The sequence below is a fragment of the Haplochromis burtoni genome, unplaced genomic scaffold (genome assembly GCF_018398535.1).
Source record: "Haplochromis burtoni strain Fernald_Lab_line unplaced genomic scaffold, NCSU_Asbu1 Contig_37, whole genome shotgun sequence".
NCBI classification, from domain to species: Eukaryota; Metazoa; Chordata; class Actinopteri; order Cichliformes; family Cichlidae; genus Haplochromis; species Haplochromis burtoni.
This window is the reverse complement of record NW_024582398.1, coordinates 2,810,210-2,946,575: the sequence shown is the minus strand read 5'-3', so window position 1 is coordinate 2,946,575 and position 136,366 is coordinate 2,810,210. Positions and strand designations below refer to the sequence as shown.

Here is a 136,366-nt window from a genome sequence, read left to right as displayed (position 1 = left end):
ATACACACATGAGGTGATCAGGGGAAGTGGAGACACATGAGGAAACAGCTGACTAACATGAACCTAATGACAGGAGCAGTGAAGCTAAAATACAAAGAACCAAGAACACACGACTCCTGCCAAAATAAAACAGGAAGCATAATGAAACGCAGACATGACAACCAGAACTTGACAACATAAGACACAGACATGAAACACATGAAGAGCAGGGGAGACTTAACATGGGTTGGAAACATGAAATAAGAACTAAAATCACCTAGACATGGTAACAAATGAACTAGAAAACCTGAAGGGCTTAACATAAACTATAAACATCAAAATGAACTCAAACTCAAAACACTGGGTCATAAGACCCAGGACCGTGACAGTATGTCCCTCTGTCTGTCCAGGGTGTCTTGTCTGGTCCTCTGTGTCTGTTAGTTTCCTGTTTTATTCTGAAGGTCCTTGTCTTATGTGAGTGTTTTCAGGTTACGTTTCCCCTGCCTCGTCAGTTGTGATTTTCCCCAGGTGTGTTCCCCTCCTGTCTCTCGTCCCTTGATTACTGCCTCAGTGTATTTAAACCCAGTGTGTCTTTGTGTCAGTGTCGCGTCGTTAACGTCTGTTCATCCTCTTACCCCTCCCCCCCGTGTGTTCTGTTTGCCGTCCTGCTAGTTTATTTGCATTCCAGTCTAGTGAGTTCTTTGTTCAGTCTGCTTTTCCTCAATAAAGCTGAGGGTTTTGAGTTCACCTGTGTCTCCGTGAGTCCTGCTCTTGGGTCCACCTTTTTGCCTGCCTCCACACACCCGAAACATGACAAGCACTCTGTGTAACTTTTTTTTTCACAACTAGTTTTAGTTTCAACTTTTGTTTCAGTTAGCAACCTCGGTGTGCATATATTTCAGAACAGTGTTTGAAATCCCCCTGACTCATGATTTGTGTGTGTTATGCAGTGGGTCTCAAATGGTATGCCCATGTACGCCAGTGTGCCGTGAGGTAAGTTCAGGTGCGCCAACCATACATTATTAAAGCACTAAAGTTATGATGGAATTGGTAATTTACTGTGCCAGGACTTTGTATGCATTCATTTCTTATACAGAGGAAAATTCCTACAAATTACTTTTGCTAAAGTCCATTCGCACCATTGTCAGATTGTGGGGAATATTGCAGCCAGACACAGAGAAGCATGCGGTGTTAAGTCCCTGATCTGTTGGGAAAAGTTGGACAATGCTAATACAATTTCAAGTATTCATAGATAGTATAAAAGATGGATTGGCTTCCTGCTCTGAAGAATGAAGTTTGAACCTGCATTCTTTCTAACAGCCATAATGGAGATCTTCTTAGGTTGCAAAAAGGCTACAAGGTTTTAAAACAAAGGCGATGGGAAAGATTCCTCAGCACCCTTTCTCTATGACCTGGGTAAAGGAGGAAGATCCAGGGGATGTGGCATGCACTGTCCTTGTTTTTATTTTAGTCAGAACCATTTCTCTGATGTCATGTCAGGTTTAAAAAAAACACCAATATGTAGATGATCAAAAAGCTCAGCACAAGGCTTTCTAACAGGACTTCTCTAAACATTGTGTGAGCTCACAGGGGCTATGTCCATACATTTCATGCAAGGAAGGTAAAATGGGTCTAATCCAGTGTCAGCAAGGCTGTTCATTGGTCTGAGTAAAAGCACTGAATCACAGAAACCTTAGACGAAAGTGGCAAAACTCACAAAAGTTGCACTTCCAGATGCCAAAACAGGCAACAAAAAGTGCTTTTGCTTTACATTTCCACCAAAAAATGGAAATATTTTTATGTTTGTAAGATAACTGAGGCTTAAAAAAACCCTGAAATATAAAAATGAGCGTAATTTGTAGTTTTAATTCATCACTATGTATAACTGTGTAATGCACAGACATGCACTAGCATCCACTTTTGAAATTTGCAAAAGTTGAGGCTTCCACATACTTGGGGCATGTGGTGTAAACTAGATGTACAGATTGGGATCCCATCCAAGCTCCTCAGCAAACACACATGCAGAGCAAACACTTTTTTCCAGCCCATCCCCGGGAGGGAGGGGACTCCAGCTGTGTTGAGCCCAGCTCAAAGGTGCTCTCTCTGGGCTCCCTGGGCCAGCTGCTGCTGCTGCTCTTCTTCTCTCTCTTCTACTGGATCTATATACAAGCCCAGCTCAAGAACAAAATGACTAAAATGAAAACATCTGAAATTGACTTCCATACACCTATAGGTGATTATTGTCATTCACAATGTGCAAATAGTTCAAACTTCATGTATGTCAAGAACAAATGCATGTCTTTGTGTGAAGTGTTAGTGTTTATTGTAAGCAAATATCCAAAGCCAAAGATGATTTTCTTTGTTCTAATCAGGCATGATGGTGATGTGAATGCTGTTTGTTTTTGAGGTTCATATCTCATATCTATGTTATGACTCTATTTGAAAACCACACTCCTATTAACATGGAACAAAGAATCCTCAATAGAAATTTATGGTACAGTTCTGGATGGCGGTTGTCCTCGCTCTGCCCCCAAGGAGCCAATCAACAGCTGAACTGGAAAACATATGAGCCAATCATCTAGTTGTGCACTATTAAGGGATTAGAGCCCTTTCAACTGTGCAGTAGCATGCACATCTTCTTGTTATATACTAAACATGAAGTCCAGTGTATTTTAAAAAAAATCTTGGCCTACTGTATCTGCCTGCTGTTAATATGGGTATAGTATAATTTTGATAGAAGCCTCAAAATAAAGATGACTGCTGTGTCACTAAATGTCCTCTAGAAGGACTTTGGTTACATATAACTTGACATAGGCATTATTAAATTTCAACTGAGAGTACAAGCCATACTTTGGCCATACTACTACTTTGTCATACTGACACCTTCATCAGGTGCTGGAAGGAGAATGAGTTATAGAACTGGGAAACTGGCAGCTGAAGGTTGGCGCCTCCTGTAAAAAGAACAGCCCTGACCTTACTGGAGGAGCTGATTCAAGATGCACTTTAAAGAAACACTGAATGGAGTCCTTACACTGATGTTCAGCTGTTAAATGCACTCCATCTTTAATCCTGTCTTTGTACGCTAGCTACCATCTTTAGCTGTGTTTGTTTGGAGAGGATTGCACAGTCTGACTGCTGTTTGAGATATTTGCTTATGTACACATTTGCTCCACCAAGGCAGATGACTGTTAAGAAGGCAGCTTTATGGTAAATAAATATGACCACACAAAGGCTCAAATTGATTTGAGCAAGAGATATCAAAGCAAAACCGCAGAAAGCCCGCGATGAGGTAAAGATGGGAGGTCTGAGCGAGCAGTTGTGCACTTGTTTCAGTGGGTGTTCTTATGTGTGACGGGAGTGTTGGCGAGAGAAGAGGAGCGAACCAGACAGGGAGGAGGAGGAGGAGTTACTATGGAAACTATCCCAACATCAGCACCTGGTTTCCCATTGGACTGACCACCAACACCACTCCACCATAACTGCCTCATACTACTCGTTTTTCCTCCTCCTTCTTCTCGCTCTCTCCTCCCATCCTCGTGACCTTTTGGACCAAATGGCATTATCAAATAATAACGTTCCTCCCTGTGTTCCCCTGTGAAATAAAGAAACACCACAGAAGATGTGGTAAGCGTTTCTAGCGCAGAGTGTGACATGCATAAACAAATTCATTCACATGCAGTCACTGAATGAAGTATTGATGAAGCAGTTTCTGTTTACAGTGTGTTCCTGACTGCTTTTTTTCTCACTAGAATTAATAAAAATTGTTCCTGATTCTAGAAGATGCTTGAAATTAGAAACACTTTCAGACTTTTTTTTGGATGGATATATGGATATTTTTTCCAGCAAAGATTTCTGATTCAAAGTTTAATGATGGGTACCCTCATATAATTACATGCAATAATTCTAAAAGGCTGGGCAGCAAACTTCACGCGACTTCTGTTTTATTTAATGGATGAACCCGGGATGAAACTCCTTCTCAGCTGATTAAGATAGAAATGAGCAAAATGGAAAGGCACAGAGGAGGCTCAATTCAGCATGCTGCAGAGCAGGTTATCTGTTTCTACAAGAGCCATCAAGATGCGATGTGATGCATCATCAGTCTGTAAGAGGCACAGGGAAATGCATTATACCATGAGCATTTTAAATTGCTGCGACTCTATCAGCCGGCATTAAGCGTGACAGATATGGGCCGCCTCTGATTGCATTAGTCTTTATTGAATGATGAGGTTCTGTACATATCTCCATCCACATCCCTTCTTCCTCTCTTTCCTCCTTCTAACTTCCCCTCTCTCTTCCTCCCTCTGACAGGCTGACAGCAGGCAGTGACCCCTGACTCTTTGCCTACTCAGCAAAGAGAAGGTCACTGTATATGTGTGTGGGTGTGTATACATATTTCCTTTATGTATGTGTGCGTGTGTGCGGCAGCGCTTGTGCGCGGGTAATATGTGTCTGGGCTGCCAGCAGAGAAAATATACAGCCAAAAATAAAAACTCATCTGTCAGCATCCAGTGTGAGTGCGTGTGTTTGTGTGCCCATATTTTTGTGCTTGCATTTATGTCAGTTTGCGCCGCTGTGTTTGGAGCTCTGAGCTTCAGATGACGAGGTTTACCTAGCTGATGCCATGAATGGTGACAAACAGCGTGTTGAAATCGCAGGTTTTTAGCGGTGATGCGATATAAAAGTGGGATTATACGCATGCAGAGGAGTTTTCCCCGTCATTTAAAACACTTAATTCCACAGTGGTGTGAGAATATGATTATTATGGTAACATTTTCTGAGTCAGGCCCACTGCTGTCATGGAGAGAGGGTGATCTTTGTGTACGTGAAAGTGTGTATCTGTGCGTGCGCATAAGTGAGTTAGTGTGTGTATGTGTGAGTGTGTTTGACAGGCAACCACCCTTTTCTAAATGAGATTAAATGGGAGGTTTGTCTCTAATCGTGTTGTAATGAGTTTCTGTGTAGCTCATACATTTACTAATTCCACTTGCCAATAGTGCAAACAGCCACGTGTGTGCATGGGCGTATATGTGTGTGTATGGGTGTGTCTCTGCGTGGGAGGTAGCAGAGGTCACCTCCCTGCAATCTTACTCTCATTTATAACAATAGCGCTGACCTGTCCTCATCAAAGGATTGCAATTTCGAAACACAAATAACATTAGCTCGTGTGCACAAACATGCACACATGGATGCCCCTGGTGCACACGCACACAAACACACACGCACTCACACACATCGAGCACAAGTCCATCTGTGTATGGATCTGTGTGTCATTAGAACTCTCAGCAGGCATTAGCATTGATCATCTGACCAGCAGATGGAGAGTGACCGACAAGTACCAAACAAAGCCTGTCTGATTGTGTGTCTGTGTGTCTGTGTGTGCGCTTGCAGAGAAGTGGGTGAAGAGGTTGAAAGACAGGAGAGAGTGAGTGTCTGTGAGGCTATGTATTGCATGGCCAAAAAAAAAAAGGAGAAAAGAAGAAAAATCAAGATCCACTGTAAATTTGCTTTGCATCACCGATTTCACATTTGTAAATGTGGATATGCGCAGAGCTTTTTGTGTGTCTGCAAAAATCAAAATGACCATAACTCTTGACCTCAGAGCAGCGACTGGTTGTCATGCAGCTCAGCACAGCCTGCGGCACTCCATGGCCTACAGTTAGAGGTCAAGGTTCAGAGCAGTTCTGAGCAGTGGACTGGATTTTCAGAGTTAATAATAAAAGAGAAAACCAGTAACGAGGAACACACCGCCACCTTGTACATCTGAACCTTTACCTTTTGCTCTGTGGCCTCTGAAATACCACGCACTGAGAACACTGCAGCACCCAAGTACCTGAACATGCATGCACTTTACATGTAAGTTACACCTTCAGCACACACACACACACACACACACACACACACACACACACACACACACACACACACACACACACACACACACACACACCACAATGGGATCTCATACACTGTATAAGCAGTTGCCGAGCTTTTTCATCTTACACACCCCCACAACTCAGTCAACTCAAGAACCTCTTCATCAGCAACACCGCTCATGTTCAAATATGTTAATTTGAACCCATTTCAAACTGAATGTGGAATAATTTCAGTTTAGCATCTACAGTTAATGACTGCATCAGCTTAATCACCGGTTGGGCAGCTTTCATAGTGTTTAGCAGCCAGTTTTAACTGTTTATCCATTAAGTTTATCTTATTGTTTCTCCAGTCTTACCTGACGTTATTTGTTAGTATTTCTTTCAGATTGTTTAAGCTAATATTTCCATGGACCCCTAGTTATCATGAGATACAGGAATCATTGCACAAAATGACAAATAAACTATACAGACACCCCCAAACTATTTCTCTCATTTAAAAAGACCAGTAGGACTAGGGCACATTTTAAAAATAATAACTGCCTTAGTTTGTGGATTCAGGTTTCTTTCTTTCTTTCTTTCTTTCTTTCTTTCTTTCTTTCTTTCTTTCTTTCTTTCTTTCTTTCTTTCTTTCTTTCTTTCTTTCTTTCTTTCTTTCTTTTTTACTGTCACACTTTCTTGAGTTAGGTAGGCTACTGGGACACTTAATGAGGAAGAAGCATCATTAATAGGTCCAGAAAAAGCTGTGTAGCATGGGTGATTCCTGAGGATTTTATAACAGCCAAAGCCAAATGTACCTTGATTTAGGTTATAGTGGCAGGCACGTTTGGCTTTGTACAAAAAAAGTACAAAAATCTAGAGTCTTTCTTCCAAAGAGCCAGATGTTCTTGTAAACCTTTGAGCAATATTGCTTTAGCCTTAGGTCTTTCAAACTTTTACTTTGGACACTTTTTCTTTAGAGTCCTTGTACCTGACAATTTTCAGAAAAATATTTTATTCTTGTTAGTTTGTTAGTTTGTTGAACTACTTAACACTCACCTATGAATCAATCAAGCATACGATGGCCCTCAACTCAAAAGAGGACCAGTGTTGTGTCTGCACATAATAGTAACTCAGCAAGTTCAAATTGTTTCTTTAGATACTTCGTAACTGTTGCATAAACATAAAATTTGTTCCCATTTATTTAGTTCTACAATGTCAACGATGCCACAGTTTGACATGTTTTGTGTTTTAAGTGCTCAATAAACTTTACAACGAGAATCCTAAAGAGCCCTTAGTCAAAAAATGTCATATCTTGTGTCTTTAAAATATTTGAAGAAACTGGACAAATGGAGGAAAAAAGAAAAAGTGGCAGACCTAAAAAACTATCTACAGCAAAGGAACAGTGGCAGAGAATAATATTTGTTAAGAAATGGGGGGCAAAATCCAGCAACAGTCTGACAGAGGACCTGAGAGATGGATCTGGTCCTTCAGCTGGTCCAGCTACTGTTCACTGAAGCGTCATCAGAAATTGTCTCAGAGGAAAGGTGGCTGTCAAGAAGCCTTTATTAAGAAAGGGAAACAGGGAGAAAAGGCGAATATATGACAAATTATACAAGAACTGGTCTGCTGGAGTGATGAATCCAAATTTGAAATGTCTGCTTTAAATCATCATCAATATGTACAGGGGAGAAGTAGAATAATTAATGTCTACCGGCATCTGTACAGCATGGTGGAGTGGTCATGGTTTGTGGTTGCATTTAAGCCAGTGCTGTTGGAGGTCTCACCAAAATGATGAAATTATGAACTCATAAAAATACAGTCAGATTTTCATCTATCATGCAATTCTGTATTGAAGGATCTGACTAGACCCAGCTTCATTTTCCAGCAAGACAGTGATCCCCAAATCCCAGCCAATGCAGTAAAAACAGATAGATAGAAAAACACAGAATTGAACACTCTCAGTCATGCACTGGCATCCCCAGAGCCCAGAACTAAGGAGTATTGAAGCAGTGTGAGATCGTCTTGACATAGAATGAAACAAAAGGCAGCCAACATCCAAGGAAGAGCTTTGAATGTCCTCCAAGAATCCTGGAGAACTGGTCCTGAAGTCTATTTAAAGAAATGGCATGAAAACTTGCCTAAGAGAAATTGGGCTGTGCTGAAGAATAAAGGTGGGCTTAACAGATATTGACTTTTAAGTTAGTTAGAATTGAAGAAACTCTGTTTTTGCCTTATATACTGTATTCACATATGTGTTTTTTGCACATTTCAATAAAATGCTGTGCCTGTTTCCCCCTTTTTCTTGCAAATATAAACGTGAATGGTGGCTCAAGACTTTTGAATAGTACTGTAAGAAGAATTTGCGCACGATTTTAAGAACTGGTTGACGGGATTTGCCCTGATTCAGCCAAAGGAGGGGAATCAGGGTCGAGAATGGATGTTGGTTGACGTGGTCTGACTCACTGTTTGTTGCAAAGGTTACGGATGGGGTTGAGGTGAAGGCTTTGTGCAGGCCAGTCACGTTGACCAGACCGTGCTTTGTATATGATTGCTTGAGAGGGACTTTGCAATTGTCTCATCATTCAAGATCATCGTGTGGTGTAGCATTAACATTTCCTGTAATGAAAAACCACCCCAGACCAGAAGCACACAAAATGTAGTTTGTATTGATTACACACATGAAGTGCCCCATTTATGTGCTCTGTATGTGTGTGTGTGTGTGTGTGTGTGTGTGTGTGTGTGTGTGTGTGTGTGTGTGTGTGTGTGTGTGTGTGTGTGTGTGTGTGCAAGCATGCAGGTGCAAGTGTGAACACTCAGGCCATGTTAGAGAGGGGCATGAATTAGGAAGTGTGAGCAGAGAGAGGAGGGTTACTATGACAACAGGGGAGAAGTTCCAGGTGACACGGAGATCGTTGAGATGCTAATTGTCCATTTTCAATCCTCCATAAACTTTAACAGCCACTCTGCCTCCACATGTTATTCTAACTCATTCACAGAGTATACCTCTGGGATGTACAGCTATTCCACTCTCCCTCTCTCTTTTCATTTATAATGACACCCCCATCCTCCCTTCACACTCTTTCATCTCCTTCCTGCTTTCTTCTGCCATCACAGGCAGAGAGAGGGAGACTATGTAAATATCACAGAGGATCTGGAGCATATGTGTGCATCTCTCATGAGGCCAACCAACACCTGATCATCAGACTCTCGTTTCATTCGCCTCGTCCTTGCTCTCTTCCCCCCTCTCCTCAATTTCCTCCTGTCCAAATTCATCTCCCTCCAAGTTCCCCACTCCATTTTTTCTCCCTCCTCCCTCTCACCCCTCCTGCTGTTTATCTCCCCCACCGCTCCCTCCCCATGCACTGCGTTTAACCACTTTGTTCCCCTTTAAGATAAAGATAATTAAATCAGCAACTAAATGAGAGAGACTGCGCTGCTGGCGTCACCACTTTGATGTTCTATTTCAGCACTATATTATCAACATCAACTCATCAGTCCCAAACTACTGTTGCTCACGCACAGTCACACACATATGCACAATTCTTGCATCCACACAACACATTCCACTAACTCCATCCCACCTCCTCCTCCTTCTACTCTTACTGTACACACAAAGAAGGATTTGACACGCTAAGCGCTACTGTCTTAGGTTTTAATTCTTGTCATCCAACCACAGTGTTCTTTACTGTTGATCTCACCCACTTCTCTTCCTTCTTTCTCTCCTGACTGCTCCATCTCCCTCATTTCTAATCTTATGCTGCTCTCACTTTTCTCTCTCTCCCTCTCTCGCTCCCCTCCGCCTCCTTCCTCCCGATCAGCAGGTTGCTAGGCAACTGTGCTCCATTGATCTAGGGGAGCGCGATGACAAGCTCCCATAACTGCCATGAAAACACACACTCAGGCACACACATAAATGCACACATAGTTATTAGAGATGGCTAGTAGCACCTTTAGCAAGAAGGCGTCCGCTTATCTGATAAGGACAAGGATCGGGATAAAAAAGGAGGAGGGACACGCTGATACAAATGACAGAAGAAGAGGAAGAGGAGGAGGGAATGGCTCTTTATCTTGCTTACCTACTCATACCCTCCCTTTACTGTTCCCATTCTCATTCCACATTTCCTCCTTTTCCTTTTCCCATGTAACCCTTGCCATCCATGGAAAACAATTACCTTCCCTGGCGGCCAGGCCAAATTTCCAATCTGACCCATAACACAGTCATAGGCACCTCATCATCGCGAGGTAGAAACTGGCTCTGTTCCATTTGTGCCTCCACTTATTACTTGCGCTCACACAATGAAATGAAACAAAGGAGAAGATGGTGGTCTGAGAGACAGAGGCAGCAAATATTATAAATACCAAAAGGTCTGAGATTGTGGCGTAATGTGGAAGTGAATTTTTATTAACACATACAAATGCCATCATGTAGCTGAATACTTTTGATGTTACCATATCAAATATTTGTCTAAAAAGACTGCTTGAAACTTCTAGTTGGAATATTTTGAGCGTGATCATAATAAGATAAGCAAAAAGGATTTCCTGGCATTTGCATGATTACACAGATTTTTCTGTTATTCATTAAAACAAACAACAAACAAGGAATATGATCAAACATCTGGATGTGTGTTTTCTTCATGAGCAATGCTATTCCTGTGAAGCAATTTACATTTTTTTATGCTTTCATATTTGTAGAGATTAAACAAACAAGATCTAATATAGTAATTTCTGAGCTGTAGAGGTGGTACAGCCGACTTTCTGTCAAACATACAGACTGTGGAAGAGAATCAACCTCTTAAAGGGTCCAAATCTGGTTGAAAGGAAAAGTGAAAATTACAGCAAGTCCGCTTGAGATTCAAGTATGTACTGCTTTTAATACCTGTGTTTCTCCTTTAATTTTTATATAATTCTATAAATTCCATCCATCCATCCCTCCATCCGTCTGTCCGTCCATTTTCTGCTTTCTGCAAACCTCACCTAGTAGGTGTGCAGGAGGGAGGTATCCTGGTCAGGTGTTCATATGGACTCAGCTGGTTCCTTTTCATGTAGAGGAAGCAGATGAAGCAGCTCTACTCTGAGATCTTCTTGAATGACTGACCTCCTCTCCATTTCTACCTTGTCACTGTGGAGGGGCTTTGTGTCCCAGTAATCCAAGGAACTATGTTAATGTTCTGGTCCTGGTAGGGTCATCCAAAGAAAACTGATCTTTCATGAGGGGCCAGAGTAAGTGTGATTCAAGAGAGTCTTGTAAAGATGACAACTAGTATTCCAGAAATGCCTTGGGGAGGGGTTCATTTGAGTTCCTGATGGCCAGGCCTTTCCATGGAGACTGAGTGGTCAAAGCCCAAGTGAGTTACATAGGTTCGTCCTCCTTAAGGCCCACCAACTGTCCAGGAAGCTGTAGAGACCTGTTGCTTTGGGGAGTGGTCCTTTAAATTTCACATTCTTTTTATTCTTGTGTCTTTTATTTAATTGTGCACAGACAGGGCGAAGTGTTTTGCCAGTAGTACACATTTGCACTTCAGTTTTTATTCAGATTTTGCAAATGATATAATGACAATCAATAGCATTGCATAAGTATTTTTTATGGGAAATAAATCAAAATTTCATTTTGGGCAGCAGTGCCCCCACAAAAACCTTTGGCCACAACTTACTTTCCTTTAATTCTAGTATTATCTGCTGTGTCCTGGGTTTTTCTTGTGATTTTGTCTTCTGCTCTTTGAAAAAGGACTTCATAAATAAATGCTGCTTTTTTACTTAAGATTATATCCCACCTTGAAAGCTGTAAATGTCATCTGAGCCCGAGGTGTGAATCATCATTAGCTTTAAAGCCTTTTCTGCTGGCAAAGTCATTAACCATGACCCACCATACCACACTGAAGGACGGTGGTTAAACCAAGGAACTGCACACGTCTAACATTTCGATTTATTTGCAAAAGACTGATGACATAGAGAAGATTAGTGAAATTACACTCATTTATCTTGAAACATAGTGTTCATTAATTGATGAAAGATCAATAAAATACCAAACATTTGATACACAGAATCTTTTAAGAAGAAACTTTTAAATTTACCTGGGTGCAGAATTTGAATCTTCACATGTAAACAGTGGTCTGACTTGTAAGGCATCACAACATGTAACAACAGAGGGCAGGAAAATCACCCAATCTATGCCCTGCTAGGACTAACATCATTGCCAAATTAATGTCATGTACTGTAATGCTGGCACACATATATTTTAAATGGCCTGTGCTTGCTTCTTTCTGGCACCCTTGAAGCATGGCCACAGTACAAAATATATCAAACATAGCATTAGTTCACGAAGACCATTAGGTCAAGCTCAGCCTCCAGTCCTGGCACAACAGGAGCCCACATCAGCTGATGGTTTAGCCTTCCTTGCTCCCAATTTGAAATCTTTTAAAAGCCACACATCTGCAAGCTGCTTTGTAACCCGCCTCTGCCCCAGCTTCTCCTCTCATGTCAAATCTAAGTAAGTATCATATTTACTGTCATTGCAACATGAGACGCCATCACAACATGTAATGACAGCAAATATGAGACAGAACAGAAGCTTGTTCTGACCTGTGCTGAGGACTGCTGTTGTTGCTCTTTCAACCTTAAGCTTTCCTCATAATGCGTGTGAAAGGAATAAGAGGTCCCAGAACAAAGCCAAACTGCCACATATTAAAAAGACAATAATCTTCTTTTGATTATATTGGTGCTGACTGAAATGGAGGAACAAGCAGAACTGTTTTTAATTTGCTTTGCTTGGCTCTTAAGACCCCGGCAAAACCTGTATGTTGCCATGGCTATGCATCAGTGTTGAGTTGAAATGACATTAGATTCCGGTGGATAAGATTGTTAGGGAAAAAATGAACCGTGCTCTCCATGGAAAGTGGTTGACGATGAAAATGAAGTTTCAAGTGGGCATTTCTGTCTGGTCTCAGGCTAATTTTAAGTAGCTAATGGAAAGCATTTATATAGCATACACCCATTCGCCCATTCGCATTCACATCCCTGTTGTATACTAGAAATTGCTTTTCGTATCATACACTGATTACCATTTCTGCATTTTTCCCAAGGACACTTTGATGGGGGAATAAAGGAGCGATGATCAAATTACTGATTTTCTATTTTGTGGGCCCCGTCTACCTTCTGAGCAAGAGTCAGCACTGCAGCTCAGAAGGCACTGAAGTACAGGTTTCATTTTAATGACAGCTATGAATTACAAATATTACATTATAGTAAAGCACTGCTACCAAAGGAAGTTGTCATAATGCATTTTCAGAAGGTCTTGTAACTGTATGATACCTATACAAAGCACACTGTACCGAGCTCTTTCATGCTTTGCACTGATCAGTCAGTCCTACGGAGTGAACACTGAAAGAAACAGTCTTGAATGCAGCTGCTTGGAATGAGGCAGGGAGAAAAGAATGGTTTATTGAGATAGAGACCTTGAGATGCATCAGTAAAAATTCTAAAAGCAGATTCTGAGATGAAAATGACTTCATTGCTATGAAATAAAATAAAGTAAGAAATAAATATGTTTAAAAGACTATCAGTAAAGCGCTTTAGACATTCACCTCAGCAAGGCCACCAAGGTGAAAAATGAAGATGGTGTAAGATGTGAATGGAAATTGTATAGTTTGATGCACATGGCTTGAAAAGAAGTAGTTGTGGATCACTGAAGTCATTAGGATTTATCCTCTGGAGACTTGCAATGTCTGTACAAAACTCCAATCTTTTCGACAGACTATAGGGCAGCGCGGTGATTTATTCCTTAGCAGTTTTGCCTCAGCAATAATTTTCTGGGAATTTTCTAACCTTTTGTTGGCCAACTGAGGCCTTTCTGTATGGTGTTTGAATGTTGTCCCCGTGCCTGCAGATGATCTGGTTTCCTCTCACAGTGTAAAAGCCTGCCTGTTAGCTTAATTGGTGATTCTAAATTGGCAGTAGGTGTGGATCAGTTGTTATCTGTCTCTGTGTGTTAGCCCTGTGATGGACTGATGAACTGTCCAGAGTGTATCCCGCCTTTCACCCAGTGTCAGCTGAGATAGGCTCCAGTTCTGTGTAACTAAAGAGTGAGTTACACAGGACACAAACCATATGCCTCCAGGTTTATAATCCTGATTTATATCACCGCCACACCTCTTGCCAACTTGGGTATTCCAACCATCCTCTGCTGCTTATCCAGGTCCAGGTCGCAGGGGGAGCAGTCCGTGCAGAGATACCCAGACATCCCCCTCCTGAGCCACCTCAGTTCCTCTGGGAGTACACTGAGACATTCCCAAGCCAGATGAGTAAATAATCCTTCCCGTGTGTCCTGGATCTGCCCTGGGTTCTCCTCCCAGTTGGATATGCCCAGTAAAAGGGGAGACGTCTAGGCGGCTGATACCGCTTCAGCTTGCTCCTTATGAGCGCTTTAAAACAAACTTTAACGACATCAATTTCAGTTATTTAACTTTAATAATGATCATTTTATGGTTTGTTAAAGGGAACTAACTATTGGTTTAATTAATTATCAACCTACAAACTGTTTTATCTACCATATCATTTCTTTAATGCGATTCTTTTTTTAATTTAGAGAAGGCAGCATAGACTATCTTGCCAACAGAGAAGTTCAAAAAGAGGCCTGTTATGATTTCGTGCTTTGAAATGGTTGCTTCGTTTATGGTCAGCGTAACAACTGTAGATGACAATATTTATAGCAAACGTTCTTTTCTGTGGCCACCAGCCGTCAGTCTGTCAAGCGTCCAGAGCAAAATGTTCCGAGTCCAGCCAGAGTGACAGTCTCTCTTTCATCATATCAAGTTAGTCCTCTTTATCTGCCAAGCTCAAGGAATTCATTGACAGAGCGATTTTTCTGCATCAGCTTCACACTGTCGTGTGCTTCTAAAATAAACACAGTTAACGATCGGAAAGGAATAAAATAGTGAGGGAAAAAAGCCTTTATGAATCCCCAGTCTCTAACACTTCTTCATCTCGCTTCTCCTCCCCCTCTCCAGCTCTTTCTCTGACTTCACTACAGACTCCAGTAGCTTTATGCTGGCTCGTCTCCAGCAATTATCTGGTTGGTTCCACTCTGACGCAATTCAGACTCCACTCATCCTCTTCTTCGTCATCAACTCCTGCTTCCTCAGTAAAAGCGAGACTCCCTCACTGACATAAACTCCCACTCATCACCAGAATGGGCATCAGCTCTATCTCTGCTCAAATTTTTCTTTGGCATTGACTAAATCTCATCTCCATCTCCTCTGTGGATCCTCAACCAGATTGACAGCACTGTGCTGCGGCTGTGCTCAAATATGGCCATAACTCCACTTTGGCCCTGACTCCATGCCAGCTGTCCACCAGCTTTGGCTTTGACTCATCTCTGCTCTTAAACCTCAAGCACAAGCGTTTCCGCTTTCCAATCAAAAAGTTGATAGTACAGTATTAAGGCTCTCTTCTCCCACCCAAAGTTCTGCCTGAATAATTAACAATGGGATGGGTGAAAATCTTGGTTTGTTATTTGTCCAGTCCACCACTTTAATACAGACTCAAATAACAAAATTAACAGTAGGACACCCATGAACTATTTTATAATCAGGAAGTTTCATATAATGAATCCTACCACAAAAAGGCCAAAGTTTTACAAATAAGCTAAGAAAGAAAATATTTAATGTTGAAGCTACAAGTTGAAAGTAGTACTGTAAAGTCACTCGTTGATTAAAAACTTTGATTTCTGGCCATTAAAATCCTTTTTGTTTTTTATTTGGAGCAAGAAGTGGCCATATTTACCTAGAGGACGGTATACGCTAATTTACCATCTGTAAGATGTATCCAATTGTATGGATGCCTTGCACAGGCACGGATACATGCTAATTAATGCTAAATGACAAATTCTTTTTATAATTTATTATTGTTATTTGTTAGATTAATTAATAGTTCCAAAACCCAAAAGGCATCAAAGACACAAAAACAAATCAACAGGTTGAGTTCAGTGCTTAAATTAGAGGAGGAGAAACCTAAGCATGAAGCTAGTTGCTACAATTAGCATTTACCTTTAATGTCTGTGTGTCAACAAATTTCCGTAACTGTGGAGATGTGTCTGCATCTACAAAAAAAGTATACTTAACTTGGACATTATACTCTTTTGTAAGCACAGACACAGCTGGACACGCCACGGCAGAATAGTCATTCCTGTTAGACCTTGATTTTTCTCTATTGTGAAAAATGGACACAGACAGCTGGAGACTGGACAGACATCAAGCCGACTTTTTTTTTGAAGTCGGCTTGAAGTCTGCCACCTGGGGCACATGAATTGGATCAAGCAGAGATACCCGTAAAAAACACAGAATGGAATCCTTTCAGTCATGGATTGGCCTCCCCAGAGCCCGACATCAACGCTATCAAGGCAATGTGGGATCATCTTGACAAAGAATTGAACAATTCAAGAACTGAGCTCTGAATGTCCTTCCAGAAGCTTGAAGAAATATTCCTGACGAGCACTTAAAGAAATAACAAGAAATGCTGCAATATTGATAATAACAATAGTAATATTAATAATAACTTTATATCATAAAGTGAAATAAACAAGATTGGATGAGCTTTGAGATGTTAAAATCAAAATTCCATTGTTGATGAAAATGTTACCAAGGTTTTAGCAGATGATTTGATGGAACTATAGAATAACAATAAAGATGTTAATATCAAATATTCCCCTTTCAAGATAGTTAGAATTGCACAAATTCCATTTTACATTAAGTAATACTCTGTTTCCATTTATGTTTGAACATTTTCTATTTCCCAGCAAATTATAAAGAAAGAAAGGGTGACTCAACACTTTTGCACAGTAATGTACACACAAGGGCACAGAGCTCCTGGAATGGAGGTATTTGTTCTACTCAGAGTTCAGTGTGAATAGTCAACAGCAAGGCTGACCCTTGGGTCAAATTTTATCTGCATTTATCCAGCGCTTTACTACAGTAGCACTAATTCTGTGCGAGAGAATACTTTTCATTTCTGCTTGAGGATCACTCCAAAAACACGAACCTGAGTGTCAGTGGTTTGGAAACAAGGGCCTTGGTGCTTACTCTTATTTTCAGAGTAGGGAAAAAAGAAAACAAAATGTTGAATGGTGTCTCTAACTCCATCACGATGAGGTCACAAAAACATTTTTTAACAACTTGTAACGCTATCATATCCCTCTATCTTTTAATATTCTCATTCAATCAAGTGGCTCTTCATCTATTTTAAAATGTTGGCAATGTATAGTGAGTGCTTTTTAAATTTTGGATTACTTTAAAAACGTGCTCTGAATGGTTGCATTTTTTTTTTCAATTTAAATCACAACATCTGAGTAAATCACACCATTTTAGATTCTGTATGTATTACTTTTTTAGACAAAGCCATATTTTTTGTAGTTTCACCTCTGTGCACCTCCACAGTGGCTCTTAAAACAGTCATTATGTGATCAAAGCGCAGACTTTTAGCTTTAATTCAAGAGGTTTAATAAAAGAAAAAGTTAGGAAATGCTGAGAATTTTAACCATTTACGTACACAGTCATCTGCTTTTATAGGCTCAAAACTTATTGGACAAAACAATATAATATTAAATATAATGGCAGTTTTTAATACTTGTATAAAAGGCTAATGTCTACAACCCAGGGTCATCAAATGCTCTCTTTCCTTGGCTCCTGCTTATTTGTGGGTCTCTCTGCATTCCGTTTTCTATTTAATAACTGGAAAGCATGCTCTGTTCGGTTGAGATCAGGTGACTGACTTTGCCACTGAAGAACATCCCATTTCTTTACCTTGAGAAACTCTTGGGTCGTTTTCCATTTGGACTATAAAAAGCCATCATGCTTTTTCTATCAGCAGTCACATCGGCAGTAAATACCAGTGGCCACAGGTTCCCCTGGCTGCCATACATCCCCTTGCCATTACATATGAAGATCACTCTTGTATACCTTGTCAATGATACACCAACCTCATTGAGAGTGTTCTCGACTTGGCTGTCAGTGCGCCCCAGGGTGGCTGTGGCTACAATGTAACTTGCCATCACCAGTGTGTGAATGGGTGGATGTATAAAGCGCTTTGGGGTCCTTAGGGAATAGTAAAGCGCTATACAAATACAGGCCATAGTGATAATGTAGCCACACCTAAAGCTTTTGTTACCTCCTTGATATGTTTAATTTTCAGTCTAATGATGGATTCCCTCACTTGCCCCTCTCTATTGGCCTCATATTATAATGTACAGTGAAATGCTACGAAAAGCAAATTCAACACTTTGAAACAACTTCAGATCTTATGTCTGCTTCATTTATTAAATAACAAGTGAACAGGCCTCAGCTGGCCATGAAACCACTTGTCAGACAGTTCTCCAATTAACTGTGAGCCTCTGACCAAAGGGGACTGTGTATAAAATCAACTGTAAAAGCCTACACAGTTAATGCAATTTGAAAATAAATAAATAATTTTATCCAGCCCCAAAAAACAAAGGTTTTCCGCACTGTGGCACCGCACAGGTCTCACTCGAACTTAGAGATTAAGCTATAGCTTTGAGTGCAACTCAAGGTACTTTAAGAATATCACTAGACTGACTGGACTGAATCTCCAAAAGTTGATTCTGTTCATCTGGACGTAGTGGGAGAAACGTTTTGATGAAACGTTTCTCCCACAAACGCTACGTCCAGATGAACAGAATCAACTTTTGGAGATTTACTTTCCTGGATGATTGAGAATGCATCAAGATGACTGGACTGAAGTTTTATTTACATCATCTTTGGCAGAAAACATCTTGGATCTGTTCAGCAACGTCATTTACATGTATCGGATATGCTTCTTTGTAGTGTGAAGGAAATTCCTTGTTAATAAAAAGAGAAACGAATCAGCTCAAAATAGCTTAGTTCATCCATGTCTTACTCCTTCACATAATTTGCTTTAGAACACTTTGCTCCCTTTCCCATCATCCTAGCCCAGACATGTAAATAGATTTCCGAGCCAGCTGTTTCTGACTGGAACATCCTGTTTTCCACGAAACCACTGGCCATGCAACATTAACAGATTGTTTAATATCACGTCACCTGCCAAGAGATCTAATGCCTGCCAAGACTTTGCAACATCGGCGCAGAACATTTCTTACAGATGTCCCCTATCAAAAAATATCTTTAGACAATAAACACAATCTAATAAAAAGTCAACACAAGCATGATGAACACTAAGATGTTGTTAAAACAAACAATTTGTGTATGACAGTAGTCCATCATCATATGCAGGGAGTATAAAAACACAAATGGGATGAGTGCAGAGCTGTTTTTTGTTGCTACTTGCTACAAATGTGCACAGTTTAAAATGTAAATGAAGAAAATGTTTAACTGTGCTGCTGTATTATGTGTTACCATCAGTCAAGGAGAAAAAGTAGGCTGTGTATTATCATTTTAAAATGCTCTTAGAATCAGTGTTAACCCTTAACCCAGAAGGGTTTTCAATGTCATGGTAAATGCTTGGAAGGTATAGCAAAATCCGTAATATTTTTTTTGCACTAAATCAAAAGTAGACTCAATGGCCACTTCTTTAGGTACATCTATTGTGAGATCATTATATTATCTTATGCCATGTTAGACCCCTAATTAAAGATGGTGAAATCATTATGTAGTTTTAGTTTGCATTATTCTCCTGAATTAGAAGAAGGTGATAACTATTACATTTGTTAAATTGATTTGTATTAAATTAGACTGCTGATTTATTGTGAATGAATGATATTGTTTTATGATGCATTATACTGCTGAGGTATAAGAAATACTGTTTTCAGAGAGTCATCACCTTACTTGTCTGATTAGAAAAGAACAGAACATACTGCACAGGAAGCCAAGGTCACAACTTAGGCGCCGTAAGAGAGAAAGAATGTGAATGTTTAGGTTTTTACAACTAGGTGGGGGCCAACAGAGGCTATAAGAGGTTGAGTAACCCGCCATCATTTTTGAGATTTGCTGTGACCCTCTTTATGCATGTCTCCCCATCCGGATGGTTTATGCTCATAAAGTGTTGAATTGCATGGAATAAAAGATTGTTGATTGAGCATTTATACACCGAGTATTGTCCTTCCTTCAGCCCAAAGAGTAAAAGAATTGGGAGGATTTAATACTATTCAACCACTTGTTAAGGCAAATATTTAATCAGCCAAACTGCAACATGGCACCAACTGGTAAGATGCTCCAGAATGGAGAAGAACTTTGATTTGAATGACTGAAGGTGACATGGTTGTCAGTGCCAGATGGGCTGGTCTATTTCATAAACTGAAGACTTGCTGGGAATTTCCCCACACAAAAAGGATAAAATATCCATTGAGGAACCTTTCTCTGGAAGAAAATGTCAGAAGCCAGAGATGAGAGGGACAAACTGCTTGGAGCAGATAGTGTCATGGCACTAGGCCCGTGAACATGTGAACAAGTGTTTTGCATTTTTGTCCTGAGGTATTGGGTTTCATGTTTCAGGTTTTCATGTTCCATGGATCTAGTGTTAAGTTTTTCCTGGTTTAGTAATGTTAATTTAATCTTAGTCTCCTTTTGCCTTTTGTTTGCACTCTTCACTTCCCATGGTCTGCTACCACAGACCTGACTTACAGAAAGGCAACAGTAACTCAAATAATCTTTATTCACAACCAAAGTATGTAGAAGAGCATCTCTCAACACACACGACACTGATTCTTACAGCAGTCCACTCCTGTCAGTTATGAAGAGCAAACTGAAGCTACAGTTCACATGATTTCACCAAAATTAGACAATACAAGACTGAAGAAAAGTCGCCTGGTCTGGTGAGTCTCGAATTCTGCCGTGATATTTGGACGGTAGGGTCAGAATCTGGTGTAAAAAACATGAAAGTATGGCTCCATCCTGGTTGCGGTATTGTTGCGGACCATGTCCATCCATCCTAGTAATTTTTTTAACATAATGACACAACCTTTGCTGACACTGATATAGAGGTAAGGTGATATCACCTCTGCTTCTCTCTTTTCATGATCAGCATTTAGGTTTTTTTTTTTCTCTTAATAGAACTACTCGGAGTTGGAAAGAACTTTACATAATTTTTTTGAGAACATGTGTTAACAGGCGCCTCTATCATCACATGGACCCCAAATACTTGCCTTTTGTTACTGATAAGACAAAGGAGAAAACAGCACTCATCACCCATAAAACTTTTTCTTTATAGGCCTATAATCATTTCTATTATTACATCTACAACGTTTGAAGACAGAGGGAGAATATCAGTAATGCCAATGCGAACATGATTCTCTCATTCTGTTGCTTTAATTAATCAATGCTTGTGCTGGTCCAACACTTTCATAAATTAGGTCTTTGCAGTCTCAGTGCAAAAAGTGAGTCAAAATAGATAATATTGACTCGGTAATAATGACTTCCTTATCTAACAGTCCTTCATATCATCATTATTAGCTGTTATACCCAGAATAGATTCACATTCTCGGGCAAGAACAACAGCTGTGATAGATGTGGCTGCATTCATTTCAGCATGAGCGTGTGAGAGAACTCTGACAAGTCATATGAGCAGTTCAGGATCAAACTGTCACGAGATCTCGGAGCCCAAAACGGCCCATTCAACTCTGCTCTCTACATATAGTGGACTTTTCATGGCTCAGCAAGCCAATTCTTCACTTTGGCTGCTGAGATGGAGTCAGGGGTTCAAGAGCTTTTTTTGTGTGTGGAAAACCACTGATGCCAGAGTGAGTCAATATGGAGGAGACCTTTTGGATGCGTTTTGTAGACCTCAATCGCTGCAGGAGAGCAACTAAATATTGCAGGTTAGTTAGATGATCCTGCAGGTGGATGGTAGGAAGAAAAGGTTCAACTATCTGAAGAAATCTCTTTTCAAATCTCAACAAGCAAAAAAAAGACACTTTAAAAAAAGCAACAGTGGTAGTGCATGTCTGCTCATTATGAGCAATAAAAGAAATAGTCTCTGTAGATAGGAAATTCAGAAGGGATCTTTTCTGGCTGATTGTTTGAGTTGGAAACAGCAATTTAAGTTGAGCTGCTCAATTATTCTGTCTTCTCCAGGATTTGAGGGAAAAATGGGTCTAAAACAGTGAAACAGCTAGCAGACACATTGCTTTTATCATATACCTGTGTATAACATGGATGTTTGCACTAAATACTCGCATGACAAAATTATACTTTAGTGTCCAGAGGTTGTCATCAATATTGTCCCCGTAAGTTCATTTAAATGTCAAGCTATGTGTGCTTGGAATATATCCAAAGGGTTTTATATAAACGTGGAAACTTAAGACTGGGCAAATATTGTTTTTTTTTTGTTTGTTTTTTTTTGACTGGGGGAAAGAAGGGGAGAAAGAAAGAGGGAAAGAGAAACAGCTGAGAAGAGGGACGGGGGAGAAGGGCAAAAGACAAAACCCAACAGAACGGGCAGAGAAAAAAAAGACATATATCAATCACCTGGATCACCTGCTGAGAAAGAAAAAAGAAACCAAGCAGAAGAGAACAAGAGTAATAGAGTAAACAACATCACAATGATATATGGGAATATGACAGTAAATACTAAATATTAAACATTATTGTGCTTTGAGGTAGGAGATAAAAAGGGGGTAGCCTCCTCTGCACCCTGGTGACATACCCCTACTCCAAGGTCCTGCATGTGTGGGTGGTTGTGGTGGAGCGGGAAGGGGGAGGCAGCTGGAGATGGGGAGGGTAGGAAGGGAGGGGCAAGTGACCCCTCCCTGGGGCCAGCTCCCCCGCTGACCCCAGTAGGCACCCCCATACTCCGCGACCCGCCAGGGAAAGGGGGCCCAGGCCCATCCAGACCGGGGCCCAGTGCAGCAGCGCCTCCCGGCCCCACAGAGCCCGGGACAGTCCACCCAACCCCACCACAGAGAAAACTGCACCCACCCCACCATCCAAATATTGTTAAGAGCTAACAGAAAGACTCTTTTTAGATCTGGGAATGATATTTGACTAGCATGAAAGATGTAAATTTTGGCTTTCCTTGAAAGAAGCTTGTAAACACAGTAAGGATATAACTTACTTGATTTGCCTTCTATCTGACAGCCAATGAAGGCAGTAGAACATTTTTGTAGTACAGTTTCTCTTTGCTTTCATTTTATTCCTTTTCTTTGTCAGGGCCCATTCACAGAAACATTGATCTCCTCAGAGAAAATAAGCCTTTTTTTTAAAAACCAGATTTACCCGCTAGCTAATTTCCATCTGCAGTCAGCAGACAGGTACACAGCTCCATACAGCTACACATGCAGTATAACACGTTTTATCAGCCACTCCTTAAAGCTGTAATTTTCTTAGAGGTTTTATCAATAAGTGAAAAAAAGAGTAGCTTTAGTAGTTCTGTTCATTTTTTCTTACTTACCTTACACTTCACCTTGCTATTAACTAGATTTGTCCCCTCGTGTCTTAAGAAGTGTCTTAATTCCACCTTTGGCATAGATTCAACAAGGTGCTAGGAGAGTGTTGGTGCCTGTGAAGGCAATTTGAATCCAGTGAACTCATTGTTATGTTCAAAAAAACTAGTGTGAGATGACTTGATCTTTGTGACATGGCGCATTATCCTTCTGGAAGTAGCCATTGGAAGATGGGTTCAGTGTGGTCACAAAGAGATTAAGATGGTCAGCAGGAGTTTCTACTAAGAGGTCCAAAGTGCAAAGCCCAAAGTTATAACAATTGTTTGAATTACTTTTGCCTTTCTATAAGGTTGAAGTAGTCGTGCCATTCTCGCTTTCATCCAGAGAACAACATATTTTCTCTTTTTCGGACTATTCTTTGTGAACCTTAGAGATGGTTGTGTGGGGAAATCCCAGTAGATCAGACCATCAACTATGCCCCATTCAAAGTCACTCAAATAACCTTTCTTCCCAATTCTAATACTCGGTTTGAACTTCAGGAGGTCGTCTTGATCATGTCTACATACCTAAATGCATGGTGTTACTGTCACGAGAGTCAGGAGCTGAACTAGTGTATCTAATAAAGTGGGTAGTAAAAACCTCTACATTTAAGAAAATGATAAGAACAAATGACCAATGAAATTCACATGTTGGATTTCTTCAATTTGACACCAAATAATGATTAAAAATATTTTTTTTTTCTAGAAGAAAGACTAGACAGTTGTCAGGCATCTTAAAAACGCCTCTCGGCACTTATGTGGGCAGTAGTTTTGAAGGATTTATTTCATTTCAGAGCACCTATGGAAAAAACAGACAAATGTGAGCGAATGCCACATAAAAACTTTGCCCTGAAGTAAAGTTTAAAGAGCTTTGTATCCCATGGAAGATACAGTCCTACCACAACGTGCTGTTTTGGAATTTGCTCTTAAATTCCAGTTCAGAAATCTTCATCTCTCTCTTACAACATTGTTTATGTAAGTAATTCTCTCTCCCTAGTTAGAAAAAAACTGTTGGTAACTGGATGGTATATTTATTGTAAAAAAAAAAAAAAAAACTCTTGAGTGCAAATTAATAAAGCTGGCCAGAATCTCTCACACAGTATTAAAATCTCTTTGCTAGAACACACAAAATCAAAAGAAGTCCTGAATGCTGAGAGCTTCATTTAACAAAGAACAGCAGTGAAAGAGGCCTCTTAAATAGAAAGAGGCCTTGGCACAAAATACAAAGGACTAAGATGGCAACAGACACATTTTCCTGGATTTTTCGTCTGAACAAGAAAACCCACTCAGAGCTGGAAAGACAGTACGAGTAAATAGACCATGGGGAGCGTAACTCGTCTTAAAGGAGCACTCCTGTAATTTGGTGATGTGCCCCCCTAAAGCTGAGACACTCACAAGTCACAGATTTTTTTAAAAGTAAGTAAAACAGAGCCTCATATACAATATTCTAAATTTCAGTCCCCAATTCACCATGAGAAATGAATACAAATGCCCCAAAATTTCAACTGCCATGCTTTTATGATTTCTAACGCAAGCTTTCTAGTCAACAAGTCCTTCGAATTAAATGTCAAACTACATCATCAGTTCATAACCTACAGCAAAGAAAAGCTCTTTGTTCTGATATTTCCAAGGAAAGGATAACATCAGTAAATTAGGATTCACAGTGTATTGAACCTCTTTTACACGACTACAACATCAAATGTGAGGTCAGGGAAAAACTGGTGGTTATGAGGTTAAAGGAAACCAGTGCTCTCTGTCAGTTGTCAAGCATGATACAGTCTGATCCATCCACATAGATTTAACCTGATGTGGCATTATCCGATTTACCCCTTGGTGTGTTTGCTACATGTTTTTCAGTAGGGTTCATCATGTCAAGGAAACTGACCCAGGCAGGTTGAATTTTTGCGAGCGAGCGCAATTTTGAGAGCAAAAAACCGATCAAATAACACAATTCTGATTCAAATGCAGTCTTCCAACGTGAAAGTGGGCTTGCAAAAATGAGCAAAATTCAGAGGGAAACGATCGAGCAAAGAACTATCTTGGCCACCTCCCTGTCGAATAAACAGAATACTCTGCAGGAGGAGAACAGGAAGGTTTAGGAGCAGCTCTGCATTTGGAGAGGGAACACAAAGAGAGGAGGAGCACGGGGAGAAGGAGACTGAGAGGAAATGCTTGTCAGAGAAGAAGAAAGCCTAAGAGAATCAAATTGATGTAACGTGTATGGAGAAACTGGGAGAAGAAATAACACAGAGTGAAGCTGTGCATGCAAAGCCACCTACATACCAGCACAGAATGATTGTTCTGCAATGATGACATATTTGCTTTGATTATCTTGTTGACATAATGAGTCTTTTGATTAAATCTGGAATAAAGGGTGGATTACTGTAGATTTAATTTATAAGATATGTAATGTTTATGCTCTGTACTAGAATGTGTTAAAGGGGAAAATGGGTTTCAGATTGGTACTGATTAGATAGAGGAACAGAACGTTTACACTAAACGCTATTTCCAGTCATTTCTCATGCGTTATCTTCACATTCGCTACAACATCTTTGTTTACCATCTAACAAACAGGACACAACAAATTCACCTAGAGAGGAAATACATGTGTTTTCTTTAGTCGAGTAAATAAAACATGTTCTTCATTATGAAAAAAAAATTAGCTTCTTTTCTTAGAACACAAACACGATGTAGAACAAACTGCTTAGACTTGCCTAAATGTCTGTGTTGTTTGTCACTGGAATACAAAGGTAACAAACAACGAGAACTAACACAAGTAAATATTTTCTACGGCACGTAGCTTTGCAGGTAATTGAATGTTTATTTATAATTTTTCCAGTGACTTCGGTTGGGCATCTTTACAGCTGTCTATCTCCAGTGCAGCACACGCAGCTCTCCCGTCAGGTCCTGGCATCTAACTCTAATAGGGAAGGCGATTATACGATGGAAATCAGCTGTGTTGGTCTTCTGCTGACACCAAACCCTGAACCCACTGCTCCACCCCTCCCCTGCTGCTGTGCCACAAACCACACCTCGCCACACTAATAAAAGTGTCAAAGATAGATACAGCACAGAGATACAGTTTGCAAGTTATTTGTGGCATTGATTCACAGTCGCCTTGTTGATGTCAAATATTAGAGGAGATTAGCTAGACTACTTTGAACTAAGAACTAAGAAGAAGGCAACGGTATCTTAAATAGCCACTTGTTTTAAGTGAGGAAAGCAGAAGAGCACCTCTGAACCTCGAAGCAAGTGGACTACAGCAGCAGCAGAAAACCACATGGGTGCTCACCAAAACTGGATATAAGAACACTGGAAATATGGTAAATGGCCTGTATAGCACTTTACTAGTCCCTAAGGATCCCAAAGCGCTTGTTCGCAACCAGTCATCCACCCATTCACACACTGGTGATGGCAAGCTACATTGTAGCCACAGCCACCCTGGGGCACACTGACAGAGGCAAGGCTGCCAGACACTGGCGCCACCAGGCCCCCTGACCACCACCCGTAGGCAACAGGTGAAGTGTCTTACCCAAGGACACAAGACTGTCCAAGCCGGGGTTCGAACCGGCAACATTCCGATTACAAGGCGAACACCCAACTCTTGAGCCACGATCGCCCCAAATATATGTTTGCTGTTGTGATGAATCTCCATTTCTCTGCAACATTTGGCTAGTAGGGTCTGAACTTTCTGTAAGTAACATGAAAGCATCGATCAATCCGGTGGTGTAACGGTGTGGAGGATATTTTCTTGACAAAATTTGGACCCCTTGGTACCAATCAAGCATTGTTTAAACCCCACAGCCTGCCTAAGTATTGTTGCTAACTATACCCATCTCTTTATAATCACAATGTACCCATCGTCCGATAGCCGCTTCCATCTTAATAACACACCATGTGACAATCCAGTCCAGTCATCTCAAACTGATTTCTTGACCATGTCAGGGATATGAGCTAACAAATCTGCAGCAGCTGTGTGAAGCTATCATGTCATTATGGACTCACTGAGAGATATTTCCAGCACCTTGCTGAATCTGTGCCACGAAGAATTAGAGGCATTTTTGAAGTCAAAGAGGAGTCCATTCAATACTTCCAAGGAGTGCTTAAATCGCAGATGAGTGTAAATACCTCAAATCACACTGGTGCATTTACAAAACAACATACTTTAATTATAAAAGTAAAAGATAACATGCGGGGGGCTAAAAAGCAAAAAGAATATGTTTTTGAGTAGATGGCAACAGGTTTTATGACCAACACAGTTACTGTTTTCATTTTTTTTTTTTCCAGTTTAGAGCTGACTTCTGATCTTCTGTCACTCAGCGAACAGCTCAGCTACCCCAAGTTTGGCTTTGGTTTCTTGAATAAGGGTATCTAAATGGTGGATATTTCCTCAGCTACCACAGCTGGGGATTTCAGCTATTGAGCTGCATCTCCAAACTGGAGTCTCAGATAAAAGATTTGCTGACTAGCTGTTCTCAGAGGCAGGGGAATGAGCATGACATTAGAGACCATATTGCTGCTGTCCACTTAATTTGTTTCTGAATCAGTGCTCTCACGGCATACATGAAAGAAGCGTGCCATGACACACTGTGGGAAATAGAAACTCAGCACCCCCTGGTGTCAGGATGAAAGCCCTGTGTTATCTGTCCCAGCTCATGTTTGAAAAAAGACCACACAAAAGAAGAAATGAGCTGAAAAAAATCACGAGAGCCATAGCCTAAAATAAAATAATCTTGTAGGGGTTTAGGGTACATCGGGTAATAGGTGAACCCAACATTCGAGAAAAGACGAGATTTAAAAAAGTAAAAATAAAGAAGGAAACAAAAGTTTTGTATGTTATTAAGAGTTAATTGTGACTTTTTTTTGACAAGAAAAGGTCACATTAACACATCCATTAATCGTTAACGTCCACGATTAATATCATACAATAGTAGACTAATTTAATAATATTTCTGTCTTGTTTGTTTTATTTTTTAGTTAAAAAAATAAAGTTTGTTGAAATAAATTGATGTGAACCTAAACTAAATTTATCCCACTGTACTGAACGGTAACAAGGAAGTCATGGACACATTCAAACTACTTATTACAAAATTATAATCTCTTGCTATTTAGACATACATCACGATGACAACATTTCTTGCTTATCTGTACCGTTTGGCCTAACTAAAACCAGCACAGAAATAGCTACAAACATCCGGAATTGTGGCTTCACCTTCAAATTAAAAGCAGGTGGCCCGAAAGCATTTGCAAGAAAGTGATACAGCATATGCTGTAAGCACAACACATTGCGAAAAGAATGGGTACCATCTGATTCAACAACCGAAAAGTCATAATTTAGCTTTCTTGGCCAAAAATGTGCAGATTCTCCAGAATTGTCATTTAAACTGAAAGGTATTTAGTGGAAGTGAAGGAACTTACGTAATCCGTATTACTTGACAGTTTGTCCGCTGAACACGGAACCGGTGCTTCAAGCACGTTTTCCTGTTTTTAGATATCACCTTTACTCATACAGGTGAACACGTCAGCTTTTATAATGCTGTAGCTCTTGTTATAAGTCGTAGGCGTCACGATTACAGGTGACTATTTCGTCCAGCTCACCCGTCCTTTTCTGTTAGCCTAACCTCTCATCATGTGGGTGTTCGGTTACGGCTCACTGATATGGAAAGTAGATTTTCCTTACGAGGAAAAGAGAATTGGGTACATAAAAGGCTTCAGTCGCCGGTTTTGGCAAGGCAGTACCGACCATCGAGGTGTACCGGGTAAGGTGAGTATACCTTGCTGGCTTTGGGAACTGATTCATAGCGGCCAGAATGAAAAAAGTACTACCTGATGCAATGTTGCTACAGTGTGTTTTAGTGCACGGCAGACATTACTGAAGACACTTCACTTCGGCTTATATTATTACAAAGTTAACGCCTGTATGTCCTAACCTTTATTCCTTATAAATGGGCTAGATGTTGCCCTTTAATATTTAAATCCATGTTAGCAATATTCCCCCTAATATGGCGATTTATAGACTCCTGTAATCTTATATCGGATTAAAACCACAACTTTTCTTTGTTTGCCCAGCTTTAGAAAATGTATTCATTTTCTAATGTAATTCTAATTTTATCCACTCTTTTTCTCCTGGTCTGCCAAGCGCTGCCAATCAATACGTGTCCACCTCACAGTCTGGCAACCACTGCATTATAAAGTGTACAGGTGATATTATACAGTGGAGGAAATAATTGTTTGTTTTTCTGCTGAATTTGTAAGTTTGCTCACACACAACGGAATAAACAGTCTCGAACTGTTTACGGTGAGATGCAGAATATCAACCAGAAATTCAGAAGTAAAAGCTATAAATTCATTTGCATGTCATTGATTGAAAGAAGTATTTCATCGCCAAGCAAAACATGCCTTAGTACTTGGCAACTTGAAACTTCAGTTCCCCCCACAGATTTTCTATGAGGTAATTGATAATCTTTTTATTTCCTTCATTTCCAAATAATGTCACCAAAAGTTGTCACCTTCTCACCAAACCTACTGTTGATTGACTTACAGTCCATTACAGCTTTGTGGAGGTTTACATTCTTATCCAGCTCTTAGGTCTTGCCTATGGAGGTAGAGAGGTTGGGATGGAAAAACCCGATTTTATGGACAAGCATGCTTTACAAATATAACTTGAAATCAAGCGCATCTGTAATCGATTGATTGTAATCTGTGTACCACATGTGAACACAGAATTCTGGCTAGATTATAGGAGATCAAATACTTATTTAACTCAGTGACATACAAATCAATTTATAGTGTTTATGTAATATGCTTTTTTCCTGGACTTTTGGTTGATATTCTGTCTCTCCATTAAAATGAAACTACCATAAAAACCAATTAATGAAAATTTAACCAATTTCTCTGTAAGTGAGCAACATTACAAATTCAACAGGGGATCAAATAATTATTTCCCCCACCGTGCCTGTAACCTTTCAGAAAGATCCCATTTCCTGCAATATGTGTGCTAACCAACTTGCAATTTAATGACAAAGCCATTTATTATGTGTGTTTGTGTGTTCTTTGCAGCCTGGCCGGGTTGTGACACTCGTGGAGAATCCTGAGGTGAGTTATACCCCCTTTCTTAACATCAGGGTGCAATAACAATTTCTTTGTAGTGTGCCCATGACGTATTCCTTTATTAATCAGTCAGTATTAAAAAGTCTTTATGATGTCAGAAAGAAATAATTTGTGATTCCAACCACAAATTCAATTAATAGCTTGACAGATGAGCAGAACCATTCATTATCAAAAATTAATGGAAACGAAAGAAACCATAATAGAAAAGAAGAAATTATATTGGTCATATTCTTGATGTTTTTCCATAAATACGGACTACATACTCAAAATAGCCCCCATTTGTTTGTTCTTTCCTTCATTGACTGGTAACTTCATTACATAATAGGTACAAGACGTATGCCTTTATTGTCATCACTTTGATGTTTGCGTTGCAGGAAGCAAACAAAATTACATGTTATTTACACAGTAATGAGAGATTATTACTACCTGAAGGTCATAATCCACCTACCTTGTTATGTATTCTTGTTTTATTGGCTATAATTAAGACAAGAGTTGGAGTGTGAAGGCGATCAGTGTACAAAGCTGCACAAATTGGATTCCACTTCAGAGAGAACTTTTTGTGTTCACTTACATACATAGAAAGTGCTATACTTTAATTATAAACAGTTTTGCAGAGTTTCGTGCTTTTACAAGGCAGACAGGAGTGAAAACGGCGCAGGAAAGAAGACTGTCTATAAACCTCTTATAGACAGTTCTGTACAAAAGTCTTGAGTGACCCCTCATTTTTTTATGTTGCTAGGAAAATGGGAAAGAGACTTCTGGAATAGTTCTCCAGACGTCTAAAGATGTTTCAGAAGTCTTTTTTTGGATGTTGGCTACCTTTTGTTCTGTTCTCTGTCAAGGTGATCTCACTCTGCTTTAATAATCTTGAGGTCTAGGCTCTGGGGAGGCCAATCCATGTCTAATAGTGGTCCAGTGGCAGTCTGTTGCCAAATGCTTCCCAGATAGTGTTTTTATGTTGGATCAAAGTCTGACTGTACTTTTCAATGCTTATTATTACATAATTTTGATAAGATACCCAGTACCACTGGCTGAAATGCAGCCCCAAACCACAACTAAGCCATGTTTCACAGATGCCAACAGATACTCAATGTTGTACCTCTCTCCTGACCATGTCTGTACTTACTAAAGGCAATTTGAACAATCCAGTTTCGGTGCGACAATCAAACAAATAAAATAAAACAACAAAATCTCTGAAAATGATCAACGACTGGAATGAAAATGAGTGAAAAAGCAGCCAATGTCTAGAAGGAAAAAGTTTGAAAGACTTCAGAAAGCCTGAAGAACTGTTGCTCAAGATGTCTTTAAAAAAGAACTTGAAAGTCTGACTTCTTAAAAGCAAAATGTCTAAAAATGAGGAGTGGCTTGAGGATTTTGCACAGTACTGTAGTATGAGTTGTGATGTAGTAAAGCATGGCAGGAATCCGTTTTTAGAATTGACTGATAAGTGTGATAAGTTTGAAATAAATGCTGAAAACTATCAATTATAGTTTCTTGAAGTCCAAGGTAAAGTCCTTGGATGTTTGCAAACATAAAATACAATAAGAAATACTCACAGCGTAGAAGCAAGAACGTAACATTGGTTATGTCAGTTATTTTTATTTTGACTTTTATTGTGACTTTAGGCAAGGTGATTATATATCATCATTTATCAAATGTAAATACTAATACATTTACCGGACACTTTATTAAGGACATGGGCATTGGTAGTGGTTGGAACCCTTTTTGCACTGCCTTAATTCTTCAAGGCATACATTCAAAAAGGCTCTGGAAACATTCCTCTAACATTTTGGTCCACACTGACATATTTTCTCTGTTTTGAACTATTGTCTATAAACCCTAGAGGTCGTTGTGTGAGAAAATCCCAGTAGATCAGCAGTTTCTGAAATACTCAGACCAGTAAGTTTGAAATTCAGTAGGTATTCTTGTCTACCATGTCTACATTCTTAAATGCACTGAAATGCTGCCACCAATTAGATTTGTGTGAAGAAGCAGTTGAACAGGTGTACCTAAGAAAATGTCATCAGGTTATGGACCTCTAAGCCATTTTGCTTTCCTCAGGGGTGTGTTTGGGGTGTTGCCTACAAACTACCGACTGGCCGGGAGGAAGAAGTGAAGCGCTACCTCGACTACCGAGAAAAAGGTGGTTATCAGGTCGTCACGGTGACCTTTCACCCCCGTCCATCACTCACTTGCTCGCCAAGCCAGACGCTGATCTACATCGGCTCCAAGGACAATCCCAACTACCTCGGCCCCGCACCCCTGGAGGAGATCGCCAATCAGATCATCAACTCTACCGGTCCAAGCGGGAAAAATACAGAGTACCTGTTTCAGCTGGCTGATGCCGTGAGGACTTTTCTGCCTGAGGACTCAGACACACATCTGTTTTCTCTTGAAACTTTAGTAAGAGAGAGGCTAGAAAACGGACAGAAAAATTCAGTAACAACAGTTGATTTTTAAAAAATGTCTACATTGGGCTGGGTTCGTCACATGATCTCAGGGTTTAAGGTAAACTTGTCCAATAAAGATGTTTGTTACATGTAGGATGGGACATGTTGACCTCATTAGTTGACTAAATAATGTTATTTTGTTCAGGATTTCAGTGCAAATAAATATCCACTGAAAGCTGCTTCAAAGTAATAACACATAAACTGGTATAGAAAACATAAATTACCAAAAATGTACAGATCGCAAGTTAAGTTTCAATATAAATCCCTACAGAACAGTTTCAATATATGGTTTAAATATAGGTATTTAATATCTGGCATTGACTAGCCAAGATGAGACAAAGAATTGCTAATGTTATTGCATATTAGTTATTAAACATTTAACACTCAAACCTGAGCTGCTTCATGTCTGGTTTAACGTTTATTAAATATAGAGCTAAAAGTCTTGAGCCAACCCTCATTTCTTTATATTTTGTTAAGAAAATGGGGAAATGGGTACAGCGATTTATTGAAATATGGAAATATACTATGGGATGTAAAAGCAGAGTATAATTCAATAAAGCTTGAAAGTCAATATTCAACATGACTGGACTCTTAGGCAAGCTCGTCATTTCTTTAAGCATTCTTCAGGAATAGTTCTCTGAGCTTGTTGAAGGACATTTAAAGCTCTTCTCTGGATGTTGGCTGCCTTTTGTTTTATTCTGTGTCAAGCTGATCTCACACTGCTAGAGGCCAGTCTAGCAGTGTGAGATCATTAAAATGAAGCTATTACCGCATGATGGATATGAGAATATATCCGATTTTTTTCCCTATATCTTAAGACATGACTTTCAGATACTGTTTATCTGCTGTAGATATTTTGTCTTTTCTCCTCAAGTTGTCCAGTTTCCCTCAAATGATAGGACACACTGCACATTCATGACAAGCTATGCCAAGTTTTCAGCTAATAGCGCTTTGGAAATCACCTTGCTGGTGCTCTTTTATTCCTCTAAAAATGGTCAGGTACAAGGACTGGACTTAAAGTGAGTGAAAGAGCAGCCCATGTCCAAAGAACAAGGCCTTTAGAGAACTACTGCTCAAGCTCACTTTAAAGAATTTGAAGAAAATCTGGCTCCTTGGAAGTAAAATGTAAAGAAATTAGGGTTGGCACATGTTTTTTGCACACTCTAGCTCTAAGTTGGTTTCATAATCAGACACAAAAACAATGACAGATGCAGCTGCAAATTAAGTGCTAATTAACCTTTGTTAGCATGGTAAACACTGTAAACATTTCACTTTAGAACTTTAGAAACATCAGCACCGTTAGTACTGTCACCGTGAGCATGTTAATGTTAGTGTTCAGCTCAATGCACTGCTGTGACAAATGACAGCCTTTCATTGTCAGTGTAGGCTTTTCTTTTCTGTCTTGCTGTGGTTAGTCTAATGTGTTCCTGAAGTATTCTACTGAACCGTTTATTAAAAAATAAAACCTTATTGCAATTAAAATATAATGACGCCCCAGTTATTTTTCCTTGTTTTTTTTTAGTAACTTTAATAAAATAAATCTAAAACTTGACAAATCGGTTGAAACGCTGTAATAAATACAGCTAAAAAAATTGTCCAATCTGGTAATGCAGCTTTTCTAAATACAGCCTATCTCTCTTCCTGCTATGATGAAGTAGTTGTCATGAAAATCACTTTAAGCAAACACACATTGTTTAGTCTAACCTTTACTTACTCTGTGTCAAGATTAGTAGTTCTAGCACAGGGGAGCCGGCATCGGCTGCTTCTCATTCTGGCTGCCTCCGTCTCAGCACAGTAAACACATCAAATTCAACACGACTGCATCAGAAAAACATCAACAAGCAGAATAAAAGAGTGACAGCTCGAACTGTGATTCCATCTTTAACACACACACACACTCAGTGGGACACAAGTGGCTATTTCTTCTGCTACATCAACCTACCTTTGCTTACTTTACAGTCATAATGTTACAGTCTTTAGCGTACTGTGGACATAAAAAAATGAGTATCATCAGAAGCAATACTGAGGTAGGCTGCAGGTTTCAAACAATGCTCAGTTGGCACTAAGGGGCCCAAAGTGTGCCATGAAAATATCCCTCAAACCATTGCACCACCACCTGAACCCCTGATATAAGGCAGAATAGATCCAAGCTTTCATGTAGTTTACATTAGACCCTACTATCCAAAAAAGCAGAAAAAGACTCATCAGATCAGGCAATATTTCCAAACTTCTGCTGTCCAATTTTGGAGAGCCCATGCAAATTGTGGCCTCAATTTCCTCTTCTTAGATGACAGGAGTGGCACCTGGTGTGGTCTTCTGGTCCTGTAACCTATGGACTTCAAGGTCCGACGTGTTGTGTGTTCAGAGATGCTCTCCTCCTTACTGTGGTTGTACTGAGTTGTTATTTGAGTTACTATGTCTTCCTACCAGCTCAAAGCTGTCTCCTCTGACCTCTAGCATCAACAAAGCATTTTCACTGAGAGATCTGCTGCTCACTGGATATTTTGTTTTTGTACCTGTCTCTGTAAACCCTACAGATGGCTGTGTAGGGATTCCCAGTAGATCAGCAGTTTCTGAAATACTAAGACATACAACTATGTTCAGAGTCACTAAAATAACCATTTCCCCCCCATGCTGGTTCTCAGTTTGAGATTCAGCAGTCCTTCTTGACCATGTCTGCATGCTAAACTCAGTTGCTGCCATGTGACTGGCTGATTAGATATTTATGTTAATAAGCTATTGAACAAGCGGACCTAATGAAGTAGCCAGTGAGTAAATATATCCTGATGGACTGGTGATCTGTCCACTGTTTACCCTCCTTCTCACCCAATTTAAAGCTAGAATAGGCTCTAGTCCCTCACAACCCTGACATAGATGAGGGGTTAAGAAAACAGATGGATAATTATTAATATATAATCTATGAAAATAAGTCAAAACACAAAGTTTAGACACTTAAGTTTTTCGAGCATTCAACTGTAGAATATATTTCAAGTTTTAGCACTAAAAGCTTTTTGACATTGTGCATTCAAAAAAACAAAAAAACAAAAACCCTGCTCTTTTCATGTCTTAATCTAAATCTAAATGACTCCTGTGCGACATACAGGAACTTGTTAAAACTCAGACCTGAGATTTTACTAGGCTGCAGCAGTAAAAGGGGTCTAGCTACGCTGGTGCTAATGTGCACAGGCTCTAGTAACAGGGTGCAGTGGCACAAAACTATCCTCGCAAGAAGAAGCTTTTATGTTTGAGCTCTGCACAGAATGAAGCGTACTGCTATGTGACATGGCTGTACAGAGATAAACAGCTGGTGCTTTATACAGTCAGCCAACCCTGCAAACATGCAACACTCAAAAAGAAGCACCACACTTTACAAATAATGCATTTATTTCACAGGACACGGTAAATTCTCAGTGCAGAACTAATGCAGAACATGACAAAATGTGGCCTATAGAAATATGACACCATTGTTACTGCAGGTCACAGATTTTTATGATCTAATATGATATATACAATTTTTATTTCTTCTTTTTATTTATATAAATGATATAATTAATGTCAATATGAGGTATTATATATCATGAGTGCTTTAAAATAGCTTTATAAGTGTTGGATACAATATAGCTGTAGAAATACAACAACGATAATTTTTAGATTACAATTTCACATATATTTCAGAATATATTGCATACATTTATATATATTTATAATTTCACACATGAACATTATCATGAAGGAATGTCTTCCTTGTATTTAATAACGTGCACAAGTTAGAACTCTTTTAAAAGTACATACCGGAACAATGATGATTAGCAATAAAAAGACTTTCTCAATATAAACCAAACCTTTCCCTCTAAAGTGGCCACCTTTGACTAAAAATACCATGCTAGTTAAAAATTTGAAACCATTTTGCCCAGGATTGCTTACTTGCTGGGTTTAGTGAAGGCCAACGGTGGCAAGTGAGGTTCCAGAGGGAGAGCGCCCTGCTAGCATTATCAGATATTATTTTACAGGCTGCACAAGACTGGAGTTCCCAGCCGTTATGTAATTAATTTCTCTGGTAGTGGTCCTACATGGCTTACGAAGACCTGGGAAGGCAGGAAATTTCTGTCTAGGCGTAATAACAGGGTGACACCAGCAGGTCTGTGAGCACGAGCAGCTGATCGTCAGTGAAGCACTGTCGATGCTCCTGCCAGTTATCGTGGTGAGTACGCCGAAATTCTGACAAGGTCTTCTTCACCGTCATCTTTGGGTAAGAAAATCAAAATCATCATACATAAACATAATCTAGGTGAATGCAGTGTGCACATTTAGAAACAACACCACAAAACACAAGTGAGTTTATCAGCTTTACTGGACTTTATTGGGTTTTTTCCTGCTGTCTTTCATCGAAAACATTGTGGATGCTCATATTAAACCTGTATGAAGACTGAAATCTCTATGATGCAATATTTTTTTCCAATCTTAGCTCTGTATGATATCCTACAGAGCTCTAGTGGCTGGCGCTTTGGCTGTGAACACATGAGACCTGTTCAAACTGCTGTTTTCATGTGAAGGGCAGCCAATCAGAACAAAAATGGCTTAAAGGAGGGAGGAAGGGACCTAAAAGAGTTTGTTTTACACAGAATATGAACTGAGATGCGGCAACAAGGCCACATATATGGTAAATATTTGGTAAATAAGTAATGATCTGAACTATGAATCATGCAAAGCTACTTTTTTAGCATCCAAGAATAAAAATAAACATACATCTTAAGTATCATTTTTAGAGCATGATTCATCACTGCACATTTGGTCCTCTACACGCTGACAAAGCTCAACATCCCATTCATGAAAAAATACAATTATCTGCCTCATTGCTAAAGCCCTGGTGATACATCAGCTGGCTGATATCGACCAATCACAGATAAACTGGTATCTGCTTTTTGTTGACCAATGAAGGTATCATGAAATTAGGGACACGATCACTTATTAGTCTTTTTAAAAGGACACAGCTCAGTCTTCATAATTAAAAAAAGACCAATGAGGGCAGTCTGATGGTACTTATTATTTTCAGAATTTCTATAAAACAAAAAAATTGACTAAAGTAGAAAAACGACGCAGATCAATCCATCATGAATAATAATCATTAGCTGCAGTCCACTAGTTAGGCGTTTGTATCATATTTAATTTAACAGCATTTTCAGCAGAGTGCTTTTACAGGTTTGGTATGACTAAAATGACTTAAAGGGAGCCAATGTTTCCTCCACTGCTGTGTCCATGTGGGAGAAAGAGAAATACCTGATGTTCTCATGCCTTCATCTGAGTTCAGTTGAAGTGTTTACATACGCGCAAAAAATGCTGACTAATAGCTCTGATTTGTTAAGAGGGCTGAAAGGGACCAAGTGTGAAAGCATCCTAGATTTTTATAGAACACAATGCAGAAAAACATGCCTGGGATCATATAGAAATGGTGCCTTCACACAACACATGCAACAGAGCATACATCCAAGTGTATTAACAAACAGTTACTTTATGAGTAGTTAATAATCTTCCCCTTTTCAATGCAAACAAGTATTTTTTATTAAAAAATATGCAGTATATAGCTCTATGTGGTATATGCAGTCTATATAACTGTTAACTGCTCTGTACCAGAGGCCTGAGAGTTTGTCCGCGTTTGTCTTTTTCCATACACTGGTATGTATAATAAAAAGGTAACAGAATAATTTTTAATCTGGCAACCACAGCAGGGAAAATAGGATTGTTATTTCTCAAGTGTGAATGTAAAGATATTTGGCTTCTAGATAAACAAGATGTAATGCATGATTCAAGGCCAAACTTTTATGTAAACTAATATACATGAGCCCAAAGTGATGTGCTGTTTCTCGGTAGTGGAACAATTCCATTATAGTCTGTAGTAAAGTCCTGCAATAAAACGAATGTTGATAGCAACTGTTTTTCTTGCTTCATTTGTTTTGAACAGTGAACGCTCATACCCACCCTTGATTACAGCCACTATCTATTACAATGAAGCCTACACTTAAGTTTAAGTACATGAACTGCAAATTCAAAAGTTTCTGTTTTGGCTGGTAAATCCTCTATCTAGAGACACATAATGTAAAATGCAGATTAGCAGCTGAAAATATTTGCAGCAACGATCTAAACTGTTTACAATAATTAAAAACTAATTTGGAAAAATAATTTATTCATTGCACACTGTTAGAAACTGTTGTTTCTAGTTAGCTAAGAATGAAGTATAAAGTTATTTGGCCAAAGAAGGAAAGTCGGTAATTAATCTGATGATGATGAGATGATAAGAACACCTTCCTGACTTTTTTTTTTTACGTGTATTTTACTTGTATCTGTGATTACCTATGTATATGGATGTGGTTCACAGTAGTTTAGTGATTCTGCAGCAATCGTGCTAATCGGCAGCATGACTGTGAGGATGACACTGTGCGGAAAGTTGGTAGCCAAGTTTGCTAGTATAGACTGATAAGTTAGCACTCCGTTGACTTGCCAAACACTGACATCTCTGACTCCAAATAACCCCAAATGTGGGGCCACGATCCTACTTTGACACGTGAAAATATGAACACCAGGAGCTCGTGGATACGGATATCATCATTATGGATATCTCCACCTTTTAAATACAGCCTATGATTTACAGTAACCAACATATGTGTCCTTTACTATAATGGGCAAAATATAATATTTCTACCAGATTCTATTTTTTTACGACTAATCTTTCCGGTAACAGACATGTTAATCAATATTTTTACAAATACAATATTTTAACTGTATTTTATTGGATTTTCTTTCTCATCTTTTTCACTTTCCTATGGGAGAGGCACTAAACCATCGTCATCATTGGCTCCACACCACTATAATGTATTATTCAAACTCTGCTCTACGGATTACATTGTATGTATTCTTCATGCCTGAAGTAAGACCAAAGACACAATTTTCTCCTCAATTGGACAATGAAATTGTATTCTTTCAGCTCACACTGTTTTGAGCTAGATGTTTATATATGAGTGTGTGTGGTGGGGCTAATGCGTGCGCGCACCTCTATAGGCTGTGGGTCATTGAGATGGCTGCTCAGGTCCATCAATATCTGAGGCATCCAGTCTGGGACATCATAGGGGCTCGACAGGATGCACGCACTGAGGCCGAGCACTCCAGCATGGCGCCGCACTAAATCTACACACACACACACACACACACACACACAAAGGGAGAGTTGAAATAGCTCTTCGAATCTCAAGGTTCACATTTCCCCTGGGATAAGAAAGGGTAATAGGGCAAGTATTATTGTGATTGCCTCACTGTGCAATTGTGACGTGCACGGAAATGTGTGTGTGTGTACCTGTAGAGGCCAGCTCCCCTCGGGCCTTGGGGAGGGAAGTCTGACTCAGCGTCTGGAGCTGTGTCTGCAGACTGGAGTCCAGAGGGAAGAACTGGCACTGCAGTAAACCACTGAGGGTGGTGCATGCCATGTCCCTCACCTACAATGAGAAGGAGAAAGGCGGGACAGGAAGGAGAGAAAGAGGGAGGAAAAAACAGGTCCTTGAAGATCAGAACTGACAAATAAAGAGTGCTGTGGAGAACACGAGGCATTTTTAGAGGCAAGGAATGCATGTGCAATTTATTAAGGGAGGCGAGCCAAAGGAGATCGGTGAACAGCAAGGTACACGGGACAGATATAAGCAAAGGAAGGGGAGGAGGAGGAGGAGGGATAGATGCTGAGCTGAGCTGATGTAAAATTCAGTTGCAGAACATCACTGCCTTCCTGCATCACTTTGCATAAATTATGAATAAGCTCTGAGTGATGGTTGAGGCACTGTAACAGACAGTGATACGAGGACAAAGCATTAATCAACTCTACACTCACACAGTTAACAAAATATTAAGAGAAGGACCTGTGTTGGTAATTTAGACAATTCAATTGGAGTGCAGGGGTTATTGATTTTCACCTGTGCTGTACATCCAGATCAATAAACGTAGACAGTTTAAAGGGTTTAAAAGCAAGACAAGTGGGACATTGATTGCTCAAAAGCTGACATTACTCAATATTTCAAGAGACTTCTGTTCTCCGAGCACCAGTTGTAAAGCTTTTTTTTATTCGATTCAATAAATAAACATTAGTAAGTAATTTAGAGGATTTAAAGTCAAGACAAATAAACAATTATTTTGGGTTTAGCTTGAATGTTATTTTTAGATCGTCCAAGCTGCCACAGACAAAGAGATTTCAGGCAGCCACAGTACTCAATCAACATCCCTGTAACTACAGTGAGCACTGAGACAGACTGTTATTTTTAAGCAATAACTGTGAATGGAAAAGATGGATTAAGGTTTAGGTTAGAAAAGCAGCCCTTTATTATCTCCTGACAGAGATCCCAGGGGCTGTGTTAAACCAGCGCTTGTGAATACGTTACCTCAAGCTGCTCATCTAGCAGCAGCTGCATCACCAGTTTTCGAATGCGGAGAACCTCAGCGGGCACACTGAGCAGAGTAAACAAATTGTAGAAAACCATGATCTGGAGGTAGGTCAGCACTGAGAAGCGTGCATGCCATGACCTGCTGCCTGCCATCTAAGGAGAGAGGAGAGAAAAAAGGGATGAGATAATGAGAGACAAGTTGGAGTTTGTACTGATGCCCGAAAGGCCCTGAAAGTGATATATTGCTCATAAAAGATATATAAACTCGAGTACACAACATCTATATGTAATACTTTCTCTTTTCATGCAATTAAAATCTTTCAAGAAGCATGTGGATGACTCTGTGAGGCTGTGCCTGCGCAATATAAGTATGCCAACATATTCATAATCGCACATCTATTTCACTAAGTATAAATATACACAGAATGTGTATAAATAAGGGTATACCGTATACACCTACCATATTCTATACCACATTCTACACCACTTTGGTGCATTTGGTTACACTGTCCACATTTTAATGCAAAATAAAAACACAGATTGCAACAGAAGAAAGACATTTTGGAATCTGGTGCTGGCCATACCAGCAAAGACCTAATAAACAAACAAACGGGCTAATATATATCATATTTATGTTGTTTCCTGATGCTTCTCAGCTGGGGTTTACAAGATTTCACAAATATCTACTCGTTATCATCCAAATCAATGGTTATCATAATAAATATGTAAACAGGCATTCTTATCATGACTCTTGACCATCTGTATCCATAAACTAAAATATAACTTAATGAGGAAAATTTTTCATCCATCTGTCCATCCATCTGGGTTCAGGTTACCTGAGACAGCCACATCTCCCTCCCCGTAGCCACCTGATCCAGCTCTTCTGGGGGATACCAATTAATTCCTAGTAACCAGTAAAGTGACATAATGTCCTCAAGGCATCCTGGTTCTGCCTCCTGTCGGTGAGGCATATCCAGAACACTGACTCCTTTCGATGTGGAGGAGTTGTGGCTCTACTCCAAGTACCTTCTAAATGACCAAGGCCATCATCCTATCACTAAGGCTAAGGCTAGCCTCCCCTTTAAGGAAGCTCATTTCAGCTGCTTTTATCAGTGATGAATGTGCAGCCAAACATGAAGCAGCTAAGAAAAAAGGTTTAAAGCCTCATCTCAGGGCTAGTTTAGCTTTTTGTTTTACAAATCAGATTTGAGAGTTGTCAGCATGTACAAATAAATACTCCAGAGGGGTAGCCAAGATGGTAAGACATGCTTCAGTAAACTATGTAGGAGTGAATGGCATTAATATCGAATAAATTATTTCATTTATTAAAGGTAAATAAACCTTTTTCATGGCACTGTAGGCAGAACAGTACTTTTCTCAGTGTAGTGTATGTGCTTATAAACCTTAATAAATTAAAGCTCAGACCTGATGATGACTCTGCATGAAAAGTCAGTATTAGGGTTAGGTTACAAAACCTGTTACAATCGATTCTGAACGTCTGTATCAAATTTCTGCTGCCTACAAATTACCATAAACAGTTGTTGATCTGCAACTTTTCATTGTTTGACACTGTTGATTACTGTATTTTAAAACTTAGACTCTTCCAGTCAGGACTCTCTGGGAGAGCAGTGGCATGGTTCTCAAACTACCTCAGTAACAGGCATTAAATCTGACGGTCTATGTTCTGACTTTGTTACAGTGCACAACGGAGTGCCACAGGGTTCTGTATTAGGTCCCCTTCTATTTATCATTTACGTAAACAATCTTAGTCTACATGTGCCAGATGCAAACTTGCACTTCTATGCTGTTATTTACAGCTGTGGTTCAACTCTTGTCCAAGCCATTGACTCCTTGCAGAAAGCCTTTTCTGCTGTCCAGCACTCATTACTTCAGCTTAAACTTTTTCTCAACGCAGACAAAACAAAGCTCATGTTGTTTTCTAAATCAAGGAGACGAGCCCAAACAATCCCATCAGTAACCACTCTTGAAGGTAATAAAATAGAGTTGGTTCACACCTATAAATATCTGGGAATCTTAATTGATGACTCGCTTACCTTCAAACCACATGTAGAGAATCTTGTGAAAAACCTGAAGTTAAAACTGAGATTTTATTTTCAGAATAAGTTGTGTTTCTCTTTTAATACAAAGAAGCGGCTTGTTGCTGCAACATTCTTGCCTGTGCTGGATTATGGTAATATTCTATATATGAATGCTTCTGCTCAATGTCTTCGAATGGTTGATTCTGTGTATCATGCTTCTCTGAGGTTCATCACTAACTGTAAATTTCAGACTCACCACTGTGAGTTATACTCTCAGGTAGGATGGCCTGCTTTGGTAAGTCGGAGGAACTCTCATTTATACAGTTTTATATATAAGGCGATACTTGGGTTGCTGCCTTCTTATATATGTTCCCTGCTTGTAATGAAACATGCTGGTCGGTATTCTCTTCGTCCGCATGGTTACTTGTTGCTTTCTGTTCCATTTGCCCGAACTGAACTTGGTAAAAGAGCTTTTGTCCATTTAGCACCCTTGGCCTGGAACAAACTGCAGAAGGAATGGAAAATGACTGAATTCATTTCATTAAGTGCTTTTAAATCTAAACTACGAATCCTTGAGGCCAAGTCCATAACATGAACTGTTTCAATTAGATTGATTGTCATTTTAACTGACTTTTTTATTTTTATTTGAATTTTATTGAATTTTATTTTATTTTATTTGTATTCTTTCACTTATTGTTGCATGTGTGTTGTTGCTGCCTGTGTTTGAGTAATTTCTGTAACTGTGAGACATCTGCTGCTGCCTATCTTGGCCAGGTCTCCCTTGAAAAAGAGGTTTTTAATCTCAATGGGATCTTCCTGGTTAAATGAAGGTTAATAAATAAATAAAATTGTGCACAGCACCAGATCCACATGAAAACCTTTTGGTGTTCGATCAAAAATAAAACAAAGCAATAAAGTAAGGATTTCCCACCAAATGAAACTATTCCTTTAAAAAACTGTGTACACCCAGGACTTCCCAGAACATAAAAGATTTATGTTTAGGTGAAGGTGAAACTAAAAAAATGTTGCAATGCTTCCTCATCCCTTTGATATGAAGGTAGTTTTAGAACCGCTATTTCACAACAGGGGTACCACTCACATAAAAACTCACCGCAGAAATTCTGCGAGCTAATTAAAATAGCATAGGTTGTTTTTAGTCTAACACAATACCTTGGGAGATTAGGCTTGGAACATTGACAGCAGGCAGGTGAGGCAGTTGTGAGTGTGTGCTTTTGTGAGTATTTCTGGATTTGTGTGTACATATTACCTCTTCCAGTGCAGCCAAAACCAGAGGGATGTGCTCAGGATACAGCAGGCCCTGGGACATGAGAGAGAGACACGTGCGTGCATCCTGCTTCATCTCATCATAGCTCTCATCAATCTCCACCGGGGCAATCTGCAGGGGGAGAGAGAAAACAGAGAGAGAGAGAGGGAGAGAGGTAGAAAGACAAGGAGCAACGCACCATTTTGAGTAAATGAAGAGAGAAATTGAGTTTAATGGGCAAGTAAGATTGAGTGGGTAATAATGCTGTGCTAGAACCTGTGTGTGTGTGCGTGTTTGTTCTTACCTTGAAGAGTAGAGGCAGGAGCTGTAGCTGCTGTTGAACAGGAGTGGTAAAGGTTCGCCCTGCACTCGTCATCAGCCATTTTAAGACTGCAAATAGCACATATATACACACATAAACACACAAGGAGAGTTTGAATTGCTGGCAAATGATAAAAAACCCCCACAGAACTGGAGCTGCGTGGCTCTGGTAATAAAACACAATCTATCATTATTTAGTATCTAATGACTTGTATAATTCCACAGCCAGATATTTGTCTGTATAATGGAGATTACAGTAATAACAGAAACCGAAAGAGCAGCAATGCACAAATACTGAGGCAAAAAAATGAGATCTAAATTCAGTCTGTGGCAAGCTACAAAAAAAAGAAAGAAGCAGGCGTGACTACTGTAATACAATAAAATCTGCAAAAATAGTTACAAAATCTTTAAGTTCAAATAACATTCTATCCTCAATTGCTAGGTAATTTTTATATGTAGAGGTTTGCATATGTGTCTCTCTATCTTTCACTGGAAAAACATTCTGCATAGGTATTAGTTTAAAGTATTTAACATTATAAAACTTTGCCAGTGGTGCCTATCCTCTTTCATCTAATGTAATCTATATAATGGTCTCAAGAATCATTTAATCACAAAAACCTCTCATGTTCAAAAGCATGTATTTTACCTCATTATAACTGAATGTGAATTACTATTTAGGGTTAGACAGTTGAGCTGACTATGACTGTTAACTTTTTTTCTATTTAAATGATTAATCTGCGACTTGAAGGTATTACTCCCTTAACATGTGATTTTCAGTAAATTAGAAAATTCATACACAATAATATAAATAATTGACCTCTGACCTCTGTGTTCATGTCGTCTGCCCACCTGCCTGCTCATTTTTATCTTTATGTTGAAATACCACTTTCATTTTTTAATCAGTAATTCTATTAGCGGTTTTAACTATTTTGATTATTAATTCACAACAATTAAACTGCTACTTTTAAGGTTTTCATACTTTCCTTAGATCATTTCACGTATTTCTATTTCAGCTAGCTATTTACATTTTTATTAGTAACACCTTATATATGTTTTTAATCAATGCTGGTAACAATTGCAACTCTTTATCTGTTTTGTCTGGATAATACATTACTCAGCCATACAATTAACTAATAAATTCAATTGCTCACCTACATCACTTCAAATTTTGAATTTTTATTCTTTTCATTTCAGCAAGCTACTATCTTTGTAATCAAATTGTAGTTCATATTTATGTAGGTTGTGCCAACACAACACAGCTAGACTCAAAAATGGCAAATTCATACTTCTGACTCTTTGCTGCATTGTCTTTCCACTATAAATGTTATGCAGGAACACTCCTTCATCGAAAAGACAATTTGCTTCTGAATGCTTGAAATTTCATTTTGCCTGAATACAATTGGTTAAATTAGACTAGCCTCTATGACGAAAGCAAAATCAATATGAAATGTAGTTTAAATGACTTCCTTATGTGACCTGGACAAATTACATATTATACTAAAGAGACCTATCCAAATATTGAGTTGGACTCCTTTCCATAATTCCTTTTTGACATGCTTGAACACACACGGGCGAAATTTCCTATCGATCTACACCTCACTACCGTTTAAAATAAATTTGAAAGGTGAAATCAATGAAGAATCACAGCTTTTAATTTGGTCCATCTAGTTTTAGTATGACTGTCTATTTCACCAAGAGAACAAGCTTATATAGCAAGAGAGAGAGAGAGAGAGAGAGAGAGAGACATGTAGCCACTGTCTGTCCCTGGCCTTCCTGCCTAAAAGACACACAGTTTACTTCTTTTCATCCACATTCTGACCCGTCTTGAGTAGTTTGACAGCCTGGGTGCGCTCATCTGTCTCCTGGGTGTTCTCCTCGTGTACGTGGTTGTGGATCTCCGGCTCCGCTGTGAGGGGCTTGAGTCGCTCTAGGACCCGTGTGATGAATTCTGCCACATGGGGGGAGGTAGTGGGCCGGGTGTGGGGCAGAGCCACGTCTATCATGAAGATATAGGTCAGGACACTGGAGAGAAAAGAGCAGAAAAAGGGTAAGGGAGCAGAAAGGGTAGAGATGAGAGGGAAATACAGTACGGGAGCAGATGAGACAGAGTTAGAGATAAATAACAAGCCTCTAATTTGAACAACCCAAACAGTACACACAAGCTAATGAGATTAACTCATTTAGACACAATTATGTAATGCAGAATAAGTTCTTCACCTGCCAATGCGCTCCCTGACATTTTTATACACCTGGGTGAGTTTGGGCTCCAGGTAGGCTAGCAGCCTGTGCAGCAGTTCAGAAACTCTCCACTGCTGCTGAGCCAGACCTCCCTGAAGCACATACAGCAAACTGACAGAGACAAAGAGAGGGGGCAGATGGAAGAATGGGGGGTCGTTGTGTTATTGCGGGCATGTCTGCTCAGCATACGTCAGCTCAGGTTACTACTGCAGCCTGAAATCAGAAACCTCTTAAATACTGCAAATACTTTGTATGCAGTTATCATGCACACACATACATTACCTGGCATCTCTGAATGAGCTTCCCTCTCCGCTGAGGGGGCTCTCCATCAGCAACTCAAACAGCCAGTGGAGTTTCCTGGGTTCTCTTCCCTCCTGTTGGACAGCATTCAATACGAACAAAAATAATTTTCATTGGCTTTTTATTGTTTTGTTTTTGCATAATCATAATAAAAAAACTGGATAGCTCAAGTATAGCCTTATGCCCTCATTGTTCCAAACAGCACGTTTTATGCTCCAATAAGAAAAGGCAAGAACAGGTTATGGTAAGCAAAGCCGTTCTGTTTAATTCAAAGGAATGTGTAATGAATAACACAGTCAATAATGCAGCTAAATGGACTGTCATTTATACAAATACCTAATCAGCCAATCCAGTGCATTTAGGCATGTAGACATGATCAAGGTGACCTAGAGATCAATTTAATCAGAATGGGGGAGAAAGCTGATTCAACCATCTCTAGGGTTTACAGAGAATGGTCTGAAAAAGAGAAAATATCCAGTGAGCAGCAGCTTCTGGGAAAAAATGCTTTGTTGATGTCACAGGAGAACGGGCAGACTGCATTTCTTTCTACACTCTGGGCCCCTTAGTACCAGCTAAGCATCGCTTAAATACCGCAGCCTATTTGAGTACAGTCCTCTGCCTGGTGAGTATAAATGCTTAATAAACATAGATTTAGCAGACCTAATATCTAATATCTCAACTTGGTTTTACTTGTTAGGGTAGCATACTCGCATTAACACTAAACATAGTCAATCAGTTGTTTTCACATACAATGCATACAATAGTACAAATGTCAGCCAGCACTGCACTACCATAAAGGAACAATAATAGAATAGCAAGGAAGAGTTTGTGCTTTAAAAGGTGTCGTCAAGGCAAATCTGACAATTTTCACATGCTCTGTAGATTTTTAAAATATCAGCTTCTGAACATCTTATTTAGCAATTAAACAAAAAAAATGTCCTACTTTTTATAACAAGCCCTGAGTTATCTTCACTATAGTGGATTTGTATGCATGTGAGCAACTCACACAAGCAGTAGCGATGCAGGTTCCCCAGTCTGTGTAGGTTTCCACTGTGATGTTGGTTAATGCCGTCTTGATCAAAGGGCACAAAAGCTGCCATAACTTTTCCACCTGAGGCACACGCACACACATACACAATAATGGAAGTTTTTATTAATATTGACTCTTCTTATCAAAAAGTGGTGCAGTGTGTACGTTTCTCACTGTGTGTGTGTGTGTGTGTCCAGTACCTTGCCGAAGCTCCAGTGTTTACTGCCTCTGATTAACCCTGCAGTAATCTCACACACACAGCGCTGGGAGCTCTCATGGGGGTCACTGGCAAGCTGCTCCAGGTGAGGCCGTAGTAATGGCAGGAATGCGTCACCATAGTTACGAAAGAGCCCCTGCCAATCAAGCATGAACATGTGAGTTTGTGTGTGTGTATTTTTACCAGGAAAAAAGGGAGAAAAAAGGAAAGCAGGGTTTTGTTTGACGCAAGTAAACCGCTGCATGATGGAGAAAAATGAATCACAAAAGTTGATGATAGAAAATGCAGCACTGTGGAGTTCGATTCAGCCTTGGCTAGTGTCATTATGCTGCGTCACTACTTTGTATAAGGTCTGTCAGATCGATTGAGGATGACAACTGCACCTTGAAGAGGAGAAAACGTCGAGGGTTGAAGCTGTCCTTTCCTTTCCGATCCTCCAGTGAGAGAAAATCGATCAGCTGATCAATAAATTCTGGGTCTGAGAAGTATTCAAAGATGATCTTTTCACCCTGTGTGACACACAAACACAGCCAAAATGTAATAATAGGTATAGAGAGGCTTCGCTGAATGATTCTGTGTGTGGCCCTGTATGAGCACGCACCTCACTCATCTCCTCGTATGGCAGGTCATCTTTTGGCTTTTCCGAAGATGCATAGATCATCATTTCTCTGAAAGGAGCAGGAGACAAAGAAGAGGCTGCGATGATTTATAGATAACAACACAAAGGAAAAATCTGGATAGACACATACTGTCTTCAAACAAGCAGCAAGGATAAATGAATGATTATAAAGTCAGTAGTCAGCAAGGCGTCTGAATACCAAGACAGAAGACAGGCACCCAGCGCTATACTTATACATCAATTCTTCTATCTAGGCCAGACAGTAAGTCGTTCCGTCAGCCTTATCTGGGACAGGCCGTGACAGAAGGCAAGTTCAACACCCTGCTAGTTATCCATCCACTCAGAGCCGCGTCATCCAGCACTTAGCCACACACGCATAAACGTGGTCACAACGCCACAAAGCCAAGCATCAAATCAACCACGCAGTTAAGTCAATCAGCTACTTAGCTCCTTGCAAGCACGCAGTTAATCAGCCTTTCAGTTTCTATATCCAACGCCTCATTTCTCAGTCACAGTCTTCACCTCGGCCACGAGTAGTATCCCCAGTGTGTCTTCTCCACAAAACACTGAGAGTCCCACTTTTCCTGAGTCAGAGGTAGGTTGTTGCTGTCGTATTGCAGCCAGCGATTTCCCTCCCGATCCCCCACGCACAGCCCATCAGTTTCCTCGATCCCACCTACAAATACAAAGCAATAACAGAAAGCACCCTTTACACTCATACACAAGAGTGCTATTAGTCTTATTTGTGGGGGAATGTGTGTTTGCGGTGGAAAGCTCTTGTGGTTTATAGCAAATTTTAAAGCAAATTTAGATGTTATTGTTTCAAAGTGGTTGATTTCAACTGATTATAACTATTATCTTATTAAAGTTCGAAACTAAAAATCCTGCTTTAGAAATAAACATGAAAGCTGAATAATGTAGTTGGTGGTTGATTGTGTGCATTTGGACGTAAACTCACTGATATCTGATGGCTTTACGGCCACTTTCTTACTCAGTCGTTTCAGCTGCTTCAGGATACCAGCCATTGCCGAGATTGCAACCTAACAGGTGGGAAATATTACCCAAAACAAGAGTAAAACAAGTTTATCATCGTAAGTGTTGCCACAAACTGTAGTGACCCTATTTGACCTCTACAGGGAGACAGTTTTAGCCACAGTCACAGGGGATCCTTTATGGCCAGTAAAAGTGCTGTGGGTATTAAAAAATGCTGACACTACCGGCAGTCGTTTGATAGCGAACTGGAGAACAGCCTGGTCTCAGTGTTGTAGCTAATCTTTGAATTGCTTCTGCTTTTTATGATAGTTTTTGTGTCTTAGCTCCATTAAATTGCACTTTTTGCAAAAGTCTCTTTTTGCTTAGCTCACACTCTTTTCTTTTGTCTGCGCTGTTCAGTTATGCTTTGGAGAGGTATGACATTTTGCTCAATTACACACCTGAATACAAACAAATAACTGTAAAAGTGAAACTCTAGCTGTGTTTTCAATAAATTCTACACTTTGCATGAGCCGCTTTTACCGAGAAAAAAATAAATAAATAAAAAGAAATGGTTGTTGAATGTGCAGATGACTAGACTGCAGTGCAAAAATATATATAATCATAAAATCATTCATTACCTCTTTTTGCAGTCATTGTAACATTTTTAAATTTTCTCTTTTTTCATTATTAAAAAGGAAGAAGTATTTTGTCTATATTTTGGGTAAGTAGCAGTAACTGCAAACTGTGTTGCAAGTTGTGATTTGAAAGCACAACAGATTCTAACTGGATTTCAGTGACACTTGCAGGTATGTTTACATGCTGTTTAATGGTCTGCAGCTGAGCAATTAATTATGTATCCTGCAAATTGATGTGAGCACAGCGCTTTTACACAGCAAGTGTTCGGTTATCCAACAAGCTAATGAGCAGGACAAGAGAAGTTAAATAAAAAAGGGGATTTTAGCCAGAGCGCTAATGTGCGTTTTTCAAAACCTGCAGCTCTCACGTTGTGTAGCAACTGCTGTCTGGCTCAGTGTGACCACCTTCTGTGCTCGTGATCCTCTGCTGATCTCACAGCCTTATAAAGATCTAGGGTTTTATCCCATTATATGTGTATTTGTCAGTATTGATGAGCAAATTGATTCTTGACTCATGCCCAAAAACACAGTGTCTGGTCTAGGATTAAATCTGATTCCTCTTGTTTTTGTGTAGTTGCTTTTAGTCTTTGTGGAACTAATTTGCAAGCTGCTAAGAGAGGAACAAAGAACAAGAGATATTTTTCACTTATTTCAGTGATAAAATAATAAAAAAAACAATTCAATTTTAAGTATTGTGCAGTTTAAGCTGTGAAAATGGAAATGGAAAACCTTGACCGTGAGTTTGGGTGAACAGCCACATCTATTTCCAAATCATCACACACGGTGTTCCACAGGGTTCTGTTCTGGATCCTGTTTCACTTGTATTCCATTTTCTCTCTTTATGTCAGCTTTTGTGATCATTTACTCACATCAGTTATCAATGTTATGCCAGTAATGTTCAGCTTTACATCACTTTTAAACCTGTTTTTTTTTTTATTATTATTTATCTTAAAAAATCTTTGAACTGTTAAAAAAATCATGAATGTTAGATTATTTACTCCATCTGAATGAAAATAAAAATATAGAGATCATTATTTATGCCCGAGACAGCCTGATTGCCCGGGTTATTGGAAATCCAGGATTGCTCTCTAGCTACGTTAAAGTACACATACACAACCCAGGGGCGAGTTCTGATAAAGAAATGGTTAAGGGTCTGGTTCGTTTTTGTTTTCATCAATTAAGAAATATTAGTAAACCTCCCCGTATTATATCTAAATGTATATCTAACTGATACTTTTGTTTTATCTCGTTTGAACCACTGCGACTCAGTCTTCGTCTCCCTCAGTAAAACCTCCTTGGGTCTACAGCTTGCACAAAAACGATGCTGCAACAGATCCTTCAAGTGCTCTCACAACACACCTCTGCTGACCCCACGGCTCCCCATTAGATTCAGAATTCAATTCAAAATTCAGTTTTCCACCTTTAGGACCTTGCATGGTGAAGTGCCCTCCAACATAACTGAACTTTTGTAGCCATATGTCACCAGCAGGACTCTCAGGTCTTATGATCAGGCCTTGTTATCCCTGTCATCCTCAAATCTAGACTAAAACCTAAAGGAGACAGAGCCTTTGCAATTGTAGCCCCCTTCTTTGGAACACTGACTTCCTTTCTATCATCTATAAACTGAGCAGATGTCAAAAAACACCTTAAGGTTAATTTTTTAAAAGTAGCAATCAGGTGGCATTTCATTTCATTTCATTTTATATTTGTTTTTATGTGATTTGTGAAAGGCACTATATAAATAAATTTACTTCCAAGCTTACTAAAATCTGCCTAATCTGCCTCGCAATGGTAGGAGCTCACTGGTTCTTCAGTCATATGAGCTAAAAATTACTATTAATTCAACCATAATGACTCTGATAATGATCTGGGTTTTCATTATAGTTCAGCTTTACTATAAAATGCTCGGATTCCCTGCTGTCTGACCCTGGCTTGTCTGGAACATACAGTGTACTGGAAACTTCACATGAACCAAAGCTCATACAGATATACACATACACACAGACCTTGCGTATGCTGATGGAATCATGCACGAGGCTCTGTGTGAAGTAGAGGACAGCGTCAGGGGGAAGTGGGTGATCTTCCCTCAACAAGAGAGATAGCCAGTCTGTGGCCATGTGCTCAAACTTCCAGGGTCTGAATCACAGACATATATAAAAAAATAAAGAGTTGGTAATAATAGAAATGCAGTTCTATGTCTCAGCTCTATTTTCTACTGCCAAGCATTACAAGCAGCACAAGCAGACAGCGTCACATCCTGGCTTCTTTCCATTGGCTCTACATTTTCAAATTGATTTTAAGATTCTACTAATCACTTTTAAAGCTTGTCTGGGCCTGGCCCCAAGCTACCTAGCAGAAATGTTGACTCCGTATAAGCCAGTTTGCAGCTTTAGATCCTCAGGTGGTTCCCTTAGGGCTACTCCAAACTCAAAGCTTAAATCTAAAGGTGCTCATGCTTTTACCAGCAGGTCCCCTCAACTCTGGTCCCCTCAACTCTGGATGACCTACAGTACTATATAGCTTACTCATGCTGTTTTCACACAGAATCTTTGGACAGTTTTCTGGAGACTTGGTTTAGATATTTTCCAGGTTTCACATGTAGCACACAGAAGGAAATAGTCGGTTTCAAACATGTTTGCACTACTGGAAATACTTCCTTGGTTTAGGCAAGAGAGATGGCTCGATAAAGCTTGTAGGAGGTAGCACACATGACATTCAATGTATTTTTTATGGCGGAATTCAACATCACTTAGACTTTGTACTAGGGAGTTGGCAGGTCAAAGACGGATCAATGTCAAATCCGACTCTATTGGATATTTGGCTCTTTGTGCACCTCTGTAGCGTAAACAGAAATGGAAGTTTATGTGTGAAAACAGCTTTAGTGTATTCTAACATCTCAAAACACATAAACAGTTGGAGAGAAAACCTACAAGTCTCTGTCTTCAAGGCAGTCCAAGAGGTCATTGACTAACTTTTCATATTTCCTGTACAAAATAAAAACAGGTGTTGGTTAGTAGTACCACCCCCGGCTACTAAACTACCAAAATTTTATATAGAAACCTAATAATATATTATAGGAATATTCGGTTTTGCAGACACATGATCACTAATCACGTATTGTTAACTTGTCTGCCATTTTGAAAATGTGACAATCATGGTGCCAACATCAATCAAGTGATCAACTGCATTAGGGCCCAGTCACACAGACTTAGAGCCTGGAACCACTGGTGTAGAGGGGGAAAGTATTCACAGACTGGCTGCAAGTGGTTGCTGGAGGTTGATGCCAGTCACTGGGAAAAAAGTCCAATCACACAGACTAGTTGATCAGAACTCCACAACCATCGATTGTTAGATAAAAAGTGTGTTGCCTTTTTTACCTAACAAGTGGGAAAACCTACTTGTGACTCCTTTCGTCATGAGGATATTGCTACTGTTTGAATAGAAGTGACAGTGGCAGTTATCTACAAACACTGTCGTGGTACTCTCCAAGCTGTATTGAAACTGTGAAAAGTATAGCTCAAACCAGAAAAGGAGAAAATTCACCTTCAAAGTAAAAGCTGGTGGCTGTGTCATGTTCAATATGACAAAAATATAGAATCTTCATGGGATATCATGTGAAAAACTTCAAAAAGACTTTCAATGAACAAGAGAAATCTACTTGTTATCCCTACCGTGCAGCAACCACATTTCTAATTCGCTGACGCTGAAGCCCTTCTTTTATCTCCTCTTTGGATGGTGCTTCTAAACAAGGTGTGGGATTTTTCGATTGTGCAATCTCAATGGCTACTTCTACACATCCCTCAGACACCTAGAGGTAGAAGTGGGCAAAGGGGAGCAGCACACAGTTACAAAAAGTATCAGGTGATGGTAGCATTTTGATGGTTAATGATCACTTTGCTCACAGTGAAGTTGATTCCGATAGTGTCATGCTGGCGAAGGATCCTGTCAGTGATGTCATCAAGCAGACGACCGATTGAGGGTTTTTCCAGGCTCATTGTGGGTGATAAGCCGCAGCGGACCAGAGCGGGCCACACCTGCCCAACCCATTCCCAGTCCCTTGCACTGGCCATAGGAATACCACTGTACATACCCAGAAGGCAGTACAGAGCACCCTGAGAAAAAATGCACATGTGTACAAACATTAAAAGAGATACTAGGTGTATCTTCGCAACTTCAAAAATTTGCAAATGATGGTCATGTTTTTTAAATATTTAGAACATTCTTGTGATATTATGTAATAATACTATAAGTTATGATGATGATAACTGTAAGTGTGCACTTTTGCAATATGCTTAAGAAGCTAAACATGTTAAATCTAATATTTACATGTTTACATTGGGCTCCGCAAGTGCTCAGTGATTTTGTGGTTCTTCACACTTCTGGGTTCAGTAACATTTGGAGCATTGATTGGACATTTCAAGGCGTCTCTATGTAAATCTTTATTTGGTTAAACAGTTATTCTCTGTATGGGTTATTAACATGTGGAATTATTACTATTAATTTTATTGTGTTTTAAAGGCACTAGAAACCAGCATCACAAACTACCTCAGCCTAAAAATACTGCTGTGTGTCACCTGCTTCATGTAACATAGTTACACCATATTTATTGAAACTAAATTAAATTCGTTAATCTGTTAGATAATTGACAAAAAGTTCATTCTTATCATCTGGATGTAGTGGGAGAAACATCTGAGACTGCTGACTGCAGGTTTCCCCAGTAATATAAAGAGTGCATCTCCACAATGACTGAAACTAGCACCACTGACAAATAATGGGCCGTGAGGTCCGTTTCTTGATCATTAATATGCAAATTGTCATGACCATTGATCAACAACCACTGATTAATGACCATTGATCAATGAAAATTGATGTGGACAAGTGGGTGAAAAATTTGTCTGACAGACAACTCACCCAAGCAGAGAAAAACATCCTTGCAAAACGGTTGAACTTTGCTGTGGCACTGTGACAAATTCCACTGATGGATCTGATCACAGCCACAAAAACAGCAATTCAAAACAACAACATTGCAGACGTGGAAGCAGAGCAACCAGGGACACTGTTCAATCCTTGAACAGTGTCTATAAATTGTTTTTTTTCCTTATATATGCAATTTTGACAGAATTTCAGGTCAAGCATCTTGCTTAAAACCACACATTCTGTCAAATACTATAAACAATATGATTATGTTGCTAGTACAGTTATTTTTGCCCAATTACACAAATGAATGGGAAACAATACAATGAAACAGCAACGTAAACCATTTTCACACATGAATATATCAGGATAAGGCTGCATTTGTCCTTTGTCACATTACTAGAATTACTCATACATGTGGTGAAAGTGTGGAAAAAGTGCGCAGGATGACATATGGTAGCTGTGAATCATCCAGCGTATTGTACAACAGTGAAATCTGTCACAGGTTTTGTATGAGGGAGCTTGCAGGATAAAGACCGGCTAATCTGTGATCTGACAGTGTCAAATTTTTATCTTCATACGCACCCCTGTTGGGTAAGTTCAAGAAAAGTTCAGGGCTGCAGTGAAAGTGTGAAAATGGTTTAAATCACATTTTTTTGCTTAGAATACCAGGCTTACACAGGCCAGTGCTGTAATACAGAAACTGCAAAGCTTCTCCCGTGTATACAAACCACAGCTGGTGATAATAGTGACTTTTTGTCTAGGAGTTGTTCGCATTGCCATTGCTATTTTCTAAGTACATTGCACAGAGGACCCACTGTTTCATTAAAAAAATGGCTGTATAAGGTTAATAATGACTCCTATACTCAAACATTTTCTTTTTGAGATATAAGAAGATATCAGAAAGAAAGAGGCAACGGTGTAGGATGGGTCAAGGCCTACTTGCCAAAAAGGAAGCAGTAAAGCTTCCAAAGCAGTGACCAGTGCAGGACAATGAGGCCACCTACTGAGGACAAAATTTAGCACTACAGATGACGTTTCAGCACCACGGAGAGTGACCAGTATGACAAACAAGTGATGCATTCCTATGTGTTTGCATGCACAGTACCTTAAACTGCTGCTGCGTGACACCAGTGTGTTGTGGCGACAACAGTTGTAGGATTCGGGGAATGAGGTCTCTGTAAGAGAAACTATAGGTTCCCAAGGCAGCCATAAGCACATTCTGTGCCCTGCTGCGTACCTGCAAGGACGAACACGCACACATAGTTTTACAGATGCACATGCATGCATTCTCACACTTTTTCGCTTATATCAAAAGTGCCATCATGAATATAGAAGTCAGCAGATCAGTTCTTCATTAACTATTTAATTAACTCTGTCAAGTTACGTGATTTGTTTTGTTTTTTTGTGGTTAGCAGGCCTGCACAAGCAGTTACAGACAGACACATTTTGGAGGTGATCCAAAACTGAATTGGGACGATTTGGAAGATTTTGTCATCATTGTTAGATGGGACATTTTAATATTAACAAATATTAAAATATAATATAAAAAAAATCACACACTAGTCCAGATCCAGAGACTCAGTTCTTGCATGGTGTATAAGGAAGGACGTATGATGTTATTGTTACATGATTTTTTTAATGTGTGTTTTATTTTATTATTTTTTTACCTGGCTATACGTGCTGGTAGAAAGCAGCAGCAGATCACAGAGCAGATCCTGATGAACCACTTTATATTCACTCCCCTCCACAACCATCTTTCTCATCTATTCACACAAAAATACAATCTTCATTTAAATTCTAGATTGCATGTCAATTATGACTTTTTTTGACATCAGACTTTCAGTGGTTAAGTAAAAAAATATGATAATATACTGAAATATCTATTAAAAATGTGAAGAAAATAGTGTTCTCAGTCAAATTATTACTGTGTTGTTTTGGTGAATCATGAGTGGAAAGTTATGTTTACACCGGTAATGTGTACCCTTTCAAAAACCCACCAATATTTTTTTCATGACCAGGCAGTGTTTTTATTAAACAAACCTCATGCTGGAGCAAAATCCGGTCAATGAGTAGAGCTCTAATGTGCTGCTTCTTCCCGAGAAGCTGCAAAAGTAAAAAAGCAAAGTATTGAAATCACCTTGTAAATGACTCATTGAAACAAACAACCAGTAAGTTTGTGTACTTTTCCAACTTACCCTGTTTTCCATGGACTTCTTGACGAGAGTGAAGCTTTTCCAGCGTGAGTCAAACTCCTTCTTCTGAGTGCCTCGGAAAAACATGAGGTCACTGATGATCTGCAGTCAGGCAGACAGACAAAGGGTGCTGTGAGACCTTTGCAGGCCTGCTGCAGGATAAACTAACAACATTTCATATAAAGAATAAAAAGAGAAGGATACCTTAATAATGACAAACAGTGACTTTGTATCATCCTCTGAGTGCTCTAAGATGTGATCTGGATTAAGAGAAGTGGATACAGGTAAATTATGCAAAGACATTTCAACTGGATTGTGGTGAAGTTAAAATCTTCACTCACGTAGCAGCAGTCTCATGGTTTGGCAGATGGACTCTCGGTAGTTCTCCCGTGAAGCATCTGGAGGGGGAGGGATAGAAGAAATACAGAAGCCCCGTATGGGCACAGAATACAGGATGAGTGGCCGCATTGCCAACAGAAACTAATGGGAGATTGAGTGTTTGTAAATATGTGTTATGTGGCTGTTTTCATACCGTAGTCAACACCTATATACAGCTTGACCTCCCCAAGATTCACCATGGAGGAAACTCTGACAAGAAGCAAAGTGTAAGGAGCAAAACGTGACAAGACTGCATGATGTTTTTGTTTCATATATACATATATGTGTGTGTGTGTGTGTGTGTGTGTGTGCGTGTGTAGGGGGTGTGTGTCCATGTGTGTATGCAGGTATAGGGCTCACAGGTCGGATGCGTGTGGTCCATCCAGTGGGGGAAGCAGATTTCCAGCTCCAAGAAGGCAGTGCTGCACAATAGCGAGACTCTGCAACAACTCCTCTCTGGGAATCAGGCAACACATGAGCTCACTGAGCGCGTGTGTTTATATGTTCAAGGAATTTCTGAATTTCTTGGCAGCTGAATTTAACATTCCCCTTCTTTACCCCTAATTAGGCTTAAAAAATACAGATATTTAAGACTGAAGTCATGTAATTTATGGAAGCAAGCAAAGCTCATTTATCACTAATGACAGGCTACACCTTTATTTGTTATATTTGTGAGTTTGCCTAATTGCGTCTGAATACTTAAAACTGAGAGAAATGACAGTACACCTGCTCATTGGCTGCTCTCCAGAGACGTGGCCCTTGATTCGTTGCAGCTCAGGGTGCAGGAGGTGGGACAAAAGATGGAAAACAAAGCTTTCCTCCTCCGGTCCAGGCACGTGCCAACACACACCCAACGCTGCCACATCTCCTGGTCTGCCCCAGTCCTGGAAAGTCAGGCAGAACATTTTGTCAGATAGTTGTAGAGGGTGGCTGCCAGTTTTTCCACTGGAAGAACTGTCAGTTAAACCAGCACAACCAGTCAGCCTCAAAACCACAAATTTGTGTCATCAACTGGTATTTAAACGCTTAAACACGTTAAGCATAAGGTCAAAACTCAATGGAAAATAGGAAAAAAATGACGCAAGAGACTGGTCTACTATCATATGAAAGCAGCTGAATCCAACTAGCGAAGCACTGAAATGAAATTAAAAAGAAATTCAAGGAGAATGAATCTTAAAGTACAGAATCGGTGACCGTGAACTGCAAATGAAAAGAGGTTGGTATTAGAAATGAAAAAAGAAAGTAAAGCAGTGAAAAACAACAGAGGAACATAGCTGTAATTACTGCCATCAAGTCATCAAAACAAACACAAGAGCCCAGCACTCCTGCGCCAAAATATCATCAAGATTTTTTTTTAAAGAAAAAAGAGTAATCCAGACATTTTTTTTTTCTCTCGGGGAATGAAATAAACAGTGAAGGAGAAGGAGCTCAGCAAATCTCCAGCTGTCATAAGGTATAAAGGACATTTCAGACCTTGCATTAAAATGCAGTAATTTTGTTGCCTTACAGGAATTTTCCGTAACTTTTAAAGAGAAAACTTCAGCACAAAAAGAGGACTTGGACTTATCCAGGTATCGTCATATTTAACCCTGGGTTTTCAGTGTTATGAAGGCGATTCACTTCTCAGCTGGTAACATTACCATAACAACTTCATGCCATCTTCAAGATTAAAAGATTAAGATTTAAGATCAACAGGTATGAAGTCACTGCCTACTAACCACTTAATAATCTGGAATAGCATCACCAATCTGTGATGATGCCTCAGACCTCTGTGTACAGACTGTAAGAGGATCTGCTTTCATAATAGCATCTAAAGCATTTCCCAGATGAGCATCAGTAATAAATATAGATTCTTAGATGCAACTTTAGTGCTGCATTTTCCTGTTGGCTACAAACAATTTCATTACTCTATAAGCATTAATATATGATCTTAAAACCTGTTGACAATTGACTTGTTGATCGAATGCGCAAATTACAATTAAATAGTTAATATTTAATCTTTACTCTCAGACACTGGAACTGCAGATGAACAAATAAAAACTAAAACTGTCTCACGCACCTCTAAATGTTAATGGAATTACAACTGAGTATTAACAGGGAGCAATGATACCCTGTTAATTTACACACTCAGCATTTTTGCCGATTTTCCTTCCTGGCCTAAAATAGGACAGATTTTATGAGTATAGTGCATGTTTTCCACCCTTGGAAAAACTTTTAAAGACACTTTTTAAAGACACTTATACCACTAAATTGTCAGAAGCAGCTGTGTTGCTTTCAGTCTGTACTATCTGTGTAAGCTCCTTATATTTCCAAATCGTATAGTTATATCTTATTTGTAAAATCAGTCAGATCCAACACTTGTGGCTTATTTGGAAAACCTTGTGTTAACCCTGTATTCACTTTTTAGATTTATAATCACCTTCATGAGATAGCTCAGCCTGATTGCTAGAGGTGAGCAGATTGACCCAAATATCCATAGTATTGATACCAACGCTGGTATTGGTAGTGGATCGATACCAGCGATATAGGACTGATGCTTTGTTTCTATCCTCAGTTCAGTATGTAACCCACTGAATACTGTTAAATAAATTATAATTTGGGAAACTACAAAATAGTTTGAGCCTTTTTAATTTTGAATGTCATTTTGTTATTTTATTTATAGCCCATTGCACATTCAAAGAACAGAAGTTGACCCGAACGCTTGAAAAACTGAAATGTGTGATTTGTTGTATGAACTAATTGTGGAAAGGAAAAATCACAGTCATTTAGCAGTCATTGATAATGTGTTCAGAATTTAGAAATGCATTGTTCAGTTTATAAACTGAATAACAAACACAGATACATTGTATATACAGAGCTAAACTGTGTAACTGAGCCACTTTGCCAACTTTTAAACGATTCTTTATTTATTTAGTGTTCCTCATTGTCCTTTTACTTTATCATAGCTTATGCAGCTTCACAATAAAAGATTACCACTGATAAAATAATTTTATAATCTGCCACAAACTACAAAAAGCAAAACCCAACACAGGGCTGAAAATTTAGTACTACTGCTAACTACTGGCTGCTAAGTCAAAATATCTAAATACCACTGTCATATTTATCTGTATTACCTAGAGTCCAGATTAACACTAAATAAATATTTTTACCTAGCAGATTCATCATAATATTCTTTTGGCTTCTCCCTTTAGGGAGTCTCCACAGCAGATCATCATCCTCCGTCTCACCTTATCCCCAGCATCCTCTTGTGTCACACCAACACTCTGCATGTCCTCTCTCACTGCATGCATGAATCTTCCCTGTGGTCTGCCTCTTTTCTTCCTGCCTGACAGCTCCACATTCAACATAATTTGTCCAATATATCCACAATCCTTCCTCTAAATGTAAACCCACTGTCATCAATGACAGGCTGAATTAAATTAGTGAGTGTTAGCACTTCATAGTGTGTACTCTGCAGCTTTTTTGGGCTCATGGAATCTGAACTTATTCCACTTTTTCACATTTTTGGACACTGTTATTTTATTATTTTTAGTTTTTTAACAAAACATATTCAAGTTACAGTTCATTTATGGATTTAGGGTTGGTGTTACAGAGGAGGCTGCTAGGGACAGGGGGAGATGGATGCACATGATCCACTGTGGCACTGAGCTTTAATTTGAGGAGTTGAGCAAAAAATTGCATAAAATTGCATTGACCTTTACAAAACCACAGCTTCCTATTTCATGAAGAACTGTTTTTTCTTTGTTTATTCCTTTCTAAAAATATATAGATCTATCCGTGAGAGGTATGTGGCTCATCCACTGTGGATTTTTCAATCACAAAATGTTGGTATTGAGGGATTTGTTTTATAAATAAATAGGTAACGTTTCAATACTGCACAAAAAAACAAATATTAGAAGTTATTGGGGAAAGAAAAATTACGTGATCCCCTTGGATTTCTTGCTTTTGTGACTTCCAGCTTTGGGAAAGTATGTTTTTAATTTCCTTGAACAACACAGATGTGGTTATTTTTCATGCCAGAGTACGGGCAGTATTGGCCAGAATATGGCCCAGAAGTGTAGCCATTTAATTTAAATGTGAACTAGGCTTTATAAACGCAAAAGGAAATTGCATTGCAATAATTAAACCTGTAAGATAGCATTATAAATTAAAGGACAATACAGAGCAGCTGTAATGGTTCAGCTTGCGGCCTTTTACATTTCCTAGAAGATTTAATCATTTCCTGTGACTCACTAAATACTTTAATGTCTGTGAAAACAGCCAGTTCGCCTGTGCGGGTGTTAGTGAATATGGCATAAGGTGAAACTAAGCAATTAGAGTCAAGGAACTGCATAGGCAGGTAAAATGGCTCACTCTGCTCACATCATACACGCCTCACATCACATACTTTCCCAATTTAGTGGTCTATTTATGCTGCAAATTTCCCATCTATTTCTCTGGCTTTTTAGGTTTTTGGCTGATGTTTCAACCCCTCCACCACTCGTATGTCTACCTGTGAGCAGCTGTCTGACTGAAGAGGGAGCAGCATTAGTCAGTAATATAATCCAGCGGTGTATTTACTTTAAATTTAATGAAGGCTTTCAGATTGTCATATTAGAATTGGAAAAGTCCAACTAGTGGCAAAGTTTTCCAGCGACAGATTTAATATTATATTATTTCAACAATAACCATACAACATGTGGAACTAGAGGCAAGGAGCTGACTTTAACTTCAGCATCACTTTATAGGATTAAATAATGTTTTCTTTCCTATCTCTTTGTGCCATATTGTGTGTGTGTGTGCGTGCGTGTGTGTGTGTGTTTACCCAAATAGGGAGGTCAGTATCAAAGCTGCCAGAGGTGCTGCGGTACTCAGTGGGATAGATGAGGGAAAACGATCGGAGTGTGTGCTCCAGAAGACTGCAGGCGAGTGTGTACGCCCGTTTGCAGCGCAGACGCACACACACACGCAAGATCCGCTCCAGGTCGCCTTGATATTTTAACATCTGTTTGCCATCCACACGGGTTACCTAATGAGAGAACACACACACACAGGAGTACATGAACACACAGGCAATTCACTGGAGAGTTGTGTCTTAAATATTGAGGTTCTCCAGTAAATCGTAGCGTCTGGCGCGCTCCCACTCACGGTAAGCTCTCAGGAGCAATAAAACAAACCTGAAAGAGTATCAATATTTTCTGGTTACCAATAAAGCTCTTTGCAATTTATGACTGTGCAGGGTGTATGAGGCAAAAAAAGTCTTTTGGCTGTATTTCTTTTTTTTTTTTTGGTTCTCACAATGTCACAACTATAGCCTTTTAAATTTAAAAACAGATAAACACACCAGCCGGTCTCGTACGTTTTCAGTGTTTTCCACTGAGGCATCCCCAATGTGCAAATCACTCAAGCAGTAGTGAAGAAAATTAACTTCTCTTAAAGCAAACAGCCATTTCTAGATTCACAATAAAGCCTTGTATTGTTATAATCAGTCACACGCATTACGTTTTTAGGAGTGTGTGTGTCCTTCTCTCACCTCAGAGAGCAGCTGGAGATTCCACAGCAGCTCCTTATCCAGCTCATCTTCACTCTGCAGCTCCTCATCTACAGACACACACACATAAACAAGCTGGATTATGTACTTCACTGCTCCCCAGACAGATCAAGCTCCTACTGTCGAATTTTGGGATCAAAATTGACTTGTTTGGCCATGTGAGCTGCATAGCTGGCAGCCTATTAGTTTACCTGTATAAAATGCATCTAAAGCTGTTTTAACTAACTTAACCAATGTTAATTAATAATCACTAGTATCGTTTTTTTTTATTAATCTGCTTGACAAAAATATTATTTTTACCACTTTGAGGATCTTATGGTCCAAAATTCAGAACTCAGCTTAAAGTGCTGCTTACTCTAGCATAGTATGTCAAGTCTTGTTAAAGCGTTGGTCTAATTTTGACGTATTTGACACAAAATGTAAAAAACACAAGCCAGTTTTATGCAAAAGTGGGCACGTGAGTGAAAACAAGTAAATAACACACTTTGTTGTCAATGATAGCCAGTCAAAGCCATCTCTTAAATGTTATGTTACACTTTATTACATTTAATTTAAGTTAATGAATATACTTCTTCAGATTATTGGTGCCCCCTTGGAGGTGATGGTGATAGTCAACTGAGCCACCCTGTCATCAGGGTACAACATGTGAGTCATTAAGGCTCCTTTGTGAGGCACTGCCCCACCATGCCATCATGCAAGTTGTTGAGGTGAGACAAATCAGAATTTGAATGAGGGCTTCATCACCTGGACAAGCTGATAGAAGGTCTCAAGCTTCTATTCAATAACGGTCGTTCACAGGGAACATGCTTGCCTACTTCTCCTTATAAAATGGAACTTTGGCATCCTCGAAAGAGTCTCCTTTCTCCTTTAATGTGCACACCTGAGTCTTATATTGTTGAAGTGGCTCCTATGTTACGCATCTGTAGAGTGGTTGTTTGGCTTCTCCGATGTATGCACTATTTAACAAATTTATTAGACTACTGCCATCACTAAATCTACAATCTCATGTTGTAACACCCCACAGGCATGGAAAATTATGCAAATTGGTCCTTGTAAAGGAGTGTAAAGCTTTATATGCAAACTGAAATGTCTTCAAGTTGCAGGTTAAGGTAACTATGAATGTGGAGACAGGAGCCAGAAGACCAATAAAACTTTCAAGTAAAACAGCTGTTCCGATGTATATCACAAGGAAACTTTCCCTCCAAAGTGCACATGTCACACATACTATTAACATTTTCTCATTTTAAGTTCATGAAATGAAAGCTGTCAACTAGCATTTAAAGAAGTGGGCACTTTTAAAGTCAAACTTCTATCTTCACTTATTTCCCAGAGTCCACTAAAGTGATTTTGCATGATTCGCAGTTCAAATTCCCCCCTTGTCTATCTTATGCTGGGCCTTGGCGCCACCTCTGAGTTCATCCACTGTCTGAAACCAAGCATTTAGAGCAGTCTGAAGTCTGAGCTTTTGACTCACAGGGATTACTTGTACATACACTGACCTCATTATGTGAAATTTTGGCCAACATACTTTTTCCAGGCCTGCCCAAGCTTTTGCATACAACTGGGCTGACCACATACATGAGCCAAGTCTCAAAGTTAATTCACGCAGTTTCTAATTTCTTTCTAATTTCCCTTAAATTTGTCCCACTTAGACACCACCAGTTGCTAAAGAATACTACTGTTAGAGAAAAACACTTGCTTTTTACAATTTCACTTTAAATTCTCTTATGACCTCATACGGTGTCTTATAATACCTCCTAATTGCTTTGAGATCATAAATGAACTAACAGTGTTCTACAAATTAAAGAATGAAGATTTTTATTTACTTTGCAAACTGCAGGTTTCATTTATCACTGAATGAATTCTGAATTAACTAGTTTAACGCTTATTGGAACAGCCTTAATGCAAACAGAGTTACATTACTACACACACACACTGAACTGTTGCACAGTTATACTGACTGTCAGTAATGTGGGAGATGATGCTGCAGCAGTGAGGGACAAACAGTCGGAGAGACTCGGAAGGATGACACTGCAAACAGACACACATGTGCACATCCAGAAAGTACACACATAGATATGCACACATACATTTAGATGCCCAAGCACAAACACAAATACATGCATAAGATCACAAACAGTAAACCATCAAAATGAGGCCATAACATAGTAAATATGCATGTAGCTAAATTGAACATGTTAGTGGAGAAAAACTGCATTTTCCAACATCTTAAGCACATGAAATCTTTGTTTGACATTCTTTAATTATCTTGAATGAAAACCTTCACATATTGTATAAAATGGAAATTGAGAACAAGAGCTAAACATATACGTACCTTTGCTGCAGCTCTGCACATGTCAGCCACCATCCTGCCTGAGACGCATGTCTCGAAGATGTTTGAGGTGGCAAAGTTAAACACTTTCTGCAATGCAACCTAACGCAGAGGAAGGATTTAAGAAGATCGAGTGATGTACTTTATTAATGCTATTTTCATTTATTTATTTAGGGACAAATTTCAGAAATAAATATCATTTCTCCATTAATAACCATCAAATGAGATACTTTATATGGTAAAGTAGAGACTAAAACAATATAGAAACTCCATTCATCCCCTTTGACCAAGCACTTGGCAACAGTGAGATAAAAAGACTCCCTTTTAACAGGAAGTGACCTCTGACAGAACCAGGCTCATAGAGCGGCAGCCTTCTGCCAACATTGTTGAGACATCCAATTCTCTGTCTGCACTTACAGTGTAATTAAGGGATGGATCAGGGTCACATGATCAAGCCCTAGCTATTAAGTATAATTATAAAAGTCTGCCTCATCAGTCCAAATAAGGATCTGGTACCATGGGAGAGAGGAGACCTGGAAACTAGGAATCACAAGTAAGCCTGCAGTCTGACAATGAAATGCTCTACTGGGATAACACGGCACTATGAGGTCTTTTAAGTACAGCAGAGCTTGGTCACTCTGTGGGTTTTGTATGTGAGGGGAAGGATATAAACTAAATCCTGGATTTTCAACCTGCTCTCATTCTCAGTGGAGTTGTGGTGGTGTGTCTCAGTTACACACAAGGTGTCCTTGTGGTGACACAAGGTTATGGCATTAGAGAGATGGAGGCTGTTACTCATGTTTTTCAGTGGGTAGGTTTGCTGTAGTGAGGAAGTGTTATCTAAACCTCACCAGTGAGTGAAAGTTAAAAGCAAGTGGAAACAAGTGGAATTAAAGTGACACAAAGGTGCAAACAAGCTGCAGACAATGGTCTCCTGGCTAATAAACCTGTGGCTTATGCCCCACCGCCGTCCCTCTTTTGAGGTCTCTGAGAAAGGACTGTTAACGTCTCTCGGGGGCAATGCATCAAGGCACCAATGCCAAAAGTCACCTTGTGCGTAATGGTGAGACGCAGGTGGCATCTGAAAATGGCATCATTTGACGTCCTGAGATGGGAATGCGTCAGGACTTTACAGGAAATCAGTGAAAAGAAGCTGATATTGAAGAAATAGGATCATCTCTTTCCGTTGTCTGTCAGTACTCTCCATGCTGCGTTGTTACATTTTGTATCAGTGGGAGGCTTTTCAAAAAGCTTTTAGAAAAGCCTGATAATAAGGAATTATAATAGTCAAGCCTTGATGTATTAGATACATGGACTAGTTTTCCAGCAGCACTTAGAGACTGTATGCGTCAATCTCTGACAACAATGCACAGATAAGAGAAGGCACTCAAAAGCCTTTTTTTTTTGCGAACCATATATGCTAGTTAAAAAACGACTCCAAGCTTTTGCATAGCAGTAGAGGAGGCCAAGGTAATGTCATCCTGAGTAAATCTGGTTTTAGGGCCAAATACAATAAGTTCTGTTTTCTCTGAATTTCGAAGCAGAAAATTACAAGCCAAGCCACTAAATTTTCACTGGCTGAACTGTGTGATGTGGCTTCATTGCTAAATATAGCTGGATATCATTTGCATAGCTATGGAAATATGTACCATGTTAAGGTCAGCAGTCTAAATTAGGAGGTGATAAAGAATTGTTTGGGTAAGGTCAGAGTACTGCGGGGACTGAATTAATAAACTTAATTAAAGAGAGAGTGAAAGCTTTGAAAGTGTTGGTGCGTATTAATGCACTACCTTGTATATTTCCAGCGAGCACTGTGTTAAGATTGTGCTCACAGTGGAGGAAAGGCCCAACTCCACCAGGCTTTCCAAATGAGTCTGAGTATCCGTCTCCATCTCATCTCGTGTCTGTTCCAGGGTACTGCTGTCTATCAGAGCAAAGCACCTGCACAAAGACACACACAAATACACAAGCACACACTTAAAACACTCCGCAGTAATGAAAATGTCAACAGCGCCATGGAGAAAAAAAAAACTGGTGCATTTCAAACAGAGAGACGCATTCGCATTCAGACACTGACAACAAAGCTTTACTAAATGACAGACTTGTTAATGTATCTCTACCTGTCCAGGAACTGCAGAACAAAGTCTTCAAACTCAGCCGAAGCGAAACACAGATCCTTTTCAATCTGTGAGGAAGAAAGGAAGAGATGATTAGTATTTGTAGAATACTACAGTGCGTTATTTTATTTCTTTGTATGTGTGCTTGTCTCGGAAGAAAGCTTTTGAAGTGTAACTCTGACACAGAAAGAGGAGGGTTAACTAAGCAGCTGGCTACCAGGAAAATCCACATCTCAGTTTTTACGCTTTGATTTCTGTAAAGTTTAAAAACATCACGCTATATTGCAATTAGTGACCTTTAAAGGTTCTGGCAGGCAGATTTTGTTGCTGCTGTTGACCTAGCAAGTGATTTCCCCTATTGGCAGTTTTATGCCATGCAACCATTTGTACATTTGGTCTATGAAATATGAAAATTATTTCAGTGCTTTCATCAAACTGGCATTGAGGTAGCAAATAAGTATATTTCAACAAATGTAAATTAAGCATTTAAGGTTACTATTATTCAAATGAGGGATAATACAATGCTAATCATAATAATAGTTATTATTCGCTCAATTGAAATGATGTTATTTGTTATATTAATGTTATATTAATACGATGCTACAGTTTTGTAAAATATCCAGCGCTAGTAACTAATTAACGCCTCAGTATTGTATGTAGGTGGCAATATTGTGTCTTATAACACAGGCTGACACCCACTGTACAATAGATGTAAAAAGGAAAAGGGACTGTAAATAGTGTAAATAAAGTGAGTGTTTCTTTTTCATCAGTTATTATGAGTAGCACAAGAAGAGTATACGTCACTTTTATAGTATCAGTGTCACCTTCTGGCATTAAGCAGCTATTAATTATGACTTTATTAATTATGATTACACTCTTGCTTTAAATATAAAAAATCTTGTTTGTTTTTAATATTATTCATAAGGTAAACATTTATTTCAGAATTGCCGTGCAATGATGGTGAAGCATCCAAACGTATGCTCTGGCTAATACGCAATTTAAACAATGGGCTGACTGCTTAGTGCACTGCAGTAAACCGGTCTAATAATGGTGCAAACTCACAGCTCACCAGTTAATTTGCTCCTTAATGCAGTTATCTAGTTATTAGCCAATCACATGGCTACAACTCAGTATATTTAGGCTTGTAGATATGACCAACATGACCGGCGGAAGTTCAAGCTGAGCATCAGAATGGGGAAGAAAGGTGACATGGCTGTTGGTGCAAGACAGACTGCTCTGAGTATTTTGAGAAATTGCTGCTCTACTGGGATTTTCCCAAGCAAGGGTTTAGAGAAAATGGTCCAAAAAAGATAAAATATCCAGTGATCATCAGTTCTCTGGGTGAAAATACCTTATTGATACCAGAGGTCCGAGGAAAATAGCCACACTATTTTGAGCAGACAGGAAGGGAAAAGTAACTTTAAAGACTGCTCTTACAGCCAAGATATTCAGAAAAGCATCTCTGAATGCATGTCGAACTGTGAAGTAAATGAGTTGCAGCAGCAGAAGACCAGAAGAGTAGGTCCTACTCAGGTCAGCTGTGAACTTTCAAGCGAGGATACAACCAGGAATAGGGTCACTAAAATTGGACTGATGAGTCTCAATTTCCAGTTAGTAGTGAGGTGTACCTAAAGATGAGTTTGGGGACTATCTCTTGACTTATTCAGTATTTCTAATTTTATGCTAAGTAGTGTAATGGAATGTTTAATATCACGGCATGGACATAATACTCAAACCCATGGTTTAGGTATTTGCAAAATAACAGTAGACTATTTTTGCTTTTGGACAAAATCAAGCTACAATGTTGCAACAACAAAAAAACAACAGAAACATACCGACAAACATATGTCATATGGATCCTCCAAATATTGTAATTCGGTGTAGAAAGGGGAAAGTTTTTTCTTCTTCTTTTACTTCTTCTCTTACAAAATAATTGTTGTCTCATTTTGTTAAAATCCCAAAGGTTTAACTTCTAATTGTAGGCGGTTTAAGTGCTGTAGTGGATGCCAATTTATCCCAGAGTTTTAAGAGTAAATGCCAAAAGCACAAGACAGCCCCGAGTTACAAAAACTTTTGGCTCATCAATATGTGATTTTAGACTCGCCATTATGTTTAGTTAATCTTTGTTAATATGTATCATGTGCATACCTCTGTGAGATCATTGCGCTGGGAGGGAGCAGACGAACAATCCACTAAAGGCACCAGAGTGGTGAAGGTGGTGATGAACTGGAACGTTATCTGGACAGAGAGACACAGCAGGTGCAACTTATCAATTTACATCATCTGACATGATCACGCTGCATGTTAAATACCTCACCAGATGTCGCTGCAATAACTTTTTCAAACGCACTAATTTATTCTGGTGTGATGGATTAATATAGTCTGAAGAAAATGAGCACACTAGAAGAGGGAACCAATCCATTTTACAATTCAAGCAGAAACTGAAGACTGAACCGCATTAATTGCAAAGTTCTTCAAACCGAGCTATTCATTCCACTTTCAGGAATTATTAATTGGAAAGACCTGAATATGCAACAAAAAATGGGAATTTAATCAGTGAGAGCTGCATTGTCTACTTGTCTAACAATTCTTCTTTATTCCTCATCAACGCATCAATTACTCACCATACACTTGCTAAAGTCATTGGGGTCCACCCCTGGCAGAGAGCCCATAAGCAGTGGGAGCACGTGCACACGGCCCTCTGGGTAATGGTTGTTAGGGGAAACAAGACTGCGAGCCATCCCAATCATGCAGCTGAGGGTGGCAGTGAGGGTGTGCGGCTCAGTCAGGGTCTCCATTGCTGCATAGGTTCTGTTGTACGTGAGACACAAGGATGATAAATAAGACAAAAACAGTTTGGATAAAAGGGACAGTGCATGTTGATTTTCTAAATAAAAGTGTACATTAATTATTATTCATTTTGATTTTTGTGTAAAGCGACAGTGCATGTTAATGGACATCAGTAAAAAAATATGAAATATGAGATAGATATATCTCCACCCTTCCATTGAGACCATTAATCAATGGATCAGCTCCGCTGCTGGATTTTTTCCCATTATTTCACACCACACTAGGATATGCCGTATTCATCTACCAGCACTTTGCAAATACATTTTTGGTGCAAAATTATTTCTGTTATTACTTTTTATCATGTTTTGAAGAATCAAACAAAGAAATTTGAAAAAAAAATTTAAAAACTAAATATTCCACTGAAAAATGGTTACAATAGGTAAAAGGATTGGACTGAAAAAGGGGTGAAAAAGCAAGTTTGAAAGACCTTCAGAAGGCCTAAAGAATGACTGCTCAACACCACTGCGCACATCAATTTGGAAATCCCATAAAAAGATACTTCTATCTAAATATTGAATAATGATCCAGATTTAAGATTTTGTACATTATCAAGACAAACACTTTGAAACTGTCCATCCAAAGGCATACATCAAGCAAGCAGTACTTGTAACTAATACTGCTTAATTTCCCAAATCAAAACAAATATAACTGCAAACAGTTTCCTATGTAAATAACTGTTTTTCCAACATTATGCTTTCTTTTTATATTCACTAAAACTTAGACAGCACTTCAAAGTAAGGCAAAGAATGATAAAAAGCAGCAAAAAAAATCATTAATATTAATGATGTTACACCAGCATGTTTTTGACAGTACATCAAAAGGCTTGATGGCTGATATCCATATACTTACTTCTCAAGAACAGGTGGTATGACAAGCTCTGGTGTGAGGAGAGCCAGGTTCTGAAGAGCGTACGCTGCATCTGTACTGTCAGTTTTACTGCAAATCACCAGGAGAGGGCAGATGAACAGTCGTGCACATGCAATGCAGCGACAACAACAACGACACACGTAGACACTAATCACAGATGACCTGTCTTTGTCCAGATTAGGCAGAGGCCGAGGAGGCGAAGCGACTGAACTCATTAGCGAGACACAGCAGTTAGATAACTGGCAGGCAATTATTCAGATGATGTGTTTGTTGGCTGTTTACATAGTTACAACCCAGGGAACATTGATATGATGACTTGAGACACCAAAGCAAACACAATATGACTCATGTATATGTAACACCTTTTGTCTTAAGCCAGTTTTAACCTTGCTGTTTGGAGGTTTTAGGGATCCAAAGGCTGACCTGCCGATCTTCATATTAGCTGGACACTTTTGGTAGCTGTGATACTCGAAACAACAGCAGTGTTATCATCGAGATAAAAAGGATAGTTGGAAGATGGAACCAAATCTATTTGTGAACCTGAATTTTGGCTCAAAAAATAAAAGAAAGTCGGGAGAAATTCTCGTCATTAAACTCCGGTGAGCAAGACCATTAATTGGCTCAAACTATGCAACAGACTGCTCACACCAACACCCACAATGACACCTATGGTAACTATTTCTGCACGAGTGGATATCATTTCTATCGGACTTCCCACACAGGGTCGCTTGCACTGTCTTTGTTTTAAATGTCATGTTACAAACTATTTTTACAGAGTGGCTCTACCTAACATCTAATATAATCATTATTTATTCTTTGTGGGGGGGCTTTTCATTAATGCTCATTTGTTTGTTTCCGCTGTTTTGACTTTTTTTGCTCATAATTTCCTGCTGTACTATTTGTTTGGTGCTTTTTTCGTACGCTTGACTTTAAAAGCCGCTCGTGTTGTTTTGCTGTGTTTCATGTTCATAGCAATTAGCACAGCTTGATTATTTTCTCGCTTGCTTAATGGTGGGGAGTTAATATTTTGTTAGTGTAGTGATCCAGCTGTTAAGAGAAAAATGTCCAGATTTATGGAGAAGTCACTATATAAGCTTATCAAGTCAAGTCAAAATTAGGAACAGCATGTGAGTGTGTGTATGAGTATGCCTGTATTTACATCTGTACTGTAGCCCTATGCATGCACATATGTATGTATCACAAGTGAACTGTGTAGAAAAGCAGTTTAAAGTGGACCCATTACGCTTTTCCATTACAGATGTTCCTATTTAACATAGTCAAAGTTTCAAAAACTGAGGTAAGCACATGTAGTCCCTGGGAGCCAGTGGCTTGGACTTCAGACTACTCTAAACATCCACTTTGATACAACTTTTTTCAGTTCTTGTCTCTCTTTGAAGCCCCACCTACTTGCTGTTCTTTTGGTTGTAAGGGGCAGCCAATCAGAAGAAGGCATTTAAGCCAAAACAGCTTGTTTCAGACAGTGGATGAACTGAGGGGCAGAACCAAGCTCCAGTATAAGATCACTAGCGTCATTTTGAATAGTTAATAAAACAACGCTAGTGATAATAATAGCTCCTATTTAAAGCCTTCATTTGGGCTAACAGCCATCAGAGTGCAGTACCTGAACATAGCCAGAAGGGAGGCTCCAGTGAGGCTGCGGGTGAACTCCTGCAGATCCGCATCTGTTAACTGTTGATGCTCAGGGACCAGTGTGATCCAGCAAGGGGAAGCGTGACGTTCCCGGTGCACACGGCGCACAACACTCGCTGGAAGACGCTGAAGCAGCCTCATCAGTCGAGACTGCAGACACACATTAGACATAAGAATTATCACCCAGAGCCACATTCACAGTCTGCTGTGAGCAGATCTGAGATTTCCTTCTGTTATTAATCTGCTGCGTAAAGAGAGCGAGCCAAGTCCCGAATGACAGGCGATAAATCAAATGAGGAACCGAAGATGGAGTTTCACATAGTGTGTGCATGTTTGCATGCGAGTGAGAGGAAGAGGCTTACCTGCCAGCGACCGTGATTGGATGGATGGTAGAAGGACGCGATGCTGTTGAAGAGGCAGGTCAGCTCTTTCTGTGCAGGGTTTCCTGGTCCACCCTGCAGGGGTATATAAAAGAGCAAAGTAATCGGCTGCAATGAAATGTAAATGTTTTTTCTTACACATTTTGCCAGAAAAATCTAAAGACTGCGTACCAGAAGTGCTGTCACCCACAACACTATGTATCCAATGTCATAGGAGTTGGTAAGATATCGAGGTGACACCATCTGACTGACCCCAACTGGAAGGTTCAGACTTCGTAGGATCCTGGTGAAGATCTATCCAGACATGCACATATACAAACAATAGTTCCACTGCTCTCACACAGCCCATGAGTTCCCAGTAAACCACATTTACGGGAACACTTGTATACAAACATAATTCTGCTAATGACTCACTGTGGGAATATAAGGAGTCCAGTCCACGTAGCCTATGTTATCATTGGCAAGGCGAGCAAACAGGTTCACTAAGTGCTGTAAGAGAACATTAGGCAAACATTCACTGTGAGGACAAAGGATGTTTCCACAAGTGAAGTGTGTCATCCAAAAAAAATGGGAAAAAAGGAGACGAGATGCTGAAGAAGAAAGGAGGAAATGTGCAAAGCCAGGCCACTGTGGCCCATGAGGCTGAATGGAAACCAAAGTGGAAAATCGTATCTGCGCTGAGTGGAAACTGACAATACTTTAACAACATTTCAATCATTGCCATCGGGAAATGTAGAAATCTGTGTCATTTGGAATTACTCTGCACTTTTAGAAAAATGGAAAGCTGCATGATCCATCACACAATAAATTAAAACTTTTTAAAAAATCTGCTGCTTGGTGTGACAGATTTAAGAAGAATTTTGAGAGGTGGAATTTTCATTAATTTTGACTTCACTGTGGCTTAAAGAATTCCACTTTCAAGCCAGTGAACAGTTTTTAAAACTAAGTGTCAAATGATTTCAGAAAGAGCAAAAAGTGCCTGAAGTATTGAACGCATGTGTGTGTGTTTGTGTCTTACCCCTTCCCAGCTTGGCTGATTTTGCAATGACATCCAAAGATTCATTAATTCATCAAACCACAACCTGAAAACACACACACATGCAGAAAACAGACCATTACATTCACACCCAATGACACACACACCTGAGGCTTTATCCCCCTCATCAATCTCAAGTTCCCCAAAATATGATCTCATTCCCTCCCCTGTATATTCTGGATGAGAAAGGAAAAAAAAAAAACTGAAGTGGAAAAATAGAGTATTAAAGATGATGTATTGTGGAAACTGTGCAGAAAGTACTTATGAATCCAAGAATAAATCCAGACAAATAGTTTGCAAAGGAGTGAATGAACTAAAGAATGCACTGAAGGCTTTGAAGAGGCTTGGTAGCTGGAACATGGCCATGAAGAGTGCAGAGAAAGAGGGGCAAAGATTTTCCAAAAAAAGCAAAATATTAGCAAAACAAAGAGAGCAAGGAAGCACTGCTGATGCAAGAGGAACGCTATTCATTAAAGCTCCCAGGAGCAAAGGTGTAAATGCTTACAGAGCCTGAAAATGTGGCTATGCATTTTGAACATTACAAGAAAAAGCCAAATCCCTTAAATGCTGAGATTTACTAACAAGTTAAACATATTGTACCTCTTTGTGTACCCTTTGTGTCAGCTCTGGCTCTGACAAGCTGTACTTGGAGGATAACACTGTTTCAAACCAGAGCCATTCAAGTTGGCCCACTTACTGGAAGCCCTGGCTGTGTTCCTCCAGGGGCATGATGGTAGGCAGGAACAGCTCCATGTTGCTGATGGCCTTCTGCATGACCACATCAAACACACACAGCAGGGGGCGCCACTCATCCAGCATCTCTTTGGTGGATGATGCAGGGAAATACCTAAGAAAAATCATTAAAAGATACGCAGAAACACACATATAACAAAGATAGACGTGAGCACCAATAGATGCAGACAAGCAAAGATGGCTAAAGGTGCAAATAGACACAATGATCTACAGTACATAGCTCAACTGAAGATCAAAGCAGCACATTATCTGCTGCCCAAATTATATGATCACAGAGGATGAGACTTACAGTCTGCAGCTTTTGATCAAAGCTTTCAAAATGTGGTCCACGGAGCTGCAAATAAGCACAGAGAGGAGGTGTGAGTGTGTGCGTGTGTCTCAGCTATGCTGTGAGATCCACATGTCCTCATCAGGAATAAACAAACCTTCAACATTCAGACCACAACTCAGATTTGTACCAGCTGTGACTGCAAGGCTGGTATTGTTTTCTCTTTATGAGTTTGTGTGTGACTGTGTGTGTCTGGCAACAGATTATGTCACACACACAACAGCATCACAACCAAGCAATACACGGTAACAAAACATAACAGGTATGTACATAACATCCGAACAAAGCCTCGCTTTGGTGATGGGTGTGGTCATAGTGCGGTCTGATTACAAGTCAGTACTTTTTCAAAGCATTAAAACAGAACCCAAATCTAAATATAAAATATTTAAAACAGTAAAGCAGGAAGACCTTTGATGGTGATTACACAGATTCACACAGCTGTAAGTTTCCAGTGCGGCCACTGGGTGAATTATAAGGAGTGATACTGCTTTTTAATGGAATGCAATATCCACTCCTGAGACACTTAATTCTTTGTGGTAAAGATTTAACAAGGTGCTGGAAACATTCTTCAGAGATTTTGTTCCATATTAACATGATAGAATCACACAGCCGCTGCGGATTTGTCGACTGCACATCCGTGATGTGAATCTCTTGCTCCACATCCCAAAGGTGCTCTATTGGATTGAGTTCAGGGACTGTGGAGGCCATTTGAGTACAATGATCTCACTGTCACGTTCAAGAAGCCAGTTTAAGAGGATTTGAGCTTTGTGGTATGGCATGTTGTCCTGCTGGAAGCAGCCAAGATGGGCTACACTATGGTCACAAAGGGAAGAACATGGTCAGCAACAATACTCAAACAGGCTGTGGTGTCTCATCGATCCCCAGTCGGTACTAAGGGGCCCAAAGTGTGCCAAGAAAACATCCTCCACAACATTATATCACCATTCTGCCCTCTATATGACACAGGGCAGAATGGATCCATGCATTCATGTTTTTTATGCCACCTGAATGTTGCATCAGAAACTGCGACTCATCAGATTAGGCAACGTTTTCCCAATCTTCTTTGAGCCTGTGCAAATGTAGCCTCAGTTTCCTGTTCTGAGCTGAGAGGAGTGACATTGGGTGTGGTCTTCTGTTGCATACAGTACTTTCTTTGCGATGAGTGAATTTGAGTTGCTTTTGGAGCCATTCTCCTCTGCCCTCTGGTACCAATAATGCATTTTCAACCAGAGAATTGCCATTCACTGTCTTTTTTCTCTTTTTCAGACCGTTCTCTGGAAACCTCAGAGATGATTTTGTGGGAAAATCCCAGTAGATCAGCAGTTTCTGAAATACTTAGACCAGGCCATCTGGCAACACCAACCATGCCAGTTTCTAAGTCACTTTTATCACCTTTCTTCCCCATTCTGATGCTTGGTTTGAACCTCAGCAGACTGTATTGGTCATATCTACATGCCTAAATAGATCGAGCTGCTGCCATTGGATTACCTGATTAGATAATTGGTGTTAAAGAGCAGTTGAAGATGTGTATCTATCAAAGTGGCCGGTTAGTAATTGGTGCAAATGGAGTGAAAAGCCGTGGCTACAGTCTATGTTCTTTAGGAAAAGTTTCTTCATGTCAACCACACAAGGATGTTACTGGTCCAGCACAATACCTCAGTAAAACAACTGTGATGCTGGTAGGTACTGTAGTTATGATCAGTGTAGTCTATTAATGTAGAATATATACCTGTAGGCCAGAAACCACAAAGAGTCTAATCTGGCCCACTGGATGACTTTGCAGAGTGTAAAAAGTACAGAGATGGAAGACATCATTTTAGGATTGTCACTGTATGGATGTTAATCTTGAGAATAGTTCTCTGGAGTGTTAATGTCAAAGCTGGAGGGTCGAAGTCTGTTGACTTTTATAGGCTTACTACCAAAAAAATAAATAATTACACATTGCTTACAACACTACACTGGTTAAATCAAGTGGTTTAACTTACAGTAGTCTTTGTTTGTAACTACAACAAACTGTTCAGTGTGTACTTGCAGTTCTTTAGAAAGGGAAAAAATATTTTTTAATAGGTGATTATGAAAAGGTTTTAGGAGCCTGGCCAATGTGGGATAATCTTGGGCTGGAAGAAGCCAGTTGCCTAAAATGAGTTTGATACCTTCGGTTCAGAGAGCCCAGCAAGCTGTTTCTCATTGTTTCTACTCCCTTACCCTTTTTCCCAGTCATGGATTAGGCCTAGTCCTAGACTAAAGGAGAAATACAATGAAGATCTCATTTGAAAAAAAGGATTTATTCTAGGATTAGGCATAATCCATGTCTCAGAAACTGAGCCTTTGAGTTTGCCGGTTTGCTGGTTTTGTGTTTACTGTTGTAAGTAGCTTCATATTTAACACACAGACATGAAAGTAGCATCAATCTTCTCATGTCATTTTTGGCAGGAAAGAAAGCAGGTTTCCTACTGTGTACGCATTCTTCTTTAATTCAAAACACATATCTTGATACTGCACTTTACCATATGTCACAACAGCTACAATTAAATATAAAGCTTCATACTTAGGGAACCAGATGAGCCCAAGGTGCTCGGTTTTGGAGTAGAAAACCCTCTCGTAGAGATCATAGAGCGGCCGCCACGGCAGCTGGAGGTCATCCCGTGATAGAAGTTCTTTCTTCCTGTTTGAAAAAGAAGTCCGTTATCAGCTGTCTGGCCTATTTATAATGCTTTTACAAGGGTCCTGGTAGGTTATTAGATATTTAAGCCTCTAATAATAATGTCATATTGAAGTGAAAGACCACAGGGCGTCTGAAAGAGTCTGTAATCGTGGAGAAAATGAGTCACTGCCTCACAGGCTGCACTCAGCATGATGACTGCCATCTTATTGGCATGTATGCAAACACAACGCTGTGATTCTTTGTATTCAATAATGCATAAGTGGACTGACAGCAGCAGGCATTAGTAATTTGCAGACGTAGATTCACTTGGTATAAAATAGTCATGATCCAACATTCATAACACTCCACTGTGAAAAAAAGAATTAGACATGTTTAAGATCTAGCAGTGGGCATAATTGGGTTTCTGCAGGCTAACCATGCATTGACTTTACTTTTTGTTGTTTTCTTTTAAACACCTTGTTAAGCTTTTAGATTGCACAGTAATGGTGTGCCCCTTACGAGAACTCTAAGCTTAAAAAGGAGCAGTTTTTTTTAATCCTCCTGAGAACTTCCACTTTGCTCTCTTTGTGCTTTTGTATTACTTTGCTCTTTGTAAAATCACAGTTTTTAAGGGATTGAACCTCAGAAATAGGTTGAGAGTCTGTGCAGTTGAGAATATGCATGATTTCCACAACCTCTAAATCCTCCCCACTTATTCATCTAACAACGATGGAACAAACTCTCAGTTGGGAGATGTGAAAAATGAAGGAAAGAAGAGACAATCGGGAAAATGACGGCGAAATCCAAAAGATGAGAAAAAAAAGCAGCCTTTTGAGACCTGATGCTCATCTCTCAGCTTTGAAACCTGGCACTTCATATACGCTTAGCCCAGATCTTTCTCTTTTCATCTAATGGAAAACACTCAGACAAATGACGTCTACATTAAGAGGTTGTTTTGTGATGGATGTGAAAATCCTGAAAACAACTGGTGACAAATGGGAAGTGATTAATGTGACCGTCTTGGAGAAAACCCTACTGTCGCTGGAGAAGTGACAAATTTGATCTGAGAGACAAAAGCATCGCTTAAAGAGTAATAAATGTTAAGCCAGCATGCTTTATTGTCCCTTGTACTTACTTTCAGAGTGTCTTTGAGTGCATTTGTGCGTGTAAGGAAATTTAAACTTCCGCTCTATGGTTGTAAGATATTAACACAATATACCAACCAAGTATCAATATTTTACGCTACTTTAAACTTCCACTTGACATTTCAGAGGATGATCTGGCATTTATTAGCATCTAGGAAACACATAAGAGCATAGGAGATATTTTGCAGAGATCCTTTGTTTTGTTTCATACCATTTGTTGACAAAGGGCAGATTTAACTTCTATATTTTCAGTTTAAATGTGTGATTTTATACCCAATGGGTGAAAATTTTGAGCTTATTTATTATTATTTATTTTTTTAATAAATGATTTGTGATTCGGGTTCAGGCTCAGACACAGATGCAGCATTTTCGAAAATGATTTGGTTTGATTCCCCCCGGGTCTGCAAATCATTTGACTCATCAAATGACTGTGTTACAAATGGCATACAAGTAAGTGCAAAATTTCACTTTAACATGTCACGCCACTTATGGTGCATTGATGTTTACCAATCGTATGGCTTTCTGTTCTCATTTTACTAAAAGGAAGGAAAAGAGAGGATCATGCAGAGGAGTTAAGCTTTCTCCTCAGCGTGATGGTGGCTTTCATCGCCATAAAAATGCTGTACAATACTTATATATGTATTTCTGGTTTATTTATTATTTTATTTATCACTTATTTTACTGTGCAGCATTGCGTCTATTCTTCTTTCCATCTAGGCCCTGAAATTCGTCTTCCCATGCATTGCATCATGGATAATTCAGGCTTTAGGTTTTTCCAAGAAAGTGTTAAATATAAATGAATTAAATAATAAATAACTAATTTTTAAGTTTTGAAAAATGATCTTTTTTCTGAGATGCAATTTGTAATTGCCATCACACATGAGTTCCCTCCTAATACGTGTTCATGAAGGCAAAAGGTCTGTCGACAGTTAAATACATCATAACTCGTTTAATTTCGAACCAATATCCAGCTCGTTCTGTTTGGTATTTTTTGAGTGGATTTTATGATTTGCCATGACCCCCTCACCCCAACATCCCCGTTTAAATTCGTGTACATTTGCATTCACACCCACTTGAGAAGCTGAATGAGCAGCCTGGCATAGCTCTGCATCATGTGTGGCTCCAGGTTTGGGAGCGTGACCAACTCATACAGCAGCTTGATGAAGAGGATGTGGTCATCTTTACTGAACCTGCGGCCGTACAGCTTCAGAAACCTAAGGGTGAGAGAGGACTGAGCGAACAGGTGATCACTTCCTACTTCCTACACTTAACCTATATTCTGAAACAGTGAATAGGCTTACACAGCTACAGTGTACGACTGTCTCAACACTAAACCTAATCTATTGAACTTGAGTTTATGCCAAGTCACACAGTGAATTAAGGTTCGGCCTTTAATTAAAGTTATAAGGCAGAACACTATGCCCTGATGTCCTCTTAAGGCAGACAGGTCAATAACACCAAGTAGCTGCTTCTTTAAATGCTTTTGTGCACTAATATTCCTGGAACTCCAGACTTAAGAATACAGCAAAGGACACTTTTAAAGTTTTTCCACCTCTAACCACAGACAGATTGCAGTCTATTTCAAATGTAACAATCAAATGTACTATCTGATGAACTTTGCTTAACTCTGTCACAATTTTATTTTAAGATGCAGGCAATTGTTAAGCCCACTGTTATGAATCTTTGGCTATGGGTTAAGTTACCTTTGGGTAGTCTAAATCATACGCCAACCTTGCTTCAGTACTTACGAGAAAAGTTTCCTGGACCAGAAAGCGACCCCGGGCCACAGCTCTCTGAGGAGGACAGCTCTGCACAGGTTCGCTTTGATCTCCGCCAACAGTTCCGTGGCCTCCCGGTCCAACCGGTCAGAGTAAGGCAGCAAGCCATTATACACAATCTCCTTCTGAGGAATAAACTCAGCCATATCCCTGCCCACAGTCATTTCCGCTGTCATACAAGTCACTTTTCTGTTGAAACTGTGTGTAAAATGGTAAAGAAAACCTTTTTGTTGTGCCTCCTGGGAAGTGCGCAGCCGAAGTTAGTGGGCATAATCCGCTGTGTCCAGAAGCCGGGCGGAAGGCAGGCGATCACAGAGGAAAGTATGTCACGCTAATTGAGCCGGGCTAAGCCCTGAGCGCAGAGGGGGCCGGTTTCGCTCAGGCTTGCAGTACCGGGCGCTTTGTCAACTCTCACTTCACACCTCATGGTTGCCCGGTCGCCTTGGGCACATGGGTGGGGGAGCAGTAGGGTACGTGCGCTGAGCGTGACGCACGGCAGGGGTTTGAGAGAAATGAGGTGCTACCGGTTGCAAGAAATTGCGCATTACTCTGAGGTCAAGCTTTGATTTCAGCACCACCGAGTCTAATAACAGAGGCCTTTGATATATGAAGACCTTCATGCACTGTGTAAATGACTCGGATTCATTCAGAAAATCGTCACTCTGGACTACAGATCCCAGAAGCGTGCGTGTTGCAGGCTAATCTGCAGAATATCTGATAAATGGATTAATGCTGTCCTGTTTTACTGACCTGTAGAGCTACTGACCTCGCAGTGATTGTTACTGAGATAAACAAAGGGTTGCACTCTGTCAGATGAATCAGCACCTATCTATCTGCATGCTACACACTTATTTAACTAAGCAGAAATGAGCTTAGATCATATATAAATAAAGGACAGTCTTTAACAAGTCTCATCATATCATTCATGCCTACCTTTTCTGTCTTATGACACCTTTATCCCCAACCTTTTCCATTCTTGCTTCACTGTGCACTCGTCCATGTAAATCCTTTTCCTTTAAGCCCATGTAATTCTCTGACCACTATGCTTAGAGTGGGGCGGCAATTGCAGGTCATTGTCTGGCTTGCCTGGCACTGAAGTTTCTGCTCACAGCAAGGACTTAGACTATAATGCAGAAGCCCTTTCAGTTCTCTGGTCTAGTTACTGTTGGAGAAATGGGGCAATTGCTGCAACACCACCTCGCTTTTGTTAAGCTGCCTGATTGCATAAAGTGCCCTGTTTCTCATCCTGCCTCAATCTTATTAAAGGTCTTCTTGTTGCTTTCAGTACTACCTTCTGGCGATAGCCCCTGTAGCCTTCAATCAGTTTTTTTGAGACCATAGTGGATGCCCTCTTTAAAACTATTTTCTCCCCATAAACACAGTGTAAGACTAACAGAGTCAGGACTTTGAGACAGATCCCAGAACAGAGTGTGCCTTCCGCACAGCATATCACTCCAAGCGTGTCACGCTAGACTCTGCCAAGTAATCTCACCCAACTCTACCTTTTTCTATCCCCTCAGATCTTATTACTTTTGGGCTTTTTCTGACTCCCAGAGCAGCGACAGCACCTGCTTTCACTGTCTCCGTCACTGAACCACTTCCAGGAAGAAACATGGTCTCTGTTCTTATTTGTTCTCCGCTGTGATGTTTCTAGGTATCTGGAAATAGAAAATTTGTTGGGATTTTGTGTGAGTGTGTTTGTATGGGCACAGGCGCATGCATATGTGCACACACATCTGTGAGATTCATTAGTCCACAAGTGGAGTGTACAGATGGAAAATGTGATTCGGGATGATGATGCCTTTTTGACTCAGCAGGGAGAAGACCAAACAGAGAGAGATCCCAGCCGAAGTAGATGTTTTTGTATTCCATCAGTTTTCTCATAGCTCACAATCTTCTGCACACAGCACTTCCAAAAGCACAAACATGCAAACACACACGCATCGAGCCTCTAATTTTTGCAAAGGATTTATGGTAATGCCAGTTTTCTCGCTGCTAAAATATTGGAAAATTTGTGCAGCCAGTAACAGAGTGTGTTTGTGCCTGTGTGCCTGTTTCGGTGTGTGAGTGTGTGCATTCGTGCATGCAAGTCTCATTTTGGAGAGTGAAGAGTGTAAATGATGTGTCTGGGAAACCTGCATCGAGACGTCAACACACACACAGACACAGTTCCTTCCATCCAGCTGGGTTCCTCGCTGGGAGATATGCAGCCTAGTTCATCGCCAGACACACGGGTAAAATATGGCCCCTGCTCCTGCCACACATACACACACATACACAGACACACACACTCTCAAACAAATAACACTGTTTGAGATTTCTCCCGAACTAACAAAGCTGTCTGCATGTTTCTTACTCAGATTACTCTCTTACCAAACCCATCCCTTTTTTCTTTTCTTTGGATGATTCAGTGACAAATTACTGAGTGAACTGTGCTGGTGATCTTCACTCTGGATACCAAGGTGAGAAGATAATAAAGGAGGGAAGCAATCAAGGAAGAGGAAAAGGAGACATTCCACAACAGCCCCTGCGGAGCTGCAGCAGGGACGAGCCTACTGGCTGTGATTTCTAGTCAGGAAAGGCAGAGGAGCAAGGAGAACGCAGGTATGCATGGTTATTTCTCTCTTTTTGTCCTTCTTTTTCTTTTATTTCCTATGCCTGAGATCTGCTTGGATTCTATATAGGAGGTTACTTTCTATATTTCAAGGTGACTGCATGTGTTATTTATGTGTAAGCAGGAATGGGTTATCTGAGGGGTCTCCTTCAGCTTTTGATATTCCTCTATGCAGCAGGAGTGTGTGCAGGTACCACACATATGCATCAGTACAGTTGCTCCGCCTGTTTCTTTATCATTAAAGCAGAATCATATCTAGATCTTGAAAAGCCCACACATACTCGTGCCTCCTCCACAGGTGTGGATGGCGCAAAGGTCAGCAACTTGTCATCGCAAATCTGTCTTCATCCGTGTGAGGACCTGTTTGGCTTGCTCACTGAGATCCATGGCCTACGTGTTGTGACCAACAACCTGCTCGAAGACTTGGATAGAGTAGTAAGATGCATAAAAGCATGCACATTTATCATGGTATTTATTAAAATTGTGTTTCTTATTGCCTGATGGTACATTATTTTATAGCAGCATGAGCAAGAATTTAAATATTTTTTAGCAAACAGGTTAAAATGTTGTGTCATTTTTAAGGTAAAAGTAACTTTAAACATGAACATTTTTAAATCTTTTTTTTTAGATTATTTTTAGGTTATTTAAACCAGTAATAGTCCATTTTGAATAACTATGTGTTTACCAAGGTTGTAATACACTTTTTATTCTGTGTCATCACAGAAAAGTTGACTGAATTTAAATTCTGAGAGTAATTCTTTTTCCAGTGCAAATGGCACAAATAAAGGATTTTCTGTCTGGAAGTACTGTGGTCTGTGGCAAATGCCTCTGGGGGAAAAAAAAAACAAAAAACCAAGAGGAAATCTCCCCACAGATATGGCCCACAGTAGTTTGGCTGGTCTCATTCAATATAAATACACAATAATACTTTCTTATTTGAAAAATGTATTTAGCTAATTTTAGTATTTTCAGTCCAAAGAAAATGAAGAGATACGGATATCTTTGGATGAACTCAGTAACAGACATGGCAGTGGTACCAGCAGTGGCAAAGGGAAAGGCCATGGGAGAGGCAATGGGAACGGCAACAGCAGCAGCAGCAGCAGCAGCAGCCACGGCCGTGGCCACAGCAACGGCAATGGCAGGGGCAATGACAATGGGAACGGCAACGGCAGCAGCAGCAGCCACGGCCGTGGCCACAGCAACGGCAGTGGCAGAGGATATGGCAACAGCAACGGGAACGGCAACAGCAGCAGCAACAGCCACGGCCGTGACCGCAGCAATGGCAGTGGCAACAGCAGCGGCAGTGGCAATGGTAATGGCAACGGCAGTGGCATCAGCAGCAGCATCAGAAGCAGCCGCAGAGGTGGTGATGGTGACAGCAGTGACAATGATCTTGACAGAGACAGTGAGGCGTGGTGTGTGCAGGATGGACGAGTGTACGAGCAGGGGGAGGACTGGGAGGTTGACAGCTGCACCTCCTGTACTTGCCAGGTTTGTGCTGAACAAATCTATTAACTACAATAACACGCTGGCAGAATTTCCTGGGGAAATACCATGCAAGCATTTAACTGAATTAAGGATTTATAAGAGATAGAGAGCAGATATTAATATCATCATCTACACCAGCAAAGTAAAATGGAAAATTATAAGTGACAACCTTTAGCATTAAATTAATCTTCAAGGTAGCTTACCAAGGTTCTTATACACAAGGACTTTGGTTGACGACTTGACTGCTGCAACTTATTATTGCTTCGCTTCACTCTAATACTTAATAAAAAGCAAATATGCAGTATTTTAAAAATGTCCAACTGTTCCTTTAAACGATGTTTACCAATTGGGGAAGTTTCACTTGTATGCAATGTGGTTTCATTTATTTCCAGAAGTTCTATATTTTATGCATGCTTCATCCTCATCCCTACGTCTGTTTCTTTTTATAAGAACCATTATTTTTGTTGAGGATGGGATGAAGGATTAGCCTGACTTGTTATGACTCATGAAAACATACCATTCCTTGCAAGAACTGGCATTCAGCAAAACATCTGGATTCAATAATGTGATATTGTTAGAAAATCTAAATGTATCAACACTGGACTGTCTTGCCAGGATGGAAAGGTGGTTTGTCAACAGGTGTCATGTGCTCCTGTGTCCTGCATCAATCCGTCTTTTGTCGATGGAAGTTGCTGTCCTGTCTGTCTTAGTGAGTATCATTTTTCTGCAGCTGGGATTTTGTCTTTACATGGATGCCAAGATTAATAAATATAATAAAAACACAACAACAACAACAACAACACGTCTGTTGTCTGTATGTAATAAAGATGATGAAGACGGCTGGTCCCCATGGTCTGAGTGGACCCACTGCTCCGCCATCTGTGGACGTGGAGGGCAGCAAAGGGGTCGATCCTGCAATGGCATCATGCCGTCCTGCTCTGGTCCGTCAGTCCAAACCCGCAGCTGCATGATGATGAAGTGTGACCGCAAGGGTAAGGCATCACTCTGCACATCGGATCTGTCACCTGTTTCAGCTTAATGCTCTTTTAGTGACTGACTGAGCCAAGTCCTATTCAAAACAGTGAACTGGCAATTCCCAGACGGCGAAAATATGAAACCTCAGACAAATGGAGATCGTAGAGATTCTAATCGTAATTGGAAACATGTTTTGTTCTCTGTACGCTGCTGAGCTGTAGCGGTGGTCTGACTTTCTTTTGTCTTTATTTGTCTAGTGCGTGCTGACGGGAACTGGGGCCTTTGGTCTCCTTGGTCTGCGTGCACAACCACATGTGGAGAAGGAAACATTACACGGGTCCGTCTGTGCAACAATCCTCCACCACAGAAGGGGGGCAAGGGGTGCACAGGTAGCGCCATGGAGACACAACCTTGCAACAACACGCTCTGCCCGAGTAAGTAGGAGCGCACAGCTGCACATTTGAAAGCACTCATACGCATTAAAAGTGGCTCAAAGGTAAATGATGCATTTCGGTGTAGTTGCTGGAGGCTGGACGGCCTGGACTGAATGGTCAGTCTGTTCAGAGACATGTAACGGGGGCCTCATGAGTCGCCAGCGAGAGTGTGTGAACCCCGCCCCTCAGAACGGCGGGAAGCCTTGTGCTGGAGATGCTGTGGACTATGAAGGATGTAACAAACAACCATGTCCTTTAGGTAAACCTTAACCTTGTGCAGCTGTACCAACTAATGTTATTCTACATGCAGGCTAAGCCTCACATACATAGAGAACCTTAATCCCATTTTATTGGAGAGAACATGTTTTCAAACAATTGAGGATTAAGAAATAATATCCTTCACTGTTTGCTCTGCTTTATTCAATTACAGAGGCTTAGGATAGAAAAGAGAAATGATTCGAATATGAATTCCTTCAGAATCATTATGGTGCAATTGACCCACACTTGAACAATTTGCTTTGTGACTAAGTGTAAAAGACTTTTATGTGTAAATTTTTATGCATTTCAGATATGTGCTTGCTTTCTAATCCTTGTTTTCCTGGGGTTAAATGCACAACGCATCGCGATGGATCATGGGAATGTGGACGCTGCCCGTTGGGTTTCAGTGGTAACGGCACTCATTGTGAAGATGAGAATGAGGTAATGAGATTAGACACAGGATCACACTACACAATATGAACGCAACAATGGCCTAACTTCGCTGATGCATGGCGTAGGAAAGGTCCTCCTCAAAATTCCTTAGCATAATGCTGCATTTCATTGATTTTCAGGGAGTTATCTTTATTTCCTTGCAGTGAATTGTGGCCCAACTTGACAAGGTCAGCAGGGCCGTTTCCAGTGATGATAATGCCTGCCTGTCAGTTGGTTGCATATGTTAAAGTGTCTCTATAACTATGGAATGAATTATTGGGAATTTTTTAGACCTTATGGCTCCCAGATGATGCATCCAAATAACATTGGTGACCCAGATTTTTCCTCTAATACCACATTTATGGTTTTGATTTAAGTGACAAGACAGCTAGATGAACTACCATGAATTTTGGTACAGATATTCATATTCCTCCAGAGATTAAGAACTTTCATCAGTCATTAACTTTTTGCCTGGTGGAATCGTTTTGTCAAAACTTTAATTTTTCCGATACTTATCTGAAGCGCTAATGACATTTCCAGAAGTCAGTGGACTCATTTTTAACTTCTCTGACTTAGTAACCATTGAAATATTCTGTAGTCTGATCCTGACAAAGAGATTTTCTTTCAACACGCGTAACACCTTTGTACAGTTCATGTTTGATATGCTGAACATGGATAATCTCTCAACCTCCATCTCTTCAGTGTGAAGTGGAGGGAGTGTGTGTTACACTGTGCATAAACACAGACCCTGGATTCTACTGCCTGCCCTGTCCGCCGCGCCATAAAGGCACTCAACCGTATGGCCTCGGTCTGGATGAAGCCCTGAAAACCAGGCAGGCAGGTGTTTTTCTCTTTGCTTTGACCTGCAGTCATTAACCGTAGAGACTTTTGGATTCTCAAAGAGCTGCTCTGTTTGTAGGTGTGTGAACCGTACAACCCTTGCAAAGACAACACACACACTTGCCACAAGTATGCTGAGTGTATATACCTTGGCCTGGCGTCTGAGGTCTTGTACAAGTGTGTGTGTGCAGTGGGGTTTGCTGGCGATGGCTCCCTGTGTGGTGAGGACTCTGATCTGGATGGCTGGCCCAATAATAGATTACCCTGCAAGCAGAATGCCACCTATCACTGTGAAAAGGTAAGATATCTACTTCAGCGTGAGCTAAAATCATTCAGACTTGTTGAGAGATACCCGAGCTGCATTCTGGTTGGATACCATTAATCTTTGTTGTGACTGGCTGCAGGATAATTGCCCCATGCTGCCAAACTCTGGACAGGAAGACCTGGATGCGGACGGACAGGGCGATGCCTGTGACCCTGATGATGACAATGATGGCATCACAGATGAAAGGGTGAGATAAAACCACTTTAAAGTCGCCATGATTGAAAACAGGCGTGTCTTGCCGTATGCAAACATCCATGTGAATGTGTGTTTTTTTGACACAGGACAATTGCCCGCCGATGTACAACCCTCGGCAGTTTGATTCTGACAGGGATGGGGTTGGGGACAGCTGCGACAACTGTCCATTTGAAAGCAACCCTATGCAGACAGACACTGATAACAATGGAGAGGGAGACGCCTGCAGCATCGACATAGATGGAGACGGTAAGAACAACTCATTGTACCAGGCCTTGAATGTGCAGCTAGTCTGCTTGGAATCAGGATCAATTGGTGGTAATAAAGTGACAGTGCTGGCAATGTAATAACTCAAAAAAAGTAGATATGAACTTGAAAATATAGATGAAATTGAATTTACCGAAACATAGCCTTGATGTATATTATTTGTCTGGTTATGTTCACAAAATTTTTTATTTTTTTTAAATCAGTCTAAAGGCTGTGTGTGTGTTTCTGTCTATTCTTTCAGAGGTTCTGAATGACCGGGACAACTGTCCTCTAGTCTACAACACCGACCAGAGGGACACAGACCTGGATGGTGTCGGAGACCAGTGTGACAACTGTCCACTTCTACATAACCCAGACCAGGTTCTTGAAAAAAATCAAAAGTTTTCGAACATTTTTTTCTTCTGGCTTACCCCCAAAACCCTGTCAGATGAATCTACTACTCTGTTTATGAACATACCTTTTATATTTAAATAAGTGCATTTGAGCTAATTTTAAAGTTAGATTTGGACTGTCTCCAGTTTATTTTAAACTCTTTGTGATTATATGTTGCTTACAATTCATTAGTTACAGTAAGAAAACTCCGTCACCCATTAATCAACTACTTTTAGTCACTATTATATTTAAAAACTCTTCATTAAATGCTGCTGCCACAGGTTAGCTAATGTTTAGAAAGCTATTTTGTTTATTGATGCTTTGAGCTAGCAGTTCCAACTGTGAGACATGTTTTAGTTAATTATTTCCAACTTTTGATTTTAGAGAAATATTTACTTATTATGTTTAATTAATAATTTTAACTGATAATTCATACAATTAGCTAACACTTGTAACTGGTCGCCATATTTTTAGCTTATCATTTCCAGCTTTTGGTTGGATGGATGATGATGATTTGGGCTTGTTTTGCCCAAATCATAGGGTCTGGTCACCTTATTGAGTCAACCATGAACAAATATGCATAACATAACAAAGTATTCTACAATCAAATGTAAGCCTATCTCTCCAACAGTTAAAGCCTGGCTGGAACTGGGCCATGCAACAGTATAATGATCCCAAGCACAGCAGTTAATCTACAACAGAAAAAAGAAAAGTATCTAGGTAGTGCTATAGTCCCAAAACTCAACTTGATTGAAATGCTGAGGTAGGACCTTAAGAGAAACCGTAAGATTTAATTTCATTTAATTGTGACCTCTTTTTTATTTATTTATATATTTTAGCTAATTTCTCATCTAATCCGAGCCCCCAGGCTAATACAGAAGTATTCCCTGCACTAAATAAATAATGCTGTTTGTAGTGACCCAAAACATATTATACACTACATCCACATGTGTTGGCAGCTTGACTCTGACAGTGACCTGGTGGGAGACATGTGCGACGACAATGAGGACATCGATGAGGACGGCCACCAAAACACTCTAGACAACTGCCCCTATATTGCCAACAGCAATCAGGCTGACCACGACAAAGATGGAAAGGGAGATGCTTGTGACCATGACGACGACAATGACGGTATCCCTGATGACCGTGACAACTGCAGACTGGTACCCAACAGGGACCAGGTAGACTCTGATGGTCAGTGTTGTTACAGCTGAGCTATCCTATCCTAGTCTACCCAAGGAGGCAAAATAGAAAGTAAACAGGGATGTTTCAAATCAATAAAAAAAAGTGAGCAATTTGATTTTATTTAAAAATAAAATAAGACCTGATTCCCATTCTAGCCAGTCATAGGTGTGTCAAGCTTTACATAGCTAATATCAAAATACAGACATGAACAAATAGTTTGCTGTCACACAGGGAAAATAACTTGTACAATTTATGATTAATGGATTTTGCAGTCATGAAATAAAATCTTGTGACTATCAGTCCAGTTTCCATTGCTTCAGGTCATATTGATCTTGGACATCAACATAAACACTTAATGGCTCTCTGTAGTGTAATTAATAATACTTAAAAGGTTGATCTATCCACCATCATACATGGTTTTCTTAGTACATTTTCATGTTATCTTGTCCAGTTCTTTTCCCCCATCTTGGCAAAAAATAATAAGGAAAAGTCAAGTTACACTTGTTCTCTTTTTTCTTTATTCTTTCAGGTGATGGCAGTGGAGACGCATGCTTTGATGACTTTGACAATGACAGTATTCCAGATGCATTGGATCCCTGTCCCCTGAACCAGGATATTGGGTCTACAGATTTCCGGAAGTTTCAGGTTGTTTTGTTGGACCCTAAAGGCACCACGCAGTCTGACCCCCTCTGGGTCATCCGCAGCCAGGGTACAGAGCTGCTGCAGATTGCCAACTCTGACCCCGGGATCGCTTTAGGTGAGATTAACCATAAAAAACACTAAACATATATGACATATAATGAAAGTGATTAGTCAACATGAATAATATTCCTGTGTCTGAACAGGATACGACAAGTTCAGCGCCGTGGACTTCAGTGTCACATTTTATGTAAATACTAACCGAGATGACGACTACGCAGGGATTGTGTTTGCATATCAGTCCAGTCAACGCTTCTACGTTGTCATGTGGAAACAGGTGCGAGCTGAACGCTGACTCTTAATTCTCACAAGCAATAAACTTAAAATACATAATAGAGAACATGTAACCATTTCTCTCCACCACATTGATTTTTTTTCTGTAAGCGCAGGTGTCTCAGGCCTACTGGGAGAAAAAGCCAACCAAAGCTTTCGGCACTGCTGGAGTCTCAATCAAACTGGTCAACTCAAACACAGGACCAGGGGAGTATCTGCGCAATGCTCTGTGGCACACAGGAAACACTAGACACCAGGTTAGAATGAGTAAACTCATAAATCTGCCACCTTTTTATTGTGCTTTCAGTATCATAAAAAATACAAAGAAAATCTTATCTTAAAAGATAACACTTTCTGAATATTAAATTGTTTGGCGCAGTAAACATTAGATACTTTGGTAAATATGATTGTCCTCCGTGGCGCCTGAATATGTTTCAGGTCAGAACTTTGTGGCACGACCCCAATAAAATTGGCTGGAAGGACTACACACCCTACCGCATGCACCTTATCCACCGACCCAAGACTGGGTTTATCAGGTACAAACCATAATGTAAAGTGTCACCACAACTGTGGTTTGATTTATTATGGATTATTGATTCTTGAAAGAGGCAGTGACCCCAGAATATGCAGCATATATTCATTTCTGACAGAAGATATTGCTCTGTGAAGTAGTTATACTTCTGGGTTTTTCCATGAAAGATCAGTGAATCCTCCCACCTGACCCACTCAGAATCAACTTAAAATATGATTAAATACAGCTAGAAGATTAGCCTCATATCAAAATGTAGGAAAAAGAGACTTTTCATATGCTATCCCGTAACTTGTTTTGACCAGCAACCTATCCCACATGATGATTTAAGTATTAAAAGTTTATCCCAAATGCACTTTTTGAAGTTTTCTCTGACACATGTTTCTCTTACTCTACATCATCAACATTTAATTGGGCCAATGTTGCTTTAAAACTATGATATATCCCATGAGATTGATGCTCAAAGTTGGTTACAGAGAAAATCATGCTGACAAAAAATGAGATTTGGGCTTTAGCTTGTGACACATGGAGTGGGTGTAAAATGAATTTTGCTGTTGTTTTTAACAGAGCTTAGATGTCAGGCCTGAAAATTTCTTGTGGCTAGCCCCTGTAGTCAGGAAATCATGAGGGTTTAGATATGCTAGAGCAAAATAATATGATTAAAAAGTGCATCCTTATCTCCGACAGTCATGTGAAAAAGAACGTTTTTCACAGGACTCTTTGCATTCCTTCTTTAGCAACAATAACTTGATGTTATCATTTTCTGTTTGAGGTGATCAGTCTCTCACGTCCTTGTGGATTATGGCCCGATCTTCTTTACAGTGGTGAATCAGCTCATTGAGGTCTCCGAGCATTTGTTTATGCACAGCTCTCTTAAGGTCTCGCCACAGCATATCAATCAGGTTGACGTCTGGACTTTTATTGGGCCATTGCATCACCTTGATTCTTTTCTTTTTCAGCCATTCTCCTATAGATTTGCTAGCCAAGCTGTAGGTGTCATATAGATGGTGTCAAGTTTGACTCTAGAATACTTTGGTATACAGGGAAGCTCATGGCTAACTCAGTGGCTGTGCGGTGCCCAGGTCTTGTGGCCGCAAAACATATACAAATCATCACACCTCCACTACTGTGCTTGACAGCTAGGTTGAGGTAAAGTCTTTTGCATTACTTAAGTCCTATGGAAGCATTAAGGTGTACTTAGTTTGTCACAGGACTCATGGCAAAGTTTTCAAGTTTTATCATGACTGCATGACTTTTGATTGCCTGTAATGGGTTTTTTCATAGTATTAAGGCAAAATTTTTACATGCCTTCATTAGATACACTTACACAATAACCTAAGTTTAAAAAAAACCCCAGATATACTGAGATGAAACATTTGTCGCTCGGCTGGTTTTTGTATTTGGAACCTGGATTTAATTTATATTTTTGGGGTTGAGCTGTCATAAACAGCTGGATTATGAACTTGGAATCCACCAAACTTTTAGAATTAGAAAAACAAAGATTGGCAGGTTTCCTCAGGAGAACTCGAGCTCTTTTCTAGTGGAAACAACTGAACATTTACAGCTGAACATTCAGGTATTATTGGCTTGGCTTTTATAGGACCATACCAGTATTTTTTAACCCAATTACTACCCACGGAATACATTATTACCTATTATTTCCAAAGAAACTTCTTAATTTTAAGTCAAAATCGAACTTGCAGGCAGGAATTTTAGACATTTGTGATAGCGCTGAACATGCCTGTGTATATTTGCATGTATGGCAAACTATTAAAATTAATGTTATTATAGGTAAAAAATAGAAAAAATCTGGGGCATGTTCTTTGAAATAAAATTTTTGTGGCCCAGTTCAGTTCATGTAGGTTTTAGTGCAACAACAATCTGCAGAATGACTTCTTCAATCTGTGGAAATCACATTTGTGTCAGCCTGAAATGTTCTTACACTCGAGGACATCATCAATCTCTAAGAGTTATTTTATGATAACAGTGTAATTCACTTTCCAAGTCCAACCCACTTCTCCTCAACCTGCCACATCTACTTCTGTTTAGTTGTATTTCTCACTAATAGCCTGGATAAAAAAAAAAAAACAACAACAAAATAAAAACAACCCCAGGCTACGAGTTCTCTGTGCTCTGTGCTGTTTATGTGCAGATGGGGAAAACAACAGCAGTGCCATAGTGAGATTTCCAATCTGGAAAAAACAGAAGTCAGAGAAAAAAGCTGTTATGTGACAGATTTGAAAAAATACTCTTTTTTGATACATGCTGTGGCAGTGCTGCATTCCTGTTACTGAATGACTGTACTGGAGAATGAATGTACAACTGTACACTAAGTGAATGTGAGGCTGAAAAGAAGCTCCTGCTCTTTGACTGTGAAGGACGGACATGTATTGATATTTTGGATACTTGCTCCAAAGCTCCATTGTAACTACTATGAATATATCTCCAACTGACATCATGTCCTCTGTGATGTCCGTGAAAAAAACCGTTAAGTATGCAACGTCAAGAAAAACGTAAAGTGTGAATTTATAGTAACTTTGCGAAGGACAAGCAGAAAAAGAAGAAGAATAGAAAAGATACCTCAAAAATGTCCTTGATGATACTATTTGAAATTGAAATGCCTTTAGTTACTTTCTGCAGGTTATCTTGCATTTTACTTATGATTTTAACTTAAATTTAATGTGAACATGGTAGTGTTGTACTACGGCTGATTTGCACTGGGTTGGCTATACTGTGCTTCCTTTGCAGGGTGGTGGTGTACGAGGGCAGGGACATTTTGTCCGACTCGGGGGCCGTGTATGACCACACCCTGGCTGGAGGCAGACTGGGACTGTTTGTGTTCTCTCAGGAACATGTTATCTTCTCAGACCTCAGATATGAGTGTAGAGGTAAGACATCCTGCTAACACTTTACATTAAGTGAAACAAAAATGTGCCTTTTTAGTAAAGTACAAGTGAGGAATGGATCAGCAATGGCCTGATAGTAAATGCTCATTGATAGTTCCCTAATAAATCCAGCTCTTGGCATTCCATGTGAAAAATATTATTTACTAAAGAATCAACTGGGAGATCCTGTGTTAGTGAATCATTAGGTACCGGTGAGTTCATAATTATCCTTGCATTAACAACTTGCCACTGTCCTCATAACTCAATACAGTAATTACTTACACTGATTACTTGTTGCTCTTTTTATGTGGCATCAAGGACCAAAGCACACTTCAGTGGTTTCTCATTATTTCAGGTTTACCTTACCATTAATTACCCCCTGCCTCCTGTGATTATGCACAGATTATTAACATGTTATTATATGACTGGCATGGTGAAGGCAAATTTTAGTGTAAGAAACGTAAATAAGTTGTTCCTCTAGTAGTTTCTACATTACATTTTTATGGTGTTTGCCTTTATTATGTTACAAAGAATTAAGTTATTCATATAAGTGCGTTTGAATGTTGAATACTGAGATACTTTTTGAGGACCCTGCTCTTTTTAAAATTTATTAAGTAATTATGGACTACAGGCAATGGAGGAGTCATGCTGAAAAAATCAGTAACTACTAAGTAACTACTTTGTATGAGGTTTTGCAGCAGTACGTATACAGATAACTGCACTAACTGGTCAGTTCATTAGGTACAATTTGCTTGTACTGGTTTGGACCATCTTTTCTCTTCAGAAATGCCCTAATTCTTCATGACACAGATTCAACAATGCGCTGGAAACATTCCTAAGAGATTTTGACATGATCATGAGACGCAGTTGCTGCAGTTTTGTTCACTGTACATCTACAATGTGAATCTCCCGTTCCATCACTTCACAAACATGGTCTATTGGATTGAGACCTGGTGTCTGTGGAGGTCATTTAAGTACAGTGAACTCATGTTCGGGAAACACTGTGGTCATAAAGGAATGGACATGGTCAGCAACAATACTCAGGTCAGATGTGATGATTAAATGATACTCAGTTGGTACTAAGAGGCTCGAAGTTTGCCAAGAAAATATTGCCTACGCCATCACACCAACAACAACGTGAACTGTAATTGTAAGGCATGATGGATCCATGTTCTCATGTTGTTCACACCAAATTCTTATTATACCATCCAAGTGTCAGACCAGAAATTGGGACACATTTCATCTTACGTTGTTTAATTGCGGTGAGCCCATGCAAACCAAGTGTGGTCTTCTGCTGCCGTAGCCCATCTGCTTCAAGGTTCAATGTGTTGCTCCTCTAGTTACCTCGGTTTTAACGAGTGGTTATTTGATTTACTGTTGCCTTTTTATCAGCTCAGAGCAGTCTGCCATTCTCCTGTGACCTCTGGCATCAATAAGCCATTTTTCTCCAAGAGAACTGCTGCTAACTGGATATTTTCTCCTTTTTTGGACCATTCTCTGTAAACCCTACAGATGGTTGTGTGGAAAATGCCAGTAGATCAGTCGTTTCTGAAATACTCAGACTAGCCCATCTGGCACTAACAGCCATGCCACATTCAAATGCGCTTAAATCACCTTTCTTCTCCATTCTGATGCTCGGTTTGAACTTCAGCGTGTCCTCGTGACCATATCTACATGCCTGAATGCATTCAGTTGCTGCCATGAAATTGGCTGATTAGCTATTTGCATTAGCAAGCAATTGACCAGGTGTGTCTAACAAAGCAGTGAGTGTATGAAGTAATTATTACTTAATAACTTATTAATATAATACATCCTAGCTTGTTCTTTATTTACTATAAAGTCCTAGACCAGGAGTTATTAGGTAGGTACTGATGAATTTTTCATTAGCTATAAGGTCATTCCTGAAGCATTCCTCACTCATTCTTTAGTAACTAAGCAAGCTTTTGAGTCAGTTAATTTTGCCCTCTGCTGCTGTGGGTGATGTATAAAACTTGTAAGGTGTATTGTACACCTTAAAGGTGGTACAATACACCACCTTTAAGGTAAAACCTAGAGTAGTTTCCTATCTGACGATCAGGCACCTTTTAAAGATCACAAGATTAGTATAGGAGAGAAAAGGGGGGCGGAGTCCAGCAGCACAAATCTGTGGCCATTTTTTTTACACTTTTCTAAATAATTGTACCTTTTGTGCTTTAAACACTTTATTAAATTCATTTATCTACTTTTTTTATAGTGGAACCATCTGAAATGTATTGTCATATCAGCAACTGTACAACTGTCAAAAAGTGCAATGTTTTCTGTGTTGAACTTACCTTACCTACTATCACTGCTTCAGATCATGTCTCCACACAGCAGTTCCTAAAAGTGGCTATTTTTCTTTTTGATTCTTAGATAACTGAATTATTGTCTCGGGATAATTTGGGAATTCCACAAATATCCACCAGAGAGAGAGAGGATACACCAGACTCGGGCGTTAATCCAGCCAAGACTATCAATTAATGACCATCCTCTATCTGTCAGCTTTGTATGCAGCAGTATTGATTTCAGGCTGTCTCATTCACTGTATATTACTGCTCTGACAGCATCTCTAATGACTGTAACTTCTTGTTGCTTTTCATTTTGTGCTTCCCTAATGGCTGTAAATAATTATTTATTGCCAGATGCCAGACATGAGAGGGAAAGATGCAAAGATAAATTGATGATGGAGTAAGTGGAGCACATGTCTGGCGGTTACTTATCAATAAAATGTTTTTTTTTTAATCAACTGTTCCTTTTTTCTTTTCTGATGACGCCAGTAGCTCACAGTATGCACACACACACACACTCGCACACACACGACTGTAGAAACATGGTCTCTAGCGTCTTCTAGTGGTAAAGGTGTTAATTACAAACAACGAGGATTTTCAACGCTCTGATAAAACTGTCCACGGGGATATGGAGGAGTAAAAGTGTAAGAAAATGGAAGCACACAAAGTTTAGATAACACATAATTTTATTCAAAAACAGTGTTTGAATTTTTTTTTAGAATAATAAAGAAGAAAATGGGCTTGGAAAGTATAGGGTGTATCCTAACCCCTATAAAAGATGGTCTTTTGGTTTAAAATGATGTTCTGCTGTTTTAATAATGCAAAATGTATGTTTGATCGCAGTAAATCTGGGTCACCGAAGAAAGCTGACCTTGCTCATGATTTATTAATTAATTTCCATTGACTCAAAACAGAAAACCCGTTCGACCGGCTTGAGAGGGAAGTGCAGTTAAAGACGCACTCCACCTGGCAAGGTGAATAAGTGACGTCACCACTGCCCTACCACTGAGGAATGAAGAATGAGGAAGACGAGTCCATCCACCGAGTACAGCATAGAAGACTCTACCAAAAGATTCCAGGATTTCTATTTATTTAAATTAAACTGAGTACTTTTTTTTTTTAATAAACAAACTTTAAGCAAGTGGGATGGTACGCGGGTGCACAAGAGGCGCGTGCCGTCGGTTTATAGACAGACGCCAGTCAGCGTTGAATTTCGGCCTGCTGGTTGTCGCTTACATCCTTTACCTCATCGTCGGCGCCGGGATCTTCTCCGCCATCGAGCTGCCGTACGAAGACGCGCTCCGGCAGAAGCTCAAAGCGGATCTACGGGACTTCCTGAGGAACAACTCCTGTGTGTCTGACGCTCGCCTAGAGGAGCTCCTGGCCCGCGCTCTCGAGGCCAGTAACTATGGAGTGTCCATCCTGGGTAACGACACCCAGCGTAGCTGGGACTTTGTGTCCTCCCTGTTCTTCACCAGCACCGTGCTGACCACAACAGGTGAGTCCAACGGATACAGGTGTTCAGACTTTAAAAGCCTTTGCTTCGAGAGTCGAAAATGTGAGTGGCCCATTTAGCTGAATAAATGTAAATTTGTGGCACGCTATATAAACAGGTTTCCTCGCTGTAACTAATAAGTCTATGGTTAAAGATCCCCTGTAGCCACTTTTAACACATTGGAAAATAATGTGGTTTGAATAATAAATGTTTAGGATGTTCATTTTTTTCTTTCCAAAGGAGAAAAAATAAAGTAGTTAAGGGAAAGAATTATTAACTGCATTGGACTTTAAATAACCTTCAAGTTCAGACAAGTATGTAGAATTACAATAGACTAGCTTTAAATTTCAGTTTATCCAGTTTATCACATGTCACTGAGCAGTCCTTACCTTTAAATATAACCTGAGATCTCCTTCCTCTCCTGTCCTATGTTTCTTACATCATTCTCCATCTCTCAGTGAAGTTATCTCAAACTCTTTTCTCTCCCTGGGAAATACAGCAGCCGTACCTTTTGCTAGCAGACACTGTGTGACAAACTGCACACAAGCAGTTTGTGTTTTTACTGATGTTTGTTGAACTTACAGAAACATTGCATTTGAAATGACCTGCCACTTACAAAGGATACTTCCTTTCTGTTCGCTCTAGTGATGGATACACAAATAGGAATATCTTTTCTGTTTTACCGTTCCCTCCATTTATCCTCAAATCGATTTGATGTTTTAAGGCACGCAGTGAAGTGAAACAAAAACTTCCCTGAAACGTGTTAAGCCTAAAGTAACAAACCTGTTTTGAAACTGCAACAAGAAGAAAGTACTCGTAAAAGTAAAAATGAATAATCAAATAAAGCACAGATTCTTACTAAAGACAGTAATGAATTTGTTACTTTGTTACTGATATACTTTTCTGTTACCTCAGTTTAATATGAGCAAAGAGAAATGACATAAAAACAGCTCCCTTGGTCATTTGGACATGTACGGTAGGGAACTAACAGTAAGCAAGCCGTGTTAAATGATGGAGAAATTCAATATATCATGTAATAATGTTTTGTGTATTTAAGTCAAGATTAACCAAGATGAGAAAAATCCCTCTGCCTAATTTTATTGATCAAGGTCTAGCTTAAATGTCCTTTTATAAATAGTGTGTGTTTCAAGGTGTCTCTATTACATGTATTGTTATTGTATTGTATGAATTTTGGTCCAGATTCTATAAATAATCCATGAAAGCAGTATTTGTCCTGCCTTTCAGGGCCTTTGTATAAGTAATACACTCAGGAAAGTAGTATTTTTATCAGACATATCAGTAAATGCGTCTCTAGAAGAATAAATCCTTATCTCAACTCATTTGTTTTTTTAAGATAAATAAAAAAAAACGATAAGTTTTTGTGCAAACCTTCAGCATTTGTCGCCAACACTTCTTGAGGGTGAGACTTTTATGTTTATATGAATGCATGAATTTATTTATTTTTCAGTTTTCTGGAGGTCTAGGAGGACCTTTGAGATATAAGTTTATAATGGCTATATTAGCATTTTAACAGAGTAGTTGTTGCATCACATACGACATGGCACAAGTGGTAGCTTATATTAACCAAAAGGAAACTAATAGGCAGCGTGAAATCATGCAAAGTTTACAGAGGATATCCTAAAAAATGTTAAAAATAAATAAATTATTTCTTTATTTCTATAGCCTGCTATCTGTGCTTCATTTTAAGACTTGACGAGTCTTGTTTGACGCTAACTACAGTTAGTTTTCACAAATCACGGGTGAATCCTGGAGGAGAATTCCTCCTTTTATTACTGTAACTCTGTAATTTACATAGTGCTGCATGTTTTGTTGTGTCTTCAGGTTATGGCCACACTGTTCCTCTCTCTGATGGGGGGAAGGCTTTCTGTATCTTCTACTCCCTCCTTGGCATCCCTGTTACCCTCTTCTTCCTCTCTGCTGCGGTTCAATGGATCATGTCCGTGGTCACACGTCGTCCACTGTCCTACTTCCATCGACGATGGGCTATGTCTAAGTCACACCTGGGAGTCATCCATGCTGCCTTCCTTGCCTTCATCACGACCCTTATCTTTGTAATTATCCCTGCATGGATCTTTGTCACTCTCGAGGAAGACTGGAACTTCCTAGAGGCTCTGTATTTCTGCTTCATCTCTCTGACAACTATTGGCCTTGGAGATTATGTACCAGGAGAAACTCCCAGTAAAGACGTAAATCCACACCCACACCTCTACCGGCTGGCCATTACAGGTGAGTAGGATTTAAAAAGGCAGTCACATTTTTTTAATCTAATATATCATGAAATAGATCATTTATGTTGTAAAAAGAAACAATTAAATATCAACATCTGGAATATTTTTTGGGCTTTCTCTTGCCTATAAGATAGTTTTTAGTGAAAACAGAGAAGACGCACAGTAAAGGGCTTCGTGTCTCCTGCTCAACCTCTGAGCTAAACCGACACCTAGAAATTCCTGACTTTTAATAAAATATCTATATAAATACACCCTTTGTTCCAAAGACACAATGTGTAAAAAGCCAACTATCATGCTACAAGGTTATTGGATCATTAGAAAATAAAAAGAAGCAATTCAAATATAATTATGTTTTCACAACTAAAAGCTGTTCTATTGATTTAAAAAGTCAATAAACACATGGAGAATCAGGCTCAGTGACTCTGAAAATAAGGTAAACGTCTTCTGATATTCATCAGAGTTTTTCTAAGAATTGAGCCACCCATTCATGATCTTCCCCTTTGCGAAAGTCAGTCAGCAGGCTAGGCAGGATATTCTAGACATCCTTCTCCCCAGTTCCTCCTGCCAGATTACGAGGATTTCCCATGCCAGATGAGATATATAGTGTGTTTTGAGTCTATCCCAGGGTCTTCTCCCAATGGGACCTGCCCAGAAAATCTCCAAACACCTAGTAGGCATTGTAAGAAAATGCCTGAACCATCTCATCCAGGTCTTTTTAGCATGGGGTAGCAGTGCTTTCACTCCCAATTCCCACCAGCCATTACTCTCTGTTTGGACATTGTAGAGAACCTGAACAATTTATACACAGGTGTGCACTACTTTCTTCATACAACAGTGCAAAGTGGCTTTAACATGAGTACAAAGGGGGGTGGAGTGCGCAACTAAGCAAGTAAACAAGAACATCACAGTTTCTGTTTCTAGAGTTAGGAAGCTCCCTAAATGATAACTGTAAGAGCCAGGGTGCTTTAGTTAGTAATACGTAGTGTTTTAATAAACCTTTAGCTTTTTGGCAATTTTCTTTAAAGAACGGCCTTCATTTCTTAAAACAAAAATACTCTGATGAGTTTTAAAAGAGAATGACTTAATCAAATCCATAAAGGTGAATACTTCATATTTTCTTCATCATGTGCATTGGATTTTAAAGATTTTCATGAGGTTTAATGCTAATGTCAGCATGCTAACATAATCACACTGACAATACTAACATGCCAGTGTTCACCAGGTGTGATATTTACTTTGCTTGCCAGTGTGGGATAGTATGTTTGCATCCCTCCATAACTTATATGGAGGGATGGGCAGTTGTATTTTTGGGCATCTGGCAAATGTAGATCCAGCATCAGCTCGTTAGTTCTGTTATCAACTCTGAAGGCAATAAGTGCATAATGACTTTGCTGTGGGTGTTCATTTTGGGGATGTGTTTTAAAGCTTGTAGGCTTAAAATAATTGCCTGCTGCGTCCAAGAATGAACAAAGGGAACTGTTTGCGTTGAGGGCCTGACAGATAATTACTGAGGCGAAACATGCTATTAATCTCGTTAAGCCAAGGGGTTCTTCAGAGTCAGGTTATAATTTTCCGTCGGCTCCATGTTGCAGCGGCTCCTTTCACCGTGACACCTTTTTTTTTTCAGTTTTGTTTGTTGGTATAAAAAATTCTAGGTGTTCCTGTAACAGTAGTAATGTTATAATTACAAATTCATCAAACAAAGCAGTCCCTGTTATTTTATCTGTACCTTTTATTTACTGACCAATAAAATTGCTCTTCCAGTCTACTTGCTGCTGGGCTTGGTGTGTGTCCTGGTTGTGCTGGAGACATGTTGGGAGCTTCCCCAAATGAAACGCCTTAGACATCGATTTTATGAAGAAAACCTTCGGGAACTGGACTCAGAGACCACCAACATCATCGACCGTGATCAATTGAGCGACCAGCTGGCCGATACTGCAGATCATGTGATAGATCACCCAGCAACCATCTCTTCTGTGTCAGAACAGGCTGCATCCATACGACAGAACGGGAAGTCAGCGCCTTACACCCTGGCATCAGGAAGTGCTCTTAACGGAAAACCGAGATGACAGATTGTGTTGGCTTCCAGGGTACGTTAGTACAAACTGTTCTTAAGGGGCTGTGTAATATTCTCCATGCATGGCTGCACAGGACGTACCGGCTTTGACCTCTTTCTATGTCTAGAGTTTATAAGGAGTCTGAACAAATTTATATTTATATCACCATCTAAGCAAAGTTATTTAAAAAAGCGATTGCTCTTTTCCATTGCCAAGAATGAAGTGTTTATCAGCATGGCATTGTTTCCACCCTTACTGTGCAATTCCCTGCCGATAGAGATCTTGGCACAGAGGAAGGGCTGGGCCCCCCAAACAGAGGGAAACCCCCACAAGTTTCCATTTCCTGCCAAGTTTTGATGTTGAAATTCCAAAGCAGCTCAGTCTGCTGCAGAGGATTTAGCATCCACTCTTGGCACGTTTCATAATCTATGGTGGTATTTGCATAGGAAATTTGCCTTCTTGAAAACAGTAAAGCAGTACCAGAAGAATCAGGCGTGTCGTCAGTGAGCCCTGTGTACATTATATACAGGAATTACAAGAAGATCAGGTGATAGCAAAGAATACAAATGTTTTTGTTCATGGTTCCTTACAAGTTATGATTAGCCTTCAGTTCTTGGTGGAATGTAGAAAATCAAGTGGTAAAAACCCTGCAATGTGTCGCTTCTTGACACTAGAGGGCAGCACTTTCATATTACAGTTGGATTTCCATGAAGCTTTTACTTGAAATTGCTATCTCATGCTGTTTAGGGATGTATTTCTTTAAAAGTGTAACCAAGGTGCAAAAATATGTCATTTTTAACACTGTGGGAGATGAAGGAATATGCCGAAAGATGTTTTAGTAGCAATAAAACAAATATACAATTAATGCTGGATGTTTTATGCCTGCAGTTATTTCTGTTTTTACTCACAAAGCAGCTTTAAAACAGACTCAAATCTTGACAATCAGAAATAATTGTTTTTTGGAGGGTTTTTGTTAAGGGATTCAATGAAAAGCAGAACTTTGAAATTGTTGGTTTGTTGTTGTTTTTAATCAAAAATCATTTGTTTTTTGGGATAAAATGTAAATGCATCATGAAACATTAAAGAGAATGAGTGATTATGTTTTTAACAAGTGTAAAAGTGCCAATCTGATTTTTTTTTTTTATAAACTTTAGTTATTTTATTTATACAGTAGTATCTTCACATTCACATGTTCATTATTTAAGACACTTAAATGCAGACTGACGTGGGTACAAGCACACTTTCAGGTGTCACACATTCAAACTCAGACATGCACACACACACACACACATACATACACTCTTATACAGGAAATGTCCTTCAAGCAGGGATGCACAACTTACTCCTTTGTGGGAGACACTGTTATCCTTCAATCCGTATGACCTTTAACCTCCCCACTACCTAGTAAAACAGTCAACACAAACACAAACATTTGCAAATGTCCTCTATCTCATTTGCCACTCACACATACTCACAGTGCAGTGCAAAAGTCTTAAGCCACCCTTCATGTCTTTATTTCTTGCTTGGAAAATGGGGGATGGGGTAGTGATTTAATGAAACATACAAATATACATGGAAACACAATAAAACACAAGCAAAAAAACGGTTTTTACAAATGCAACAAATCAGAAGGTTGAACTACTTTTATTCTTTAACACAGCCTTTTCTCTCTTGGGCAAGATTTCTTGTAATTTTTGAGTAGAAAGTAGTTGTCAAAACTTCTTGAAGGACATTCAAAGCTCTTCTTTGGATGTTGGCTGCCTTTTGTCCTGTTCTCTTACAAGATGATCTCACACTGCTTCAGTAATGTTGAAATCTGGGCTCTGGGGAGGTGAATCCATGACTGATAGTGTTCCATTGTGTATTTTTCCATCCAGGTATGCTTTTACTGTAAGCAGTATGTTTTGGATCATTATCACGCTAAAAGTTTGTTCCAGACGATGTTGCATGGTGGATAAAATTCTGACAGAATCAGAGCCAGATGCATTTCTCCAATTATCTGTCAAGTCTTTGCTGGATTCTTTCCTATTGCTTAATTAAGGAAATCACTTAAAGATACCTTTCATCTCCTGTAGATAGTTTTTCAGGCCTGCCAGTTCTTCCTTGTCCAGTTTCCTCAATTTATTTAAGGACACATTGCACATGATGCTGAGATATTAAGTTTTAAAAATAATAGCTCTTTGTTGGTGAAAAATAAATTTTGTGTCTGTTAAACTGTGTTATCGTTGGCATTTTTCACGAATTCAATGAAAGAAATGTGAACACATGATACATTTTTGCAACAGCTGTTAATAACAGAGTGCTTAAAGATACTAATTAAAATGAGTTCATTGCTAAGTTGTCTGTTTTGTGCTGACAGAACACTAGTTCATCCCTTGAGCTAGGTGTCTTCTTTTATACTTGAATGACTCATAGGTCAGCGTTAAGTGGCTTAAGAAAAAAAATCCTCTTAAATGGCGAGGTACAAAGACTGAACTGAAAATAAGTGAAAAAGCAGCCAATGTCTGAAGAAGAATTGTGAAAGACCTTCAGGAAGTCTAGAGAACTATTGCTCAAGAGAGGTTAAAAATAATAGTTTGTGTAGCTTCTCAGTCATCAAGGTTATGGTTGTCTATGGAACTTGGAAAGACAAGAGCCTGGACTCCTTTAAGTTTCTTGAAGACGGTTCACCTCTCGCTGCTTAGACTACAAGTACATGTGGCTCCTTGAAAGGAAAATATAAATAGATGAGGAGTGACTCGAGATTTTTGCACATAACTGTACATGCATACATACGCTTCAGAGTGTTTATACAATTTGTGTTTTCTTGGAGCAACGGGGCCAGAATATGCGGAGGGCGAGAAGTAAGAGGAGGCCAATGAGTAGTATTGTCATGATGGTTACTATGGAGACGTAGCCAGCGTGGGGGAGAGGGGGTGAGTCAGGAGCCTCAGCTGGGATCATGTTGGTGAGATTCAACATGTAACCCAGAGTCCAGCCTGCATCACTGCCTTTTATCTGGAAACAAAGAAGAAGGGAAGCGATCGCCATAAACATAAACTGTTGACAAATTCAAATAAAAAGCGTTTAAATTCAGTTGTCTTAAAAAGCCTTGCTACTACTAGAAGATCTTCAGTATGCCAAAGCACTGATTAATGTGCCAGTCCAAACTCTCCTTTAAGTGTTCAACCCACACAAGTAGGGATCAAGAGTTCAGGTTTTTCCTTTAATTTGTCACCAGTCAGTATAGTGAGGTTAACCTGATGTAGCGGCTTATAGTGAAATGCCTTCCTTAGGGTATTATGGGTAATTTCACTCGCACAGCATATGCTTGCTAATTGTAAAAAATAAATTCAAAAAGTAAACATTGAAATTCTTACACGAGATGTTAATTAGAACTGTGACTGCACAGTCTGAAACAGCTGCTGGTCTACCCTTCGCTAACGGGGTCCCCCATCTAGCTACAGTATCATCCAGTACCTGTAATAGGCCCCACATTGAGGGGTTCAAAGAACACCAGCAGTTCCAATCAGCATTATTGTGAATCAGCGTTTGATGTTAATCCTTTGTTTTTCAAGTACTCAGCCGTGTTATTTATTCATTTTTTTAAATAAATGATTATGATATTTGATTACACAGAATCCAATTTGTGTGCATGTCTGTGTATAATTATAGCAGAGTAATAATTGTCAGAGTTTACAACAAGGAAGCAGACTGGCTGCTTTCTTGTTTTTTTGTTTTTTGCCACCTAGTCTTTCTGGAGTAATACGAAGTAACACCCAAACTAATCCTGTTGTATTGCATGTAGGTTGAACTGGTTTGAGTTTTTCTTGTTATGGTGTGATTTATGTCCCTTTTATCACTGCATTTTAAGTCACTAGAACAGAGCAATGAATTCCTTATCTGCTCACTACTTTTTTCTAATCAAGGCTTCTTGGAAAGAGTTAAGCATTCTTGTGTGTAATATAATTTAACTTTTAAAGGGGCGATTTTGGCTCAAGAGTTGGGAGTTAGTCTTGTAATCGGAAGGTTGCTGGTTCGAGCCCTGGCTCGGACAGTCTCGGTCGTTGTGTCCTTGGGCAAGACACTTCACCCGTTGCCTACTGGTGGTGGTCAGAGTTCCTACTACGGAAATTTATCGGACATTTATTGAAATCATTATATCATAATCATAACAATTGCCACTTAAACCAGTGTCCGGCAGCCTTGCCTCTGTCAGTGCGCCCCACCCATTCACATACACACTGGTGTGTGTGAATGGGTGGATGACTGAATGTGTAAAGCGCCTTAGGGACTAGTAAAGCACTATACAAATACAGGCCATTTACCATTTTACTCAGAGGATGTAACCACTGATAATGTTAGAATCTTGCCAACTTGGCTGTGAGAGAAGGAGGGTGAGTGGCTTACATCTAGATCTACACCCATTTGCAACATACCTGACTAAATACACGATGAGTTTTTAAATCATGATTTCATTTATTTATGGAAAAAAAGCCATCTAAACCTATCCTTGCAACCCCCCCAAAAAAGTAATTGCCCCTTAAACCTGCTGTAAGAACTGGTTTTGCTGCCCTTTGCAGCAAAAACTGTAATCAAGCATTTCCTAACTGTGACAAATATGCAAAAAAACAAAAACAAGAAGTTGTTGTTTACTGCCTGCTTTTTCACAGCACTGCGCGGTAGAAGAAGTAGGTGTGAATTAATGCAAAGTTTAGTCCTCTAGATTGTATACTATATTACAGCATCTTTTAACATGGTGTGAAATCCTGATCCCTGATCCTGATCATTGTTTGTATGGCTTTCTTGATGACAGCATGTGTGTGTGTGCAGCTGGCTGAGGAGGTGGTTGCTGAATATTCCTCTGAAGTGTAAAATCTTTGCCGTGTTTCATATAAAAAAGGAATTGCAATCTATTTTCTGGCTGCTTGATTAGGTTACGTGCAATATTCTGCGTAGTCTATTTCCCTTGTGTGTTCTGTGAGGAGATAACCGAGAGTCTCGTTTTAATCTGAAACCTAAACTGAAGGCTGACTTTGCGCTTTACCTCAGATGAGAAGAGCTTTGCTGCTGTATAATTCACGGGCTGTTGCTACCTACTTTTTGAATCACTTTTAAGGTGGTGGTAGAGAGTGGTTCTGTTGTTTTGAGGGGTTTTATGTCCTCTGTGCTTTGCTTTTTACTTTCTTGTTTGAACAGCAGAGCTTTTTGTTTCTGCAAACTGCAAGCATATTAGATGTAGCTGGAATAGATTAGTGTTGTCTGATAAGGGTGCTATGAAATTCTTAAGTAACTCAGAGTTTAGTTAGCTCTTTGCATAAAACTTGTGCCCGGTATTTATACCAATGCTTGTTAAAGCTGGCCTCCCAAAGGACAGCTGAATGCCCAAACTGGCAGAGAGGATTACAGTTAGTCCAAGTTAAATGTAATCCAAAAATTTTTAAACCACACAGTTGAGGTTTTTCCACACCTGTCACTTTCCAACAGAGACTTAAATGTGTCCAGAAAGATGGATGTTACAGTAGGTATTTGTTTATATATGCACTCACACACACAAGTAAGAGGTCAGGTCAGTATGACCTATCAGGTGTGGATGTCTCTCTTTAAGAGACAGGAAAAAGCTGGACAGTGATCTACTGACCTTCTTGATGAATTTTATGTTTGAGTAAGTCACTGCAGTGAAATCATATCCTTCTGTCAACAGGGTGAGGATGTAGGTGCCCGAGAAGCAGTACTCGGCCAGATACTTTACGTTTACTGTAGGATGCTGAATCTTTATCTGTGCAGGAAGTTCAAACGCAAGGATGCAATCAGTGTACATTACAGGCAGGCTGAAGGACATAGATAAGACACAGAAGGGGGTGACTATGACAGAACATTTTTTATGTATATAACCAATGTATACATTTTCTCTGACCTTATCCCAAGAGGTAGCACAGTACTGGCTTAGCTTTTCCTTCACAGTTTCAAGGGGCATGGATGTATCCGTCAAATTGAGGAAGTTCATCACAAAGTAGTAAGCAGAGAACGCCTAAAATGAAAGATGAAAAGAGAAAGCGATGAGACAGGAGGAAATCAGGATATCTCTAGAAAGTGAAGTAATCAATCTATAAATACTACGGAAATTTATCGGACATTTATTGAAATCATTATATCATAATCATAACAATTGCCACTTAAACCACTAAAACGTTTTCCCCCTAAATATTTTAGAATAAGGTATCGGCTAATTACCCCCTTCATTACAACTGCAAGGGGATGATTTTTTTTTAAAATAAATTAAAATTTTGTTGTTTTGATTGTTGGGGGTGTGGCTTATTACTGAGAGGTGGATCCTAACACCGGTGGCTGTAGCCAATAGCTGTGTGCCAGGTTTCAACATGGCAGGTTTACCACATGTACTGCACTGTCTGGGCATCTTAACCATGTTGCTGGGGTCCAACGTGGGGTCTGTTGCAGTTATACTATAAGAAATATGGCTAGCTGTGTGATTAAGGTGGCAACAACCGTCAAATTAGTCTTTGCTAATTAAAAGAAATAGTCTGTGGTAGATACAATATTCAGTAGTACTGCAATGATTTAGTTTATTTTTTCGGGGGGGTTTTAGAAGGGAAACATGCACGTTTTCTATTCTATCACTACAACCTAAGTATACTGTCTCTTCAGACTGCTTATTGTATCAGTTAATGTTACATAAGTTTATTTTCTTATTCAGATCAGGAAGATGAGGAAACACAAGCGCTTTTTGCTGAGGCGTTTCACAATTAATGTCAGTCATGTTAAAAACAGAAGTAACTCAATAAACTGGTACTTCGAGGATTGCAGAATTGATTATACTGTATGTTCTGTAACCCCTGTGCACGCCCAAACGGCACGAGTGCTTTGTGCTTCCCACAGATAGATTCTGACTCAATAATTCCAGTTGATCCTCTACTTTGTGATACAGAGAGTGCACACTTCTCACAGAATCGGAATCAGATGGGGTTGCTCAAGGGGTGGGGTAGAAAACAGCATAAAGAGGGAACTTCGAATCAGCATCTGTTGGGTGTATTCAGGTCATAATTTTTCTGATTAATTTTCATTCAGGCTTTATAACATTACTGAAATATTTCCATTTGTTTTCTTACTGGTCTTCTGTTTTGTTTTCTATAAAATTTGCACACACAGTGAATAAAAGCAAATTAGGAAGCCATGTACAGTTATAGATAGTCCACATGATATAACTGCATTATTTTTGTATGAAATTTCTTCCATATTGGATGCAAAATGAGTGCCCAAAATGTGTGCACTTGTGTGCATACATGTGGCTGTTCACGAACAAGTCTCATGCTATGGATGAACTCCAACCCCATGATCATAGCCTGCATCTGCTGATAGTAGTCTGTTTTGTTGTGCAGCCTTGTAATCTGCGAGTTGTGGTTAGAGTGGTTAGAGCTCACAGGGGATCTTCAGAGCAGACATGAGCAGTATAAAAGATGGACATAGCTTCTTGGACCGAAAAATTAAGCAAATGAAAAAGTGCCCTAAAGCTCTATTCTGTCTGAAGGCAATAGACTTTAGGCACCGTAGGATTCTTTCTGTCTTGACTTAAATAAACACTCTCTTGATGAGTTTATGTTCTCAGTCGCTCCTTTTGGGTCAATAAAAGTGAGGATAGTCGGGCAGTAAATTAAACTTGAATGGGGTCATTCTCACAGATGTGGCAAAAAATGAATGAATAAATGCATGAATGCTAAATGCTAAAATGAGTCACCAGATATACTTGGATGACTGTTTATAAACCAGGTTAAATCTACACATGGAGAAACACTCACTTACCCCGAATGGCCCCTGCAAAAGAGGCTGGAAGACCCCATTGAAAGAGCATCGGCTGTATTTGCAGGAAGTAAAGTTAAATACACTTTTGACAACTTCTTGGCATTCTTGGAAGTTTCCTTTCCCAATGTGATCAAATTTTTCTGGAACTTCCTGAGGTTTCCTGCCTGACACACAGGGGCTGTCATAAAGGACGGAGTAGTTCTTTGTCTCATTGTAGCCTGAGTGGAAACAAGGATCCAATACTGTTGTTGCACCTGACTGGGAGAGAGAGTGAGATAGTGAGGTGCAACAGATGGAGAACAATGAAGCCTAAGTACTTTTGCACATTTAAGAACATTATGGCTCTCTAAGATAAGATCCCATATTTGATTAGTTTGAACAGTTCATTCACAAAACACAGGAACCAAGGTCAGAAGTTTACCTGAGTGTGATTTGCCACCACCATTTTTAACGCTTGGTCTTTTCCGTAGCACAGGAAGCTGTGAGTATACAGGTTATAATCATTTCCATAAAGTCGGAAGTTGACAGAGTTGATGGGTGACTCTGAGCCGTCAAAATCATTGGATATAAAGCTAATTTGAGTAGACGCCCCGCCAAGGTCAAGAGCGCCTGTTGTTTTCAAGCCCTGCAGAAGAGGTAAAATAACACTCGGTCAGTGCAGAACCAGGAGTACTGGCACACACAAAGTACGTCTCAGTGTGGACAAATGTGCACGGACCTGTATGTTGATGTGCACAAACTGACCTGTTTGAGACGATCATCCAAGTAGTTGACTGTGACCCACCCGAAGGCACCCTCTTCCTGCCCACTGAGGATTCTTGCTCCCTGATAGGAGAAGGGGGAGTTCCGCAAGGCGTTCTCCACAGCCTGAAATACGTTCTTTGATGCTGAGCTATTCACAATACTGCAGGCACACATGGCACAAATGTATGTGTGAGTCACGTCCACAAGTCAGATCAATACAGCAGCCCATAAATAATATATACATTGTATTGTGCATAATGGCTTTGACAGTAACCTATTCACTGTCCTGGCAGTTCTTGTGGAGATAAATGTGCAAATACGAACGGTTACAAAAAAATAGCACTATTTGCACTGCCAATGCAAACACAGTTTTAGACAGGAGATAAGCTAAACAGTGTCAGCATGAAAAGCTGTTCACTGTGGGTGTTTTTAAAAAACATTCTTTTCTAGGTTTTATCATGAAAATGTCTAAGCTTGTGCAACATACTCCAGCAGCCTCATTCCTGCTGTGGCTCCCAGATAGAGTGGGGTCTCGTGAGCTCTTTCTTTGGGGACAGTCTCCTCAGCCTCCCCCATGCACTCTTTCAGAGACTCTCCTGCTTTCCATGGTTCAGACGCATAGCTGGAAATACCTTTACCTGTTAAAACAAAAAGTCAGGAGGGTTACTGGGCAGAAATTTAGTAACAATAAAGCACAGTGACAGCCTTGTCTTTACAGCGACCCTTCTTAAAAATTCACTCATCTATAAAATTTCAGGAACTGTTCTGTATTTCAGAAGGGGACGGCCCAGGTAAAGATGTTATTAAGGTTAAATGAACTTATAGAATAAATTGCCTAATACTAGGCAAAGATGCAGCCAGGAGTGCCTTACTAGTTTCAGTTCAAAATATAACACAGTTATGGGTATTTACATGTATATCATATATGTAATTAATAGTGTTATTGGTAATAAATGACTTTTTTGTAAATGACAACAGTTTAATTAAATTATATATTTTTAATTATTCTGTGCTTATTTGGTACGATACAGTATCTATATTTGACTTAAAGTCGGGAAGCTGTAGGGAAACACCCAGTTTGGCTGTCTCTAAATGCACTTTTAAGGCTTACCAATAAACATACAATAGCTCCTTTGTTTAGTCCACATAAAAACAAAAATGCCATTCTGCAGTTTTGCAGGTGCCAGACATGCCTTTTTTGCCTGTGCATTGAATTCCTACAGTCTTGTCATCACCATGAGATTGTGTTAGTAATAAGCTATTGTTTTCATTTGTCTGTCATTGCTTTTACAAAATAACCACGTCTAGATTCTCTGGAACCAAAACAAAAACACAGATAAAGATTTTTCAGAAAACAGAGAGTACAGTTACTAATCGGATGTGAAGGGATTAGGAATACATGTGTAATTGTTTTTATTCTGTTAAAATGATTAATTGGCTTACTGAATACATAGCTACCACAATATTATCAACATACAACAAAACATTAAGCCAAAAACACATCTAGCTCTGTGTATAGTAGTATATTCTTTTGCTCTAGCATAACTTGCTATTTTAAGCTTTCACAAAACAGGCATAGCATTAGTTCAGACAGGCACCAAAGTTAAGTTCAACTGATCTTCATGCCAACCCACTTCAACTAATACCCTCCTACACAGCTACAGTGGCTTGCAAAAGTATTCGGCCCCCTTGAACTTTCCCACATTTTGTCACATTACAGCAACAAACATGAATCAATTTTATTGGAATTCCACGTGAAAGACCAATACAAAGTGGTGTAAACGTGAGAAGTGGAACGAAAATCATACATGATTCCAAACATTTTTTACAAATAAATAACTGCAAAGTGGGGTGTGCGTAATTATTCAGCCCCCTTTGGTCTGAGTGCAGTCAGTTGCCCATAGACATTGCCTGATGAGCGCTAATGACTAAATAGAGTGCACCTGTGTGTAATCTAATGTCAGTACAAATACAGCAGCTCTGTGATGGCCTCAGAGGTTGTCTAAGAGAATATTGGGAGCAACAACACCATGAAGTCCAAAAGAACACACCAGACAGGTCAGGGATAAAGTTATTGAGAAATTTAAAGCAGGCTTAGGCTACAAAAAGATTTCCCAAGCCTTGAACATCCCACGGGGCACTGTTCAAGCAATCATTCAGAAATGGAAGGAGTATGGGATAACTGTAAACCTACCAAGACAAGGCCGTCCACCTAAAGGCTCAACAAGGAGAGCGCTGATCGAAATTGCAGCCAAGAGGCCCATGGTGACTCTGGACGAGCTGCAGAGATCTACAGCTCAGGTGGGGGAATCTGTCCATAGGACAACTATTAGTCGTGCACTGCACAAAGTTGGCCTTTACGGAAGAGTGGCAAGAAGAAAGCCATTGTTAACAGAAAACCATAAGAAGTCCCGTTTGCAGTTTGCCACAAGCCATGTGAGGGACACAGCAAACATGTGGAAGAAGGTGCTCTGGTCAGATGAGACCAAAATGGAACTTTTTGGCCAAAATGCACTAACACTGCACATCACTCTGAACACCCATCCCCACTGTCAAATATGGTGGTGGCAGCATCATGCTCTGGGGGTGCTTCTCTTCAGCAGGGACAGGGAAGATGGTCAGAGTTGATGGGAAGATGGATGGAGCCAAATACAAGGCAATCTTGGAAGAAAACCTCTTGGAGTCTGCAAAAGACTTGAGACTGGGGCGGAGCTTCACCTTCCAGCAGGACAACGACCCTAAACATAAAGCCAGGGCAACAATGGAATGATTTAAAACAAAACATATCCGTGTGTTAGAATGGCCCAGTCAAAGTCCAGATCTAAATCCAATCGAGAATCTGTGGCAAGATCTGAAAACTGCTGTTCACAAACGCTGTCCATCTAATCTGACTGAGCTGGAGCTGTTTTGCAAAGAAGAATGGGCAAGGATTTCAGTCTCTAGATGTGCAAAGCTGGTAGAGACATAGCCTAAAAGACTGGCAGCTGTAATTGCAGCAAAAGGTGGTTTTACAAAGTATTGACTCAGGGGGCTGAATAATTACGCACACCCCACTTTGCAGTTATTTATTTGTGACAAAATGTGGGAAAGTTCAAGGGGGCCGAATGCTTTTGCAAGCCACTGTATGTGATAAATCATAAATCATAAACGGTGTGCCATTCAGGTTGCTTAATCTGCCTACAATTGGTGTGTATCTCCAAGCCACTTTGCAACCCACCTACACTCCAGCTTCTCATTTTCAGGCAGTGTCTGAATTGATTAGTGTGTTATCTGTTGTCATTTTTTTTTCTATAGTGGTCCTGGGAAGTTGAACAAAATCCATTTATAGACTTAACACAACATTTGAAACAATGGCTGACTCGGTAAGGTGTTGCCCAGTGCCATTTGTCATTTAATATGAAATTTAATGTGGAGGCTTTTTAATGAACCATCAGATGTGTACTCAATAATGCTAATGAATAATTAGTAAGTGGCTATGCTAATCCACAAAGTCTCTAGATGTAAATTTTGCTCAGTCTTTGGCTTCAGACGCCCTGCAGTTCTCTTTAAAAGAGCATAAGATTTCAAACTGAATGAAGAGAAAATGAATCACCTTGGACTTAAGGAAAATAGTATAATACAATTATACTTAATTGTAGCTTTTTAGAAGGAATCATTGTTAAACAGGAATGTATCATTTATGACCAAATTTACACACGCACATACACAAACACTAATAGCTATATCAGTAAATATGCAGATTCATATGCAATTTCCTACATATTAATGTATATATGTAAGTTTGCACTGTCATATGAGAGTATTTGTGCAACATATACTGTACCTTTGACTTTGCAGGAGTGTGTCTGTTCAACTCTGCCAGTGTTGTTATCCTTCTCTGCTGGCCACTGATAAATATAAAGAGCTGTGTGGGAAGATCCAGCGTCCAGCACAATCCCATACTGGAGGAGGAGCAGAAAAATAACAAATTCTAGTTAATTAATTAGATGCAAACATTTAACATCAGGGTAATGATTTTATAAACTACATGTTGCCAAAACTGTGGCACCAATCCATGTGAATTAGGAGTACAGTACTTTATAAAAACTAGACCATGCTTTCAGCTGTGAGACTCAAACCTGGATCTGCAACTGTAACTAAAGAGATGATTTAATGTTATTGTTGATATCCGCTGGCCATATTTGGTGGTGGATTTGTAAAGCCGGTTGTACAAGCTGAGGTCATATACTGACAAGATGCCTTATTTGGTTTGTGGACTTTGGCTTGAGATTCCTGTGTAACACATCTGACTCCCACACAGGGAACAGGTCACAACATTTGAGTACTTTACCTTGTACTTTTGGGGGACAGGTTTGTTCTGCAAAACCGCCACCGTCACCAGGGCAACAATCGCTATGACACCAATCACAATGATGATGATGGTCACAGGCGTAGGCCAGGGGTTCTTCTCTTTCATCTCTGAGAGCGTGGGTGGAGAGACAGACAGAGACAGGAAGGAGAGGAGAGGCGAGAGGGTAAAAAGGGGAAGATGGAGACACACTGTTAAATAGGTATGTGTTTAGCCACTCTTGGTTCCAGATGTGGCATATGTCACAGAATGTGTGTGCTTGGATGTTGGAGAGAAACTGTGTTGGAAAGAGTGTTTAATTGTTTTGTTGTGTTTTGTAACCAAGGGCTTTCTGATTTGGGGTGTGTAAATTGTTGCCAGACTGTTCATTGATTTTAGGGGGAGTTGTTATTTCAGCCACAGCACATTAGAGAGGGTATCTCACTGGTGTATTTAACATGGGCTGAAAGATCAGATATCCACTATGAAAAGCACTTAAAGAGAACTATTATTGTGGAAATACTTGAACTGTTTATACAACAGAAGGACAATTGGATATAATCAAAAAGACAACTCTACCAAAGAAAGGCAGACCTATTAATTCAATAGCTATAGTCCCACAAGAGTGTATGAAAACAGTAATTAAAGATTTCAACATGTGCTAGTTATTATTTTGATATCAAATATTACTTTTTGGGTTCTCATTCCTCTTGAAGTACTCTGAAGTGTAGAGCTATCACAATTGCTCTAATGGGATAAAGTCAAGATGCTATAGCAGATAATATGCACTTTTAAGTGCACAGTTTCAAAAACAGACAAAAAAAGGGTATAAAAGGCTGTCTGTAGTCACAAAGCTACTGTGATGGAAAATCGATGAATAAGATACCAGTATGAAAGCAAGCCCACATATACAAGCACACGCATGGTTGTTTGATTATTGCCAGGGCAAACGAACTGACAGATACTGTCGAGGCGCGCACGACAGCTGGCAAAGCAGAAACTGACCTACCGGCAGAGTACAAGACAAAACAGTTTTTCTGCCTACTTCACCAACAGTACCTGCAGCACCGATAGTTAAGCTCACCTCAGTCTACTGTGAGAAAACGCACTGAAAGACTGAAAGTTAAAGCACATTAAACCCAGAGGCGCACAGCGAGCGAGAGCACTTACCTCTGTTGTGTACTTCAGACGGGAAAGGGATAGAGACAGATAGTGAAAGGGAGAAAAAAGAGAGGGGGAGGGTATGTGAGAGAGGGAGAGAGGGTGGAAGTTGAAGGAAAAGAAAATATGGGCTGGACGGGGAGAGGAGAGAAGTGACAGAGGAAGGTAGCCTGGTGATAAGATGAGGAGAGGTTTTTCCGTCGTGGCCGGACACGGATTAGAACAGAGCTGTATGTGTGTGCGTGTGTGTGTGTTTGCGTTGTAGCAGCTTTAAAGCACTCAGTTTCCTCCCCAAGCTGGGACAGCAGAGCTGGTCGCTATGGAGATGCAACTAAAGCGTGTTTGTGCGTATGTCGGCGCGTTCCCGTGTGTGCATGTGAATCCCTTAAAAGGGACTCTCTCTCTGGGAGCTAATGAGAGTCACTCTGCCCAGCACTACTCTTTCTACCCTCTGTTCATTCTGTGGGATGTGTATGAGGGAGGAGGGAAGTGGGGACTCCCTTGTTCGACTGTTTCTTATTATTGGAGACTGTGATGTCATCTCAGTGACGGATCGGAATTCCCTTCTTTTCTGTAAGGCTGTGTGTGTGTGTGTGTGTGTGTCTACGTGTGGGGTGTGTGTAGAAGAATGGAGGTTGTTGAAAAGTTTGTGTGTGTGTGTGTGTGTGTGTGTGTGTGTGTGTGTGTGTGTGTGTGTGTGTCCCTGAACATGACCTGCCTGCAGATTTGTTGATCCATTCACAGATGGTTTCTGTCATTTGTTTTCCTCTCTTGCAACACACATGCACATACATAATCAAACATACACTAGAGAATGATTGCCAACCTTCCTAACTTCAGAGAGCTGTATAATTCAAGCCTTCCCACAATAATACATTACGTACACACTCCTGTAATAAATATCCTGCAATTGGTTCAACATCACTTCCAAGAAATGGCGTTTAAAAGCATTGCCTGTACACCCATTGAAGCAGACTATCCATTTCTAACATTTGACACAGGTGATTTTAAGAAATCCAACTTTTAGAGTTACTTAAATACTGTAACAGAGTATAAAAATACATTTGTCCTGTGGGTCTCCCAAATATGCTGGCTCCCTAAATCATCGCTTGATTGTCAAAACTTGAAGCATCCTTGCTCTGGAATAATGGTAACAATAAAACAAATTAAACGCCCACTAAATTAAAATAAGCAACTTAGATGCTTGAAAAATAAATGTCCAAATGGAGATATTTCAAAGCTTGCAAGTTCCTTGTATTTTCACTCTCAGCTCTGTACATAGTACAACCCAGCACATGACAGTAGCTGTAGACTTGTAAAAGTACATTATGTTAAAACAGTGATAACACATTACCGCAACAGACTGACGAAAGGTCAGCTGGTATAGGCTCTAGGAGCCTGAATTTGGAGAAGTGGAAGTGTACAGATGAATGCATAAGTATTGTTTTAAAGCCTATTTCCTACAGCTTTTAATACAGCTTGATGGATATTTCCTCTCTAACAATGGCTACATGGTAGGAGTCGGAAGAGCAAGAAATTTTTTAAGCCTGTACTTTTAAAAAAGTTCCACATAATTACACTATTTTAATATATACATCTCAATTTAGTTTTGAACTCTTGCTTTAAAGGAAGTTTGTGAGTTTGTGATTAACAAAGGGTAGATCTGAATCAGAAACTGAGGACACTGCTAGCTCATATGTTAGGGACTTGTCTATCAAAAGTCATCCCATAAAGCAAACCAAGCTTTATTGTCTGTTTGACACTAACGGGGGACCATGATTTACAAAATGTATAACATCCTGTAGTAAAGAAGAGTTATGGCTAGTGGTCGTAACCATAAACTAATAAGGAAAATGTTTAATGAGCCAATGAATCAAGTGAGAACTAGGGAATCAGACATTCCTTTGTATCCCAAGGAGTCTTCCTTGATCAGTGTGAGGATAATCCAGGAAAAAACTTCAGAATATTCAGCATTCATTTTGAATTAGATGTAGGTGACTATTTTTAATATGAAACAATAAAATGTTTATCTGTTGCTACAAGGTCCCACCAACAACAGTGTTATGGTCAGTGTTGGGGAATAACGGCATATATACGTATTTAAAATGCAAAATATGAGTAACTTTATTTCATTACAATTACCATTTAAATGATGTGATGAAGTTATAATTAGAATATAGTTATTTTGTTGAAATAAATGGATTACAAGGCAGTCATTTCCTGTTTCATATGTTAGGCTATCCCCTCCCTAATTTTGGTAATTAAATGCATTGCCAGAAACCCAAACAAAACACGCAATAAGAGGCTCTAATGTAAGCATTGGTGGCGTCAGTTACACAATGGACCCATTAGGATGATCCTCTACAGTAAATATATTGTCTATTCAGGGAGATTTGGGCTTAACAGCCAATTGGTGGAGAAAAACAAACATTTGCAGGATGTGATTGCTACATTCATGTAGTTGTAAAAAGCATGACAATATATTAAGTAATCCAAAGTATTCAGAATATGTTACTAACATTGAGTAACTTAACAGAATACATTACAAACTACATTTTGGGACATGTATTCTGTAATCTGTAGTAAAAGTAACTTTCCCAACACTGGTTATAGTGAAATAATAGCGACACAGCAATGTATACAGCGGTTCATAGCATTTTATGGCCTGCAAACCACGTCTGGCCATTTGGTTTAAATAAACTACTTACATTTGAATCCTAAACATTATACAGTTTTGCCCATTTTGGTCACCAGACACTCTTTAATAAATTACCTATCAGAGAACAGCTTACTGTTTTTGTTTTTCGTGTGTGTGTGTTTTTTGTAGGACTGCTAAAATAGCCCCAGAATTTTTTTTCTTTTATTTACTTACGTGTGTGCAAGCATATGCACATGAAATTCAAGATGTTGACTGATGCAGAGCTGCAACAGACATCTTTGCATTTTATTTATGGGAAAATATCTAGTAACACAGCATAAGTCAGACATAAGTACAAAAATAGCCTAGAGTTTTCCTTTAAAATTGTAAGTAAATGTATAGCATAACTGCTGAATGTCTTAGTTTAAAAATAAATAAAGTAACATATCTTTGTTCCTCTTTAGAGAACCTGCACTATATTCTCTCGTAATAAAACTGAAATTGAAAAAACATTTTCTACCTGGGATGTTGCCACCAGATGCTTTCCATTCACCATTGTGCTTCCTCTCATTTGAAGTTAGTGGGAACTCCAGCAGTTTTCAGTGGAATCATCAACTGCTAGTATCTCCGCCTTTGTAGCCTTGATGGCGCGTGTTTTGCCTTAAATCATGAAACAAATTTATTTCCACCTTTATCGGGGGTAGTTCATTTTGGTTTTCATTTTTCTGCGTATTTAAAGCAGTGTGCTTTGCCACGGGTTCCCAAAATTGCTCCATGACACGGTTCTCACTGTTGGACATGTTGGGCCTTGTCTTGTTTGTGTATGCTAGAAAGGATATGACACTTTTATATCATATGAAAGTTTTGACCTGTATTATTGTAGATGATATGGCAGAACCCTTCTTAAAATTTTCACACTGAAGAAGGAAAAAAAGGCAGCATCGATACTGAAGTTTCCACATTAGTTAAGCTCATCAAAAGCTTATATAATGCCACTAACTCAGCATTCCTGTCTGAACTACATCATTTGAGGCTATTCACTTGCTTCAGAAGAAATATGGACTTAATCAAACTTTTTCTTGAGGGCATGCAGCTGCAGAGGTGCAAGAATGAAGCCACATGTTGATGTAGTAAACATTTTTAGAATTGGATCTTGTTCATCTCTAGTAAATATAGGGTCTCATCCTCCTTGCAGTGATGGGAAAAATTGGTGGTTGCCTGGGTATTTCTCTGAATTTTCTGGCATTTTGTAACCAGTAAGAGCTGACTGACTTCCCGATTGAGTGTGTAATGTCTTTTACCTCTGGGTAACCACTTTCGATCACAAGGCGATCGCACAGGTCAACTTGTAGCAAACCTCTGTCCAAGTAACAGTGGTCCAATTCAGACATACTGTTGACAGATTATTGAATGTATGCAAATAATAAGCAGACAGACTGACCCAGTTCCCATTTTCACAGCAACCACTTGAAAGGCAAATGGATCATAATTTCATTCCAAATGTCACAATAACTGTGCTTTTGCTGCAGTCTCCAACAACTGCTTTAACTATTCTGACTGTGACATAAATAAAAGAACAAAACTTGGCATCAGTGACTCACTCCGTTAATTACAAGAGACTCCTACTTATTATCGTACAATATCGAAGTCTAGAAGTGACGTGTAACCAAAGAGTTATAAAGGTGGCAGACAGAACTGAACCTTACCCTGTCTTAAAGTTACTGTCAAGTCTGAGTGTGAAGCAGCTTGGAGCAATTTGTCTCAAAGTCCTCCTTTCATTTGCTTTGAGATTAAAGTGGGGGAAGACTGCGACTTTATATGTAACCACGTAAGAATGATATAGCTGTCGGCTAAAAGGATACCGAAACATGCTGAGACAGAAAATGGGGGTTTACCTGAGCAGAAAATTTGGCAAATGACATCAGAGGAATTCTCTTGCAACATCAACAGGTTTTTACATACGGAATAAGGTTTGCTTTTCTGTGTTGTGAGGAACTTTAATGGCACTGTGCCTTCTCGAATCATTAGAAATATAAGCATAGTCTAATCCTTAGTCTAAAACCAAATATTATTTCCAAACATTCCTGTGAACAAACAAAACTCCCCTCACCACACACAACTGTCTGCCAGATACACACACACACACACACAGTCTCCTGTTCCCAAGCATACAGATTTGGCAAGCATTTCCCACAGACACGCCGCCAGTGTTTTCATTTCCGATCCCTTGTAAGCACAATTGTATTGCTGAGGTGGATTGTTCGAACCTCGAAGTCATGACAGAGTGGTGGGAAAAAGATGCCACAAGGGGCCACTGGAAAAGCATAGCATCTGCTATCATTTAGTTGATATGCAGAATTTTTTTTTTTTTTTGTTAACATTAAAGCCTTTTTTTTTTTTTATCATGCCCTGAATTTGGTTGAACTTTTACCTTTCAGGATGCAGGCAGTTGAAAGAACAGGGTTTAAAATAACATTTACAGGAACCCCTGCTGCCTAAAGTATGCATGAGTGCTGTTCACATAGACAACATGTGGAGCTTTTATCTATAGAAACAATGTTCAGTAAGTGAGGCACATAGAATAACATTAACAACACAAATCCATCCGTACACTCATCTTTCTGTCTCATAGTGATCACTCCCTGCACTTTATGTAGTCCTAAATGTACTTGTGTAAGACTTTAAGAATTTAAACATCATACAAAAAACAGATACAGATTTGACTTAAATTCACAAAAAAAGCAAAAAAAAAAAAAAGCACTGAAATACCTCTTTACTGTCAGTATGTTAAAGAGCACTGAGGTTTGTTTGTTTTCTGAATGGCGTGACACAAAAAAAGTCTCCACCCCTGCTGATGGGAAAATTTGGACTCATGAAACGCCTGACATAAAGACATGGAGAGGAAGAGAAAGAACGATAGAGGCACATGATTGAGGTTGTTTTGCATCAGCAGATGCTGAGAGGGCTGTTGCTTTACATTTAGTGATGAGTCAATGGGTGACACAGCTAGAGATTTGCTCATGTGGTTTTATAATGACGGGAAGACGAGACAACAACCTGCCTTCGAGGCAGGTCTTAAAATTGTTGTGCTGCTCTGGTGGTTTGGCTTTAATTACTCATAAACATATGTGGACACACGCAGACTGTCTGAACGTACATCTGTGTGTGTTGCATAAAGACAGACTCAGCAGAACATGCCTTAGAGCATAGTAATCTAAGTGTTTGTATCCTCTATTTAACAAAAAATAAATAAATAGATCTGTGGTGGGAAAGTCGTCCAGTTTAAAATGTCTGAAAATTTGAATTAGCATGATTGGTCAGTTTAAAAAGAACAGCCATAAAAGGAAGTCATCAAATGAGGAAGGTGTATATAAACACTAACTGTCAGATGGAATAATTAAAACTAAAGATTACTACAGGTTCATGATACTAGATATCTGCAGTGGAACAGCTGGAATGTTTTGTTTTCAGGTGTTGTGGAGGAAGGATTTAAAACCATTTAAACCAGTTCAGTACCAGTAAATTGTACCGAGCTGCTTGTAAGTGCAACCTGATGAAAACAATGTTTTTTAATATTAAACTTTTAGAATAATGGATTATGTTAATGTTGTACAGGAGCAAACAGAACTTGTATAGATTCTCAGTCGTCTAGGTAGGGGTAATGGAAAAAATTACGTTTTTGAAGATATTTCCGCTGTCATTTAAGAGGCTTCTTCACTTCTAAAAACACAGTTTGGGTGGAGGTTGTCCTCTTTTTGCAGGTGGTAATGAGGTTGACACATTATTAAGGCATTAGTCATTACAGTCAGTGGAGGTTAAGGTTGAAACCACTGTGGGAATTTGCCCAGGCCTGTTATTTGGCCCAGTGAGATCTTGTCAACTACAAATTCGTGTATTTGCACTCCCTGTTTGGTCATACACCACTACTGTATTTAATCAGTGGTAATTATTAAATCCAGGTTCTTTTTCCCATAGTTTGTTTTTGTCCTCGCTCTGTCTTCTTCTCTCTCCCCTCACTCCCAACCAGCTACAACAGATGGCTGCCTTCCCTGAGATTTCTTTCTTCCTTCCCACTGTCACCAAGGGGTTCTCTCTGTTATTGCATGATCTTTACAAAATAAAGCACCTTGAGGCAACTGTTGTGAATTTGCACTACATAAATAAAATTAAATTGATTTCAGTGGAATGCCTCTCCTCCCCACAGACAGGCACATGGCGAAGAGTTTCTCACGCGCATCACAAGCAGCTACGCCAGGGGTGTCGAACTCCAGGCCTCGAGGGCCGGTGTCCTGCAGGTTTTAGATATCACCGTGGGTCAACACACCCGAATGAAATGATTAGTTCATTGCCAGGCTTCTGGAGAACTTCAAGACATGTTGAGGAGGTAATTTAGCCATTTAAATCAGCTGTGTTGGATCAAGGACATATCTAAAACCTGCAGGATACCGGCCCTCGAGGCCTGGAGTTCGACGCCTGTGAGCTACGCCTTGCCAAACAACATCCTTGACTTATTCTATGAATTTTTGTTTCTACATGTTCTGTCCTCATTTGTTGTTTATGTTAAGGGGGAGGCAACATCGCCTACTTGGCATATCTATAAATATATTTTAGACTTGTGAATTGTGAAACAGCTGCTTCCTGTAAAGGGGAACCTCTGGCAACATCATATGATGAGAAATGTGAGGAACCATCCCTGCTTGCCATGGGGAAGTGATCTGTCCTTAGTGCTTAGTCCAGTCTGACCTTGCAGGACAGACTGGTGCTGACCTCGAGCTCAACTGGACCAACATGAACTTAAGCAGTAAAAATAACTATTGCTGTTTCAGTCCAAAACAACCCAATGAGTAACCAGTAACACAATGGTGTTTTCATGATTGCTCTGTTGCTTTGTCTTTACACTTTAAGATAAGCTACGTGTCACCAAACATGCACATATGTGACATTTGTACACATTTGTGGTAATGACTACACATTCCTGATGCACAAGCAGCCCGACACTAACCCTGGTACGCTGTAAGGACTTTGAAGAGACAAGTCGTCCAAATTAGGAATAAACTAATTTTCTTCCTTACATCTAGTAATATCAAGCTTTTCAGATTGTTTTTATTTTTAAGTGCATATAAAAGTGACTCATTTGTAGTATTCAGAAACACTGACAGTACATGAACCAATTTCCTGAGAATCTGAGGAAGGTGGAAGGCATTTGACACCAACACTGACTTAACTGGATTTTTCAAACATTTTAAAATTCAATTATTGCAATAGTAACTTTTTTTTTTTTAAAGAGGACTAGGCTATCCCAAATACTAAAAATGAAAAACTCACCACCACAAATGTAGTTGTACTTCTTTAAATTTGCAGTGCTCACATCATTGAAAATGATCTCTAAATGACTAAAGAATAAGGAGAATAGAAACCGGAAGATAAGCTGAAAAATGTTCTCTAATTCAGAGACAGCTTTAACTAAACTCATTGATTACTTTTGACTCAGCTGTACCCTTACCCTCCTTCACAGTGATAGAATAATCAGGCAGTTATCAGTACAAAATACCCATAATAGTTTAACAGTCAAACTGATTAGATATGATTAGCTGGATTCAGTTAATATGATAAAAAATAGGGCTAATAAAAAAGGACTTTGTCTGATAAACTGTGATTAACCTTTCTTAATCATGGGAGTAACTCTGTGTACGTGTGCCACTGTGTTTGTCATCAGCTACACATGGCCCATCAGTATCCCACTGACTCACATATGTTGAACGCACATGAGACATCTGGTTATGCCGTCTGTACGCACGGTCTAACACATGCTGTGGAAAAGTGATCGACCTGCCTCCATGCACTGCTACACAGCTGCTACATGTAGTAAGACAAGTCACACAGTTGGAAGAGAACATGCACTCACTTGACGTTTAACGTCTATTGAAAAGACTGCTGCAACATCCTACTGCTGGATACACTGGCAAGGATTTCCTACTTTTGTGCGTGCATTTGTGTGTGTGTACCAGTCAAAGCAGTACACCTACCTCTTTGTGCAGACATGGGTTCTTTCTCAGCAGCCACACAATGCTCTTTCTATTCTTTGCCCCTCTCTTTCCTCTCTGTCTCCCCCTTCCTCTCACTCTTTCTCTCTAACCCTCTGTCTTCCACACACTCTGTTTCCCCCTCTCTCTCTCTCTCTCGCTCACTCGCTCTCTCTCTCTCTGTGGTAGCACAGCTCTCAGCTCTCAGCTCAGTCTGTTTTCAGCACCTCCTTTCACATACACTCGCTTTATTAGGAGAAGCAGAGCTTCTCTCCTCCCTCTTAACCCACTCCCCTCCTTCACAGGCGCCTTCAGCTTGCCTTCTGTTTGTCCCCTTTCTTTTACTGTCTTCCTCTCCATCGATGTTATTGTCTTTGTCATTTTCCCTCAGTGTGTGTGTGTGTGTGTGTGTGGTTACTTATATTCTGCCTCTCTTTTTTAATCTCTTCCACTTCTCTAGCGCTCTTGCTCTCTTACACTTGTGCCTTTTTAAAATCATTTTCCTTCTCCCTCTAATTCTTTGTCATTGTCTCTGTCTTGTAGAAGTGGGTCAAACATGAAAGCAATGTTAGATCTTGAGTTGGAACCAGAGCTGGAATCAAACCTGGAGGGATGTTCGAGAGAAGTGCGGAAAAGCAGGAAAAAAGTCAATTTCCTGCTTTAATCGTTGATACCAGCAACCCCCTTCCTTTTCTTTCCTTTTTCTTTTTTAAAGATGCAATCTTAACTTGGGACTTGGAGGAAAAAAAAGCAAACCAAAAAAAAAAAAGCATCTTAATACTTCTACTGAAATCTCAGATACAGACCCTTTTAAAGATAAAGCGGCTTGGTCATCCAGCACAGGATGATGATTAAACTCCCAGGGCCTTGACATGGACACGACTGCCTGCAAGCTGTGTTTGCTTTTTCCACACTTTTAACAAGGTTACAAAACAAACACTTGGGTGTTTTTGTGTCCCAGCTATTTGCACACCAGGGTACACTTTAAGTGCAGCAGTTCAACACCACAGTGCTGCTGCTTGTGTGAGAAAAAACCTGCTCCCATCAACAGAAAACGGAAAATGTATGAGTGTAATATGCATGCATACTAATGTATGCTTTGTGCAATCAGTACAAGTGGCAATGAGGAAATGGTTTGTTTTCTTTATGGTGGAACCGCAGACGTATTATTTTGCTTCGAGCTCTTCCAGTATTTTGTGCAGTGATCAAAGAAAAACATGCATTATTACAGCAATAGTAATTCTCACTTAATTGTATCCTAAATGACAAGCTGAACATTTCCTTCAAGATGGCGGTATGGTCCTATTGTTCAGCTTGAATTTGTGAACGCTCCATCAGTCTGTCACTAAATATGAAAATCATCATTAACAGTAAGTATCTATCTATCCAGTGATGTGCGCAGTGAGAGAGAGCAGGGGGTAACTGTTTGTACTTATGCTCCAAGTGCCTCAGCCCAAGACTAATGTCTATAAACAGATTCTGGATAAGAAAAAAAAAAAACACGAAATCTTTAAGCAAAGGACAAGATTTTTGGTACTTTATGGTTTCCATTTGTAGTTTTTGTAGTTCCATTTGCCAGTTAAATTTGAACATGCTCTGATTGCATTCATGTAATCATTCAAGTTTATAGCAAAACAAGGACCGTGTTTGCCAGAATGCTATTTCAAATCTTTCAGCTAATATAGACCAGCAGATGAAACTGAGGCATTTACCATGTACCAGGACTGGGGATTTAGGAAGGTAACTTACAACTTCATCCTGCATTTTTTTAGTGCTGGTGGTTCAAAACTCACCAGGGTACCTTGCTATAGTAACTTATCTAAGCTCCTCCAGGGCATGTTGTGTTGGAGAATATGTGCACAAATGAATATGCTACTGAGCAGTTCTCCAGAAAAGAGAACCCCATGGTCTTCATGCATGGGTAACAGGACTGAACTTTTACCTATAAGAAATCCAGATTTTAAGAAGGACATTAATAAGTTAATTCCTAGCTTCTTTCATGTTGACTGCAAGCACCTGGAGACCTGGTGCCAGGAGAATAACCTCCTCCTAAACATCAGCAAGACTAAGGAGCTGATCGTGGACTTCACTACAAAGCAGGCGAGGAATTACAAACCCCTCATCATCAGTGGCACGCCAGTGGAGAGAGTGGACAGTTTCCGATACCTGGGTGTCCACATCACTCAGGACCTGTCATGGTCCTGCACATCAACACCCTGGTTAAGAAAGCCCGTCAGCGTCTCTTCTTCCTCAGAAGACTTAGAGACTTCCATCTGCCACTGAAGGTGCTCAAGAACTTCTACTCCTGCACCATCGAGAGCGTCCTGACGGCAAACATCTGCACCTGGTTTGGGAACAGCACCAAGCAGGACAGACGAGATCTGCAAAGGGTGGTGCGCTCGGCAGAACGCATCATTCAATCAGAGCTCCCTGACCTGCTGTCCATCTACACCAAGCGGTGCAAGTCCAAAGCTAGGAAGATTATGATGGACCTCTCCCATCCCAACAATGGACTCTTCTCACTGTTGAGGTCTGGGAAGCGCTTCCGCTCCCTTAAGGCCAAAACAGAGAGAATGAGGAGGAGCTTCTTCCCCCAGGCTATTCGGGGCCTGAACCAGGTGTAGGACTGGACTCTCCCAAACACGTCACTATAAGACTGGACTCTCACACACGTCACCACACGCACCACCACACATTTCCTATAATCCTATAATTCCTATAATTTATAATCCTTATCTTTATAATCTCTTCTGCTATTTGCACATTCTTTACTGTAAATTCCTAAGTTAATTTGTAAATTTTTGTAGTAAACTGTAAATTGTAAATATTGTAAAACTTTTCTTCTGTCATTTAATGGTCGGGCATTGTACAGCTACAAGCATTTCACCCCCATGTCATACTGTGTATGGTTATGTGTGTGTGACAAATAAAATTTGAATTTGAATTTGAAGCAATGGGATGCAACTGGGCAAATACATTTATATGCTGACCCTCTAAAAAAATAAGCTGTCTTAGCTAGCTTAGTTTTTAAGTTTTGTTAAAGCTTATAGTTGGTTATAGTCAGGAGATCATGAACCTTCTCTTAGTTATTTTAGTAAGTCTCAGACTGCTACAGGACCTCATGCGATGCATTGAGCACTTCTTTTTCATTGTAGCATTACAGAATGCCATTTTTCCCCCTTAGTCCCTCCCTAAAAAGGGGAGGGCTAGAGGTGCCTGGCTAACTAAACCCTGTTTTGTCAGAAGTTTCTTCCTGTCAAAAGTGAGTTTTTCTTTCTCACCCTTGCAAAATATTTCCTCATCAGGTGTTGCTACATTGTTGCCATTTTCTCCAGAATACTGGAGGATCTTACCTTATAGTATAAAGCGCTTTGAGTGAATTTGAGCAATATAAATAAACGTGAACTGAATTGAAACCTGAATTCTCATACCACTTAAGATCTGCAGCAAAAAGATCAGACCATCTTGTTTCTTAATGTTAGAGCTGTGATAGTGATTGATAGGTATATTAACTTGCACAGGCTGCATTTTTATTGGCTTTCCCTCCTGGTTTCAAGGCATTTATGTATATAAGGCTTTTACAGTCTTACTGCCTGGCACGATAAGCATTTTCCTATCACACATATGCTTTTCCTATCACACACTGCTCCTTTGGCTGCAGTACTACTGTGACTTTGAGGATGTATTTAGGTTAGGGAAGAAACGATATTCTATGTGTGTTGAATTTGTGTCACAGGACCCAGATTCACTGACTGACTGATTGTGTACCCCACTTGTTTGTCCTCTGCTCAGTCCAGCTACATGTCTGTTTAGCGCAATTGTGTTGGACTGCTGATCTTTTTGGCGAGAATTCAAAAATTCTATAATTTATTACAGTTCAAATACTACAATATTCCACATTTCATTAATGGCTGTATGTCAAATTATGGTTGAATTTCAACACCAGCCACCAGCTAGCTAGTTATCGTAACATAATGAAAAGTTATATTGAAAACATGGGCAAAACCACACCAGGTTTACATTTGAGCAGCATAGCTTTGGCAGAGCTGCACTGTGTCCAGTCTTTATTTTGTTTAGATTCCTCCCAAAATGTTTTCTCTGACCACTTGCAGCTGTGCTCTGTAATGATTTGATTCCAACATGTACGTCAAGCTTGTGCAGAGTACAAACATTGTCTTGTATCAGAATGACCAGACCTTCATGTTCACCTTCTAATTTCAGGAGTCTCATGGTTTGAGAATGTGTAGCTTCCCTGCTTAAAGTGAAACCAGCTGGAAGTCAATGGTCACTGCTGTTTGAAGTATTCCATTCAACATGGGAGCAATAACTATATATATTTTTATCTCATATTCCATAATCTTCAACAGCATGAAAACTAAAAGGGAATATGTTTCCTGAGATACTGTCAACTTGTTGACCCGTACACGCAAAGTAGTAAGGTCTTTCACAATACATTGTTTACCAATTTTACAAATTGCTTGAAAGTTTAGAACAATAATTCAGAGACAGACCACAGGATGAGATGGGAAATAGGAGCTTAAAATATTTGTTAGTCCACACATTAGTTTAGCAGTCACCGAAACATGACAATCAATAAATAGACTCCCACTTTTGTAATTTTTCCGTCAATGAAGCAGCACAGTAATAAAACAGAATATATTGCATTCATTAAGAGTTGACATGTAATGAGGGTCCCAATCTAAGAGCAGCTCCTATAATTAGTTTGGTCTAAAAAGCTAAAGTGAAGTCTGGTCTGTTCTGTCTGTTATGCCCCCCAAAAGAAAATCAGTTTCTGATTTTCTCTACTGGCTGAGTGAGGCCAAAAGATAGTTTACTCAAAACTGTGGAAGTGGAGTCATGCTAAGTCAGGAGTCAGGAGATCAGGTAGAGGGGGGCCAGACGTTAGAGCCTGAAGGTTAAAGGTCACAAGGAGGAAATGCCAGCTATTAAATAGCCCGAGCAGGGGCAAGTTAATGACACCCAATGTCTGTTGTGGACAAAATTTATTGAATAACCTAGGTCTCTGAAGTTGTGGGATTTGGTATCTCATTTGGTTTCATTCTGTTTAAGTTCTCACTTTATTCTTTTCCCCCTTATCAGAGAACTCTAGGTCATTTGTTACTTTAATGAACTGCCTAATCTTGAATCTGTCTAAACCTACTGAACTGGCTCCAACTAGGAAACCAGTAAGGATCTGTGATTTGCTAAAGAATGTGTGTGCGCGTTTCAGTTCTTTCGATTCTGGATGGCAGGTGCCTGCTTAGGCTCCTCAAAAGCTGCAGTGTCTTCCTCTGACCTTTTACTTTCTGCTCTGATGTCTGACCTTCCTCCACCTCATCCCTTGCTAGCAGTAAGACTGACCCCTGCTCCACACTGAGTAAAATTCTTTCTACCTCATCCTGCCATCTGCTTTATAGAGTATAGACACTGGTTGAAAATGTGAGGTAGGAAGCACTGCTGTCTGGGAAACAAAGGACATTGAGTAAAAGTTTTGTTTTGGAAGTTTTTGGTAACATTACTGTGCATTTTTGAAACTGTACTAAATCAAAGTCAAGACTCTCAAATTGAAGAAAAAAATTTGAGTTTAATTGAATGACTATAAATATAGCATCCTGGTTGTAATTACCTTTTTTAAAAAAAACCCCATATTAAAAAAACAACAAAAAAAACAAAAGTACAATTTTGGCTTCAGTATTTTACTGTGGGGGGGAGTTTAACAAAGCTGTCCTTGTCTGCAGTTAATGTTCTACACACAATAGGAGTCGTTCATTTTGGGGCACATTAACCATTTTTGTTTACAAAAAAGTTAAAAAAAAAATGGTTAAAGTGCCCCACTTCAATAAAACCATCAAAGATGACTCCTAGCACTTCTAGTGATGTCAGCTTTAAGTCAAGATACTGTCTGTCCTGTTTGATACAACAAAACTGCAGTCAATAATATAATAAAACAGGAAATGAGCTATTCTCTTTGTGGCTGGTTTGCATTTTTTATTACAGTGGCAGTCTAAATTCACTGATATAAAACAGAGTTGTGGTTTCTTAGCATCAGATTTAATTAAAAGGACATCTGTAGCAGTTAAAGGTCTTAACTTGGTTATTCTAAGTCATTTTACTTCAGTGAGGCAAGAGCTGGAATGAATTTCCCATAAAACATCGTGCCCTCCCTTTTTGACACATCTTAATATCAAGGACCTCTGATTTCAGAGTGTCACACCTATTCCTCATTATGTGTTAAATTGAACCCAGATATAAGCACTCTCTGGGAATGCCAGTAAGTCCACTCCTTTATGTCCTCTGACACTGGGTGTAGAAAGTAATTTAACATAGTGTTACATCCCCACATGAAAGCTAGGCGAAGAGGGTGGGGGGGACAGTAACAGTTTGATCCGGGTTGAAATGAAAAGAACGCCAGGAAGAGGCATTTAACACAAAATATATTTTATTATAATCAGTTAACTCAATATTCATATAAACAGTAACAACAAAAAGACAGCAACGCTGCTTTAATGATAAATCAGACAGGCCAACCCAAAGAGATGGTGGCAACTTCAACAAAGAAAAATATAAGGCTTCAACAGAAAAAGACAGCAACGCCGCTATTAGCAATAACTAGGCAAGCCAAACAAAATAATGGAGGCCACAGACACTTAGGGAAAACCACTGCTCAGTTAAGAGCTACTCACAAAGAGCCACGCACGGTGGGGCTGGTCACACACAGCAGGTCTTTTCCACACCTAGACCAGTATCACACACTGACCAGCACCGAGGAAAACCACCAGAAACCTCTCCCCACTGCTCCCACCACTCCACGCTGTAGGCAGGCCACTCACACACCTGGCACTCAACACAGCAACACCAGAGAACGCCACCCTCCAACATCCAGACCATCCCCAGCTTATATAACCTCAGAGAGGCGATTGCTGACTGGGCCCAGGTGGTAAATGAGGCCGATGAGCAGCAGCTGTGTCCTGGGGAGAGAAAAGAGCAAGAGAGAGACAGAGGGGTGGAGCAAGAGAAGAGGCGGAGAAAAACACCACGCCCACACAAGGGCAGTATCAGGAGGCCCAGCTAGGGCCGTAACACATAGTTTACTTTAGTTACGTTTTTCAAACAATTTTAAAGTTTTGACACAAATAATGAAGATGTGATTGATCACAGGGTTTTTCAGAAATTTAGAATAAACTTTTTAGAGATTGTAGCTGTTTTTTTTATACATAATCTTCCATTTTCAGAGACTCAAAAGTAATTTGACAAATTACTCGCCTCACCTGATTGACAACTCCCCTCATTATTTAGTGATAAATAAAGTGTTAAAGTTTGAATGTATGGTAGCTGTTCACTGGAACTGTCAATGTCCAAAGAGACGCAAGTTTTGATGAAAGTGAAGAAAGTGATAGCAATCTGGTGACAGCAACAGAAATCTGGTTCCTTATGTTACATTGAAAAGAAGGAATGCACTTTGTAGCTCAGAAGCACCAGAAGGCTTAGAGGAGCTAAAGTAGGTGATCACAGAATTCTGTCCACAAATTCATTCAAGTCCAGGAAAATTACTTGGGACAGTGCTTCAAAGTTCAAATAGATTGTGACCCAAAGCAACCCAAGAGTTTCTCAAAGCAAAGAAATTGTATATTCTTCAATGGCCAAGTCAGTCACCTGATCTCAGTGCAACAGAGCATAGTTTTCAGTTACTCAAAACAAAGCTGAAGGTAGAGAGACCCACAAACTAGCAGAAAGTGAAGGTGGCTGTAGTGAAAGTCTGGCAGAGATTTTCAAGGGAGGAAACCAGTGATGTCAAATGGTTCTCGACTTCAGGCAGTCACTGACAGCAAACGATTTTTATCCAAGTATTAAAAACAATCCTTGTATTTAAAATCATGCTAGTTTGTAGAGGGTATCTCAGAGATGGAAAAATAACATTCAATATCAGACTGATGGGATGTAAATACGATGGACAATGAAGGAAGTGGAAAGCATTCCAAAGTGGCACCAAGAAAACAACACAACAAGAAATGTGCATGGAATAGATGGAAAAGAAATGTAAACTCCAGCCTGTTTGTATGTTTGTTGGTTTATAATTTTCTTTACTGTGTTTTTTTTTTTCTTTTAATGTTAACTAAAAGTAGTTTAAAAAAATTTAAAGTTGGAAATAAAAAATCATGCTAGTTTATCCACTTACTTTGAGGCTTTGTATAAAAATAGCTGATGAAGCTAATGTAATTATATTTATTAAACTCAGTTAAAGCTGAGAATCGTTACTTCAGTAACATCTGATGAATTGTTAAGACTGTGCTGAATCTTTTGAGGGGGAAAAGCAAGCCCAAGCTTTCACCAAAATTTTGATGGTGCCCCTTTTCCTATTGTTTACATATGCTTTGAGACCAAAGCCATGGACACACTATTGCCTGTTACCTATGTAGGCAGATTCTCATGTGGTTTATTCCTCTGCGATATTTCAGATGACACACTTTTAAGAATGCTTCAAAACACAACTCTAGTGCTCGGTGACAAGTTTCTTCTTTATGATGAATTTTTTAGTAGAACTCCAACATACTGTCCCTTTCTGTTGGTGTATTCACTAGCACACCTTCACCTATGTTTGGTTATTGCTTGCCCCCACCACCAAAATTCATATTTTTTATTATAGATCAGTGGACTTGAGGCTTAGAGTCACAAACATGCTGAAAGTTATAGATAGATAGATAGATAGATAGATAGATAGATAGATAGATAGATAGATAGATAGATAGATAGATAGATAATTAGATAGATAGATAGATAGATAGATAGATAGATAGATAGATATGAAATATAACACTATTCAAGTATCTGGCCTCAAATGGCTTTTACTAACCTTTCCAACTCTGTTTCTATTTCTAAACATTTTGGTTCCAAATTGGGCAGCTGGTTCATCAGTGCATCCCCTGGAATTCCTAAAAAAGAAACTTGAAAGCATATTAGCCTGATATGGGCGAGGGAGGAGTAGGATAATACTGGTAATGCACTTTAGGAGGCATCGTGTCACATTAGTATTTCAGTAAGAGCTATCTGATTGAATTACAGTCAGACTGTTTTGTTTTTTTCTGTAGGAAGACCCTGTGCTGTGAAGGAGAAAAAAAAGAGGAAGAGGGAGTGTAAGAACAAATCTAACAGCGATGCATTATCAAGCCAGTGAGGATTCCATAGGATAGACAGATGCTCTCCTGTCAGACAGACAGACAACAGGATCTCCGGTTCTTTCCTCAGATATTAATGGTACACGTCAGAGTAACTTTGTGCTGAACATTGGGGGGGTTGAGATCTTTGTCTAAATAAATCTGGGTAAATTCCCAGATGATTAAACATGCAGCTATTTTGCTGGTAATAACGGAAATGAGTAAAGAAAATCAACAGAATATTTATGCAAGATAATTTTATTGGAGGGGTTATATTGGTTGGGTCTGATTATTGGGGGGGTCATAACCCCCTAACCCCACTGGAAATTACGCCCCTGATGGTACAGCTTCCGTGGTTTACCCTGTGCCTGTCTGTTTTCATCAGACATGGCCACACTGAGGCTACAGAAAATTGCGTTCTAACACAGTTGCTCCAAGATCTTAAACAATGCTACTGTAGCATGCGAAATTAAACCAGTCTCCTTTTTTTACTTTAACTAAAAGGGATTTCATTCTTAACAGTGTTAGAAGTATAGCTTTATAAAAAATTAAAAATTAAAAAAAAATTTAAAAAAAAGAAGTATAGCTTTATGAATGAGAAGGTCGATGGCTAAAATTTGTTAATCATACTTGCTGTCTTTTTGTTTAACACCACGTTTGTTGAAATTTGTGGTTTTAAGTAGAATATCTTCCCACTGTGTACCATATTAGTATCAGTTACTTTTCATTTAGTGGCAAAATTTTGATTTATTACTTAATCATCACTAATTAAAGGGTGAATACAGTGATTACAATTTTTGTGACTGTCATTGTTAGCAGCTTTTAGCCTGTGGTTGACTGAATTTTTCTGTTGTACATTATTTTCTTATTGTTTGAGAAATCTGAATTTAAAAAAGAAATTGCCTATTT

At 39.6% G+C, this 136,366-nt stretch overlaps 5 protein-coding genes across 9 annotated transcripts; 3 read left to right on the top strand and 2 right to left on the bottom strand.

Annotated features, from left to right (window-relative positions):
• The first annotated feature begins 28,612 nt into the window (after positions 1 to 28,612).
• chac2 (ChaC, cation transport regulator homolog 2 (E. coli)) lies at positions 28,613 to 34,289 on the top strand. The gene is made up of 3 exons (XM_005919480.2): positions 28,613 to 28,992; positions 30,288 to 30,323; positions 32,400 to 34,289. The coding sequence occupies exons 1-3, from the start codon at positions 28,858 to 28,860 to the stop codon at positions 32,796 to 32,798; spliced, it is 570 nt and encodes a 189-aa protein (XP_005919542.1). The 5' UTR covers positions 28,613 to 28,857; the 3' UTR covers positions 32,799 to 34,289.
• Positions 34,290 to 36,154: 1,865 nt separating this feature from the next.
• psme4b (proteasome activator subunit 4b) lies at positions 36,155 to 82,915 on the bottom strand. 2 transcript variants are annotated; one of them, XM_005919481.3, is made up of 47 exons: positions 81,711 to 82,915; positions 81,036 to 81,176; positions 78,722 to 78,838; positions 76,135 to 76,179; positions 75,790 to 75,939; positions 75,075 to 75,138; positions 74,471 to 74,545; positions 74,228 to 74,350; positions 74,039 to 74,131; positions 73,648 to 73,826; positions 72,009 to 72,095; positions 70,934 to 71,120; positions 70,458 to 70,547; positions 68,313 to 68,377; positions 67,983 to 68,133; positions 66,196 to 66,294; positions 65,822 to 65,891; positions 63,843 to 63,910; positions 63,135 to 63,338; positions 59,057 to 59,214; positions 58,691 to 58,786; positions 58,485 to 58,540; positions 58,294 to 58,350; positions 58,157 to 58,212; positions 57,956 to 58,054; positions 57,801 to 57,863; positions 57,428 to 57,523; positions 56,866 to 56,997; positions 54,746 to 54,955; positions 54,515 to 54,651; positions 53,774 to 53,827; positions 52,850 to 52,979; positions 50,192 to 50,273; positions 49,756 to 49,909; positions 49,216 to 49,282; positions 48,998 to 49,123; positions 48,598 to 48,750; positions 48,374 to 48,478; positions 47,350 to 47,441; positions 47,047 to 47,178; positions 46,649 to 46,851; positions 44,813 to 44,898; positions 44,512 to 44,640; positions 41,203 to 41,358; positions 40,134 to 40,272; positions 39,834 to 39,967; positions 36,155 to 37,031 (listed from the first exon to the last, which is right to left on the bottom strand). In XM_005919481.3, exons 1-47 carry the CDS (start codon positions 81,914 to 81,916, stop codon positions 36,897 to 36,899), a joined length of 5,451 nt encoding a protein of 1,816 aa, XP_005919543.1. In that variant the 5' UTR covers positions 81,917 to 82,915; the 3' UTR covers positions 36,155 to 36,896. The 2 variants fall into 2 exon arrangements, with proteins under 2 accessions (XP_005919543.1, XP_042075686.1); XM_042219752.1 differs by lacking the exon at positions 53,774 to 53,827.
• A 663-nt stretch (positions 82,916 to 83,578) lies between these two features.
• Positions 83,579 to 98,282, top strand: LOC102308455 (thrombospondin-2). Of its 2 annotated transcripts, XM_014332769.2 has the most exons (22): positions 83,581 to 83,974; positions 84,152 to 84,344; positions 84,479 to 84,544; positions 84,653 to 84,789; positions 85,327 to 85,845; positions 86,458 to 86,551; positions 86,670 to 86,834; positions 87,075 to 87,251; positions 87,337 to 87,510; positions 87,820 to 87,950; positions 88,644 to 88,778; positions 88,861 to 89,079; positions 89,186 to 89,293; positions 89,388 to 89,547; positions 89,807 to 89,925; positions 90,897 to 91,131; positions 91,652 to 91,879; positions 91,968 to 92,098; positions 92,211 to 92,351; positions 92,533 to 92,630; positions 95,372 to 95,511; positions 97,900 to 98,282. In XM_014332769.2, exons 3-22 carry the CDS (start codon positions 84,481 to 84,483, stop codon positions 97,905 to 97,907), a joined length of 3,183 nt encoding a protein of 1,060 aa, XP_014188255.1. In that variant the 5' UTR covers positions 83,581 to 83,974; positions 84,152 to 84,344; positions 84,479 to 84,480; the 3' UTR covers positions 97,908 to 98,282. The 2 variants fall into 2 exon arrangements, with proteins under 2 accessions (XP_005919545.1, XP_014188255.1); XM_005919483.3 differs by lacking the exon at positions 97,900 to 98,282 and having other exon boundaries at positions 83,579 to 83,974; positions 95,372 to 95,543.
• Positions 98,283 to 98,795: 513 nt separating this feature from the next.
• LOC102309688 (potassium channel subfamily K member 1) lies at positions 98,796 to 104,723 on the top strand. The gene is made up of 3 exons (XM_005919488.3): positions 98,796 to 99,312; positions 101,152 to 101,556; positions 103,323 to 104,723. Exons 1-3 carry the CDS (start codon positions 98,961 to 98,963, stop codon positions 103,625 to 103,627), a joined length of 1,062 nt encoding a protein of 353 aa, XP_005919550.1. The 5' UTR covers positions 98,796 to 98,960; the 3' UTR covers positions 103,628 to 104,723.
• A 384-nt stretch (positions 104,724 to 105,107) lies between these two features.
• Positions 105,108 to 126,520, bottom strand: entpd1 (ectonucleoside triphosphate diphosphohydrolase 1). 3 transcript variants are annotated; one of them, XM_005919487.2, is made up of 11 exons: positions 126,309 to 126,520; positions 120,803 to 120,942; positions 116,487 to 116,614; positions 115,980 to 116,097; positions 112,644 to 112,794; positions 112,157 to 112,316; positions 111,834 to 112,037; positions 111,413 to 111,670; positions 109,512 to 109,625; positions 109,236 to 109,373; positions 105,108 to 106,612 (listed from the first exon to the last, which is right to left on the bottom strand). In XM_005919487.2, exons 3-11 carry the CDS (start codon positions 116,610 to 116,612, stop codon positions 106,403 to 106,405), a joined length of 1,479 nt encoding a protein of 492 aa, XP_005919549.1. In that variant the 5' UTR covers positions 116,613 to 116,614; positions 120,803 to 120,942; positions 126,309 to 126,520; the 3' UTR covers positions 105,108 to 106,402. The 3 variants fall into 3 exon arrangements, with proteins under 3 accessions (XP_005919549.1, XP_005919547.1, XP_005919548.1); XM_005919485.2 differs by lacking the exon at positions 120,803 to 120,942; XM_005919486.3 differs by lacking the exons at positions 120,803 to 120,942; positions 126,309 to 126,520 and adding an exon at positions 117,654 to 118,225.
• Positions 126,521 to 136,366: the final 9,846 nt, after the last annotated feature.

Coding starts and splice junctions, on each gene's coding strand:
- LOC102308455 (XM_005919483.3), top strand. CDS start 84,481: ATGGGTTATCTGAGGGGTCTCCTTCAGCTTTTGATATTCCTCTATGCA. Junction 91,880..91,967: donor TGACCCCGGGATCGCTTTAG/GTGAGATTAACC, acceptor GTGTCTGAACAG/GATACGACAAGTTCAGCGCC. Junction 92,631..95,371: donor CCCAAGACTGGGTTTATCAG/GTACAAACCATA, acceptor CTTCCTTTGCAG/GGTGGTGGTGTACGAGGGCA.
- LOC102309688 (XM_005919488.3), top strand. CDS start 98,961: ATGGTACGCGGGTGCACAAGAGGCGCGTGCCGTCGGTTTATAGACAGA. Junction 99,313..101,151: donor CACCGTGCTGACCACAACAG/GTGAGTCCAACG, acceptor TTGTGTCTTCAG/GTTATGGCCACACTGTTCCT. Junction 101,557..103,322: donor CTACCGGCTGGCCATTACAG/GTGAGTAGGATT, acceptor TTGCTCTTCCAG/TCTACTTGCTGCTGGGCTTG.
- chac2 (XM_005919480.2), top strand. CDS start 28,858: ATGTGGGTGTTCGGTTACGGCTCACTGATATGGAAAGTAGATTTTCCT. Junction 28,993..30,287: donor ATCGAGGTGTACCGGGTAAG/GTGAGTATACCT, acceptor TGTTCTTTGCAG/CCTGGCCGGGTTGTGACACT. Junction 30,324..32,399: donor CACTCGTGGAGAATCCTGAG/GTGAGTTATACC, acceptor TGCTTTCCTCAG/GGGTGTGTTTGGGGTGTTGC.
- psme4b (XM_005919481.3), bottom strand. CDS start 81,916: ATGACAGCGGAAATGACTGTGGGCAGGGATATGGCTGAGTTTATTCCT. Junction 74,132..74,227: donor TGTGGGTGACAGCACTTCTG/GTACGCAGTCTT, acceptor ATACCCCTGCAG/GGTGGACCAGGAAACCCTGC. Junction 63,911..65,821: donor CATCTCCCACATTACTGACA/GTCAGTATAACT, acceptor GTGTGTCTGTAG/ATGAGGAGCTGCAGAGTGAA.
- entpd1 (XM_005919485.2), bottom strand. Junction 112,795..115,979: donor ACACTCCTGCAAAGTCAAAG/GTACAGTATATG, acceptor TTGTTTTAACAG/GTAAAGGTATTTCCAGCTAT. Junction 106,613..109,235: donor ACATAAAATTCATCAAGAAG/GTCAGTAGATCA, acceptor CTTTGTTTCCAG/ATAAAAGGCAGTGATGCAGG.